The sequence below is a fragment of the Onychomys torridus genome, chromosome 3 (assembly GCF_903995425.1).
Source record: "Onychomys torridus chromosome 3, mOncTor1.1, whole genome shotgun sequence".
Classification (NCBI taxonomy): domain Eukaryota; kingdom Metazoa; phylum Chordata; class Mammalia; order Rodentia; family Cricetidae; genus Onychomys; species Onychomys torridus.
This window is the reverse complement of record NC_050445.1, coordinates 138,249,391-138,393,569: the sequence shown is the minus strand read 5'-3', so window position 1 is coordinate 138,393,569 and position 144,179 is coordinate 138,249,391. Positions and strand designations below refer to the sequence as shown.

Here is a 144,179-nt window from a genome sequence, read left to right as displayed (position 1 = left end):
AATCTCACATAATGCACCCTGATCACACTCACTTTCCAGTTCTCCCAGGTCTGCCCCCAACCTTGTGATCTGCCCCCCCCCACCCAAGAAAAAAGGAGAAGAAGGAAAAGTCCAATTTGTGTTGCCCATATTCTCACTGGAGTGTGCTCTCACTCCTGGTGCCCAGCCCTTTAAAGAGAACTGAGTCCTCCCCCCCCCCCCCCCACTCTCCCACCGGAAGCCATCAGCTGTGGAGAGCTACACTTCAGCATCCTTATCACAGTTTTTAAGTGTTCTCTTTTAGGGCTTCCTGTCTAGGATTTTACTCTTTGGGGGTGGAGTGAGGTAGGGGTTGTCATGAAAGTCTTCTGTGTTTCTTTTTCTCAACTGTGAGTCTGCATTCATTGATACCTCTGCAAAAGAAGCTTCCTTGCCTTTTACAGCCAGCAGGAGTATGGATCATGGACTTCCACATGGTTTCTGGCAAAAACATGGACCATGAACATCCACATGGCCTCTGGCGTCAGCATGTGATGGGAACCTCAGCATGGTCTCCAGTGGCAGCATAGACTATGGACATACACACGGCCTCCAGTGGCAGCAGGGATCATGGACATCAATGTGATTTCCATAAAGCCTTACACCACTCCCAACTCTCTCTCTCTCTCTCTGCTTCCTGATGTGCTTGGGGATAGGTGCTCTCAGTTTTCTGTTCTGAGCACCATGCCTACCTCCTGCCAACCTCCCTGCCTGGCAGAATGGACTCTCTGGCACACAAAGTCCAAATAAACCCTTCTTTCTGTGAACTTCCTTGGTCATGGTGTTTTACCACAGTGACAGAGACATATCTCATACAAGTACTTTCTTCTAACACTGCTAATGAGGTTTGATGCTCAGGTTAGAGGAAAGCTTGAGTACTCTCACAAAATGATACAGTTTAGGTGTCCTTGCTATTGCTTTCTTGTTTTCAAATAAAACTGTATTTTTAGATTTGATATTTTGAGATAAAATGTTTAGATTTTTGAAGTAATTGATAGTACTGAGTGTTCCCATGTAACTTTCATGCCACTACCTTTAATTTTAATATTTTACACACCATGCTGTTTCTCAAAAGTCAGAAAGTAATGTAGATATATTATTCCAAGCTAAAGATATGTTCTGTTCTAATTATTACCTCTTCTTTGCCTGGATTTTTTTTATCCATTCTCAGTTTAAATAACCTTTTCAAGGGCTATAGATTTGTATCATGTATGTTTTGATGAAAAAATCTGATATTTAAAAGTTGAATATCAGTTGCCTATGAATTAATAAGCCTGAGAATAAATTGTTCTGCTAGAAATAATAATGATATATTTGCTCATACTTAGCATGATAGCTAGAAAGTTTATCTTCACATAAAAATGCCAGTAGGTATGATGTTCTATACTATTGGCTGCATACAGCAGAAGTAACTCAGATTTAATTAATACATTTTTTTTTTGTTTTTGTTCTTTTCAAGACAGGGTTTCTCTGTGTAGCTTTGGAGCCTGTCCTGGAACCTTGTAGACTAGGCTGGCCTAGAATTCACAGAGATCTGTCTAGCTCTGCCTCCCAAGTGCTAGGATTAAAGGCATGAGCCACCACTGCCCAGCTAATTGATATTTCTTTAGTCCATGACTTCAATCTTAAAATACAAATGGACAATGGAAAGCTTTAGACAATTGCTGAGATTTTGAATGGCTTACTGTGTAACAGTTTGTAACTTCTCAATAAAACCCTTATTTTTGTGTTCCCCCAAATATTGTGCACCCTAATAAATTTACCTGGGGGTCAGAGAACAGAACAGCCACTAGATCTAGGGGCCAGAAAACGGTGGCACACATACCTTTAACCCTATTACTGGGAGGCAGAGATCATCCGGATCTCTGTGAGTTTAAAGCCACACTGGAAACAGCCAGGCATGGTGACTCACACCTTTAATCCCAGGAAGTGAGCCTTTAGTCCCAGGAAGTGATGGCAGAAAGCAGAAAGGTATATAAGGTGTGAGGACCAGAAACTAGAGCTGGCTAAGCTTTCAGGCTTCCAAGAAGCAGTTCTGCTGAGATCCATTTGGATAAGGATTCAGTGGCTTAGGATCCAGTCTGAGGAAACAGGATCAGCTGAGGAACTAGCAAGGTGAGGTGGCTGTGGCTTGTTCTGCTTCTCTGATCTTCCAGCATTCACCCCAATACTTGGCTCCAGGTTTGTTTTATTAACAAGACCTTCTAGCAATTTGTGCTACATTTTTGAAAAATGAAGTTGAGTTCTGGCAAGTTTATAAGGTTGGGTAAAAAATTTAGAAAAAATGGTAATTGGGTGCAGCTTCTGCAGTGAGTCTCAGCAGTGATGGGAGAAAAAACCTGCAGAACTTCCACATTCTACAAGTCTCGTGGTTACACTAACCTATATTACTCCTGCAGACTTGCTTATTTATAAATGTGTCCTTAGCAGTTGGCATAGGGTACTTGAACTGCTTTATGGATACTGGTTAGATAAATATTTCATAGTAAGTTGAAGTAATTAAAACAAAATACTAAACTGGGGAAAGAGAGCATGCTTTTGAAGCAGCCAGGTCTTGCTAGATTTCTTGTTAGAAAACATCGCCTCACTGGAGAGAGAGATCAGACCCCATCATTCAGTTGGTCCCACACACGAAGCTATTGTAGCTTGGTGTGGTGAGCCACAGGAATATGAAACTAGAAGTCTAGCTGTATATTATAAGCTACCTTGACCAGACCAAGGGTCAGTCCAGTGGGAAGCCAGTCAGCAGGGACTATTGGTGTTACTCAGCTTATTATTCAGTTGTACTTTGCTATGAATTCCTTGTGTTCATAATTCTCCTAAAATGTGTACGTGTGTGTGTGAATCTCTGTTTCAAGGTACCTGGAAAGTCACGTAGACAGAACCTTCTGCTTCTGAGCTCTGGGCTCCCTCTTTAGCATATTTTTTGGGTATATGCCTTTTGCAAATACCCACCACAAGCTACTTCCTAAGATAGTCAACCCCAAACAAAGCCTTAAAAGACAAGCAAGGAACAGATAGCTACCAGGCCATCTGTTAGACACCTGAAAACCCCCAAAACTAAGATAAAATGTTCTTTCTGAGACAACCTGTCTCACAGGTCAAGTGCCTGCCCACTAGACTGCTATGGATATAACTCTGTATAAATAAAATGCTGATTGGCCAGTAGCCAGGCAGGAAGTATAGGTGGGACAAGCAGAAAAGAGAATTCTGGGAAGTGGAAGGCTGAGGCAGAGAGACAAGTGAGATGTAAGGTACCGGTAAGCACCGAGACACATGGAAACTTATAGACTAATAGAAATGGGTTAATTTAAGATAGAAGAACTAGATAACAAGAAGCCTGCCATGGCCATACAGGTTATAAGTAATATAAGTCTCTGTGTGTTTATTCGGTTGGGTCTGAGTGGCTGTGGGACTGGTGGGTGAGAGAGATTTGTCCTGACCGTGGGCCAGGCAGGACTGGAGAGAACTCCAGCTACACTAGAGGAACAAGATTTGTTTCTTGTGCCAATCAAGGCCTCCCCCTCTCTCTCACCACCCCAGAGAACCTCTTAGATCAAAAGAGTTTTCCTTTTACCAGGCATTTCAAGCTGTGATGCAGAGTGACTAGCTATCAGTACTCCTCCCCTCCCCTGTCAGGAAACTGGCAGCAGAGGAAAAAAGTGACAGTTTTAACTTTTAGTGACCTGCAGACTTTCCCTCCCCTATCACCTGTAAGTTTATAGTTGAACACATTTATGATAGACTCGTAATGCCTTCACCTAACCACAGTAAGCATACATTTCTAGCATATAAATTCCTTTTCTGATTTATTCCAACTGCTAACTGACTCCACTCTTAATTGCCAGGAAGCCTCTAGCAGGGACCCTTACAATCTTGTGTTGTATACAAAACATGAGGTGTTGCTGCTTGGGATAGGATGCAGACCAGAGAAGGAGCCAGGACTTGGATTTAAGGGAATTAAGAGAATTGAGAGAGCGGAATAGGTGACCAAATGATGGTGGGGCAGACGAATAAACAAATTGAACCAAAGAGCTTCATGCATCTGGATTCATTCCTGTGTCGATGGTAGTCTCTCCCCTGGGCCCCTGGAATTGTAAAACATTAAGGCTGGACCCTTAAATATTATACAAAAGCTTGGGGATATTACCCATCCATAACACCTTTTGCTTGTTCTCAACGGCTTTCTCAGCTTGCTTCTTTATACAGCCCATGGTCTCAGCTCCAGGCTAACAGGTGGCTCTGATGAGTGTCAGAATGGTGAAATCTCTTGCTGGCACACAAGTTCCTCCTTTGCCAGCGCCAGGGTGCCAGCCTCTTTCTTCTCCCAGTATGAGATGCCTGAGAGACTTAGAAAGAAAAATACTCAACTTCATATGGAAAAACAAACAAACAAACAAACAAAAAAACCCAGGATAGCTAAAATAATCCTGTACAATAAAGCAACCTCTGGGGGCATTACCATCCCTGACCTCAAACTCTACTATAGAGTTATAGTAATAAAAACAGCCTGGTACTGGTATAAAAACCGACATACGGACCGATGGAATCGAATTGAAGACCCTGACATTAATCCACGCACATATGAACACCTGATTTTTGACAAAGAAGCCAAAACTATACAATGGAAAAAAGAAAGTATCTTCAACAAATGGTGCTGGCATAACTGGATGTCAATATGTAAAAGATTACAAATAGATCCACATCTGTCACCATGTACAAAACTCTAGTCCAAGTGGATCAAAGACCTCAACATAAACCCAGTTACACTAAACTTAATAGAAGAGAAAGCAGGAAGTACTTTTGAATACACTGGCACTGGAGAGCACTTCCTAAATATAATACCAACAGCACAGACACTGAGCACACCAATTAATAAATGGGACCTCTTGAAACTGAGAAGCTTTTTGCAGGGCAAATGATACGGTCAATAAGATAAAATGACAGCTTACAGAATGGGAAAAGATCTTTACCAACCCCACATCCAACAGAGGATTGATTTCTACAGTATATAAAGAAATCAAGAAATTAGACATCAAAATACCGGACAATCCAATTAAAAAATGGGCTAAAGAGCTAAACAGAAAATTCACAAAACAAGAATCACAAATGGCTGAAAGACATTTAAAGAAATGTTCAACATCCTTAATCATCAGAAAAATGCAAATCAAAACGACTCTGAGATACCACCTTACACCTGTCAGAATGGCTAAGATCAAAAACACTAATGACAGTCAATGTTGGAGAGGATGCACAGCAAAGGGAACACTCCTCCACTGTTGGTGGGAATGCAAACCTGTACAACCACTGTGGAAATCAGTATGGTGGTTTCTCAGAAAATTGGGAATCGAATTACCTCAAGACCCAGCCATCCCACTCTTGGGCATTTACCCAAGGAATGCTAAACCATACCACAAAGATACATGCTCAACTATGTTCATAGCAGCATCATTTGTAATAGCCAGAACCTGGAAACAACCTAGATGCCTATCAACTGAAGAATGGATCAAGAAAATGTGGTACATATACACAATGGAGTACTACTCAGCAGAGAAAAACAATGACAGCATGAAATTTGCAGGCAAATGGATGGAACTAGAAAAAAATCATCCTGAGTGAGGTAGCCCAAACCCAGAAGGATAAACATGGTATGTACTCACTCATAAGTGGATTCTAGATATAAAGCAAAGAACAATCAGACTGCAACCCACAGAACCATGGAGGCTATATGTATGGCATAGGGGACCCTAGGATGACTGTGGCTTATAATAAGATTTGGTTTTACTCAATTACTGAGCAACCCTCAATGAAACATCAAGATAAGAATTTATACTGTATCAAGCTGATAATAGAAAAATAAATAAATGAATAAATGCAAAAAAAAATGTGTTGGAATGTGTCCTAGCTAGGGTTACTAGTGCTATGATGAAACACAATGACCAAAAGCAAGTTGGGAGAAAAGAATTTATTTGGCTTATGTTTCCACATCGTTGTTCATCACTGAAGGAAGTTAGGTCAGGAACTGAAACAGGGCAGGAGCCTGGAGGCAGGAGCTGATGTGGAGGCCATGGAGGGGAGCTGCTTACCAGCTTGCTACTTATGACTTGCTCAGCCTGCTTCCTTATAGAATCCAGAACCACCAGCCCAGGGACGGCTCCATCAATAATGGGTGGGGCCCTCCTCCATCAATCACTAATTAGGAAAAGATGTATCTTATGGAGGTATTTTTTTTAACTGAAGTTCCTTTTTCTCTGATGACATTAGCTTGTGTCAAATTGATAGAAAACTATCTAAATCGGAATGTCAAGTAAAAGTCACAAAATTTCAGTTAGGAATAAATTCAAAAGATATATTTTTTAACATGTGGCTGTGATTTGTAATGGCTTGTTGGGCCTTGAAAATGGATGAGAAGTAGGTTTTAACAGGTTCTCAGGACAGAAAAAAGCATGCAAAATAATGCATACTAACTAGCCTGATCCAGCCATCCCACTCCATACGGCTATTTCAAAGCATCATATTTCCATGATAAACATATGTTTGTAATTTTAAATTATAATTAACTAAAAAAATTGCACAAAAGACTAGGTTATAGTCAACAGTTTGTAGGTGCTATGCTTAGTACTGAATTGATTTAAATATTGTTGTCTTTATGTTAATATATCATTATACTTATGTGAATATTATCATGATACTTTTTGTAACATATGAGCTTACTTTACAGTAGTTATATTTATGTAGAAACCCCATAGCTTATGCATGCTTTTAGCTTCCATGATACTTTCCTGAGGCCTGAGGAACTAAACCACTGACTCTTTTTCCCTCACCAAGTATCTTTATGCATTTCTTGTCAGTGAGCAGAATTATCGCAACAAAAAGGACTGACCACAGTACAACCTGCCTTCCACTTTCCACTGATTACATTTTTAGACATGTCACTCTTGGATGTGATGCATTGTGACTGCACTAATCCCTGACTTCCGCTCCATCTGAAACCTCTTCTCAACTGGCCTCCGCTCCTGCTCTCACACCCTCGTCTCTCCTCCATATTCTTTCTTTTTAAAGATCCCACACAGACAGTGGCAGCTTCTGTATGGATTCGCTGACTGTATCCCTTTAATAAAAAAAACCAAAAGTGAAAATGGACTTGTAAAATTTGGTTACAAGGACGTTATTACTTAAACTCAACTAGAAGAAAGTATATAATATTTGAAAATCAGCATGCCGAATGAAAAGACATCGTATTATATTCATGAAACCCTAAAAAAAGTCAGAAATCTCCAACCAGAAATTTATACAAATCAAGATAAAAAGGTTAAACTAGATGTGGAGGTACAGGTTTTTGATTCCAGCACTTGGGAGACAAAGGCAAGCAGATCTCTGTGAGTTCTAGGCCAGCCTGGTCTATTTGGCCAGCTCCAGGCTAGCCAGGGCTACATAGTGAGACCTTATCTCAAACAAGCAAACAAAACAAAGAACCAAGCAAGCAAAGTTAAATCAGCAACAATATTGTTTATTTAACCCCCTCAAAATTTCCCATCTCTATTAAGTGGTCACATTCACAAATAGGGTTACTGTGAATTCGGCAGAATACCAGGAAATAGAGGATGGTTGGTATGAAGATGCAGCTGTGGCCTTCTGGGCATAGACTGGGCTCTTGCTCCATTTAGCTGGCTGTCAAGGTCTCTTAAACAACAACCTAACCTATAGGTAGAAAAGGGTCATTTGTCATTTCTGTCTTTACATAGAAGAATGCATCGTGTCATACCACATATATCCACATATATCCACATATATCCACACATATCCAAACTCATTTGAATGAGAAAACATACTATCTTTTTTTTTTTTTTTTTTGAGACAGGGTTTCTCTATGTAACTTTGGTACCTGTCCTGGATCTTGCTCTGTATATCAGGCTGGCCTCAAACTCAGAGATCTGCCTGGCTCTGCCTCCTGAGTGCTGGCATTAAAGTCGTGCGCCACCACTGCCCAATCAAAAAATACTATCTTTGTTGAGCAGAGAATTAAATGCAAAGATTTTTTTAGCATTAGAGTATGTAAAAACCATTTTTGTTCCATGCTGTGACAGTAAGATCAAGAAATGACATTCAAAAAAATCAGGCACAGTGGCACTCACCCATGAGTCTAGAATTCACAAGGCTGAGATAAGAGGATTGCTCTGAGTTTGAAGCCAACCTGATCTACATAGTGAGTGTGAAGCTAGCCTGGGATACAGTATAAGACCCTTGTGGTGGCATTGGGTTTCCCAAAATATTGTGCACTCTAGTAAACTTATCTGGGGCCAGAGACAGAACAGCCACAACATTAAACATAGAGATTAGGCAGTGGTAGCACATGCCTTTAATCCTAGCATTCCAGAGGCAGAAATCCCTCTGGATCTCTGTGAGTTCAAGGCCACATTGCAAACAGCCAGCCATGGTGACACACGCCTTTAATCCCAGGAAGTGAAGGTAAGAAGCAGAAAGATATATAAGAAACTAGAAGCATTTTGCTGGTTAAGCTTTTAGGCTTTGAGCAGCACAGTTCAGCTGAGATCCATTCTGAATGAGGACTCAGAGGCTTTCAGTCTGAGGAAACAGAATCAGCTGAGGAACTGGCCAGGTGAGGAAGCTGTGGCTTGTTCTACTTCTCTGATCTTCCAGCTTTCACCCCAATAACTGGCCTCAGATTTAATTTTATTAATAAGATCAGTTAAGATTCATGCTACAGACCCTGCCTCAAAAAACCCAAACAATTGAAAACAAAAACCCAAGAAAAGAAAAAGATACCACTTCCAAAAAGCCACCCTCCCTCCCTGTGATCCTGCAGTAGATGCCACATAGTGGTTGATGCTTAAGGACCTGTGACCTCAGGGAATGTTAATGTACTCGAGTTTGTAAGTCAGTTTTTCAGAATCCCCAGAATCTACAATGTAGTTAGAATTGTAACTGTTTCTACCTACACAAAAACATATCCGGTCATTGATAAAAAACATTTTACTTAATGTTGTGAACAACATTGTCAGGTGAGCAGAATCTTGTTAACATTTGTGAGGGATTATCCTTCTTAGAATTAAACCAAAGGGTTTCCAGTCACTGAAGCTGTCAGTTGACATTTATTTTTTGGCCATTAGTAACAAACAATGATGTGAAATAGACAGCCCCTGACAAGGGTCCTTACAGTAGTGATTTTATTTGTATGGACAGAATCCTCACAGGTGCACAGGCCGAGTCAAGGGCCTTATGAAGCTCTTCAGTATTTTACGGTCATCTTAGCAGGGTCGGTAGATTGTGTTCTCTAGAGGCCACTGGCCTCTTCTAGCAGCAATGATTCAGATTGTTTCTTTTTTTAATTTTATTTTTTATTTATTGTTTTTAAAGATTTATTTATTATATATAGTGTTCTGCTTGCATGTTTGCCTGCAGGCCAGAAGAGGGCACCAAATTTCATTACTGATGGTTATGAGCTACCATACAGTTGCTGGGTATTGAACTCAGGACCTCTGGAAGACCAGCCAGTCTCCAGCCCCATGGTATTATTTTAAACTTGCTTCTTTTTTTTTTTTTTTGTTTTTTGTTTTTGTTGTTGTTTTGTTTTTTTGAGACAGGGTTTCTCTGTGTAGCTTTGCGCCTTTCCTGGAACTCTATAGCCCAGGCTGGCCTCGAACTTCCACCTGTCTCTGCTTCCCGAGTGCTGGGTAAAGGTGGGCACCACCACAGCCTGGCTTAAATTTGCTTCTTAGCTATGTGTGGTGGTACATACCTTTAATCCCAGTATGTGGGAGGCTGTGTCTCTTTCTCATAATTCTCATCAGTAATAAGTGTTGATGCTGCTTTAAATGTTACTTAGTTTGACTTATATCTCATTACAAACTATAATTTGAATTCTCTAGACTTAACAATGGATCCAAACATTAAAAATTGTCTGTTTATTCTGTTTATCTGTTTACATTTTATTAGCTGGTGAGCACTTGCTAGTCTGGATGGGTGCCTGCCAGTGCACATACGTGTGTAACCCCAAACTGATGCCAGGTTTCTTTCCTGCACCTCTCTCCATCTTCAAGTGTTTTGAGACATGGTCTCTCACTGAACCTGCAGTTCATTGATTTGGCTAGGCTGGTTAGCCAATGGGCTTCAGGTATCCACCTATCTCCTCCAGTGCTGGGCTAACAGGAGTGCACTACCACCCCTGGCTTTTTTTACATGGGTTCTGGGGATCTGATTGCTGTGTGGTAAGCATATTACCTCCTGAGCAATCTCTCCAGTGCCTTAAAAGTTTTATTTCAATTCATCTTGTGCAAACGCCTTTTTGTAGCTTTGCCCGTGTTCCTTAGACATTATGCACACATATGTGTGTGTGTATATATATATGTATAATGTATATACATAGACATTAACACTAATCACTGTTCATGCAATGCAGAAACTTTAAGAACTTCATGTATATGTGCATATATACAATTAATTCCTTGTATTTTGTGGACATTATCACTTCACAGCATAAATATTTCTTTCTTGTCACTACAGTGTTGGTGGTTGAACTCAAGGACCTGATAAACACTAGACAAGTGCTCTACCCCTAAGCTACACCCTAGCCCAACACTTTATATTTATAGAGTTTCCAAGAGTTCTAGCTGCTGCTTTGTGTCTCCATTGATATTTCTCATAGATCATATATAATATTTCTATAAAACTATATTCCTTAATTACTAAATTAAAAAAAAACACCAGAAAAATGTACCTACAAACTCATTTCACCATCTTTTAAAAATATGTAACTTAACAAACTTTCTTGCCTTCTCACTTCTTAAGTTTTTATAATTTTGGTTGAACTTTCTTCATGGAAGACAACTGTAAAATGTGAATCCAAACATGCCTTGCTTAAGCATCGATATAAATGTATGTAATGTATGCATTTGAGTGGAAGCCTGTTTCCTCAAGGTGTGCCTGTCACCTATGCCTCCACAGTTTGTACATATTATACCCTTTCCCACATGGTTCATGCTTCAACTATGATCAAGGTTTGACTTAAATGTCACATCCTCTTATAATCTCCCTAAATTTTCTAGATGAATTTTCTTCGATCTGTAGTGTCTTGTACAATCTTTATCATTGCATGAATTATACAAATATTATAATTGCCTGACAGGATCTCTGTAATATTTCAAAATATTAATTTACCCTGCCCTTAACCTTATAGATAAATCATTGTTTTTTGATAAGCAGACAGACACATCTTAGCAATGGTTGGGTCATATTTACAAAGCGTTAATCTATATCTGAACATACATTATAAACACACATACGCATATTCATCTGGAAACGTATATGTATATGCATTCTTTTCCCTCTAGTACAAGAGGAGTGTGCCTGTTCTGAATAACGATCCACTCACCTCACTGGATTATAAATGATCATTTTCCTTCTCTGTGTGGCTCTGCATGGCTCCCTTTTTTATTCCAGGGACAGGAAGATATTGAGACAGAGACGTTAGTCCATCAGCATTAAAATCATATGAATCATTGGAATTTTCTGGAAGGAAGAACGTAATTACTGGGAATATATGTCAGCCCTGGCCTCAAGTATCTGAGAAGTTCTTTAAGCATCTAAAAACTTCCCAGAACCAAGCAGGCAAAAGGTGTGAGCTAAGGGCCCGGCACAATTCCTGTTCCTTAAATAAGTGTCTGACATAGCAGCAGCAACGGAGCAAAGAATGGAGGTGAGTCCCTCTCAGAGGGATCCCAGGGCAGTGAATACTAGGGCGTTACTTCTAGAAAGATAAGGAGGGGCAACGGTGTCCCACTGGATGGGGTATGGAAAGCTTCAACTTTTAGACGTTCTGAAAAAATATAATAAAAATCAAACTGAAGGACAGATGTGACAGGGAGTGGGAGTGGATAAATCTTTGACAGAAAAGACGCAGGTGAGCGGATGAAAGATGTGCTGGGTGAGCGGATGTAGGCGCTCCTGTGCAGCACATGCGCAGTAGCGATAACACCGTGCTGTGGGCAGGATTCCTACGTGAGACGGTGGAAATGCTCACTTGCTTAGGTTTAGTAACTTTTATAGCACCTCTATGTTTACCATAACGTCATATTGTAGGCCTTAAGTATACGCAGCCAAATTATTTTTAAAAAGAGAAAGCAAAGAAAATTTAAACTGTCACCGTAACAGACCTTTAGAAAATGGATTTCTATTTCCGGAAAATGGGGTCCAATGCCGCTGGGTCGGTGCACCCCTTTCGGCGATCAGCCTCTGAGGCTAGATAGAGACTTCCTTGTGGCTGCAATTTATGATCGCCAAAAATGATTTTCAGCTCATGGCTGCCTTTCTTGACGTTTTGGGAGTGAGCCCAGCCATTAACGGCTGAGCCATCTCTCCGCTCCCCATTTCTTTTTTCCTACGCACCACAAACTTTCCACGACGGGGATTTAGAACTTTTTCAACTATTAACCGAAGCAGGATGCTCAGCCTCGATTGCAGGCCCTTTGTTTGAAATTCCAAGCTTTAGACCCTCACACAATCCACTGACCTGAGGACTTCAGCAGGTCCAGATCGTCGGCTCTTGAATTCATCTCCTGGTATTGAACTCGATGTACCAAAATCTCTCCTCTTGAGGAAACTGACAACAGAGGTCCTGGGTTACCAATCAGTGAAAAACAAAGCCTCCTTCATCTGAGCCTTTCACCAGCAATTTGAACAGTCTCAATCTCTACCTAGGCTTTGTTTTCAACCAGCCTGCTTGTAAGAGACAGACAATTGTCTCTACTGTCATGATGTCACAACCCATTTTCCTACCAAGGAAGCCAACACTCCTCTGTGAGTGACTGAAAGTGTATCCTCTCCCTCTGTTCTCACTACAAAGCCCCTTTTATTTTTCATCTCAGCTATTCCTGTCAAGGATATGATCCCACTCCAATCTTTTATGCATGCTTTCTTTCTTTTTTAAATTAATCTATTTTACATCCTGGCTGTAGCCCCACCCCCACCTTCCCCTCCCTGTCCCTTTCCCATATTACCTCCCTCCCACTCCCCAATCCCCACCTTTGTCTCCATCTGGGAAAGGGCAGGTGTCCCATGAGTATCAGCAAAACATGGCCTATCAAGTTTCAGTAAAGCCAAGCACCTCCTCATATATTAAGACCGGGAAAGGCAACCCAGAATGAGAAGTAGGGTCCCAAAAGTCAGCAAAAGAGTCAGAGACAGACAGCCCCTGTTCCTGCTGTCAGGAGTCCCACAGGGCACTAAACTTCACAACTGTAACACCTCTTGCTGAAAGGTCTTTCTCAAGTACAGCTTGACCACTTCCCTCCCCTCCCATGCTACGCGAATGACCAGGCATCCTTGTACCCTCAGAGGCGAGGCTTTCAAAACTTGCTCCTTCCCTCTCCACTAGCACGGCAAGCAGCGTCTCTCTTGGATCCTCCCTCCAGACGACAACTGTGTCGTCCTTTATACTCCCCTGCACTTGCGCACACCCTCTTCCTGGAATGTGTCTTGCCCAGTTATCTGAACCATCATCAAAACCTTCTCAAAGTCTTCTTAGAAGCCTTCGACTCCCCGCTTTTAACATCAGATAACCTCTCTCTTCTCTGTGTCACCTTGTTTCTCATTCATATTAATAAAATGCTACATTGTCATATATCTATAGTCCACTGAACCTGAAGTCCATTAAACAAAAACATTTTATTATTTTATTATCCTTTTCTTCACTTTTAGATCCTAGCACATTGCTCAATAGAATAATAAAATTTTACATTAAGGTTATTATGGTTAGAGGAAATCAAATATGAACAAACCTTCATTCTAAATCATAAATTGTATATTAATTCTAAACTACCAGTTCCATTAATTAACTACTCCAATTAAACACACCAAATGTAGGACACATTATGGTAGCCAGAGCTTTTTTTTTTCTTCTGAGGAAATTTTGTTCCTTATATTCTGAGGAACTCTTCAAACCTCTTATAACTCCCTGCTTTCTGGTCACTTCACACTTGAGTAGTTTGTTTATTTAGTTATAATTAGCCCAAGAACTCCTTGATTCTTTGGATATGTTAGAGAGATCACAATTTGGCTCAGACCTGTAAGCCGCTGTGTCTGTCTTCGCTTCAGAGCCCACAAGAGGAATGCGGTGACAAGGATCAGCAGAACGGCCCCACAGATTAAGAGTGCAGTGAGGACTGGGTGACCTAGGCAAAGGGAAATATTACGAAAGACGGTTAGTCCTTAGCTGCTCTTTCATTGGCCACATACAAGAGCCCTGAAGCAACACTCCAGCCCTCAGAGCTAAGGTCTTCTAAACAAGAGGGATTCTAAATAATACAGACCCATGCTTATAAATTCCATGATATACCTGTGCCATGATTTGATTTTGAAGGCGTTTCTGCAGGAGAAAAGAGAAAGAGACTCAGTTCTAGGGGCCACAGATAAAGCAAATATCAATATTTCCTTGTGTGAGGCTTCACTGCCTCTTAAGCAAGCGAACTGCATTTTCCAATCTAAAGCTTGGGTCTCCCAGTAGCTTGTTTCTTGCACACAGGTATGTTGGTTGTATTTCTGTTCTCTGTGGTGGCCACAGTGTAACAATAAGTGTTTTCAACATTCCTCTAAATAGAAACACCGTGATTGTTTTCCTGCCAGATCAAGCATGAATGCTTCCTATTTTAATGCCTGGATCATCTTTGCTACCAAAGAGTCCTGTTCAATCCAGACTGTTGACACTCACCTAGGAGGCACTGCACAGAAGCATCTTCCTTGTGCCCACAGTCACTGTGACTCCATGGTCTGGCAGGACAATCCCACAGGGAAGACTCATTCCCTCTGCACTGCACTTCATTGAGCCATATTGGTCCAGTTCCTGGACCAAATGCTGCTTCTTTGAGTGCCTTCATGGCTTGACCACAGTCCAACTGCTGACATACAACTTGAGCATCCTTAAGATCCCAGGAGTCATCGCACACTGTCCCCCAGGAACCTTTGTGCCAGATCTCCACACGTCCGGAACAGTCCGTATGCCCTCCCTGTAGTCTTATTTTGTCTGAAAAAGAAAATAAGCAGAGACATCTGGACTATTCCTGAAAAGATGAGAGTGTCTGAAAGTCTAGAGGAGAACAGAGATTTGATTGCTTTAAAAACTATTTAATGTACACTGTCAAAAGTTCAGAGACTAACAGTCGTAAATGAGACATCTGTATTGCACTCCTCACTTTCAAGGCTCAGGGAACATCCTGGGGAGAAGAGTCAGAAAGATTGTAAGGACCAGAGTTTGGGAAAGACTGAGGCAAAGCCATGTTTTATGGACATGGCAGGACCATTGCATCCACAGCAGCTGTGGCTGTCTGCAGAAGATCAAGCCGAGCAACATTCCAGCATGGAGAAGGGAGGGAATGATGAGCCCTCTCTAACTGAGAAACTATTGATGGTTGGTTGGTTGCTCTTGGAGGCTGGTGAGTCAGTTTTCTTTAGGGATGTGATTCCTGGTAGGTTGACGACGCTTCAGTAGATGGTCCTATACCCACATGTATAGGGCAGCAGATTGGACTCAAGGGTTGTGAAAAAAGAAAGAAAGAAAGGAAAAGGGCATGAAGTCAGAAGGAGAGTCAGAGTGTTGAATCTGAGAGAAGTTGGAGGAGGAGTAGAGGGGTGAATATGATAAAAAATGTATTGTACACACATATGAAACTCTCAAAGAATTAATAAAATATATAAAAACTATGTGAATTAAAAATTATATGCTCATAATTTTTAAAATAAAAGTATATGTCCTTTCATCAGACTGGATATATCCCATTAAATGCTTGACAAATGGGACCACATGAAGCAGAAAGCTGCTGTACAGCAAAGGACACCATTATTATGGTGAAAATGCAGCCTGCAACATAGGAAACAACCTTTTCTAGCTACAAATTCTGACAGGGACTAGTATCTAGAATACACAAAGAACTCAGAAAACTAAATGTCAAGAAAACAAACTAATTAAAAAACAGGGCAAGGAACCAAACAGAGAGTTCTCAAAAGATGAAACGCTGGTTCAACAACAGTACAAATGGACATAAGGCCTGCTCCACAAGACAGTACCCATACCCAGCACCATCATTGGAGCCAAGAGCCTGTGGCTAGACAGGTAGGGGGAAGTCTACTACTATTATGTTGCTACATTAACAATAAACTAACTCCTAATATCTTGTCGATATACTCATAGACTAGTACATTTCTCAACCTTTGTCAGAGAAACATGTTGCAGTAGATGGCAGTTAACCCCATAACCTACCACTTGTCAATATGCATAGAATAAGAGATGCCATATTCTAAGATTTAAATACAATGTCTGTATTATACACCTTCCTCAAGGCTCGGGGATCTTCGCCAAAGATGGGGTGGAGAGATCATAAGATCCAGAGGTGTTGAATGACTCGAAGGAAACAGCAGCTTTTGGACTCAACATACTTGCACATGTGAACTCATAGTGCTTGTAACAGCACACAAGACCTGTGCTAGCTCAAGCCAGATGAAAGTCCCAGCATGAAGGAGCGAGGTGGGTGTGGGAAAGTCATTGTCTTGAAGGGTGTAAATCCCGGTAAGACCAAGCTCAAGGCAGGACTCGTAACCAAGAGGATCTGGGCAGCACAGATTGGACTCAATGGGTTAGAAAAGAAAAGAGGACACGAATCTGGGGACACAGAAGGGTAGAGGTGGATCAGGTAGGAGTTGAGGGAGAGGGGTGACTATGATCAAAATGCATTGTATGAAATTCTCAAAGAATTATTAAAGATATTATTTACAAAGAATTACAGTGTGACTCAAGAAACTGCAAGTGGATGAGGTCAACATTATTAGTGTGGAAAGTTAAATTTTCTCACATGGACAAAATTGATGTGGACAGAAATATCAGTCTCACAGCTTAAGAAGATGCATAATGAAAAAATAGTTCAGGATCAACCATTCTGAGATTTTTCTAATATTGAATTAGCAAGATAATATTTGGAAGAAATGTAGGGAAAGGAAAGTAGTCCTTTCAACAATCTGATCATGCTTCTCTTCTTGTTTTTCTTTTTTTTAGAGAAGGTAATCAAATAGAACTTTCAAGTACAGAAATGTGAACATCTGGAGTAATGATTACTGATCTTGTATGTGTATTATACATGTACAATATAACAGTTACAAAAAAACCAACCATTCCAATCCTAACTATTGTCTGGAAGTCTTATTTAAGGAGACCTGAAAAGTCAATCCAGGGTGTGAACAGGGAAATAAAATTTTATGTTTTCTCAGAAGATGACAATGGAGTGGCAGAATGGAAATTTCCTGTTGACAATGGATACTCACTGTCACAGATGATCCAGGAATCCTCAGAAGGGCTGGCCTGTCTCTGTTTCCACGGAGATGAGGGGCACTGCCACAAGGTGTCAACTCCTTTTGAACATTGCACATTATCTGTCCACATGAGCCTGGACGATGTCTTGTCTGAAGATGTGGGTTTTAGGGTCCCCTTATCTGCACAGCCCAGCTGACGGCACACCACTCCGACGGTGGTTGGAGACATATTGCTGTTGCCTACACTTCCCCATGTACCATTGTAAAACACTTCCAGGTGGCCTGTGCAGGTCTCACTAGGGACTTCATTGGTCAGCCTCAGAGACATGAACTCTGGGGGAAAAGGGGATTTGGTGGTTTCACAACTTCTCTGAAGAAAACACCTCTTTTTCTAATGAAAGAACGGCTATAACAGATACAATATGTCAACTCCTAGTAATTCTTTAGTAACCTCTGGATAAAGCAGTAGATCTTAGTTGCTGTGGATGATTGATGGATAAATAAAACGCTAATTGGCCAGTAGCCAGGCAGGAAGTATAGGTGGGACAAAGAGAAAGGAGAAGTCTGGGAAGTAGAAGGCTGAGGCAGAGAGACACTGCCAGCCGCTGTGATAAGAAGCAACATGTTAAGATATCGGTAAGCCACAAGCCACATGGCAACTTATAGATTAATAGACATGAGTTAATTTAAGATATAAGAACAGCTAGCAAGAAGCTTGAGCCATTAGGCCATACAGTTTGTAAATAAAAAAAAAAAAAAGATTGAGAGATTCTTCAGTCCCATATAAGAAGAGCCCTCTAGTGTGGGACAGAGAAAAACCAATATTTTTATAAATGAAACCTCTTTCTAAAGATGAAAAGGGGATAGTATAGATAATGATAGGATAAATGGGTAGATTGTTGAACCTACTTTTAAAGAGCAACAACTTGTTTGACATGTTTTATATTGCTGTAGATTTTAGTTTATTGAGACAAATTTGAAGTTAATTTTGTTATACTGTATATATATTTCTACTCTCATTTGAGGTATTATGTTTATGTAATTCATTTAGATTGTAATGGATAATTAAGAAATACAGATTAATAATTAGTCTTCTATGATAGTCAAATTTGTAGCATGTTAGTTAAGTTTTCTAGGTATACATAGATATATTTCAGATAGATAGGTAATCTTCAAACACTTCAAAGATCTACAGAATATGGCATTTAAAATGTTTTAAAAATTTAGAATTTCTGGACAGTGAGACATGTCTGCTCCTGGCAGCACCAATTTACTTCAGAGAGGAGGATGGGCATCAAAGACACTCTGTATGGAATTTATCTTCTTCTTGGCAAAAGTAGCCATTTGGACAAGAAACTGTTCTTGCCTGGACTGCTTGAAAAAATGTATTGACTGGACATTCAGGACCCATAGGAAGGTGACCACTGAACTTCGCCTGGCAAAATAATCCTTCAGGTTCCTGCTTCACAGAGGAAACTGCCAGACATTCTACAGGACACAGAGAAAAGTGATTGAGAGACTCTAGACCTGTGGACTGAAGACAGATGTCCCAACTTTACAGAAGAACTTTAGATGACTGTCTAGGCTGACAGCTGTCTCTGTCTACTCTCACAAGACTCCAGAAAGTTGCTTGCATCCTTCTCCCATATCAGATAATATTATATCCTTCTGAGGTCTTTGATGTGATTGAAGACTAGATAGTTATAATTTCCTTAGTTATGACAAAAGATAAGTTAGATATGAAATGTTAGACTCACAAACATAGGATAGATAGGATATCTTCTTTAATTTTGCCAAATCCAAATAGACTGGATATTACAAATAGACTAGATATTGTAACTGTAATTCTTGCTTGATAATTGTTTTGTTATATGTAATTTTACTATGTGAAAGTTAAAACCTTCCTTTTTGAAAAAAAAAAAAAAGAAAAAGAGGAAGTGCTGTGGATGATTGATTGATAAATAAAACGCTGATTGGCCAGTAGCCAGGCAGGAAGTATAGGCGGGACAAAGAGAGAGGAGAAGTCTGGAAAGTGGAAGGCTGAGGAGAGAGAGACGCTGCCAGCCGCCGTGATGAGAAGCAACATGTCAAGATACTGGTAAGCCACAAGCCACATGGCAACTTATATATTAATAGAAATGGGTTAATTTAAGATATAAGAACAGCTAGCAAAAAGCTTGAGCCATTAGGTCATACAGTTTGTAAAAGATATAAGTCTCTGTGTGTTTCCTTGGGTCTGAGGGCTGCGGGAGTGGGTCAGGAACAGGATAGCTTCAGCTACACTTAGTAAAATAAAGTATTAGTTCCTATATACCATCTGGCTTTTTTTTTTTTAAGCTGAGGATTGAACCCAGGGCCTTGCGCTTGTCAGGCAAGTGCTCTACCACTGAGCTAAATCCCCAACCCTCATCTGGCTTTTTAATCTGGAGTTTTGTACTCAGGGATCTCTTTTGAAAATTGCCAGAGCTCTGAGATGCTTGTGAGATTTAAAGCCTCCTTTGAGCTCTTTTCAATGAGAGAATTTGGATTTTTCTCCCTAAATGACTGTAATTTTAACCTGAGAAGTCTTATTCAATTCTTGTTTGTTTTTAATTGACACATAAAATTGACATATTTTAGGAATATGCTATGAAGTCTCCATGCCTGTACATTCCATTCTGTGTTCAAGTCAAGTCTTAGGCGCATGCGTCATCTCAAACTCTGAGTGTTGGCATGGGGCTTGAGGCAATGTCTTTGATACTGAACACTTAATGGACGCAGGTGCCAAAACCAACATTTTGTGTACATTATCTTAAGAGGAAATATTTCCTTTTGACACACTACTTTGCTGCAGATGCCCTCTAGCAGATTCTGTAATTAAATAGGCTTCAGTTGCTTCTGATACAGAATTGTTTCATTTTATTACTTTACTATCTTCCTCAACACACTGCACCTGGGGGCATTTTTTCTGGTTCGTGGAAGTCTCTGAAGCTTGTTATGTGTACAAAGTGAGACTTCTTTATGGTAATATTTGTCCTGTTAGCAAATAAGATTCATTTATCTGCTTTTAAGATTTATTTAAATATGATAATTATCTCTTTTCTTTGAAAAATATATATTATATTCTTTCTAGTCTGCCTTATTAATATTGTAACTGTCAAGTGAGTCATTGACACCACATACATTTATAAAAGCACTTCACTGCTAGCATTTTTGTGATACTCAGACTCATTCCTGTATTTTACTCTTTACAGTATACTAGCCAACACACGAGGTTCTAACAACACGTCAAGCAAATGCTTTAGGGCTCCTGACTTTGGAAATAACTGAACAGACTACTGAGGGAATACTTCAGGTTGATACTCACTACCGTTTGCTCCTTAGTCATTTTAAATGCAGTTGTGACCTGGGGCTATGTGCAGAACTTACCCGAGCAGATGACACCAGCATCCTCCTTGTGCCTGCAGTTATGGCGTCCCCAGCCATGTGAGCGGCATTGCCAAATGTGAGATTCTTTGCCACTGCAGTTGATCTCATCTAGCCAGATATTCCCTGTTCCTTCCTTAAAGTAAGCAGAACCAGTGGCATTAATAGCCACACCGCAGTCCAGCTGCTTGCACACCACAGTGGCATCAATCAGATCCCAATTGTCATCACAGATGGTGCCCCAGGAGCCCTCGTGATAGACCTCTACTCTCCCAGCACAGCGACTGCCTCCACCTACTAAACGGAGTTGACCGCTTGCTGGAACGAGAGATGAAGACAACAGTAATGCGCATTTTGTAAGGGTTCAGATCATTTTCATAGATGGATCACACATTCTTACCTATGCAGGGAACATCACTCTCATTTGGAATGGTAGAGCTTGTTGTCTGGACTGAAGATGATGTGCTACACGGCTGCAGTGTCTGGGACTGGTTTCCTGAAACACCAAAATTTTTAGGCATGTAAGGCAAAAGGTTATGGTGAAGAATTAGGGTCACCTGGAGTGTCCTACAGGTGGTGTGAAGACAGATATAGCTTTAGGAAGAGGAAAGGGGAGAGTCACAGAGAAAAGGGGAGATGGATGGGCCACCTGGAAGTGAAGCAGGTGCTTTGAGAAAGTTTAAGACACAGGAAGCCAGTGGTTCTCTATCTGTGAGTTGTGAGCCCCTGGGGGACTGAATAACCCTTTCACAGGGGTCACATATCAGATATCCTGCAAATCAGGTATTTATGTTATGATCTGTAACATTAGCAAAGTTATAGTTATGAAGTAGCAAGGAAACAACGTTATAGTTGGGAGGGACCATAACCCAAGGAACTGTATTAAAAGGTTGCACTTCTAGGGAGGTTGAGAACCACTGCTTTAAGCCCTGGACAGCAATGGGGCTGATGAAAATCAAGTTCAATTACTTTCTGATAAGATAAATGCAGTTACTATTCTAGCACATGTCCAATGAACCCCCAGATAGACCGTTTCCTTTTCTTTTGCTTCATACCCCTCAGGCCCATCTGATTCTAAAGCACATCACTGTGGAGAGGTCCATCATTGGCTCTGCCCTTCATTCTCTCACCTGAGCATATTACAGAAGCCACTTGTCCTTCAGAACAGGTTGGTGCTCCCAGAGCAGTCATGGGGCAATCCCCTATATGCTGCTCAGTCCCAGTGCAGTGGAACATGTGCCTCCAGACCTGACCAGTTCCTTTCCCAAAATGTGCTCCCCCTGGGGTAGAAAGAGCAACTCCACATTTGAGCTGCTGACATAAGACATGGGCATTTTCGATGTTCCAGTGAGAGTTGCAGAGGGGTCCCCAAGCTCCGAGCACCTTGATCTCCACTCTTCCCTCACAAGAGGACTTGCCATCTGCCAGGCGGATTTCTGTGTATCCTGAAAGGAGATAGGGGTTTGGAAAAGACATTTGTGACTCCCTAACCCTCTCTTCTTCACAACATAGGAGCAAGTTGAAGACATTTTTCTGCAACTTACGTGAGCAGACTAAGCTGACATCCCTGCTGTGGCTGCAGGTTCCTTCGAGAGGGGGTGCCACTGAGCACAGTGAAAGATGAGACTCATCCCCACTACACTGGAATTCTTCAGCCCAGATCTGTCCACTTCCTTCTCCAAAATGTGCCCCTCCTAGGATGGAGATGACTGTTCCACATTGTAATTCCCTGCACACCACACTGGCAGCTTCCAGAGACAAGTCAAAATCACAGATGGAGCCCCACACATCACCATGTTTCACTTCCACACGACCAGAGCATGGAATTTCCCCTCCAACCAATCTGGGCTCCCTGTGACCTGAAAAAACAATAGTGTTTCTGTGAGTGGTACAATCTCCACATTTTCACTCATGGTGGGACTAGGTGCCTGGCATGTTCTCAGCGATTTTCCACACCACATCTCCTGGATTTTCTGTCTAGATTGAGCATAGCAAATTGAGGCTCTCACATTTCTCACCTGTTCTCCTAAGAAAATTCTACAGCTTTGGTTTTTGAAGAAAACTAAGATCAGGACTGCCCTTTTCTTCTAGCACGTCACTTGCATTTATTCACAACCCACAGTTTGCTCACTGGCTATGGGTCAGCCCACCGCTTGCTGCTGTCGGAAGTCTACACCAGCCTTATCAACAACTGCCTGTAGACTTTCAACATAGTTTCATTTTGAACACTGAAGGAACCCCAAACGTTTAAGAGAACCCACTACTCTTGCTGTCTGTGACTTTCCTGTCCTCTTCCCATTCCTTTTTGACAGGGCTTTATCGCATGCTTCACAGACAGATGGTCTGCTCTGCCTCTCACTACACAACACTGCCTCATCCTCGGCCAGCAGGAAGGGCAGCACCATGTGACGCTCCCAGACCTGTGCTTCCAAGACAAAGAAAGAAAACAAACCCATATGTCACCTAGTGTAGTCGGGCTTTAGAATGTAAACAAAAGAGATGCCAAGTACTAAGAAATGGAACTCAGACCAGGAACCCAGCCTCCCCTCCGCTAACCCACCCTCCATTCCCTCCTCAGACAAGGTAAGGCCACCCATGAGGAGTCAGTGGTGCCTGGTACATTCAGCTGAGGCAGGTCCAAGCCTCTCCCCCTGCACCAAGGTTGTGCAAGTTGTCCCCCCAACAGGTAGTGGGTTCCAAAAAGCCAACTCATGCACCAGGGATAGATCCTGATCCTACTGACAGGGGACCCCTTAAGCAAATCAAGCCATACAATTGTCTCACTTACACAGAGGGCCTAGTCCAGTCCCATGGAGGCTCCTTAGCTGTTGGTCTAAAGGTCACGAGTTCTCACTGGTTTGGTTTGGTTGTCTCTGTAGGTTTCCCCATCATGATCTTGATGCCCCTTGCTCATAGAATCCCTTCTCTCTCTCTTTGACTGGACTCCTAGAGCTCAGCCTGGTGCTTGGCTGTGGATCTCTGCATCTGCTTCTATCAGTTACTGGATGAAGGCTCTATGCTGACAATTAGAGTGTTCGCCAATTTGATTACTGGGGTAAGCCAGTTAGTTCAGTCACCCTTTTAACTATTGCTAGGGTCATCCTCATAATCATTGATTTTTGAGTTGGAAAGTCTGTAACTTTTTGTTGAGTTGAGAAGACATCACTAGCTACAATTGTACCTGGTCCTCTTGGGCAGCCTTTAATCTTTAAGTCAGTATAGTTTCTGAGGTCAAGCCAAACTAGATTTCTCATAGCTTCTGGATTATTCATATGTAGCCATTTCAAATGAAATAAAACACGACCAGAGAAAAGCGAAACCAAATCCAAAGTGTTTTCTTTCTTGATGAAAACGTGTTATTGGCTTGCTAACAAATCCTTTGTGTACACAACTTCTCCACTCCCCAATCCTAAAACATTTGAATCTAAGTCCAAAGGGAAACTCTTGCACTCAAACAAGTTACCTGGAGGACTCCATTTTATTCAACACGATTTTGTGACTCTGTTCACATGCATTCATCCACATCACAGGGGTTTCCTTTAGATCACTTATTCTGTATATATGGTCAAAATCCTGGAGTCTTAGCTTTTTAAGGGACTTATCTTCCTGACAAACATATGACTGCATTGATTTTTCGGTAAGGGTCATTAAATAATACTTTGTGCATGGATTCGGTTCTTTTGATTAACAAGTTAAGTTTTCATCTACCAAATATCTAAATCAGCATCTATGCTTTCTCAAAAAAAAAAATTGATTGAAGAACAAGTGTAAGAACTAGTTAGGACTTCCTCCTTTTGTTCAGTAACAAAGTATATGAAATACACAAAGAAGGATAAATAACTGCCATTTGAAGCTCCTGAGTGTCTTGTCCCTCAGCTGAGTTGGTCATAAAATGCGGCCAAAGTGGAAGATGAAATTGGTCCTCCAAACAAAAGCAGCAGGTCTGCCGCAAGCGGCTGTCCAATGCTTTCATTAGCCTCAAGGTCTCATTCAGCCTTAAGTCGGAGACCAGCAATGGTCAGGCAGGCAGAGACCAGCGTCAGGGCCCATCAGCGTTTGTAAATGTACCTTTTGACAACAGATTGAGGCAGCTAGACTAGAAGCCTGCCAAGTTTGGGGAGCCTTCTTTGCTAACTTTGAGAAGAGTTTGCTATAAGCCTCAAGTGCTGAGGTTACAAGTGTGCACTGTGGCATCCAGCTTTTTATGTGTGCTGTCAATCTGAACTCGGGTCCTTAGGGGTGTGTGATAAGTGCTTTACCTACTAAGCCACACCCACAGAGCGCCCCCCCCCCCCATACATTTTCAGTTGAAGGATAATTCAAAATCTGTCAATACATCCCATACGCATAATACAGACACATAACAATGTGTGTCAAATACATTACTCCTTTCAGAAAAATAGTGCAGTCATGTTTATTTTTAAAGTAAATCCCAATTCTGTGATTAGTACAAGCAATGCACCTGCACATAAGGTTGAAAAAAAGCATAAAAAGTAAGCCATAGCTCATGCCTTTAACCTCAGCACACGGGAGGCAGACACAGGTGGATCTCTGGGAGTTTGAGGCCATCCTAATCTATAGAGCTAATTCCAGGACAGCCAGGACTACACACAGAAACCCTGTCTTGAAAAAAACCAAACACAAAACAAACAAAGTAAGTCATGGACACAATAGCTGTAGCATCCTTGGAATTAAGCTGCTTCTTAACAGAGGAATTGAAAGTCTTACCTGAGCAGGTAACTTGGGCTTCTTCGAAGATGTCACAGGAAAGGCCGCCCCACTGCCAGTTTTTGCACTGCCAAAAAGAGGTTTCATTTCCACTACAAATGCCAGGGAAGAGCCACGTATCTGTCGCCTTACTTTTGGAGTAGATTATAGCCTCTATCTTGAGTGCAGATCCACATCCAAGCTGTCTACAGACCACATTAGCATCTTTCAGGGTCCAGGCTCGGCTACATATCTTTCCTACCATCTTCTGAATCTCTACCTCCACAATCCCAGCACAGTGACTGCCTCCACCTACAAGTCTCAGTTCCAGATCTGACCCATCTGCAGAAGAAATATGAGCACAGGCTGAAGGAACCTGGGGAGACACCATGTCCTGAAACATCCTCCTTCCCTCCTTTCCAGATTCCAAGACACTAGAAACTACGACTTACCTACCTCCTGTTGTTTGCCTGCTTGTTTCTTGGCATTACTGAGGAGGATTAAACCTTGGTCCTTACATAAACTAGATGAGGACTGTATGCCTGATGCCTCTTTATATTATTGGTTTAAGTTTTGAGATGGAGTCTCAGTAAGTTGCCCAAATTTACCATCCTCTGCCCTAGCCTTCTCCTGAGTGGTTAGGAATACAGGCATGTTGCTGCCATACTCAATTTTGGCTTACCTATTTTTTGAGGCTTTAATAAACAAATGTAAACTGTGAATTCTATTATAAATGATACATAGTTCTAAAGACTAAAAATGCTAAACACACACACACACACAAACACACACACCTGCTGCTCATTATAGTCCTTTAAAATGCTCATTCTTTGCACTCCACATAGATTTAGAATTTAAGGTGAGGTTCTATGTGTATTAATTACTCATGGTAATACAGAGAATCGAGGCAAGCATCCCTCCTATGAAGAATGTGTCAGAGTCTTCACAGCTGTGGAGCAATTCCCAACACTGAATTAATATTATGTCCACTACTCACAACTCACACTTATTCCTATTTCTAATGAATGCAGGTTCTTCCCTCTTTGATTTGCTTTTTGTTCTAACTTACCAGAGCATGTCACACCAGCATCTTCCCTGTGATGACAGTAATGCTTCCCCCATTCCTGATGTTTGCACTCCCAAAGAGCTGGTTCATCTCCTTTGCAGGAAATACTGTCCAGCCAGATATGTCCAGATCCCTCACTGGCATTGACTCGGCCAATGGCGGCAATAGCAGTTGGGCATCCCAGTTGTTTACATGCCACAGAAGCATCGTACATGTCCCAACTATCATCACACACAGTCCCCCATTCTCCTTGGAATTTCACTTCCAGCCTTCCTGAGCATTTGGACACTCCATCCACCACTCTCAGGCTCAGGTCTGCTCCCTCTACAACAACAACCAACAAGTTAGTGAGAGGGAGATAAGGATAAGGTGACTAGAAATAGCTCCAGCTGAGTTAAAGAAAGGGTGGAGACAGGCACAGAGGCAGCCGCTGTACAGCTCTGTCGCCAGTCACTACGGATTGAAGTCCACGGGGTGAGGACTTTGGCACACAGTACTGACTTTGGGAAGTATCTCAGAGATTTGTCCCCATTTGGTCACCACACCCGATGTTAGAATTGTTTAGTCTATCTTGTTAAAACACACCTGCCTGTGTTCAGGTTTTCCACCTTGTACTCCACTTGGTGTGAATATTCGGCATCTGCTTTCTCTGCTATCCACGCGGTCTACTTCACCCTGCTTGTGCTGTGCACCTGGCTCTTTTGTGAGCACCTCTGGAGGTGTGAATGAGACACCCCCCACACCCCCCAGCTCAGATGTTTGAGCACTTGGTCCCAAGTCAGTGGCACTGTTTGGGAGGCTTAGGAGGTGTGGCCTTTCTGGAGGAAGGCTTTGGGGTTTTAAAAGCAACACACCACTCTCAGTTCCCTCTCGGCTTTGTGCTTGCATTTTAAGGTGTGCACACTGAGCTTGCTGTTCCAGTCTCCAGGTCTACCCCTTGTCATGCTTCCCCACGGTGATGGTGACAGACTCCTATCGCTCTGGACTCTTAAGCCCAAATAAACCATCCCTTCTCTAAGTTGCCTTGATCATGGTGTTTCACCACAGCAGTAGACAAGTAACTAATGGGATATTTCTAAGTTTAAGTGCAGAGTGGAGGGGGAAAGACCTGATCCGCTCCTCTCATCTACGACAATCAATACCCCTTAAAGAACCATCCTTAATTCTGAAGAACTATCCTATGATAAACATAGCCGCCAGCCTGGGTCTCTATGTGGAGTATTACCATCACCAGGCAGAGGCAGTGCCTACCTGTAGATAGCCCAAGCCTTTGTGAGGTATTGATGTATTGGCACTTACATTTTTATTATTGAGTTCTATGGATTTGAGCTAATGGTTTGGGAAGGAGCAGATTGAAAGGTGGCTAAAAAGGATGATGATAGAAGATGACGAGGAGGGTGGTTTACTTTTAAACCAGTCTCAGAAAAACAAATAGTGAATGTTATTTCAGTTGTAGTTCATAGGTTTTTACATAGATACATAAAATGATGTATTTGTGATATTTCTATATTTATATCTCTATTATCTCTCTCTACCATTTAGCTATCATCTGTTATCTATCTATCTATCTATCTATCTATCTATCTATCTATCTATCTATCTATTATCTGTCTATCTATCTATATCTATTTATCTATCTACCATCTATCCATTTATCTATCTTTCTTTTTATCTATCTATCTATTATCAATCTATCTATATTTATCTATCTATCTATCTATCTACCATCTATCCATTTATCTATTATCTGTCTTTCTTTTTATCTATCTGTTATCTATCTATCATCTATCTATCTATCAATCATCTACCTACTTATCTAGAAATGACAAGAAAGTAGAAATAAAACAGTCTAAAAGGACAGAGTACTAACAGGAGGGAGAAAGACATGGAAAAGATAAGAGATTATGAGGGAAAATGTGCTCAGCATATAATATTCACATGTACAAAAGATTTACAAAATTTACTGCTGGTTCTTTTAGCCTCCCTGCCCCTCTTCACCCCATCTTTAATCCCCATCAAGATTTTCCTAAACACTCTCCTTATGATGGAACTAAATTTCATTATTTATTATTTTTCCTGTAACTATTTTAATTGCTTGTTTGTTTATTTTGAATTTTTGACATGTATAATATATGCCTGAACCTATGTATATGCACCATGTGTGTGCAGTACCCTTGGAGATCAGGGGAAGGGACTGTACCTTGTGGACTGGAGTGACAGGCAGTTGTGAGTCACCATATGGGTGCTGAGAACTGTACCCCAGTTCTCTGCAGGAGCAGTAAGGACTCTCTTAATCACTAAGCCATCTCCTCAGCACCTCTCTGCCCCTCTACAAGTACTTCAATTTTCTGATTTCAGTTAGTGAATCCACCAGTGTTAGAGCTAGGATCCCAAATGAGACAGTCATGAGGTGATGGAGGCTGACTGGACTTTATTATGTTCTCAAGAATGTGGGTTTACAATCCCAGTACCTTCTCTTTCTGTCTGTCACAGAGAACAGAAAGGCTGGAGTTGTCCTTACCTAAGCAGATCACTCCAACATCCTCAGCATGGTCACAATTATGCTTTCCCCACGCTCCATGTTTGCAGTCCCAGAGAGCTGATTCATTCCCACTGCATGCCAGATCGTCAAGCCAGATTGGTCCAGAACCAGCTCCAAATTTAGCTGAGCCAGAGAAACTAATGGCACTTCCACATCCGAGTTGTTTGCAGATCACAGAGACATGATCTTTGCTGAAGTTGTCGTCACACACCGTCCCCCACTTTCCCTGGAACTTCACCTCTACCCGTCCTAAACACCGGTGGCCCCTGTGGTTCACCAGTTTCATCTCCAAATTGGATCCGTCTAGAGAAAAGACCGGGGTTAGGAAGTGAAGTCCATTCATAAGCAACTAATCTTTTAGGGTTTCCTGGATACTTGGAATTTGATGCAATTCTTAAAAAAATAATGTTTGACTTTTAGATACTGCCCATTTCCACATACTGGAGAATTTTGAACTGCCAAAATCCAATGAACAATAGGGATTTTCCTCTACATCTACTTTCCAAGGAAATTGTGGTATGCCCCAAAATATTCTTTGGTATAGAAAAGATCAATATGACTCATTATTCACACACACACACACACACACACACACACACACACACACACACACACACAAGCAGAAAAAAGGAAATTGGCCTTCTAATCCAGTTGTTGAAAATGAGAAAATGGTCATTTACTGAACACGTAAATTCCTTATCTTAACCTCTCCATAGTAAAAGAGTTCTGAGAATGAACACTTGATGCTGAATTTAAAATGAAAAATATGAAAAAATAAGATTAAAATGCCTAAATAAACACAACACTTTGCAAAACATTGTGTTATCAAATTCTTAAAAATTATGGAAAAATAATTTATTTCCATTTTTTTGAATTAAATTTTGTGTTCTCCCCAAGGCATTTACTCTCATTTCCAGCAAAAGAGGAGGTTTTGTTTTTGTTTTTTTGCAATGGAATGTGTTTCTCATGCCGTGAGTTTCTATAAGGAGTAAAATACATAAAGAAGGGAGACTTTGGATGAACTCTGGGGACACTGGAGAAGGTGCAGTTGAACAGAATGTTTAGAAGCCCTTTGTTGAACAAGAAATTAAATTTTATGAGCTATAAGCTCCAACCAAAGACCTCAACTTAACAAGGCTTGTTCTCATTACGGGCAATTAGTAATAAGAATTAATAAGAATAAGAAGTCACAATCAAAGTATACATAAGTACATCACACGCCATGTTCTTCAGTCCTTGCACATTTAAACACTACATGTTATCATCATTAGCCCATTTCATGGATCAGTGACCTGAGACTCAGTAGCTGGACATAACGTTGATCACCTAGAAAGACTTCGAAGCCAAGATGGGGGAGGGGCCTGGCACCAGTTTTCTGTTGATTAGTGTGCCACCATCTCCCAAGAGGTGGACGCTGCAGACTAAAGCAGGAATTATGGTGAAGGATCTCACAAATACAGAGCCCCATGAAACCAGCGAGTCCTCAAGCGGCTCTTGGTTCTTTTTCTCTATTAAGTTCTGGTTGTACCTTTAAGCTTATAAACTTTTGAAAAGCAAGTTTAAGGTCACTCTTGGGTATGTAAGAAAGTAAGAGCAGAGGGTACTACACGGAAGCCATGGCTGAATATCAGCTCTATATACAGGTAAGAGCCTCGGAAGATTTCTTATGGTTTTGTAATGTGTTGTAAATGCTACTTTTGTTTTCCATCATAAAAATGAATAATTAAAAAATGAGGAGGTGGAGGAAGAGGTGAAGATGGCTGAGCCAACATGGTAATGAAATATGCGGTCTGTGAAGAAACTAACATTTTCTCCGTGAAGAAACGAACATTTTCAGCACTTGCTATATATCAGTGTGCAATGAGCTGTGCAAGTGTCTTATTATTGAGCTATCAGAAGCTTAGAAAGATTAAAATAATTTGCATGAAATCACAGCATCAGTGAATGATTGTGCTAGAATTCGACTCTGTTTTTTTCCCCAGAGACGGACACTGTGACTTGAGTCAGAAATAGGTGCGTGGCATTTGCTTTGGCGTGGGTAAGCCTTACCTGAGCAGGTCACACCAACGTCTTGCTCATGGGTACAGTTATATTTACCCCACCCTTCATGTCTGCAGTCCCAAAGAGCTGACTCATTGCCTGTACAGGAGACCTTATCCATCCAGATGTCTCCAGAGCCTGCACTGGAGTTAGCCCATCCAAGGGCTTGGACAGAAGTTGGGCATCCCAGCTGCCGGCAAACCACGGAAACCTCCTTCGTGCTCCAGCCGTTCCCGCACACTGTTCCCCACTTTTCCTGGATCTTCAGTTCCACTCTCCCGCTGCAGTTGTTTTCCCCACCGGTTAGTCTCAGCTCCTTTTTCACTCCTCCTGTAGGGACAGTTGAACATGGCAAAGGACGATGCTCACCAGGAGCTCAGAGAGCAGGATCACTGTTTACTTACATGTGATTTAGCGTCGGAGTTGAGACCCGTCCTGACCCCGCTGTGGGACAAGAGGAAAATGCTGTCTCCTAGCATCCAGATAGAATTATTAGTACCACAGACTTCAAGCAGAACAATGGCAACACTGGGAAAGCTAACAGCACAGTCATACATGGGATTTTAATTGTACGTCTGGGTGCCCTTAACAGTGGCAATGTCTACCTTCTCAAACGTGATGCACAGTGTCCCAGGATGAACTGCGTTTGTTTCTGCCTATCGTAAAGTTGATGGTGGCCATGTGGGGATGAAAAGACAAGCTGAAGGGAATGAAATATCCCTTTCACACATTAATGTAAAAATTTACAGAGTAGCTGAAATCTACTAAAACTAGTCTTTTAAAACAGAAATTGAGAGAATTGTTTTCCTTTTATATTCTGTGACAAGATGAACATTCCCCTCCCTCCTTTCCTCAGATTACCTCAGATTTTTTTTTTTTTTTCTGTTATGTTGGCTTAACTGAGGAACCCAGTGGTCCTACCAGCCCGACTTCCTGCAATACATTTTTTTTTTAAATGTAAAATTTAGGTTTTGGATTTATTAAAGTGTTTTCAGAATTCCTTTCTGTCCCAACAACTCTGCGCTTTCTTCTCTCCTCTTTTAGTCAGCCACACACTGCTTTCAGTCTGGTAACAGGGATTGTTCTGTGTGCGGGAAGACTGTGCTGAGAATTCAGTGTCTCCTGCTTGGGATATTATTGTGTGCTTTTAATATCTTGCTCTTCAACTCTGTGGAGCATGGATTTTTAGATGCTATTTAACACACAGGGAATTGTGGTTTTTGTGTGATTTTTGTTTGACAATTCACATGAGAGTAGGCGAAGGCCGTGAGGAAATTTGATGAATTACTCACCGGGAGAAATGGTGAGAGCAGAGGCACAGAGAAGGGAGACTGTGGCCACGATGAAGCAGTGGACACATCCTCTATAACCTGTGAGACAAAGCACAGAACTGAAGCTTACTAATGCGACACTTTGGAGAAGAAGAAGTTCTGGCTTTGGGGTCTGACAAAGACCAAGCCAATAAAAAGAAAAAATAAACCAACCAACAAACAAAAAAAAACCAACCCTTCCTTCCAAATGGAAGGCAAACAGGAAAGATAGAGACCCAGAACACAGTGTCAGTGGAACAGCTTTGAAAATACATCTGCTTATGTGCAGCCCAAGAGTGGGGATTTGCAAGAGCAGTGGGTGTGGAAGCAAATTTTAAAGGCAGGTCTTAAAGCTGCATGGCTAAAAGAGGCATCCGTGAAACTGGCTGTGGAACATGCTCTCTGTACATCGCAGGACAGGGTTCTGAACTTCTGTCCCTCTGCCTTCTCAGCATCAATGATTCACACCTCCACCTCCGTGTCTACCTGGTCCACACAGTTAGACAGTAAGTTTCCTGAGAGAACGGATGATATTTCTAATGTCATGACTGTTCCACCAACAGTATTTGCTAAACAGCATTCTTAACAGTGTGACAAATAGTCTACTTTGCATCCTAAATACCCAAAAGTTAACCTCTCTTCTCCACACACAGCATCCAACACGCTTAGTCCTCTTGCAGCTCTCTGCTCTATAGTGGCCACACTTCAGCACTCATATAAAACCGAGGGATGATTTTAGCTGGCCCATGCACACCACAGAGCAGAATTTTGCACTGAGTTAGTTCTCTAAACTTCCAAAATTCTCCAAAGTCAGAAATCAAGTTTTAATCAGTATCAATTGTTACACTTTCTCCCTCCGGACAACTCTTGTTTTTATACTCAGGGCAGTTCTGCTTACTTCAGGCCCTGACTTGGCTTTTCACCTCATCAACTTTATGAAATCAGTACAATCACTGCTTCCATCTCTACTATTTCAGTTTGGGACCTATGGCTGAGGAACACTTCCATAGGACCTGAATGTCCCTTTATATCCCTTGCTCTCTGGTGCCAATCACATCCACTGGCTGTCAGAACATCTCTAAACTCCACTAAAGAATAAATATAAATGAGATACTTTACCAGGACATCTAGCATCTTTAAGAAGAACCATTCTGAACTTGCCCCTTCCAAAGCTCAATGATTTCGATGGCTCTTTTGTCTCCTTGTGCTATTGCATGAAAGTGTTCTCCGTAGAAAGTAGGTGACTACGGATGAAAATAATTGTCTTGTTCTTAAGAACGGAAAGGCTCCAGAATGAGGGAGGAGTCAAGCCCAAAAGAGAAGTCCTTTTTGCTTTTGCCCTCTTCCCCCTCCCACTTTGGGACGTAAAACAACCAAAGGAAAATTTAACACTTTCCATAGATTTACAAAACTAAGGAGTGTATTCATTCACGCTCTTGTTGATTGAATATTTTAACTAATTGATCAATTAATTCTTACTTTACCTGCATATATATATATATATATACACACCACATATGTATGGGTACCCACAGAGTCTGGTCTAGGAGAGGACTTTGGAGCCCCTGGATCTGAAGTTATAGGAACCACCATGTGGGTACTGGGAACAGAACTTAGTCTTCTATAAGAGCAGCAACTATTCTTAGCATTAAGCCGTCTTTCCAGACCCTATTTTTAATTTTTGAAGTTTATTTTATTACCTTTTTTCAGTGCTGGGGTTCTAACATGGAGCCTTGGAGATACAGGCAAGGGTCTACTCTTGATCTATTTCTCCAGCCCTTGAATTTTGTTTTTGACTAATACATTAAACGCATACAAGAAATAGTAATGGTGGCATAGTAAAACTATGTGAAAACACTAAAACACACAAATCATGGTGTTTTGTTATTATTTGCACTTTTGACGTTATTTCCAGAACGGAATATGTCTATTGGGTGATCACGAGAATGTCACACAACAGGTGGCCTTGCACTTCCACACCAATAGACTGGTCAGGAATAGCAATGGCTCCATTAAGGAAGAGCCAAAGACTTCCAGTGTAGCACTCAGACTGGCCTGGGACTCGCTAGGGATCCCAGGCCGACCTTAAACTTGAGACAATACTCCTGCCTCAGCTTCTCCAGTGCTGGGATTACAGGCACATGCCACCATGCCCAGCTTTACATTCATTAATTTTGTTGACAAATTTAAATTAGTAGAAGCTGTCAACTTTTACCTTTCCCCAAAAATGTCCCCAGTAAAGGACAAGACCAAAGAAGTTGCATGCTTTGCAACCCTGAAGACCGCCATTATTGCCACTGGAGACACTGGCCAACTAGAGGTCAATCCTAACTTCTCCATTACTGTAAACCACTGAGCTACTGCCTAAAAGCTGCCTTCATGGTAAAATCTTCTAGAAGTCTCACGTCAAAGACTTTAAAAACATGAATGATAACCACATGAATCTCCACGAATGCTAAATCCAAAGGAAAAGGTCTTGTCAGGACATCTATTTCCTGCTGAACAATGACATTGGAAGTAACCCAAGTCACACATTTTACTAAGACTAGCCCAGGCTGGATCTTTAGAAGATGGATTCAGTAGAACTTTCATATCCTACGAAGTTTCTACACAGTGGTTGAACTGGATCCATCTCTTCCCATTCCTTTTCAAATTCTAGTACAACAAATAAGTCTCTAGAACACTTTTCATCTTGTCTTAGGCCTTACCATGCTCTTGACACATGTTCAATCTTATACCTGATACCAAAAGAGCTGGTGACCTCACAGATGCCACACTCCTCTGAGACCGATTGACCACAGATTGCTCACTAGAACACCTCAGCTTCTTTTTGATGTGCATCCAATTTGAACATAAACTACTCTAAACATTCAGGTACACCTGTGCCCCATTCTGGTGACAATTACAGCTGGTTTGAGGCTTTTGTTGGCTTATGATTTAGAGCCCCATATCAGTTTAAGTTGGTTCCTGCTTGATAGTGATACCCTAATCCCATATCCTAGATGGCATCACAGTGGTATCAGATATCATTGTTGGGTGATGACAATTCCTTATGCAATATTACCCTAGCCAAAGACATTATCCTTGAAAATGCTTCTCCTTCTATGTCAGAGATGACTTTACTCAGACACTAAAGCTGTCACCCATGGACACTCTCTCCTCACATACATGTTAGATACAAAACACCCCCCCCTTCCTTTGATATCAGAATTCTACTACATTTTGTAATCCTATTTATTTAATTTCCTGGGCATACTTCTTATTCACTGATAAAACATAACCTTATGTTGCTATATTCAAAGGGAAATCTTATAGAGTTAATTAAAATTAATGGAGATTATGGGTGTTTATGGGGGTCCCTCCTCACATCAGTCAGTACCTTGACTCCTGAGAGAAGCATCTCCTTTGGTCTCATGCTGACCCAGTTTCCTTTCAGCCTTCCGCCATGATCTCCACAGCCACGTGCTCACCTTGGTCAGACACACCGCCTCCTTATAATGAGTACATTCTCCTCTAAAGAATGGCCCAAGCTACATGTCCACAAGCAGTTTATACAGTTTACATTATCGCCTCCTCTGCTTGTCTACTCTGCTGAAACCGTACCCCAGTTCACACTGTTCATGTTAGGATTTCTCACAGTTAGCAATCCACGAGGGGTTTATCAATTTATGGCAACCCAAGGATTCTGGGCCAATGAATAATATTTATTCATATCAGTAGAGCTTTCCACAGTCCTAGGAGTTAGCAGCATTATCATAAGTACAGGAGTCTTTGTTCCACTGAAAACACAACTATCAACTAGCACCCGGTGGCCCTTTCAGGTAGTGTTCAAAAGCTGAATAATGTGTTACTTTTAATGCAACAAGCACACAACTAGTCCAAATGGTAAAGGATAACATTGGATCCTTGCTTCTTTACTAGCCATGGAAGATGGGTTTGTGTTATCTAGGATACCTCATTCTGTCTGTATGTTAATCTGAACAAACACAGGAATAGCTGTGAGACATAAGTCAAACAACAGAGATTCTTGTTACTAAAATCTTCCAACAGAGCCTTTCAAATTCAGAGGTAGCTCACTTATCCTTGTGTCTACAGCTGACATAGTGGGGTACTTGGTTGAGAAACAGGTTCTGAACACTCAATGTATGCCTAGTAAGGCCTTTTCTTATTATTCCTACTGTCAAAGTTGGCCTCAAATGGCCAAACCAAGGTGTCTCACTTGCCTTGATCATTGGCCAAACCATATCCATTTCAACTAGTATTGTTGAAGTTGAGTCATCACAGGATGAATTTCATTGAATGTTTGGTAACGTTTTCTTTTTCTTGACACATTAACTCCCTGCCTGTCATCACAGCACAGTAAGCAGACACAGTGAAACCCTCAGGTAAGCTGTTATCCAGACTAGTCAAAGCAGTGAGGTCAAGAGACTCTGCCCCAAGGTGGAGAGTGATTGAGGAAGACATCCAGCATCAGTCTCAGGTGTCCACATGCATATGAACCCATGTACATGTACACCCACACACATGTGTCTATGTACATATGCCATATGTACATATATGAAAAAAGTAAAATAATTAAATTCAATGAAAAGGAAGAAAGAACCAGAGAAGAGTGGTTTCAGTAGAATGGCAGGGTAGGAGTGCTCTGGTGTCTCCTAGATCAACAGAAATCTGTCCTGAATCTAAACAGAGGCAAGTGACCACCATAAATATCTCTTAACTTTGGATGTAAGCTTTGATACTCCTTCAGCTAGCAAGATGAATGATTCTGTTTGAATCATCCCACAAGCCATGTGGAGCTATCTAGAGATGTCCCCGAATCCATCATTTCTACAGTGGCTCTCTCAGCACTCTGAGGTACTTCTTAGCTGACTTGTTCTGATCTGTCAGGAAATATTGCAAATATGGGTAGGCCTACCAGGGGTCAATTAGAAATAAAGAATGCAGGCGAGGCTCCCAGCAACTCCTATGCAAACCTTGGTGTCAGCTGGAATGTCCTGAGCTAGGGCCTGCCATAGTGCTACGTTGAATGTAGTGGTCACAGTCTGTTTTGGATTTGAGACAGGCTTTCTGTAGAAGTATGGCTACAGAAAAAGCCAAGCTGTGCAGTATGGAATATATACTTACACATTTCATGTTCAAATGTCCTTGTATGACCACAAAGATCAGGAACATCCAAAAACAAAAAACAAAAAACAAAAAAACCAGAATGTCCCTCAGAGAACAGAATAAGATGCCAGTGACTAACACAAAAGCTTTGAGGATAAATGATCAGCCTGACAATTCAAAAATAACTGCTTATGCAAAGCTCAGTGAGCTTCAAGAAATCACAAGCAACTCAGAAATTCATCAGGGAATTTTAATAGAGGCTGATATAATTTTTAAAAGTCAAACAGACTTGGGATACCCATACCTCAGCTTCTCGAGTGATGGGATTGTTCCCTCTGCAGCTCAGTGACTTCTCTTTTCTCTTTTCTCTTTCAGGCTCTGTCCATTCCTGGATGAACAGTCCCTCAAGCTCTCTGTCTTTCTGTTCTGTTGTAGTCCAGGGAGAATGGTTGTGTAGACCTGGTTATCCCATGTGGTAGAATGTTAGAGTGCCTTGGTTTCAACTTTGTCAACTCTTATTTCTTGATCATTTTTGAATTTTTTTCACCTCTGTATCTAATTTCCTCATGGAAAATACCCCTCAGCAATGTCTTCAGCCACAGTTAATTCAATATTGACTTTTATCTCAGGTTATTTTTCTTTAATATTCTAGCATGTTGAATTTAAATTTAGGCTGTGCATTTGCAAATTCAGCTATTTACCTAGAATCTGTAAGTGTGGATGTTGACCTATGAAACACATGCTTTTTACATATAAATTGTTGGTTATCATCTGCTTCCTGAAAGAGAATTGGCTTTGATTCCCAATCTCACTGATGGTTTTTGCCCGATTCTAGTAACTGGACTTCTGCTTCGTCCACGTGCCTCATGACAAAGTCTTTGATGAGAAATGACTGCTTCTCGTTTTCTAATCCACCAATATTGATTTTAGATGTGACTCCTCTTTGCTGGCTTTCTGTCCCTTCAGAAATATTCTAACAGGAATGGTGTAGAAGGCAAGTTGTTGAACTCATAACTAATACCTGTGGTTTCCAGGATTAGAGACAGTGAGAGTCTGAGCAAAGAGTAAGGTCTGAGTAAAGTGAAGGTCGGTGTTTCCGGGAAGTAGGGTGTGTCTTAAAGCAATGTTACCCGTTAGCTTGTTCCAAATTAGAAATTTAAGACAAGGAGAATCATTGTTTCTTAAAACTTCTCTTTATTTATACTTTGACAAATGTAAACAGTGTATGGAGATCATCTCCACTCCCAACTCCCCCTCCCAATGCTGCAAGACCCCAACACAGCCCCCCCTCACATCCCCCCTTTCTCCTTTTCCTTCCCTTCTCTCTTCTCTCTCTCTCTCTGTCTCTCGCTCTATCTCTGTCTCTTTCTCTCTCTGTAACCCACTGAGTCTAATCAGTGGTGTCTGTTGGAATGTTGATTGATCTTGTTGGCTTGACCTTCTGCAGGTTGCCACAGCTGTAGTGAGTTCATGGGTGCAATGGTCATGCAATGGGTGCTGGGGATTGGAACTCAGGTCCACTAGCTTGTGCAGTAAGCACTCTTATCTGCTGAGCCACCACCCCAGCCTTGCTTTTGTGTTTTCTTTGAGATAAGACATATAGTCCAGGCTGGCCTTGAACTGTCTATAGAGTCAAGGATGGATGACCTTAAATTCCCGATCCCCCTGCCTCCAAATCTAGAATGCTGGGGTTATAGGTATGAACATAATATTTTATCTCTATGAAAACATACTTTTAATCATTTTAAGTGGAATTACTTTCAAGTATCAAAACTCACTTAAACCTGAATTTGTTTATTTAAAATATTAAATTATATTAATATTTAAGTGTACCTAAAATGTAATTGATATGTTGTTTTAAATATAGATCAAATATTACTTTAGTTCAAATATTACTTTTTATGTGTTTATACTGATATGGCAATTTGATATAAATATGAAACTATCTGAATTATAAAATATTACAGGAAAAATCTAACATACCAATTCTGAAGCTAAAATATAAATAGTTCACAAACATGTAAGTTCAATATATATTAATAATTTGACAGATCTTTATTTAAATAAATAGTTAAAATCCATGAAACCCTCAGAAGATAGACAAAAAGACATGTAATTTTTAAAAAGGATATAGGTATGGAGGAAGATAAGACTTTATTTACCATGAAAGTCCCTAAGGAGAACCACAAAGGATGTAAAGACAAATAAACATCAAAAATATAAACACCAAAAGTTTTATAAAGTTATCAAAACAAAATTTATATAAAGCTAACACTCATTCAGTACAGCAATAGGTTCTTAGGCTGATAATTAATATAAGTTCTGAATAAATTTTTAATTAATAAAAGAAATATGTTAATTTCCAAATCTTCCTTTTAAAGGTTTTATATATATATAACTTGCTCTAAAATAATGTCCAAATATGTAGGAAGAGAACAAAATTTTCTTTATGGACGTATTCATCTGTTCATTCTTCAGATTAGTTAATATGGTTTAGTTAATTTGTGCTAGCAACGGTGAGAAATGTAAAGTGTAGGACCCCTGACACCAAAGGTTGATTGTCTTATTTAGAACTTGGATGATTATAAATAATATCATAATATATTGTTATTTTCCTCAGAATTCAAAACAAATTCTAGTTCAGTAATGGTATAGAACCCCATTTTAAGCAATTCCAGGAACAAATAAACAACAACAACAACAGCAATAATAATAAACAACTCAGATATGTTTAAACTAAGGACATTGCAAATTATCATGAGACTCCTCTAAAGTGGTGGACTTTCAACATATTTCCAGAGAGTTTTCTGAGCTACATGTTGACTTTAACAACGAGGTTACTCCATGGTCCAACCTGCACACAGCAAACATTCAATTTTCAGTCTGTTTATTTGTGGCAGGTTCTTGCTGTGTAGTCCAGGCTGGTCTCAAACTCATCACCCTCTTGCCCCAGCTCCCTGAGCACTGGGATTACAAGTATATGCTAATGGCCCAGTTCCAGTCAATCTATTTTTAATTTAGGAACTGAAGATTTAAATCAAAAGAAGAAAAGATCTGGATACAGAAACATGTCATCGAAAAAGGAGACCCAGTAAATAGGGAAAGAATTACAGAGTTGGGGAAGCATGTGGACACAGTAAGCTGACTAGACAAGGGACCCACTTAGAACCTAGGATAGAGGGTAGCTTTGAGTTTTAAAAACAGAAGTGAGACGCGGACAGAGGAACCCAGCTGCAGTAATAACGCAGTGTCATAGTAGATGGGCTCACATCTTGGTTTAGTAAAGCGTGATGGTGCTGTAATTGTTTAAGAAGGCAGATTACCAGTGTGGACAGAGAATGCAGGAGGGGAGAGACATTTCAGAGATCATCTTACTCCTTAAAAGCAATTAAGTCTGAAAAACAGTTACAAAAATTGTAAAGTGTTTGGTTGAAACCTCCAGCTTGCCCCTGCATGACGTGGAAAGCCCCATTCTTCTCTCTCTCTCTTTCTCTCTCCAAACCTGCCCTCTTCGAGAATATCCAACAAAGAAAAGGTGCCAAAAAGCCCGGTTCCACATTCCTGATAACTATGGCAACTTCCTCCCCTGTTGCCAGCTGCCCAAGTCCCCACCTAAGCATTCCAGCCTTTGACCATATCACAAACCCAGCTTGTGGTGGACACATCACCAACCCTGGCCTACAGGCTATATAATCTCCTTGCTTTAGTTTCCGGAGTGTGGCTTCTCTGGCCTCAATCTCTGAGACTGGAGAACCCACCGGGGAGTTACTTTGCTCACATAAACCTGTTCTGCTTTTGCAATTTGGCTTGATCTGGCTTATTGTGTCAGTGGAGACGCCTACTATTGGGATACAGAAAACCTGTTACAAAGCATTAGACTTTTTCTTTAAAATTTTAAGAAAAAGTCAACCTCTACAAGGGACAGCATTTCCAGGTAGGAGCAAGGTGACCCTGGCTGCCCAAGGAGGCTGTGGGGAAGCAGCCACAGTCAAGGGGGAGCCTGACTGTGGATGCCCAGGCTCCTGCCTATGGAGGCAGGCAGCAGGGGACAAACCTCCCAGCTGAAGCTGGAGCAGCACTGATGTGCCCACCCCCCTCCCGCACCCACTCCCTCCCGCACCCACTATCTCCTGCACCCACAACCTCCCGCACCCACTACTGCCTACAGTTGCTGAAGTGCGAGTGTGGTATCTTCCTTAGTTTTCCTGTCTGCAGCCTTCAGCAGCTTGACTGGGAGAAGGTAGGAAGAAGCCTAGGGAAGAGAGAAAGGCCAGGGAAACAGGGAGGTGGCCCTGAGATCGCCCCATGTGGGGGCGGGGGGTCACCCATCAGCCTGTTGAACTGTGAAATAAAAACTTCAGGACACTTCCATCCCTCCCCTCCTAGCAACAACAATAACAACAAAACACCAGAGTTTGAATGCATAAAAAAAACAGACCGCAGGATGGTGGTGGCACATTTTTTAATCCCAGTATTGGGAGGCAGAGGCAGGCGAATTTCTGTGAGTTCAAGGCCAGCCTGGTCTACAAGGGGAGTTCCAGGACAGCCAGGATCGTTACACAGAGAAACCCTGTCTAAACAAACAAACAAACAAACAAACAAACAACAAAACAACAATAACAACAAAAAAATCATAGCCCCAGGAACAAGATTACATCTCACATATAAAATACAGGAGGAAGGGAAGGAAGCTAAGGCTTTTGTGGGACTCAGGTCAACCTGTCTACTGGTCCTCACAGAGGACCCCTTCTTCTCTCAGGGTTTGTGGCATGTGTTTTTTGAGCCCTCTTTTAATCTTGCTGGCCCTCCTGTTAGGTTGCCAATAATGTGCTTCTCGCAGATAGGGACATCGAGTCTAAAGTAGGTTGATGTCTTCCTGGACTCTGAGCTATGTAGAAGAGTGAGCTGTGGAAGCATGCCAGTGTGATTGCACCATCATTTTCATTTCCATCTCAACAGGCCAGGTCAGCACTAGAAAACTGCGTATAAAGATGCTTGGAACTTGGCTGAGGCTAATTGCACAATGGATTTCTGGCATGAAGAACACAATCCCAAACACAGGCTAGAAAGGTTTGATTTGGAATGAAGAAGTTGGGAAGAAGGGACAATCCACACACCCAGCAATACTGAGATCCTCGAAGGCCCAGTAAAAACAGGCAGAGATAATTGGGCAGAGTTCAGAGACCACTGTGCTGCCAATGCTTTAGGAGTGAGGATGGAGCTTCTGAAGGGCAAGAGGGGCAGCTTCCCCAGCTTCCTTGTCTTCAGGCTTCAGCAGTGTGGCCCAGAGAGAAGGCCCCTCTGGAAGAAGAAGCCCTGCTTATGGAAATAATATTTTCTGTAGTGAAAAGGACAATATGTTAGGTCACAAGCATGTTTAATCTTATACTGAATTCCCAAAGTAGCACATAAACTTCATGTATATCCTTAAGTTTTTCCTTATATTTTGTCAGCATAGAGATGAGTGTTTTCACAAAGAGATTTTCTTTAAAGGATATTTTGAGGATAATGTTCTTCCCCTTTTGAAAAGCAGCTGAGGTTTGCAAAATGCAGGAATAACACATCTAGTCACTTGCTGAAAAGCTCAGCCTTTTTTTTAAAAACTCATAATAAAAAATGAGTACAAAATGTTCACCACAGATCATGTCCCCATGTGTTTACTATTACATGTGCAAGCCAAAGATATTTAAGAATTCGTCGTAACTATAGATTCTAAGGAAACAAGTAGGCATATGTTAAAATATAAACATGTACTTTTTTTTAACAGCAGTGAAAAATTTAAAACAGTATGTATCAAAGAAAAAATTTTTTCCCATAAAATTTAGGATGGCCATTCAACAGAATACTACCAAAAATATATGGAAGGGGTAAAGGGAAGAGGGGGAAGAGGGAGAAAGGCATAGTCATATTTTAATTCCCAATAAAAACATATATTTTAAAAATGTAGATATTAAAAAAAGAAACTTCGGGTTGGGGATTTATAGCTCAGTGGTAGAGCACTTGCCTATCAAGCGCAAGGCCCTGGATTCAATCCTCAGCTCAAAAAAAAAAAAAAAAAAGAAACTTCAAGAACCCTGTGGACTTGATGATCTGGAAGTTGCCTAACATTTGTGTTTAGAGACCCTCAGACAGTCTTCAGTAAAACCAAGACCCAGAGTGTTGTTCACTGTCCAGATCTGCCAGACCATGGTCACCTAGAGGTTCAGGGATCTTAAATCATCAGTACAGAAGGAAAGAAGATGCAGCCTGGAACAACATCTAGACAAGAGTGGAACAGGTTTGTGGCCATCTTTGCTTGGTAAGTCTAATTCTCATCCCTCATCAAGAAAGCTTCCCTTTGCAGCAGACACAGACCATCACAGAAAACTACTGTAATGATACAGCTTGAGGGAGGCCTGGCTGGCTGGGCCAAGGTGTCCCATGGGTGAGGGAAACATGCCATGCAGATGTGGTGGACTGCGGTGCATGGAAAGTCACTTACCCCCCAGGCACTGCATCCATGCGGAGAGAGTTTACTATAATAGAAAGATAGAAAGAAAGATAAGGAAAGAGGGAGAGAGAAAGAAAAGAGAGAAGGAAGGAAACCAGAGGTGTGCACACCTCATGGTGGGGAAGGAGTAAGGGGATGGAAGAGAGAGAGAGAAGGGAGGGGCTTTTCCTTAAAGGAGGCTTTTACATCAGGACACAGGGTGGCCCCAAGGGTGGGTTCAGAATGCTAACATCCCTCCATTTTGACTATTATAAAAAGGTGAGTTATTGACAGCAAGTGGTGGTGGGGAATGAGGGCACCCAATTCTCAAGACTGCTTCCTGCTGACCCCGGGGTACAGAGGGGAGGGGGAAGCCAGGAGTCACACATGGCTGGAGACATGAGTGAAGAAGCATTCCGTTAGCTGTCATTGTGAAGGTCTGTCTGCGCCTTGAGGGAGCTGAGAAGGCAGGTTGTAGTAGTGATGTTCCAGGAGCTTGGGGAAATGGTACATCAAATCAGGAGTACAGGAACCATCGCATCTGCTGTTTCTCTGGAGGTGGGGGTGCATCCATCCCAGTGGGCATCCTCGGTTGGTGGTTGGCTTCCCTGGAGCTGGTGCAGGGGCTGGCATACCTGGAGGACCCTCTGTGGGTCAGCCTTGGCCCAGGCAGGAGAGAAACTGCAAAATATACCTGAAAATGGGAGGGGTCAGAATGGGCTCTAGGAGCTGTTAAGTTTTATTAGACCAGATTTATTGATACAGTAGCAGAACTTTCCCCCAGGAACTTGCAGGTATCTGTAAGATGGCTGGAATAGATTGATCAAAAGGCTTATGGATTTGGGTTAAAAGGTCTGAACATTTCCTGGCTTCAGCCCAGTGAAACATGTCTTTAAATCTATAACCAGAGGATATTTCTGAATGAAGTGGTTGAGTGAGTGAAGGAGGAGGAAGGTTTCCCTAAACATCATCAGAGTGAGCAGAAGTGAGACAGTTTATCTTATTTTCACATAAACAAACCAGGATATACTAAATGCAGTCAATAGAGAGAAGTTACAATGAAATTTGTTCTGTGAGTTTATCTGATCTGGTAACAAGGTAAATTGTGCCTAGACCTAGTAGTAGCCCTAGGAGAGGGGGGCCTGTGAATTTACATGGAGAACTGAGAAGGCAGCTGAAGCAAAGTCTGGTCATCAAATGGAATCAGAGATCTGAGAAGGACAAATCATATCTGAGTGCAGACCAAGTAGCTTTTGAATCTGTTAAAAATGACAGGGACCATGTGAGATTCCACCCTCCTGAATGCTTTAGGGAAGTTCCTTGTCTGTGTATCCTGCATATTGGGCGTTAACAGCTTAGATGCAAGACTGTAAAACATCGGAAGTGAACTGTCCTCTGGGGTTCTCCCATTGTGCCTGTATTTAAGACCTCCTCCCTCCTTCAATAAACGGCATTCAGCATTAAAAAAAAATTAGTTATTAACATTTAATATGGTTTTAGTATTTGCTGAAGTATGCAATAAATTTTTCACTAAAAAAAATAAAGGCGTGTGTCACCACCAACTGAAAAAAAAAAAATGACAGGGACCAGTCCATACTCAGGTCTCCACATCATTGAGGCAGAAGTATCAGAACAGCATCAATCTTGAGTCCCCAGATCCATAAGGTGGGAGTTTTTTCCCATGGAAGAGGGACATAGGGAAGACTCATCTTACTTTGTCTAGGCAAAAGGGGTTCGATCAGTTCTCTGATGCCTGACATTTGTCCACAGTCGGGGCTGTATCCTGGCAGCAAGTTGCACATTGGGGCATCCTGTCCAGAGGTCAGCATTGCCATAATTCAGGTGGAGACGTCATGGTGCCTCGTAATCTTCTTCGGAGACCTTGGGTCACTGTTAGGATCTGGGACTCTCTGTATGATATAATAAGTGTTTTGAGCAACATTTAAAATGCCATATTCTGAAAATCTCTGAGCATTTGAGGTACGACTGGCTGACTGTCAGCTAGTATCCCCTAACTCTCCCATACCTTAGCAGCTTCCATGAGGCTAGGATCTACTGTCTCCTGAGAAGGCAAAGGAGAGTGACAAGGGAAAGATCCCAGGGCCGAATAGGAACCAGACAAAAGGGGCTTGTGAGTCAGGGTGTGGCCCAACTCTGAGAAAACGAACTCTCTTGGGGGACCAGAAACTCCATCATGGGATATACATCTTGTTTATCAAACATATGTCATCATTTATAGAAATTTTCTAGAGGTTTAAATCTCTAAGTTAGTTTTTGTTAATCTGAACAGATAAATTTAGCAAGGACAAGAAGGCTTGCATTCCTAGGCCTGAATAGACCTTGAGTAAAGAGAGACATTTTTTTTTTTAAGCCAGGGGCTTAAAATGGGCAGCGATATCTGAATCTATCACCATTTTTAAAGCCCTATTACCATTTTTAAAGTTGTAGATCTCAAGCATTAGATCTTTGAGTACAGCCAGATTATAATCCTAAATGATTTACATAGAAATGATGATTTCTTAAGGTCATACAATACCTCATTGGTTCTGCAGAAAGAAAGTCAAGTGTCTTATCCAATTGCAGAACCATTTTGGTTAATAAATGTCAGTTGACAGTATTGGGTCCAGTTTCTTGGTATATCAATGGTCATTAGGTAGCCAATTTGTCCCCTATGCCAGGGGTTTTTCTTTCTTGACCTTAGCCAAGATGGCATCTGCCCGCCCTCATAATCACCCTCTGGCGCCTGACCTCGTGTTTACCTACCTGGTTTTTTTGTTTGTTTGTTTTGTTTTTGCAAGACAAACTGAACAGATAAGTAATGAATAAACTGAAGTATTTAAAAGTCAGAAACACCTTTACGAGGGCATCTCCGGAGCCTCAGTAGCGGTGGCAGCAGCAGAGAGGGAAGATGAGCTGCTGTGGCGAGAGGGGCTTGGCTCCACCACTCGCCCCAAGCGTGAAGGGACCAGGCACCGGGGATGATGTAACTACCAGAAGAGCTTGGGGGAGCGGCCAATAAGGAAGGAGCTGGGATAGGAGAGGGTAGGCACATTTTTCACCGTGAGGTACAAGGTCGAGTGGACTGACCTCCACCATTCCAGAGGGTCAGTGAGGATGAACGATGACAGCACAGGCTAGTCCGTGGACCATCGTCCAAAGATCTAGGGGCCGTGGAGTAACGAAAAGGCATAAAGTGTTCCATACATCGTCAGATAATAACAAGGGCCTGGAGCTATGAGCACGAAAGACACTTGGTTCCAGTACTGGGACGTGAATGGGGCCACGGTCGAGTCGAGACAAATCCTCACTTGTGGAAAAAACTTGAGGCCAGCAGGGAAGTGAGAAATCTTAACGATAGGGTGAAGAGTTCCAGCATCTTCCAGTTGGGAGTTGGAAAAGTGATGGTGTTAGATGGTACAGAGTCCCAGCATTTCTTGAACTGCCAGCAGGAAGGAGGAAAAGCCAGGGGAACCTGTCAAGTCACATAGCACCAATGTAATGATACTGTGTGTGTGAGAGGCTCTGGCTAGCTGGGCTAAGGCATCCCACAGGTGAGGGAAACATGCCATGCAGACGCTGCCATGGGCTGTGGTGCATGGAAAGTCACTAACACTGCATCCACATGGAGAGAGTTTTTTAATAATAGAAAGAAGAGAGAAAGATAAGGAAAGAGGGAAAGAGGATGAAAGAGAGAAGGAAGGAAAAGTGGAGGTGTGCACACCTCATGGCGGGCAAGGGAGGAAGGGAGAGGGAGTGAGAAGGGAGGGGTTTTTCCTTAAAGGAGGCTTTTACATCAAGACACAGGGTGGCCCCAAGGGTGGGTTCAGAATGCTAACAGCCACATTTGGTCAAACTTACAGAGGACAACTGGTCGTGGGGTGCCCAGCTTGAGTGGACACACCTACACACAACTCTCACTCCTAAGGCTTGGGGAAAATCATGGAAGAGGAAGGAGGCAGAGAGATTGTAAGAGCCATAGGACCAGGAAGTGAGATCATGTCCCTTAGAAATGACAAGGAAGCTGTGTACTCACAATACTGGAACAATATGGCTGACTAAACAAGACCTGAAAAGTGATAAAAACAACCACAAAATTAATAGATGAGCTAATGTGGAAGGGAGAAACCTCACCAGGCTCCACCTCTAGACAAAGAACCATAGGCAGCTAGTGACTGCTGAGAGATGGGGAGTTACTCTTCCCAGGGATGAGGCCATTAATTGGCTGTCCAGTAGCATCTAGCCAGCCCTGAAATCATGTACATACAAGCAACACTAAATGGACTTGGCAGCTTGTATTTATATGTGTGTACATGTACATGCAATAGAGAAAACAAAGCTAAGAATTTCAGAGGAAGGAGAGTTATGGGAGAGGATGAAGGGTGAGGACACTGGAGGGAGGAAAGGGAAGGGTTCAGTTCAAAACAAAGATTTCTTTTCAAACCCAAAACAGGACAGTGTGGTGTGTGGGGTGCATTGGCTGAGCTTGCCCCTAGTGTGTGAAAGGTCTTGAGTTTGCTCTCAGCTACAGAAACAAAGAGGTAGTGTCTCCGTGTATTGAATGTAAAATCCATGTTATTTCATAAGTAAAGAAGGTTACAAAAATTATAATCATGTTTTACAAATGGCCACACTATTGTACATATACTATTAAAATACCAGTGCAAATGAAGAAAGACAATTTCACAGGTTTTAAAAAGTTTGAAATGAAGCCGGGTGGTGGTGGCGGCACACAACTGTAATCCCAGCACTCGGGAGGCTGAGGCAGGTGGATCTCTGTGAGTTCGAGGCCAGCCTGGTCTACAGAGCTAGACCAGGACAGGCTCCAAAGCTACAGAGAAACCCTGTCTCGAAAAACAAAACAAAACAAAACAACAACAACAACAAAAAAGTTTGAAATGAAAAAATAGGAACTGAATTTTATTTTATAATTGACCTTTACTACACATTTTATTTTTATGTTGAAATTAAAGAAATATCTTCTTAAAGTAGCTTGTGACCCCTTTATCACTGGGGTTCATTCATCAGTTATTTTCAGATATTTAGTGAACATCCAGTAAATGTTATTTCCCAGAATAGATACTATAAGTTTATGCATGAGCAAAATCCATAACCAAAATCAGTAACTGCACTTAAGTGTGGCATGGGTTTTTTTAAAAAATAAAACTTGAAATTATAGTATAATTATATCATTTCCCCTACCCTTTCCTCCCTCCAAACCCTCCCATGTACCTCTTTCCCTGGTCTCTTTCAAATTCATGGTCTCTCTCTCTCTGAATATATATATTCTTAAATATATAAATACAGTTGGCTCAGTCCATATAATATTGCTTGCATGTATGTTTTCAGGGCTGACCATTCAGTACTGGATAACCAATTGGTTGTGCTCTTCCCTGGGGAAGACTAATTTTTCACACTTCTTAGTTGCCTGTAATTCTTTGTTTATGGCCAAGACCTTGTGAATTTTCTCCCCATCTATGTTATATGTCTATTACTGTCATTCTTGTTTAGGTCATGTTTAGGCAGCCAGGTGAGACTTCATAGGTACAGCTTCTGACGTTTCTAGGAGACACAATCTCACAGCAAACTTGCTCTTCCTCTGGCTCTTACAATCATCATGCCTCCTTGCCTGCAATCATCTCTGAACCCTAGTTGTAGGTGTTGTGTTGTGGATGCATCCCTAGAGAGTGGGCACTACAACTCTGTATTTTGACTGGTTCTGGTTTTCTGTAATGGTCTCTATCTGTTTCAAAGAGATGTTTCCTTGATGAGGGGTGAGGACTACACCTGTCTGTAGACATAAGGACAAATATTTAGAATGTAATTAGGGATTATGCTGGTTTAGTAAAGTGGCAGTTGTAGTCTTTCAAGAACCCTAACTTCGCTAGTCCTGGGTAGTTGGCTAGGTTTCCAGTACCATGCATGATTTACCTCTTGTGGTGTGAGTTCTAAATCCAACTAGAGAGCTGTTGGTTACTGCCAAGGTATGTGTACCACTACTGTATCCTTAGGTTACCCTACCATGCTGATCATTGTTAAGGTTCATTGCTAAGTAGAACTGTTGGTTCATAGGTGTCATAGCTAAGTAGAACTGTTGGTTGCTTCCCTTCTTTGGAAGCTTTCACGGACCTTCTGATACCATGAAAGCTGGTCCTCAGGAAGGAGACTTTTGGTCAGATTCAGCCTCTGGGCCCTGAGTCTTCAGTAAATGGTATCTTCAGCAATAGGGACTTAACTTCTACCTCTGGAGGTGGGGGCAACCAAGGATAATAGATAAAGCCTATACTGGTTTGTAAGTCTCCTGGATGGCCCTATCAATAACTCAAAGGAGAGCTTCTCATGTGGCAACAGTTTGGTTTCTAATGGCACTGTGTGTAGATAGTTCAAGACAGAGAAAATTAGCTCCACACTGAGATAAATCTAAAATCTAAAATAACCATGCAAAATAATGGTTATTCAGAACAGGGAGGAAAGATTTCAGTCTTTGTGCTGGCTGGATTTTTTGATTAACTTGATACAAACCTAGGCATATCTGGGAAGAGGAGATCTCAGTTGAGGAATTGCCTCCATCAGATGGTGGCAAGTCTATAGGGACATTTTCTTGATTAATTATTGATGTAGGAAGGCCCGTCTCACTGTGGGCTGTACCATTCCTGGGCAGGTATAAGAATGCAAATGTAGAAGAGCGATAGCCAGCCTATCCCCTTTATCATATCTATTATTCATTCTTGTGATGGGATATAAAGTGAACTGAGAATTGGGAGATTAAACAAAATCTAGATATTCAACAAAATGTTCACTTACATAAACTTGTGTACACTCACTGCTCAGGTCTTTGACTCAAATCTTTGACTAAAAAAATTGGGGGATGAGAAAATTACCTAAAATGTTGTGGATTGTCTCCATTCACGTAGCTGGCTGAGGATAAAGTTGTAAGGGTTCTGGGTTGCGTGGGATGATCACAGAGAGGGGTCACTCCAAGATGAGTTTTAGGCTCTCTGGAAGCTTATGAACCGACCCCTCTAACAGCCATGCAAAGGCTTATTTTTCCAGTGTTGCATAAAAGCTGTTTTGGGGGTAAAACAAGTTTCGAACCCCAAAGCCCTCGATCTAACCTAAAAGGAAAGCATCACACCTCTGCAAATTTAGTTCTTACTGTTTGCAGCAATCCACGATGTCCAGGTGTGCCAGAACGGTCTTGTCACCAAAGTCATGCAAAGCCTGTAAAGCTGCTTCAGAGACACAACTATTCAGATAACAGAAAACCATCCCTGACTTCCACAATGGTTCCTTCAACGTCAAAGTACTTCCAGAAAGCAACTAATTCATTCTAATGTTTACCCTAGATACAATGACTCTACTAATTTTTCCTCTGCATTTCCCCACTTTGTTTAAGCTATTTTAATTACGTTGAGGATCATGCAGCCACACGGTGAAGACAGCCTTTCCTCTATCATGTTGTTTCATATTCTTATGTAGATAAGCCAGAAAATGTTTCAAAACCAATAAAGTTATCACAGTAAAAACAAGCATAGCAATCATGAGGATGAAAACACAGGATTAAAGGAAGCTATGGTATCTGCAAGGCTTGCCATAACATCCATCCCAGATACATCAGGCAACTTAATTTCTTGTTGTAAATCATAATCACTTGAGAAGAATTAGGTTGACTCAACAAATGCATTTTAACCTTTACCAATTGTACTTGTTTTCATTAGAGCTTAATACAATAAGATGTAATATTCCAATCCCATTTTAGTTTAATTTGCTCTTTCAAAGTCTCTTTCTCCCAAAAGTGACACAGCTTGTCTCAAGCCAGCTATTTCATTAACTATCTCACTAGCTATTTTCTACTGTTGAGTCCAAAGTTCTGCAGAATGCTGATGTCAAACTAACAAATTCAGCAGTTTGAATTTCTTCATGAAGGGCTAATCCAGCTGTTGCAGCAATAACAGTCAATGCAATAATTCCCATAACCACAGCAACAATTAATCCAGTCATCTGACATGGTCTTCTTAATATTCGTTCAGCAAGTTTGTGAACTAGAATCAGCACAGATGAATCTTGCCATGGCCTCGACAGCTTCACTGGCATCCAGACTGTTGGCCTTGCTCTAAGAATACATAAGCTTTCAGAAGTGACATCCAATAATATACTGGCATTAATACAGGTATGGAGAGTACAATGTTCACAAGTGATACTATAGTTATTAGGGTGCCATTGTATAGGCCCTTTCAAGAATATATAAGGTAGTGGTACACATGCTACGAAAGTGTGGCTTTAATCTAAAGAACAAAGTGTACTTACCATCATTAATGCTTAATTTCCCTTTCCACACTAAGAGGGTGTAAGACACTTGCCAATTTCCACAAATTAATATGAACTGAATTGCCAAATTGCAACATAGGACCTGACATCCTGACTCCATGCCATTGGATAGGTTCATTAACAATGGAGCTAATTTCCACAGTTCTATTCAAACCATACTGCTGCCATCTTAATTCTGAGTGAGAATATTTTCCTCCAGGGAAGCCATAAGAGCCCCAATCAATGACATCTCTGTGGGAGATATTAATAAGCACTCGAGGTTTCTCACAATTACATTGTTGCCAATATACCCTGTAGGGCTTCTCATTGGTAACCTATGTCTCACAAAATGGCAGATTTATGGAACTAGTAGCATTAATCTCCTGTTTCTAAAACCAGATGCATGAAACACATAAAATTTATTGTGAAAATCCTGGGTAGTATTATGATTAACTATAGAGAGCCAAATTTGAAAAGTTATATTTAGACAGTGAGTTTCATTACCCATACAAATAGGAATTTCTTGTACTCTAACAGTATAATTTATAATTTCCTTACCCTCTTTGTAGGGCTTAGCAGGTCCTCTGTGGTCATAAGGACTGGGTAGCCAAGAGGATTCATTGACCACCACAGGAATATCCATATTGCCCTGATTTACCCCTTAATTAATGGGAGGACTGGAAATATAAGTCCAGTAAGTATATATAATTGGTCCCTGTCAGCTGTACAGTTACCACAGACAGCACAGCAAGGGACAAAGTTGTAGCATTCAAAGGTTCCCTAGCCAGCCCAACTATTGCTTCTCCTTCTTCAGCCAGTTCCTTAACTTGTCCCCATGTAGGAGGACCAGCTGTCTGTTTCAAATGTTTTCATTGTGTTATCCATGTCAGCACCAAGGCATCTAAGAGACTTCACTTACTTGCTCACATCTAAGTTTTATTAATTTTGATGGTATCCACAACTTCTCTGAGAAACATAAGCATAACTTCAGCTCCAACATAACATCTTCCTTAATTTCCACTCTGATGTCAAAACATCCTTGTAGTACATGGGCTGACTCAATTCAGCAGTTTTTCCTACGGTCTCATGCCTCTTAGCAGCTGTTAGCCCTGCCTCATTAGCATTTTAAAAATTTAAAGTTAGCAAAGCATGTAATCTGTCTCTGGGTCTGTAATTCATACCCCCTTTTAATTTTATAAACATCCTTTTTAGAGTGCGATTAGCCCCTTCAACATTGCTTGTGCTGTAGGATTGTGTGGTATTCCTGTATTACTGTAATTGTTTCATATGCCATGTCTTTCAGGAATCCTTTTGGTACTTATGGTATTCTTTAATGGCACTCTCTCCTCAACTTCAGAAATAAGTGTCTGTACCCACACTTACTAATAAGCCTGAAGAATCCCCATTTCATTGTCTCTTGTTTAAAAGCAATCACCTTGAAATCTCTCAGAGGATAATAGCAATAACTGATGAGGGGTATAGAATAAATTGAATGTGACCATATCTTCTCCAGAGAATAAGAAATGAGTTGTAAATATCCAAATATTCCATAAGTTGAACATGTAAAAAATCATGGCTGGGACTTATCTGTAACTGTGTTGCAGCAAAAGCATTTTTTTTTTTTTTTTTGAAACTAGAGTTCCGGAAGTAGTGCTATCAGAATGTCCTTCATTTGTAAATATGGTTAAGTAAGCAGACACACACAGATGCACATGAATGTACATGCACACATGTGTGCACATGTACACAAACACACACATACCCCGACTGAGTGAACAATAAGAATAAGCATTGTATTGTGTGAGCTATTGATGCATAAGAAAAGGAATGTCAGTATGAAGCAACTCCCCAAAGGGCGGGGTGGGCAGAGCATTTTATTTAGATGTTTTGTCTTCCTAAATAGATTGCCAGATTCTTAGCCTTTTATGAGATATAAACAAGTACGGAAAGTTGGTGACACACTAGCAAGAGTTGGGACGCGAGCTTTAGGAAGGTAGAAAACTTTGAACATTAGAACCACTGTAGCAAAAACAAAATATTCCCTACAGAAAACCCCAAAGACAGTTGACAGTGCAGGAAAACTAGTTCATAAAGAGGGGTAAACCTGAGCATTGCAGCCACACGATTGACATGGAGGCACAGATTACTATACAGCCTAAGAGAGAAGCTGTTCTTTAAGTATATAATAAACGGGATAAAATAAGAAGCCGAATGTGTGCTAAAGTACTACAAGTTTTCTTAGTGTAGAAAAATGCTTTAAATATGTGAATTGGAAAGAAACCTTTTACTTTGGGAAATACATAATGAATACATACACATAAAATTTGAAAATCTTTTGAGTATAAAGGGAAAGTTCTGGAAGAAAAACATCCATGAATTTAAAGAATAGATAATCTGCTATCTAAAGTATCAAAACTACCCTGGCCCCAAACGTACTTTTTACAGTAACAAATGTTGCTTTTTACAGGCAACTTTTATGCAGCTGTGGGCTGCTCAAAGGGAATGCTTCTGACACGAACTTTCACTCAACCTCTTTGTCTGTTAGGTACAAGAATGTTACAACAGCTAGATGTGTAAAATTTCAGAGAATGCACATCCACATGGTGCCCAGCATTGTTTCATAATGAAGTCAGGGGGCAGGGAAGAGAGCCCTGGGAGGTAGGAGAAGCGGAAACGTGTGTCAGCAAGGCTGAAGCAAGTCCTGTTGGAGTCAGCAAGACTGAGCATGAGAAGAAATGCTGAGGCATTGTTTAGGAGAATCTGTGGTTGAATTTTCACCTCCTGCACGCTCCTCTTCCTTCCCCAGGCCTTCCTCCCTGGCCTCTGTCACTCCCTTAGTGAGGAAAGGAGAAGGTAGGCATGAGGGGGAAGTATGTTTTGAAGGAATGAGGAAATGAGGACTGTGACCTCTTCCTAAACAGGTCAAAGAAATGAATATGGAACTGAGATTTAGGTAATGGAGGATTCTAGGATCTGGGGAAGGCTTGTGTAATCTAAGAGCTATGACTCTGGACTAAGGGACTCATTCTGGTTCCCACCATACCGTTGAATGGCAAGGATAGAGTTGAGTGGGATGTAGGGTCCGATGCAACCCTTCAATGGCCCAAATACTTTCCTATACAAAATGTAAAAAATATATGTTAAGTATTCAAATGTGAGTGTGGAAGCCAAAATTTTTATTATTTTTATTATTCCATATTAGTTTTAAACAGTTACTGCTTTAGTGGTGCAGATGGGTCAAACAAATTTGTTTAGGGGAGTGAAAACAAGCGACTTGTTATCTCCCATAAACAACAGCTTCCGGCATTTCAGGAACTCTCTTGGGCAAGGGGCTTGCAGATAAGAGACATTTTGTTTCATTGGATCTCTTAGGCATAGTAATTAAAACTTAAAATGTAGCTTTGGCTCTCACAGTTGTGAGATAACGTGGTAGTTCCAATTCTATATTTTTAGGAGAGGGTCACTTTTGTCCACTCTAACCTCCTCCTGTGTCCTCAGGGCTGCCACTCAGGATTTTAAGGTGGTGTGACCATACCTAGTATCATGTCTTCAGTGCTTCTGTACTCAAAACCAGCAAGTAAGAGGGACACACGCTCCAACTGTGATTGAGATCTGACTTTGCATCTATTCCACCAGCCAAGACCACCTGATTCTGAGCTCGATTTGTAGTGCAGGCTGGCCTTGAACTCATAGAGATCCTCCTGCCTCTGCCTCCTGAGTGCTGGGATCAAAGGCATGCACCATCACCGCCCAGCAAAGCATCGTTTTTTTAGCTGCAAAATTCATATGTTTTGCAATATTTCAGTTGTACATAGGAAACTGGAAAAAATGTATCCTTTCTCCTCTTGGACATTACCAAATGGCTTGGAGAAAATTATTCTACCAATTTAATGTGTATTGTTCCATGTGCTTGTCTTTGATCAAGAATATATTCATGAGTAGAAATGGGGTACCAGATCTTAGTCAGCACATCTGAGTTGGGTTGTTGGTTTATATTGGCCTATACCAAGTAGCTACATCATTATTTGGTCAGAACAGCCCTTCTTGAATGCTGGGAATGGAATATGCCATGGCTTGTGTTATGCCCAGATTGCAGGGAGCCCCAAAAGACCACCACGGAGACTGAATCGCATATGTAAAGCAAAGAGTCTTTATTCAAGCTTAGACTCTCCATCTGTCAGATGCAGTGGTGAGAGCAGAGAACCCCAAGCTCCAGCAGGGTAGGGTTTTTATCATAGCAGAGGTTGTGGTGAGAGGATTTCCAGGGTTCAGGACCTTGATTGCCTGACATTTATCTAGGGATATATTGGTAAAAGGGGGAAATATATGTGTGCTAGGCTCAGAGGCTTCTGTCGATCTTATCTAATCTTATCTAACGGTTGGAATGTTTGGGATGTCAGGTAAGGTACGTCCCCTTAGATGCTGGCCCATCCCTGGGTGGATCCCTGGGTGGTGTCAGCTTATGGATTTCCCTGGAACTGGATGTTGCCTACCAGTAAGCCTGTCATGGCAGCTGTGTCTGAGCCCCTAAGCCTGTCATGGCAGTTGTGTGGTCAAGCTGTTTTGGGTCCCCCCCCTCCTCCAAAGTTTGCACATGACTTAAAAGGTAAGAATGGTCACTTTCCATAGTCTCTTGAAACAGTATATGACTTCTTCTGAATTATAAACAGCATATATGTTGGAAGTTGCTTGAGTTTTTTAGTGTGGACCACATTATGATCATTGTTGCTTGAAAAAGTTCTAGTATTTCTGCTTTGCAGGTCACAATTCTCCAGCACCTTTGACTTTCATTTTTAATGAGTCTCCCTATGTGCTATGAGAGTTTCCTTACACCTTTCCCTTTGGGAAATTTTGTGCAGGCTTTGAAGGACAAAAATGTATAAAACAGCAGCCTGTTTAAACAAATAATTTTTTGGCAAAATCCCCACCACTGTAGCATGCTGACTCTACTTACTCCCATACAAGTTACCACTAAGCTGCTAGAAAATTATAAGTAACATAGGCTTGATAAATAACATATATTTGATAATCAATATTTATAAATTCCTAAGGTCTACTCAGGTTCACAGTAATATTTGTCTAGGTTCATCTTTGCTTACTTTAGGTTTTAGCTATTTGGATAAACTAAGCCATATAAAAAACTGCAATATTCTATCATGGCGCGTCTGCTCCCCACCCCCCAAAGTCCTTTTCCCAAGGTCAGGCATTTGGACAAAAGTCTGAATTCCCTCAAGGGCTTGAGGAAAGTTCCTGCCTGCTAGAAGAGACAAAAACTTATCTCTGGCAATAGGAACTTGTGGCCTTTCATTAACATATGCCTGTTAACTTGCAAGGTCAATGCTAGCTTCCTAAATCCCTGGTCACGAGCCACACTCTGCTCACAGGCCCCCTTTCTCACATTTAATCCTATGTACAACTATAGAGTATAAAATGTGCATTCTTTTATTTTCAATAAACACATGGACAAACACATCTTTCACCTTCAGATCCCACCAGCACCTCCCTCCCTGACTACACATCTCCTCTTTGAGCTCTGAAGCCTGTCAGATTTCTGGTAAGTTTTGACACACAGTATGTGCTGACTAGTGGTTGTTTTTTTTTTTTTTTTTTTTTTTTTTTTTTTTTGTTGTTGCTAATTTGACACAAGCTGAGAGTAGGAAACCTCAGTTAGAAAATGCCTCCACAAGATCAACCTACAGGCAGACGCGGGGGGGGGGGGGGGGGGGGCATTTTCTTGGTTAATGATTGATGTGGGAGGTCCTGGCCCATTGTGGGCGGGGCTGAGTAAGCCGTGAGGAGTAAACACTGTTCCTCCATGGCTTCTGCTTCAGTTCCTACCTCTGGGTTGCTGCCTTGAATTTCTGCCCTGACTTCCCACAGTGGACTGTGACTGGAATGTGTAAGTTAAATAAACCCTTTTCTCCATAAGTTGCTTTTGGTCATGGTTTGATCAGCAATAGAAACCCTAACTAATACATAATGTAAGGTAAACCTACTTTGTAGCAGGAATCTTAAAAAGTTCTTATTAATAAGATCAAACCTGAGTCCAGTTATTGGGGTGAATGCTGGAAGATCAGAGAAGCAGAACAAGCCACAGCTACCTCACCTTGCCAATTCCTCAGCTTACCCTACATTATCTGGTATAGGACCCATTTTCCCAGGAAGTTTCTCCACCTGGGCCTCTGTCTCTTGCTGAGAGGAAAGACAGCAGCCGCAGTGAAGGGTAAGGTTTTCAGCTCTCAGCTATTGCTCTGACCTCTTGGCTATTAACTCTGTATTTGACTCTGTGTTTCTTATTTAACAAGATGGTTACATCTACACTACTTCTTGAAGCTTTTGTTGAGACATAAATCATTAAATACAGTACACAGTCTTGGGTCCATTAGTGAGGCCCCTTCCTTTTAGTAAGGCTTCTCATTAGTGAGGCCCCTCCCCATTAGTGAGGCCCCTCCCCCTTACTGAGGCTCTTCCCCATTAGTGAAGCTCCTCTTTGCCTGTGACAGGAACCCAGTTCAAATAGGTTTGATACACAATGTTGACAGGGCTCTCAGAGCAAATGAGCTTCTAGAGGAAAATGAGTAATGTAGACCAGATTCTAAATGGTCTTATTAAATAAGAAACACAGAGCTAAATATAGAGTTAAAAATACAGAGCCCAAGAGATCAGAGCACTAGCAAATAGCCTTTAGCTTACCACTCGCTGCCATCCTTCCCCTGAGAGAGACCTTCTTCCTGTGTCCTGTCTTTTTATTGCCTTTCTGTTCTGCTTTCTCATTGGCTCTAAATCTAACCACATGACTTCCTCATCACTGCCTGTCTATACAGACCTCCAGGTCTCTGTGGTTGGTACTGGGATTAAAGGCATGTGTTACCATGCTTGGCTGTGTCCTTGAACACTCAGAGACTCTGCCTGCCATGTGATCAGATTAAGGGTGTGTGGTTCCACTGCCAGACTTCTGCTTAATGGCTATGACCTCTGATCTCCAGGCAACTTTATTTATTAACATACAAATAAAATCACATTTCAGCACAAATAAAATATCGCCATAGAGTAAGGCTCTGGTGCTCCCAGAACATTCCCCATTCTGTTTTCCCAAAATTCCTGCCTGTTTCCACTGGCCATTGCCCTTATTTCCGAAATAAGGGCAAATTAGAGTCACTGAGTAGTGGAAGGGTCAAAGGTTATTGTTTGCTGGGAAGAATACGTTTTGCTTCTCTATGGGTGAATATACTCAAAACTATATATTTCAGAAGCAGAAGAGATGAATTTGAGTGTGTTCACGAAAAAGAAATGGTAAAATTTAAGGCAGTAAATGGCTAACCACCCTGAGTTGATCACTATAATGTACATATGAATTAAAACATCAAGTATATATCATAAACACGATATTATACCAACCTAAAAGTACAAAAATTAGACACAACACCAGCAATAAGAAAAAAAGTACAGGGATGCCTTTGCGCACAACAGACTATGGACTCAGGCCAGCTGCCTTGATCTGGATGAAGGAAGGACATTGATGGCAAGCACTCCTGTTGGCCACCTGTTGTGACCCACTGATCTGGCCAGGGAGAACAAAGAAGTAAGAAAGAAAGAACACATCACTGGGACATAGTGCTGCTCCCGAGGGATTGGTCACCAAAGCGGGTGACGTTTGGTAGAAAGTCAGGGTGAGTCTACCAATGTTATGAAAATAGGAATATGTTATGTGCAGATACATGCAATATGTGGCTATGGGATTATTTGTAAGTTCTTAAAATATGTTGTTTTCAATATAAATGTAAACTCTTTTCAGTTTCTTTTAAAAAATACACATTTAATGAAACACAAGGCAATATCCAAATTATTACTACTACTTTACTTTTCATGAGTTTTATTCTTAGCCAAGAAGAGTCATTGTGTGAAGACTCAGGAAATATATCAGGGGGAAAGACGCTATCAGGGGATAAGTTCTGTATGAGCTAGCCGAAGAATGAGAAAAGGATTGTGATCTTATACAACAGTGGACTGTAACCAGAATGACATTATATATTCATGTATATACACGTATGCATACACACAGGAATTTAACACATAAGAACAATGCTTTGAATAGGTTCAAATTATAGATTTGTCTAGTCTGAAAGCTTAAGAAATGGTTTAAAAATAATGGAGTCTGGACTGTACTTCATATTGTTCTTTACAAAGTAAACCTCATGTAACTAAATGTCAATGTGAACCATACACAGGACCAGAAAAACTTATACTGTAGTAAAAACAAAAGGAAGGGTCAGTATTGATGGACAACTCTCAGTGTCTGCATGTCCCCCATATACAAAGTAACAAACTGATGGGAAGGAGAAACAAGTGTGCTGGTGGCCATGTCAGAGGAGCAGCAGGCAGCGGTTGAAGTTTGGGAGGTTGGTCCACCAGGAAGCAAAGCTCTGATGGTGAATCTGGATAGGCAAGGCCCTGAGGGCTTCAGTATTATTTATACAATGATAGTGTTAGTTTAAATAGAATTTTAATGATTAAGGGTTTTTAACAATTGTAGTAAGGGATTATGATAGAGGTTAGTTTAGTTGGGTAATTAATAAAGGTAAAGGTAGGGATAGTGTTGCCCCATTCCTGTTAAAGCAGGGTTTATAGAATAGAAAATGAGAACAAAAAAATGTCACACAACTAGTTTCTCTTGAGGAGCCATATAGACTGTGGCTTAAGTTAATGATTAAGAAAAACAATTTAGGCCAGGTGTTGGTGGTGGTGGTGGTGGCGGTGGCGGTGGCGGTGGTGGCGCACGCCTTTAATCCCAGCACTTGGAGGCAGAGCCAGGATCTCTGAGTTTGAGGTCAGCCTGGTCTATAGAGCGAGATCCAGGACAGGCAGGAAAACAACTCAGAGAAAACCTATCTTGAAACAAAACAAAACAAAACCAAAACAAAAACAAACAAACAAACAAAAAAAGAGAAACAACTGAGTCCCAGAAGCTCAGCTAGCTCAAGTTCTTTTAATCTTAATGCTGGGAGATGTGTTCATAGGTTTCAGTGTGCATCATAGCTGAAACAAAGCTTTAAATAATGACTTATGGTTTGGTTAAGGTGTTTCTTGTTAGTGGCTTTGAGGTTAAAAAAAAAAAACCTTGGAAAATAGACAGGCGGTGGTGGTACATGCCTTATACCTATCACCTGGGAGGCAGAGGCAAGTTGTTCTCTGTGAGTTCAAGGCCAGCCTGGTCTACAAAGCGAGTTTCAGGACAGGTAGGACTGTTACACAGAGAAACCCTGTCTTGAAAAATTAAAAAAAAAATCTTGGAAAACAACTTAAAGGCATACTTTTAATAGCTGAGTGAGGAACTCATTGAAGTCAGGGAGCAGGAACAGTGGTAGCTTGGCTACTGAGACTGATGTGCTTTCCTTGCTAGGATGGATTGGTGACCAAAGGAGATGATTAATTCCTTGTACCCACTTCTGCCCTCAGCTTCTTGATATGTTTTAGTAAAAGAAAAACAACTATTGGTGAATGGATATGCACCCTGAGGAATTAAAATAGAGTTGACTGATTGTTTTTCATATATAAGAGCTTAGATCTGTGATTCTTTTAAGATTTTTATAAGATTACTTCTTGAGATAAATAATAAAATGATTGGTCCTTTCTTTGTAACTGTAAAATGCAGCCTGCCAGCAAAATAACTGGCTGAGAAAAATACTTTGCTTGCTTACACTCTGTTACTCTATGACAAGTTGCTTGAATATGAATGTATATGGGTTCTTGTTTTTCACCTGTAACACATAAAATGTTTAATCATGTAAGGGATATGGAAATATTCTGGTTTTTACTTGTATTCATTGTAATCATTCACTTGAAAAATAGATTGTAACCACGTTGTGATTTTTATATTGCTTAAAAGATTTTGCTGGTTTTTTTGAACTGTAAGGAAAAAAATGAAGTTAGTTAGAAGGAAGACATCAGTATAGACAGAAGGGATACATCTGGATAGGGGTAATTAAAAAAGTGAAGATAGAGAGATCCTAAAGGTGTGTGTGTTTGTTAGTTTGTTTGTGTGTGTTTTCCCTTTTTGTCAGTCCCAGAGAATTAAGATTTACTCCCTCAGATAGAAAAGTCAAGTTGAATGATCAGTCCACCAACACCATGGCTCAGTCCCTGAGCTGCTGAAGGCTGGTCCTCATGGCAGCAACACAAGTGATTTCCACAGGTGGGTTAGGTGCTCTTTCAGTCAAGACAACTAATGGTAAATAATATGCAACAAGGAGTCACTGTATCTGCATATCGTATTTTTATGAGAAATAAAGTTTTACTAATTTAACCACACCGCTGCATATCGTATTTTTATGAGAAATAAAGTTTTACTAATTTAACCACACCGTAGATTTTGTTACCACAGGAGGTAACAAAATTTGGGCTCACTGGAACCAACTATATTTTTTATTGTAAATAGTATCAATACTTTTATCCATGTCTAGTGCCATCTTAAGGAGGAGAATAAATAAATGTTCTCTACATATAAGGACCATGGTCACTCAGTTGACCTTCACTGGGCTGGCAGCTGACTCCTCTGAGGAGGGTGGTGTCAGGGTGATGGTCTTACATGGACGTTTCCTCACCAGCTCCTGGCCCTTTCAATAGAAATCTCTCTTCCCAACCTTGTCTGAAAAGTATCAGGACATATTTTCAGGTGTTTGTGGGGTAATGTTACCAAGGACCACTGAGTGTAGAATTTGCATATTGAACCAAGTTACACAGAAATTCTACAGGCCCAAGGAAGCAAAAGCCAAAAATAGCAAGAAACCTGGATGTTTGGATCTACATTGTATTCTGTAACTAGCTTGGGATTCTGGGCCATAAGTTGCAGGATATGGGAGCAAGTTAGTTAGTTATTCCAGTCAGGAAGGCAAACACATCCTGGACCACCCCATCAAGCACTGACTTGCCTCTCATGACCCAAAATAGAATAGCTCAGTCACTCCTGATTCAATTTTTAAATTTTATTCTGTCTTCTGTAACAAGAAGTATGATACAAATAAGATCTCTAATTGCTTTAGATCCAATAATCTTGATTCTACCTCGGTCTCAACACTACTTAGCCTCTTTTTCATGATATCTACTTGAAATGTATATGTAAATGATGAAATTTGATAAGTACTGAATATTTTTCATTCATCAACAAACATTAATATAGGTAACATTGCTGTTGAGGTATGGGAAGTTTTCTAGGGGTAAAATGATGTAAGAGTTAAGCCTAATCTTTGGAGGTCTTATTTAATGCAGAGCCTCTGTACACATTCGAAGGAGTGTTGGGTAATGGCCTGAAGGCAGTGCACACCTCACCAGTGAATCTCCATTGTCTCTCTCAGAGGGCTCACATGCAGGAAGTTAATGAAAGGACCTTCACAACTGAACACAACCCTACTCTTAACCTCCCTTCCCCACTACCGGAAGATCTACCCCAGGCCCAGAACAGAAGTAAAAGCATTTTACCTGAGGCTGGAGGTAGGTTTCCCTCCAAAGAGGGATCCAGATGTTGCTATTGGCAGGGAGCAAATATCAGATAAGATTGAAGTATCTCCTAGGTAACAGGTGCCCTCGGTACGTTGTATGAGGTGAGTGGGTTTGCTGCATCTGCTGGTCCATGGCTCTACCAACCCCACAGGACACTTTACAAAATCAAGATGAAATCTGTCATGAGGGACAGGCATACATGCTCATGCAACACACGTGCAAGAGTTTCCAGCGTTTCTCACAATCAATAGTGTTATGCCCAGTTGCAGGGACCCCCAAAAGACCACCATGAAGATGGAATCCCATATGTAAAAGCAACGAGCCTTTATGTTTCAAGCTCTGAGCTTGATCTCTCTGTTTGTCTGACACAGTGGTGAGAGCAGAGAGCCAGGAGCCTGGGTAGGGTGGGGTTTCTGTCATAGCAGAGGTTAGATTAAAGGGATTTCCAGGGTTCAGAACCCTGAATGGCTGACATTTGTCTAGGGGTATAGGAAATGTTTGGAATATCAGGTATTTCCCCTTAGACGCAGACTCCACTGGGTGGGGTCAGCTTATGGCTCTTCCTGGGTCCAGGTGTTGCCTGCCCAAAGCTGTGTCTGGGCCTCTAAGCCTGTTATGGCAGCTGTGTGGTCAAGCTGTTTTGGGCCCCCCACAAATAGAAGTTTTACTTGATAAAGTTTTAAGTGAATTTGTGGGTTTTTCATTCATTTCCATGAAGTTTGGTAAAGATAAACTGAGACAGTGGTTTTAAAAGAATTCAAATAGACAGTTTTTAATGCTAAACATGTGGGTAGGTATCCAATTTGGTCGTGGTTTTTTTTTTTTTTTTTTTTTTTGGTTTCTTTTCTTTTTAGAATTTATTGTTTGGATGAAAGGAAACATTCTCTATATTCATCCTCAAGAAATCAACACCTGGGTGTCTTTTTGGGGGTTGGTGGTGCTGAGGACTGAATCTAGACCTCTGTTGTCATGAGCATGTATCTAGACTGCACTGGGGCTGTATCCTGTTTCCTTTCTTCCTTTTCTCTCTCTCTCTCTCTTTCTCTCTCTCTCTCTCCCTCCCTCCCTCCCTCCCTCCCTTCCTTCCTTCCTCCCTCTCTTCCTTCCTTCCTTCTTTCCTTTCTTTCTTTCTTTCTTTTTATTTTATTTACTATTTGTATTTTGAGATAGAGGCTTCTGTAGGCCAGCCTGGCTTCAAGCTTACTATGTAGGCAAAGTTGGCCTTGAACTTCTGATCCTCCTGCCTCCTCCACCTCTCACGTGCTGGGATTATAGGCAGATGTCCCCACAGCAGGCAAGCCCTGTCTTTTCCCCCTTGGTCTTTATTTTTAGAGCAATTTCATGTTCACAGAAAACTTGAGGTGGAAGCAGGGCCAGTATAATGCTATAACCCTAGCCTCCCCAACTGTCACTGTCAGAACAAACATTCACTATGATCACCTACAGTGACATGTCATCGCTCAGTCCACACTTGGCACAGGGGCTCACTCTCAGAATGAACTTCAAGGGCTTTGCAATGACAATCTTTGCAATAGTACCTTTTAGTAAGAACAACTCACCAAGCACAGTGTCCAACAGAATAAGTTCCACTTGAGGCCCTCAGAGAAGGGAGACAGGATTTTTTAATGAGTGTCTGCATTGGTTATCCCTGTAAAATAACTCATAAGCCAGTACACTTTGGTTTCCACACATTTTCACATCTTTCCTCCCCTGAGATGTGCTTCTTCAGTGCTGAGGATGGAAGCCAGGTCCTCATATGTTAGACAAGCCTTCTGCACTATGCTACATAGCCAAACCTCACTCAAATACTTCTTTTGATCACTTCCTCTTTGGACTTTTGAAGCAAGACTTCACTGTGGAGCTTAGGCAGGCCTTTATCTTGTGGTTCATCTGCCTCAGGCTCCTAAGTTCTGGGATTCAGATGGATACTACCATACCATTTTCCAAAGACTGTATGATTAAGCAGTGGATTTGAGGATTTACTGTACTTCTTTGGGGTACATATCTCAATTATTTCAGCTCATCATTTCTTTCATTATTAAGCAAGAAGTGTGCACCTATAGTTTTTTAGTTTATCATGAATGCTATTTTTTCCTGAGAATGAGAAAATAAGAGAGTGATTGTGATAAACAGTTGATTTAGGCCCAAGCCTTACACTATTCTTTCTTGCATGCTGCAGATAAGAAAGTCCCTGCAAGATTGTCACCACAGGGCAACTGTTCTGAACGACGTACATGAGTGTATCAAGATGAGTGCTGACGTAATTCCCTTTTGAGTCCCTAACTTTGGGGGTGTGATGAGTCCTAAGCATCTCTCCCTACTTTGTCATCAATAGCTTAAACATAGTCTGTGTAGCTGAACGCATATTGGATATCTTTTATAAATTGACCCACAAAAGCACTGATATGTCTTGTGTATTCACATTTTCTCTAGTAGCCCAGGGTCTGATGTAAAACACAGTACCTGAAGGTTCGTAACCTGAAGGTACATAAAGAGAGTGTTGACTGGTTTGGTCAGATGTAATGATTAGGAAAGACAACTAGGCTTTCTGGTTTTCAAACTTACACTAAAAGGAAACATTTACTGTCTGACTTTGCTGTTGCACTTTTACTATCTACTCAAGAGAAATGAAAAATATGTACCTGTAGTTAGAGTTTTCCTGCCTGGCCCAGTCAGGACAAATCTTTCTTACTCGCCAGTTCCACAGTCGCTCAGACCCAACCAAGTAAAGCACACAGAAACTTATATTGCTTACAAACTGTATGGCCATGGCAGGCTGCTTGTTATCTACCTTTTCTATCTTAAATTAATCCATTTCTGTTAGTCTATACTTTGCCACATGGCTTATGGCTTACCAGTGTCTTTACATGTTGCTTCTCATGGCGGCGGCTGGCGGTGTCTCTCTCCAGCCTTCTACTTCCCAGAATCCTCTTCTCTCTTGTCCCCCCTATACTTCCTGCCTAGCCACTGGCCAAACAGCATTTTATTTGTACAGAGCGATATCCACAGCACTTCTCCTTTTCTTTTTTTTTTTTTAAAGGAAGGTTTTAACTTTTACATAGTAAAATTACATATAACAAAACAATTATCAAGCAAGAATTACAGTTACAATATTAAAGAAGATATCTTATCTATCTTATATTTGTGAGTCTAAGGCTTTATATCTAACTTATCTTTTATCATAATTGAGGAAATTATAACTATCTAGTCTTCAACCATATCAAAGACCTCAGAAGGATATATTACTTGAGAACCAGGAGAAGGATGCAAGCAACTTTCAGGAGTCTTGCAGGGTAGACAGAGACAGCTGGCAGCCGGAACAGTCACCTAATGTTCCTTTGTAAAGTTGGGGCATTTGTCTTCAGCCCACAGGGCTAGAGTCTCTTGGTCACTTCTCTCAGTGTCCTGTAGAATGTCTGGCAGTTTCCTCTGCGAAGCAGGAACCTGAAGGACCATTTTGTCAAGCAAAGTTTAGTGGTCATCTTTCTATGGGTCCTGCATGTCCAGTTGATCGAGTAGTCCTGGCAAGAACAGTTTCTTGCCCAAATGGCTATTTTTGCCAAGGTGAAGATAAGATATGAAGTGTCTTCAATGTCCATCTTCCTCTCTGAAGTAAATTGGTGCTGCCAGGAGCAGACATGTCTCACTGTCCAGAAAGTCTAAATTTTAAAAATATTTTAAATGCCATATTCTGAAGGTCTTTGAAGTATTTGAAGATTACCTATCTATCTGAAATATCTCTATGTATACCTAGAAGACTTAACTAACAATGGCTATGAGTATGATTATCACAGATGATTAATTATTAATCTATTTTTAATTGTCCATTACAATTTTAAATGAGCTATACAAACATAATACCTTAAACATGAGTAGAAATATGCACACAGTATAACAAAATTAACTTTAAGTTTGTATCAATAGACTAAAGTCTATACCAATGTAAAACATTTTAAACAAGTTGTTGCTCTTTAGAAGTAAGTTCCTTAAACTACCCTTTTATCCTATTATATCTATATCATATCCCCTTTTCTTCTTTAGAAAGAGATTGCATTTATAATCAACCTGCTTTAAAGAAAAATATTGGTTTTTTTCTGTCCCACACCAGAGGGCTCTTTTGATTTGGGACACAAGAATCTCTTAACCTTTTCTTTTAGCAATATGTCTGGGTTTAGAGAAGGAGTGAGCCAATTCCATCTCCAAAGCCAGCTTGATAATTTTGGGAATGTGGGCGTAGTTTCTCTTACTACTTCCTGCTGGAGGGGGGCGCTGTATCTTATGGGGACACAAAGAAAATTTTAGGATTATGGAGTAGTCCATTAGGGTGAACCTCTGAGCCAGTTGCCTTGAAAGCATTCTGGATGTTGGATCATCTGGGCCATGGTGTCATTGGAGACCTTTCAGGTGGTCTTGGCTGATCCAACCTGATGTATCTTAATCTGGAACAAATCCACAGCCTCTGGCTTTCTGTGGAAACAAAAGCAGAGACTCTTTTCCAAAGCAACATATCCTTATATCCAAAATTTGAAGTCAAGGTACCTTTAAAATTTACATATTTGTTTAACTCAACAGCTTTTATGATCAAATCTTTTTCTGCAGTTAAAAATCTCAAAGACAAGACAAACCAGATTCTCTGTGTAATATCCATCTTTGTAAGACTGAAACGCCTCTGTGGCTGCTGGCTCCGCCCACCTCAGCTTCCCAACATGGCGGTGGTACAGTTTACCGCCAGCTCTGGGTCTGGAGCCATGTGTACCATTAACCATCAGAAGCAGTTCTATCAAAGCAGCACATAGCCCAGAAACCTTTTTTTTTTTTTTTTTAAACTAGCAAAGGCTAAATCCACCACGCAGCAGAGTAAAGTGCCGCTTGTAGACTCCTCATTCCCGCCACACTGCAGGTCAGACGCACACGCCAGGAACCCGCCATAGTAGCTCAAACTGGCAGGCTGCCGCTAACTTGAGAGAGACAACTAGGAAGCTGTTTTTAGCTCCATTTTAGAATCTTTTTTCTCAGGTTTTAGGTGGAAATTCTTGCCAACACGTTGGACGCCATTTGTAATTAGAGTTTTCCTGCCTGGCCCAGTCAGGACAAATCTCTCTTACTCGCCAGTTCCACAGTCGCTCAGACCCAACCAAGAAAGCACACAGAAACTTATATTGCTTACAAACTGTATGGCCGTGGCAGGCTGCTTGTTATCTACCTTTTCTATCTTAAATTAATCCATTTCTGTTAGTCTATACTTTGCCACATGGCTCATGGCTTACCAGTGTCTTTACATGTTGCTTCTCATGGCGGCGGCTGGCGGTGTCTTTCTCCAGCCTTCTACTTCCCAGAATCCTCTTCTCTCTTGTCCCACCTATACTTCCTGCCTAGCCACTGGCCAAACAGCATTTTATTTGTACAGAGCTATATCCACAGCATGTACCCACAAATGCTTTGTAAAAAATTTGTTGCACAATAACAACCAGGATATGTCCACTGGCCTGATAGTAGCCTGAATTGTTACGGGAGCAACCAACCATTTTCTGATTGCTAAATGGGCACAGTATGAAACTGCCTTCTAAAAACTTACGTTTATACCCGTAGATGAGAGCATCTCTCAACCGTTATCAGAGAAGCTTCTTTTTGCAGTAGCTGACAGTCAGTGCAAAGACCCACAACTGGTTACAGTGAGGAGAATAAGAGACTGTGGCCTGCTCAGCCCTAAATGGGACATCTGCTTTACACTTCCTGTCCTCAAGGCCCAGGGATCATCACAGGAGAGAATGCAGAAAGATTGTAAGAGGGAAGAGTTGTAGAGGGCTCCTTCAAAGTAGTGTTTTCTAGACATGACTGGGCCATTGCACACACAAACTCACATCGGTTGTGATGCACGCACAAGATCGGGCCAGGTGAAATTCCAGCCTGGATGGGGAGGGGATCACAAAGTCACGCCCCTAGCTGAGGAGGCAGTTGACTGCTGCTGGAAGGGACAGTAAGTTTTTTGTTTTCAAATTCTTGCCTCTGATAGGCTGCCCATGTTCCAGTGGTTGGCCCTATGTTCATGCACATACCGGCTCACTAAGTGGGCTCAGTGGGTTTTTAAAATGAGTACATGAGGTTGGAGGTGGGAAGTTATGAGAGGAGGTTATAGGAAAATTTTTAAGGAGAGTCTGGTGGGTGGATTTGATCAAAACCTTTTATTTATCATGAAATTCTCAATCAATAAAACATTTAAAAACCCTACAATTTTTATAGCAGCTATTCAGAGAAAGAAATCTAGATGGGTTGTTTTAGTTTTCAGCAGCAAACAAATGTACCCAGAGTAACTGGTAAAACAGACTTCTTTGGGATTCTGTTTTCAAACTTTTGGGGTTTATCATCACTATTATTGGTGGCTGGCCTTTGTTTTGAGATGGTGTCTTTGTGTAAATCTAGCCACCCCTGAACTCACATCCCTCCTTCATCACCCTGGAAAGCACTGGGAGTAGAGGAACACCACTGTGCCCAATTTATAAAATTCTCCCTTTTGTTCATTATTGTTCGAAGAATAATTTACCCCAATTTGTGCAGTGTGAAGACATGAGACCGGATTATTTGTGACACTATATCACAGGCAAGAAACGTCAAGTTTGGTGTGAAAGCAAGGGCACTTTTGTTTCTCAGAAGGTACCCAGAGAGGTGCCAGGACGACAGATTCAAGCACCTACTGGTAGGTATGGAAGGATGCTTCCTCATGCTGGGCGACTCTGCGGCAAATACCCACTCCACTAGCTGTCCTAACTCAAACCATTTCGGAAAATGTCTACCTTGAGATAGCCTCAGATCCCACAGGTTTACAAAACTGTTCCATTTCTTCAGATCGAAAGCCCGAGGTAGTGGTCTATGCTTACTGCTGACCAGCTTGAAGTAGCTCACACAACTCAAGGAAACACTTCAGGATATTCCAAAGGTCCGGAAAAACAGCCACGTGGAAGTGCGTAAGGGAGAGATGCTGGCGCTTCCGTGCCTTCTGGGTATGCCACTTTCAGGAAGGCTCACGTGATCAGCCACGTAGGAATCCTCACACGTTTGGGAGGACTTTGTATGAGGGCTTCATTACCTATATGCATGATGATCACACCCCAACTGTCAGTTTATCATGGCTTTCTCCGCTATCCTAGGATTGTCTTTAATCACATAATTATTTCCCCCATAACCCATTGTATCTGGAGGCTAGGGGTCCCCCTTCTCCAATTTAAACATTATGCCAACAAGTTCACTTAGATACAGCGATTGTACCCTTGAGTCATTAAAATAACACTTATTTTAATGTTTATCTATCTATCTATCTATTTATCTATCTATCTATCATCTATTCATTTTTGAGACAGAATCTATGTAGTTCAGGTTGTCCTGGAGCTAGAGACTTGCCTTTCTCAATCTCCCTGGCCTGGTACGCGCAAGACCCTGGGCTTGATCCTGAGCCAGGGGAGGATAGGGAGGCCAGAGACAGAAGGAAAGGGGAGAAATACCAGATGGAAGCTCCTGTCTGGTCTTCCATTTCTCCACCAGATGGAGCTGTGTTTCTACTGGTGTAGGGAAGGCGGACCTGCAAGAACCTAAACCAGAAGCATCTCAGGGACTCCACACTGAATGTCAGTGTTCACGTAGTTTTCTTCCCACCGCCCTTAAGGCTGGCTTGAACTCGCTGGATCCTCCTGCCTCTGGAGAGCCCAGAGCTTTGGATTCCTGTATGAACTACAGCTGAGATCGTGTTAGAACAACCTAGAAGGCCTGAAGGGTCCACGTCCTGCAGCCCCTCCCACACTCCCAGAAGTGGGATGCCCCATGGCCCTTCCCGCCTGGCGTCCAGTGAGGCCAAGCAAGCCCAGGTGCCCCGCTGAGCTGCTCCGCTGGATGCCAGTCCCCTCGCACGGGACACAGCCTCTGCAAACTCCTGGGTGGACTAGCAGCCCCAGGGGCCAGCTGAGAGGGGTCTGGGTTGGGCCTGCGGGGTACAGCTGGGCGGTCTGAGGCAAAGAGCGCGCTGGGTGCTGGGGCGGGGGTGATTATCAGTGAAAGGTCTCTGTTAAGGTCTCCTCTTCTCTGTCCTCCCCATTTTCTGTCTGGAGTCACCTGCAGGACTTGGTTTGCACTTTTCACTGCTGACACTCGGGAATTTTTGACGTAACTAACGAGACTAACATAACCAAAGGAAGCTTGAATGTATTTGTCAAGTGTAACGCATCTTTCCAATCCCAACATTTAGGAAACGACTTGTTCCTCTCAAGCTTTGCTTTTCCTTATTTGTCTGTCTACGCGAGTTAGAGTCACACCAGGCGCTACTCCTCTCTGCACCCCTTTCGGGGACTGTATTCCACATTTAAGTGTATATAATACTCACTGCAGTTTGTTTTGCTGTAGTTTCCACTAAATATCTTTGTGCTGTGCTTTCTGGTGGCCTTGGTCGGTGTGCCCAGGGCTCTGTCAGCCTCAAGTGACTTCTTTTCTTCCCCGATTGCCATTTCAATCCCTTTCCCCCAGCATACCTACCTCAAGTGTTGTCCAATGTGTTACGAAGTTGAAATGTCTTTATTTAATGCTTCTGCAATGACAGATAGGAACCCAGGGTTTGGGTCTGCTGGGCAAGCACTGTGCCTACGTCTGAGCTGGGACTCCTGCCCCCTTCTGTATTTCTCAATCATGACAATATCCCATATCCCTTCAACCAACTTAATCTGCATCTAAGCTTAGATATTGGGAAACACACACTGGACTTCCATCCTGGCCCATTGCTAGTTTTAGCAGTCTTGCTTGTGATGTTTCTCAGGGAAGTACCTTTTTGCAGTCGGTCTTATTATGTCAAAAATTCCTGTGTCCAGAGCCTGAACTGGCCATCTTCTGTAACCAGGCAAGGCCTCAATGGAGGGATTGGGACACAAAACTTTCGATCTACAGCTTCTCCTGCCTGCAGAGTGTTCTGGGACCGGAGCCTAGCAGAATTGTCATCAGAGAGACCAGAGGGACTTCATCCATCAACTGATGGGGCAGATGCAGAGCCCCACAGCCAAACGTTAGTCAGAGTTCAGGGAGTCCTACAGAGGAGGTGGCAGGGAAGGATCTGAGGAACCAGAGGGGTCAGGGACACTACGAGAACACTGCCCACAGAATCACCTGACTAGGACTCCTGAGTGCTTGCAGAGGTCAGAGAGCCTGTAGGGGTCTGACCTGGGCCCTCTGCATGTATGTTATGGCTGAGCAGCTTGCTGTTCTTGTGGGGTTCCTAGCAGTGAGCTACTTCAGTACTGTTTTTGTAATTTTAAAAATACTGATCACCAATGTTTTGGTTGACCTTATAGGAATCCATGGAAGAAAGAAAACTGGTGTTTTTCATAATCTATTGCCAAGCTCTTTCTACATGTACTATTTATAAATAAGGAGGGCAGGCTTGGCACTGTTCTGATACCAATTCTAGACTTTGTAGGCAGGAAGCACTGTAGGTTAGTGTTTACTGAGTTGTTCTCCATTGGTTTATCCTCCCCACTTCCTCCAGCTTCTGGATTAGCATCAGCCCCTCAACTGCTGGCTGGGTAGATAGATTCCCAATTTGAAAACAGAAATACTTCTTTTATCCAGTTTAAAGCCACAGGTTAACATAGGGGCTAGAGAATATGGGCCTATACATAAGTGATTCCTTCTCCTTTAAACTCCTTGGGTAGAAAGGGTGGTTTGGCAGTTCGATGTTGATTATCCAGGCATGGGGTTCCATCTCCAATCTGTAGCATTCCTGGAGTGCAGAAGCAGAAATAGTACTGACACCACTGCCTCCTCATCCCAAGCTGGCAAATGTTTGCACCCTATTTCAGATACTGGGGACAAAATGAAGAGCATCTAGTCTCCTGCACCGAGGTGATGAGCAACACGGTGCCCACCACTGTGCTTGCAGAAAAGGGCTAGGCTGGCCCTTTAAAAATAAGGGAGTGAGTGGGGCTAAACAGGCCAGAGAAAATATCCAGACTAAGAAAAGAAGAGGGAAGAAGGGGAGGGGGGAACGGCAAGAGTGGATATGTGACTGTGCAGGGGTCCACAATATAGGGGCTGAGACGGTGCTCTACAGTCTCATATATCCAGGGCAAGCAGAGCCTTTCTCTATAGAGGAATAGTCAGTACGCACAGAGCTGGAAGGAATCTGGAATAGTGCTTCTAAAATTTCATTTTCTCTGGGAAACTTTTACCTCAAGAAAGGATGAAGCCACTTACCTGGTTTCATTGTAGACGGGCTGGACTGTAAGAAAGTGTTGCCTGAATTGAATCTACATAATTCCAAATAACCTGGGCTATCAGTCAAACAACTCAAGTCCTTTGAACTGCAACCTCTTCTGTTTTTAGAACAAGGTTTGTGTAGCTGGGGCTGGCCCATAACTCACTGTACAGCCGAGGATGACCTTGAACTTATGGTTCTCTGGCCTGAACGTTTGAGTGTTGGGATTATGGTCATGAACCACTGTGCCTGGTTGATGCAATGTTGGACATCAAACTCAGGGCCTTGTGCATGCTGGGCAAGCACTCTCCTGACTGAATTATATCCCCAGCCCTCAACGTCAACTTCCAAGTCTGTAAATGAATAGTCACGCTTAAGGTATATATTTAATATGGAGGCTACATACACCTGCCACCTGCACATCTACTATCCACAAGACTCGGAAAACAACCTAGTTTTCATGATTTTTCTGGATCTACTGTGGCTTTCACCTCAATTTATGGATCAAAGAGAAGCACGTTTGAGTTTTCTCTGAGTCCTTCTGTATGGTAAATTTACTTCCCTTCTCTGAGCATCCTCCTCTGCTAAGTTAACATTCTATATCATAGTTTCAAAGGGTCATGCAGATACGTCCTCCACTGGACACTGAAGAGTGTAAAAGAAATGCACATCCTATCGTGTTTCATCCACAGAAAATCTCCAGCTAGGTGTAGGTCTCTGTTCCAGCCCTGCTCAGTTTACAGAGGCACTTCCTGGTAACTAGAGTCTCAGTAGTGGTGGCAGGCAGCACAATTAGAAATGGCAGTAATATCAATGCTTCCCACAGAAGAATAAAGGGACACACATGATTCATGGCTGTTTTTTAATCTCACTTAATAGCTTTCTTATGATTTATTTATTTTTATTTTATGTGCATTGGCGTTTTGTCTGCATATATGTCTGTGTGAGGGTATCATATCCCCAGGAACTGGAGTTTCGGACAGTTGTGCACTGCCACATGGATGCTGGGAATTGAACCCGGGTCCTCTGTGACAGCAGTCAGTGCTCTTAACCACCAAGCCATCTCTCCAGCCCTAACTTAATAGCTTTTATTCACAGAAAAATACCTTTAGAAGCAGATATTCAAGTTTATAGGAAACCAATTTCTTAGAGGCAGATTTTGTCCAGTTCGTGGTACATGGGGAAACATGAAATACTCTGTACAAGAGGGCCAGACTTTAAAGAAATATTGGGAATAAGCAGATGTAACTGGAAAAATGTATTTCCTACCAACTAATTGACATGAGGTACCGAAATTTCTATGCTAACTGGGGTGTCTGTAACTCTGTGCATATGGAAAGAGAAGGACACCTCAGATGAGGCAGTGGACACAGGCTTGGAAGGGCCACAGCACGCAACCACTAGGTTCTGATTTAAGGCTCATACAGTGATGTGGAGGGCTAGAGTATGGCGTGTGTCCCCCAAAGCAGGGCCTGCACCTCCATGAGGCATGGAAAGGCAGGGAGCAGACTTAGAAAGTCTCCCCTGGGCTAGGAGAACAATTTCTAACAAACAGTGGAGCATGATGTAAACTTCTGAAGCAAACTCCGACTTCCTACCTGCGCCTTGGGCTGGGCTCCCAGAGGATCCCCCTACAGCCAACTGACGCAAGCTGACGGCCTTCAGGGCCACGGCCGCTTCACCGCTACTGAGAAAACTTTTAATTGATTTATTTTCGTATTCTCACTTTCTCTCTTCCCGACAGCAAGTGAAAATTATAGTCTTTAAAAAGTTTGTGCCCCGTGGCTCTCCACCTGCCTCCAATTAGAATCAAGACTTTGAATGACAAATATGTTTGGAATATTCCAAAGCTCTTGGGGAGGCACTGCCTTTAGTGAAGGCCTTTGGAGAGCTCTGAGTGGGGAATTCAGCCTCTTCCCCAGCTGCGGTCTGGCCTCGGCAATGCCCTAAGTTTCAGATTGCAGCCTGGAAGCCCTTGCTGACAGGGTCAGAAGGTCACAAAGTACCAGAGAAAGCCAGAAACTTTCCAAAGCTAAGGACTCCTTCAGAAAGTTCATTCAGGCTGTGGTCAGTCAGCAGAAAATAAAAACTAAACTAAACTAGGCCCACGTTGTTCAGACTGTTGACTGTAACCGGTTAGAGGCTTGCTCCAAATAGAGAAGGGTTTAGAAACTATCCAGGCACACTATTCGGTAAGCACACAAGAGCACAGATGTCAGTTGCCTTCCTCTAGACAAGAAGAAAATTCATTTTCTCTCAATTATCCAAAATATAAGCTTAAGGATAAACTTAGTGATCAGTATTGCCAACACCTAAAACTAGCAAAAACTCTCTAGGAAAATGAAGTCCAAAGAGCCACCTGCTTAGGCATTATTTGGCACAAACAACCACAGTTTCACTGCAGAAACTCACTCCTACAGATCCATAAATCCCATCACACCTCTCGGGTCTTCTGGACCGTGATTGACAGTTTTATTACCATAAACTCAATTAAGTAGTGACTTCAATTGCAGCTGTTGAACCAGATGTGCTTTCCTTACTTGAGCATATTTACATTGTATACAGCTATTGATCTTGCAAGTAAGTTTTTTCAATACCTGTCCATGTAAGGACCACCAGAAGCAATTTGCTTTCAGTTGACAAAGCTGGAAGTATTCCTCCCCTGTTCTCCATGAAGAGTATATTAATTTTCCATCTCTGTATCATAACTGAGTTCAACTGGATCTTGAGAGCCTGTCTCTTCCACAGGTTACCACACTAGTACTTTATATTAATGATGTCATGCCAATTGGACCAAGTGAGTAGGAGATAAGAGCCATTCCAGACTTATTGGTAAAGCAGAAAATGGGGGAATAAATCGAACTCAATTTCAAGGGCCTTCTAGCTAAGTAATCTTCCAGGAGTCCAGCAGTGTGGGACATGCAGAGATGGTCTTTCTAGGCTGATAGATCAGTTGTTGCACCTAGCGCCTTCTACTAGTAAGCAAGACTTAGAGATCCATTTTGGATTTTGGAGGCTGCACATTCCTCACAGAATGCATTACTCTGGTGAGTATATCAAATGCCTCAAAAAGCAGCTGGTTTTGAGTAGGCCTGAGGCAGGACAAGGCTCTTCATCATCATGCCCAGGCTGCTGAACCAACTGCTTGGACACTTGGACTGTATGATCCAGTGGACGTGATTGACTTGAGGTGGTGGTGGCAGGTAGGGATGCCACTTGGAGTCTTTGGCAAACCTCCTCTTCATCATTCCTTTCCCTGTGTCCCATAGATGTAGGCATGCTGTGCTTTCATCTGCGTTCAATCCTAGGAACAGAATGGAGGATGCACATACAAACCCGCACTCCTGCTGACAAAGAGGCCGATCAAACACATTAGAGAAAAGGCAGCTTCTTTAACAAATGGAGCTGGTCAAACTGGATAGCTATGTGTAGAAAACTAAAACACGATCCTAATCTCTCACCCTGTGCAAAATTCAGCTTCAAATGGATCAAGGACCTCAACATAAGACCTGACACTCTGAATGTGATGGAAGAGGAAGTAGGAAGTGTTGTCTGAACTCTTTTCTTTGTCTCAGGAAAAGACTTTCTGAACATCCCCAACAGTACAAGGCATTAAGACCAATAAATTTTTTAAAGGGAAAAGCCCTCCTCCTCCTCCTCCTCCTCCACCTCCTCCTTCTCCTTCTTTTGTTTTTTTTCGAGACAGTTTCTCTGTGTAGTTTTGGTGCCTGTCTTGGATCTTGCTTTGTAGACCAGGCTGGCCTTGAATTTACAGAGATCCGCCTGGCTCTGTTTCCCAAGAGCTGGGATTAAAGGCATGTGCCACTGATGCCCAGCTAAGACCAATAATTTTTAAAAGATTTATTTTTAAAGATATTTTATCTAAAAATAGTTTTATGTAATATATTTTAATCATCTCCTCTCCCCCAACTCCTCTTGGGCCCTTCCCACCTCTCTATCCTCTCAACTTCAAGTTCTTTCTCTCAAAAACAAAAGACAAAATGCAAAACATACAAACAAACAATAAGACAAGAAGTGCCCAAATAAAACAAAACAAAACAATAAGCCCCTCCCCTCAAAACCAAACCAAACCAAACATGGAGCTCATTTTATATTAGACTGGGCTTGTCCTGGAGTGTTCTTGATAGACACTCCATTGGAGAAAACTGATCTTTTTTCCTTTTGTCAGCAGATATCAATTGCAAATAGCTTCTGGATTAGGGGGTGGAACTGTGTATCCACTTCCTTCTCTCCATGCTGGGACCCCATCTGACTTGAACCTGTCCAGGCCTTGTGCATGTTGCCACGGTCTCTGTGAGTTCCTCTGACCATTAGTCTTGTTGTATCGGGAAGACACTGTTTTTCCTGGGAGTCCTCCATCCCCTCTGGTTCTCACAGTCTTTCTACTTCCTCTTCCACATAAATCCCTGAGCCTCAAGGGGACAGGCTTGAGGAAGGCAACCCAGTTAGGCTGGTTGCTACAGAAGACCAACTCTTAGTAAGTGGATCTGACACACAGCTGCTGGAAACAGTTGCAGTGGACCCCTGCAAAGGCAGGCAGAGCCCTGGGAAGGGAATATTTTCTGCAGAAAACCCAGATCACAGGTGCGGCCACACTTCTTTGGTCTTGGAAAGCTAGGCAAGGGACAGACTCAGGACTGTCCAGCACACTCAGGACAATGATGGGTAGAAACTTTCCGTGAGAGGGTTGGACAAAACCAAGGGAGGACTGCCACCTACTGGTGACTGAGCAGAACCTCCACCCACAATCCGTCTGTTTCCATTCTCTGGGACACTGCGTATTTTCCAGATTTAAACTGGAGCCAGGAACTACACCTTCCCATCAGAACAGTTGGTTCCTTAAGACTTCACAATGTGGTAGGAAATTTGGAAGCATCCCACCAAGAAAAGACTGGTGGTATAATGTTTGTTCATTTAATTTGTTATTCCTGTCTTTTATTTTTAATCTTCACCTTCGAATACGTATCTTTTCTTGCTTTTATGTTTATAATAAAACATAATAAGATAAAACAAAAACTATCACATCAAAGTTGGTCAAGACAGACCAACAGAAGGAAAAGAGCCCAAGAGAGGGCATAAGAATCAGAGATCCACTAGTTCACACACTTAGGATTCCTACAGAAACACTAAACCAGAAGCCACCATATGTACCAGGAGGACCTGCTGCAGATCCCCGCAGGCCCTGTGCACACTGCTTCGGTCTCTGTGATTCACATGAGCTTTGCTCATGGTGATGTAGACAGCCTTGTTTCCTTGGTGTGCTCCATCCCCTCAGGCTCTTACACTCTTTCCTCCTCCTCTTCCGCAGGGTTGCCTGATCTCTGCGGGAGGAATTTGATGGAGGCGTCCCATTTAGGGGCGAGTTTTCCAAGGTCTCTCCCTCTGTAATGTCTCTGATGACGACTGAACAACGCACCGAGATAAGAGTACAGCGGACTATCATTAGGAGTCATTTTATCACTACCTTTTGTTTGTTTGCTTAGACCAGTATTGTTTTTTCCCATAGGTCCCTGGGCTATCTAGTCTCGGGTTCTTGGTCACCCAAGCAGTGTCACTGGGTTCCATCTTGTGGACTGGGCCTTAAGTCAAATCAGTTATTAGTTGGTGACTCCCACAGAATGTGTCACTGTTGTACCTGTTTTGAGACCCCCCCAGAGACCACCAAGGAGCCAGTTTCCATGCAAGCACATAAGGGTTCTTTTATTGTCAGGTTCAAATCTGGGCCACCCAGGCAGATGGAGGGAAACGCGGCAGAGGTGGCAGGCCCAGGGGTAGAGAGTTTTTATAGGGAAAGACCACAAGCTGGGAATTGCCAACTTGGGATTGGGTAGAGGGGATATGGGGAAAGGTGATTTTTTGAAACTATTGGTCTAGACTTTTGGTGTGAAACCACATTTGAAACTATTGGGTTGGAATTTTTGGTGGGGAACCACAACTTGCTGAGCAGGTTCATCTGGATATCTTCAAGGGCCATAAACTGCAGACAGGATGTCTACAGGAGGATACTGCCCTGTATCTGAGAATTGTCATGGCAGATTCCTGAGGTCCTTCCTGGAACTGAGTACAGCAGGTGGTCTGAGATGGTGGCTCTCCCCTCAGATGGAGTCTGTATTGCCTTCACAAGACCATGAGCTCTACATGAGAACTCCTAATTACTTTTAAATTAATCTGTGTTGAATATAAAGAGTCATCCTGCATAAGACTAACAGGAAGCACATTTTAAAATATCTGTTACCTTTTCCACACAAATGATTTTATTTCATTCTCACCCTAATTCTTTTTTTTTTGTTTTTTGTTTTTGTTTTTGTTTTTGTTTTTTGAGACAGGGTTTCTCTATGTAGCTTTGCACCTTTTTCCTGGAACTCATTTGGGAGACCAGGCTGGCCTTGAACTCACAGAGATCCACCTGTCTCTGCCTCCCAAGTGCTGGGATTAAAGGCACATGCCACTACCGCCTGGCCTCACCCTGATTCTTTTTCCAGTCCTGTTACATGATGTTGAAAATGAGAAACTGTGATTTAAAGAAATGACACATTAAACATCATGGCTAGTTGGCAACTATCTAACCCCTGGTGGCTTTGTTCACTGTGACGAGTTGTCTCCAAGGATGACAGAGATACTCACTTAAAGAGCCGGTACCGTGTTTAGTAAAATGCATTGACTTCACACCACTCTTTTGAATCTTTATTTCTACATGGTTCATCCCACACAAATCACACCAAATTCCTTTGCCTTAAGAAGGAAGTTTTTTTAAAGAATTTTTTTCTTGACTGGTCACCTGATCTTAGTAGGATCACATAGCACTTGGGGAGAAATATACAGGCCAATAGGCCAGCGCTGGAGGCCAGAATTGAAAGTGTTTCCACAGCCACCATGGTTTTGCCTTTGGAGCTCAGGTAAGCGGGTATGAAGGAAAGCCACACACTGCAGAAAACCAGCATGCTGAACGTGATTGTTTTTGCCTCATTGAAGCTGTCTGGTAGCGTCCTTGCCAGAAAAGCAATAAGCAAGCTCAGAATGGCCAGAAAACCCAAGTACCCCAGGACACAAAAGAAGGCAAGGGTGGAGCCCTCCTTACACCACAGGACGATTTGCCCAGACTCTGACTGCATGTCAACGTCAGGGAAAGGAGGACATGTTCCTAGCCAGACTGCACAGATGCACACTTGGATGAGGGAACCACTGCAGACCATAGCGTTCGAGAGTCGAGTGACCATCCACATTTGTAATGTGCTCCCTTGTGTGATGGCTTTGAAGGCCACAATCACAATGAAGGTCTTTGCTAAGATAGCAGACACAGCAACAGAAAACACAACCCCAAAAATCATTTGTCTCAAGACACAGGTGACTGCTCTAGGTTGGCCAATGAATACCAGTGAGCAAAGGAAACAGAGCATTAGAGAAACAAGGAGAATGTAACTGAGATTTCTGTTATTTGCTCTGACAATGGGTGTGTCCCGATAGCAGATAAATAATCCTAAAATCAGAGCCGAGAAGGCAGACAAACTAATGGCCAGAGAGACCAAAACAGCTCCCAGAGTATCTTCATAGGACAAAAATGTCATAATTTTAGGGAGACACTGATTTCTCTCCTTATTTGGGTACTGATCTTCAGGACACTTGATGCATTGATCCACATCTGAAAGGGAAGCAGATTGATTTATTACATTCCGCCAGTCACTTCCCAAATGTATGGATTGGAAGTATACCTTGAACAGAACCACTGTTGAATTCTGAAGGGAATGTGTTGTGAAATAATCTTCTTGTATACTGTGAAGATATGTCTTTGCCAAGGCCCCTTCTTATTGGCTTAATAAAAAGCTAAATGCCATTTGCTAGGCAGGAGGTCTAGGAGGGAGAGCTAGACACAGAGAATGCTGGGAAGAAGAAAGGCAAAATCACCAGCCAAACAGAGAGGAAGCAGAGAGGAGTACAGAGTAAAGGTACCTTGCCACATAAAAAATATAGATTAAAAGATATGGGTTAATTTAAGTTATAAGAACTAGTTAGGAACAAGCCTAAGCCATTGGCCAATCTTTTATAATTAATAAGAAATTGGGTTGGGGATTTAGCTCAGTAGTAGAGTGCTTGCCTAGCAAGTGCAAGGCCCTGAGTTCGATCCTCAGCTTCCAAAAAAAAAAAAAAAATTAATAAGAAATCTCTGTGTAGTTATTTGGGAGCTGGCAGGTGGGGCAGAAAAATCTGACTACAAATGGCATCCACTGTAGGGGCATGTATTTTCACATAAAACCTGAGAATGCTTTTAAAAAGGTTCCAAACACACAAAAATGGAGCCAGATATGGCTTCCAGGTCTTGCAGTCTCATGCCAGCTGCAGTACAGAGATGTGTTTTCTAGCAGCGGCTTGCAAGCTGGAGCCAGCCGCCAGCACCATATACTAAGCTGAGTCATGCTGCAGCTGACATGGCAATGTAAGACTTGTCTCACACAATCAGAGAATGCTGCAGGTACTCAGTAAAGACAGATCTAGACAGTAAAATCTTCTAAACAGGTTACAATGAATTAAAAAACACACATAGGCTTAAGAAAAAAAGAATATGGGTATAGACAGTCACAGAGAGAGTAAATAGTTTACAAATGATAAAGTAAATCCTTTAAGGAAAGAATAAAGTAATATTAAAAATAAGCTATGTAAAGGTGGAAAATACACAAGGAATCTGGATCCTATATGATGCTTTGTTAATTTTGAATTTTTTGAATGTTGATGAACAGACAACAGCTGCTGAGAGACACTGGATTATGAAGGGAACTGCTGAATTAAACCAGCCTAGATACTTTAAGAATGCCTTAACTTTAAAATGTAATAAGCCAGGCAGTGATGGTCCATGCCTTTAATCCCAGCACTCAGGAGGCAGAGGCAGGCAGATCTTTGTGAGTTCGAGGCCAGCCTGGTCTACCAAGTGAGATCCAGGAAAGGTGCAAAGCTACACACAGAAACCCTGTCTCAAAAAAAAAAACCAAAAAAAAAAAAAGTAATTAAAAAATGTATTATACTGGGGGAACGAGGTTATTCTTGTGGGTGGGTGGGTTTTGGTTGTTTGGTGGATTATGAATTAAAAGTTAATGGTCATGGTCAGTGAAAAAAAATAAACAAAGATTAGATTCAGGGATCTCTTTCTGAAGGGAAAAGGGGGGGATATAGTATAGAAATGATGGGATAAAAGGGTAGATTGTTGAGTCTACTTTTGAACAACCACTACTCTCAAATATTTTACAATGGTATGGATTTTCATATATTGATACAAATGTAAGGTTATTCTTATTATACTGTATATATGTTTCTACTCTTGTTTAAGGTATTGTACATATGCAGCTCATTTAAAAGGTTAGGTAAAGTTTTAGTCTTTAAAAACTATTTAGGATATTAAAATACAGGTTAGTAGTTAGTCATCTATAACAATCAAACTTATAGTCATGTTAGGTATTTGTTATGGTTATATAGAGATATATTTGAGGTAGATGGATGATTTTCAAATAGTTCAAAGATCTACAGAATATGACTTAAAATATTTTAATAATATAAGGCTTTTCATGATAGTGAGACACATCTGCTCCTGACAGCACCAATTTACTTCAAGAAAGGATGATGAGTATCAAAGAACCTCCATGGAGTTTGCTTTCTTTGAGGCAAAAGCTAGCCATTTGGGCAAGAAACTGCCCTTGCCTTGACTACTGACAATATGCTGTCCACATTGGACACACGGGACACAAAATATCTGCTGAACTTTGCCAAGACAAGGTAGGACAGCCCTTCAAAATTCTTGCTTCACAGAAAAGCCTGTCAGTATTCTAAGCCTGTAGGGTAAAGATGGATGCCCCAGTGTTACAGAGGAACCTTGGGTGACTGTCCAAGAAACCAGATGTTTATTTCATTTCTATAGTTTTGGAAGTTGTTTGCTCTGCACTTTCTGTTTACTCAGGTAATATTATATCCTTCTGGGGTCTTTGATGGAGTTGAAGACTAGATAGTTACAGTTATAGTTTTCTTTAGTTATAATAAAAGGTAAAATAGGTACAGAACTTTGGACTCACCAAGATAGGATAAATAATGGAGTATTTTTTCTGAAATTGCAAAGTAAAAATGGACTGGATATTGTTAATGTAATTCTTACCTGATAATTATTCTTATTATATATGATTTTATTATGTTAGAGTTAAGCCCTTTCCTTTTTATTTAGACAAAAGGATGAAATGTTGTAGAATAATCCTTTTGTACATTGTGAAGATGTGTCTTTGCCAAAGTGCCTTCTCATTGGTTTAATAAAAAGCTAAATGGCCATTAGCTAGGCAGGAGGTATAGGCAGGACAGCTAGATACAGAAGATGCTGGGAAGAAGAAAGGCAACATCACCAGCCAAACAGAGAGGAAGCAGCATGGGGATTACAGAGTAAAAGTAACTGATCCACATAGAAGAACGTAGATTAAAAGATATGAGTTAATTTAAGTTATAAGAGCTAGTTAGGAAGAAGCCTAAGCTACTGGCCAAGTTTTATAATTAATAAAAAAATCTCTGTGTGGTAATTGGGGAGCTGGCAGGTGGGACAGAAAAATCTGATTACAAAAATGCCCCTGGTTACATTCACTGAACCATACTATTGAAAAAAGATGAAAAAGTTAATTTTTCTTTCATGAAAGAAAAATCCATATACAATTGAATCCATAAAATATACAGAAAGTGAGTGGAATTGAACAGTGTGAGAAGAGCCAGAAATCTGAAAATGATGTTGAGGGTAAATCAGACAATATGAAAATTATATTATACATGAAAGGACACCTTTAATTTCTCCCTTTCTTTTTGTACCTTTTCTTAATTAAAAAACTATTTTTATTGCTTAAGAATTTCATATATGCACATAATGTGCTTTGATCAGATCCACCACCCATTTCTCCCCTCCAATTCCTTCTCCATCCTCCTCCATTGCCACTTTCCCTTCCCAACTTCACTTGTTCTTTTTAAAAACTCACTGAGTCCACTTAATGCTGCCTGCATACCCATGGATACAGGACCATCTACCAGAACATGGGCAGCCTATCAAGGGCCACAAATCTAAAGAAAACTAACTCTTTCTTTTTAGCAACCATCAATTGTCAAGGTTGCCTTAATTAGGGGGTAGGACTTCAGGAGCTCCGCCCCCTCATCCATGCATTTTGTCTGGCTTGATCTGGTGCATGCCTCTGTGAGTTCATGTGCTCAAGGGCCCTGTCATGTCTGACAAACACTGCTTCACTACAGATGTCCCCTACTCTTGCTCTTACAACTTTTCTGCCTTGTCTTTACCATGATCCCTTGGGGCTCTTATCCCTGGGAGGGGGTTCTTGGTTGTGGCTGTGGAAGGCCTAGAAATTAAAATTTCCTAATGTTTTCTGGCATCTATGTTTGGGAACTGTAGTATTTTCTTTTGTTTCTTTGATTTTGATACAAAGAATGCATCATTGCTTTAGAAACGCTGAAGGCAATACATTTTAGAGGTGAATATTTTTACTTATGATAAAAATGCTTGTTTTAGTGAATTCCTTAAAATCCTTCATTGAATTCTGGTTAGAAGTTTATTAAAGTAAAAATAATTTTGCACTTAATTGTCAATGTATATTTATCACATACATTTATGTTATTTGAGTTTTCTGTAATTTTACCGAAAAGTTAGTAATTTTTTTCTCATAATATCTTTTTGAAAAAAGATACAGGTAGAGGTAAGTCTAAATATTTAAAACAAATGCAGTGAAATAGGAAGTCTTATTCACTAAGCTTGGATGTCATTCACTCTGAAGGACACTTGCATGGGACCCATCTTTAGTTAGAAAAATGATCACAGCAAGGTACAATATTGCATACCTGTAATTCCAGCATTCAGGAAACAGAAACAGGAAAATTGCACACACACACCCCCCAAGCCGGGTCTACATAGCACATGCCATGCCAGATAGAGCTTTACAGTGAGGCCTTGTCTCAAAAGAAAAGAAGGAAAGGAAGAAAGAAAGGAAAGGAAAGGAAGGAAGGAAAAGGAAGGAAGAAAGGAAGGAAGGAAGAAAGGAAAGAAGGAAGGACAAAAGGAAGGAAAAAACAATTACATATTTAACTGTGAGTTTATATGCCATAAAAATCTTAAAATACCAATAAAGTATTGATCATTCTATACTGTTAATTTTTCTTCCAAAGAGTGGTTCAAACCAGTTCTTTTCAATGGTATACACAGGCTGTTTTCAGAGTTAATGATTTCTTTATGGTCATTATCAAACGTTAATGTGCTTGGATATCAGCTCTGCTCACTGTCCCTTTCAATTTTGTAGAATGCATCCTTTAACATAAGCAGCTAGACAATGGAGGTATGAAGAAAAAGGGTACACAGGAAACAGAACTGGTTGGACTACTTCCAGAGCATAGATGCAATGTTCTAAATGGCAAATCAAGAAGTATTAGCAGCCACTGAAAAGCCGACGGGCTGTAGAACCCAGGCTGAATCTATTTTTAAAGGTGTATGGTGAGCCCTGGTTGAATTTAGTCCAAGTAATGATAATTGCATAGTCTGTGGATGCAGCTGTATATAGAGCACCTGCCTAGCGTATGTGAGGCTTTAGGTTCAAGACCCAGCACAAAAATGTGCTAAATGCATCATGATGATAGGAATTTATTTCTCAAAATTGTTTAGTACCACGGGATCATATTACCCAATTAAACTCCTGATTTGCAGTAAATGTAAATTTGTACATTTGCAAATTTAAAATTAATGTTTTTAGGCATAGCACAAAAAGTTATTGTTCCAGACTATGAAAAGCTTAAGTATTGAGGTACAAAGATAATGTTACACTTGGTAGATGTTAGACTATGGAGGAAAAACGATTCAGTTTAGACTTGTAAACATCAAGCCTTACATTGATGGCTCAGAACACACTGATATGGGGTAAAGAGGAAAAGACCACCACAAGCATGTTAGGTAGAACTACAGGCCCTTAAAAATGAAGGTATCCCTAGAAAGTATGAAGGTGGACATATTTTCTTGCCCTTTATCCTATTAAAGTCAATGTACTACTTTTCTAAGAGAATGGTGATATTTGATGCTGAAGAGTATACAGGGCACAGGCTTCCTGGTGCTTATCTGTCACCCCTGTACTTGGGAGGCAGTCAGTCTAGCTGTTGGTGACTGACACAGAAAAGCAAAGAGACTTACTTTAAACATTCTTTGCATAGGTGAAGATTTCATTCAGGAGAGTAAAATGGGCATGGCAGTATGCCTACTGGGAAATATATATTAGATGTGAAGTTTAGGTACTAAAAACTGATAGGGAGCATTGCCAATGTGCTCTGGAGAGGCTTTGCAACTCCAATCATTTAAGAGGAGGCGGTGCCTGGTGGGAGGAGCATCCGCACAGTCACATCTTCTGAGGTCACTCAGTGTTTGGTTCTACAGAGACCTCCTGCTAGCTTACAGTACCAGGGAGTATGTTTACAATGAAAACTCCTCAAGAATAAAAATAATTTGAAAGAAAAGAATAAAATCATAGAGCAAATATTTATTTAGTCATTAAATGAGTATTTATGGAGTTTCTACTATTAACCATAATGACCACCAGGTCCCAGGAAAGGAACAGTGGGTCTGCCATCTGTATCCCTCTGGCTACAACGATTTTAGCAGTACCTCTAATTTGACAAAGACATATTTTGTCTCAGCTGTTTCTAGGTTGTATGATCATAACAATTTACATAGTTTCTCTGAAGTTCAATTTCCTTGTTAGCCAAATGTTGATTATTATTAGTCGTCTTTTGTAAGCATGAAATAAGGTCATGCTTTTGTAATGCATTTCATAGTTTAGGGTATTCAAGGAGAACTACCCCTTACTACTGCTACAGCAATAACAGAGCCATTAGTGAAAAGCAGGGGTGGGAAGAAAAGAAACTGAACTCAGCACAGATGTGCTGAAGACAAAGCTGGGCCAGACATAGGAGCACGCTCCTGTAGTCATCCGGGAGGCTGAGGCAAGAGGACCGCTGGAGCCCAGGAGTTTGAGACCAATCTCATAGCAAGGCTCAATTTCAAAATAAAATAAACAAAAACAATAGCAACAAAAATGGCTGGGCCAAAATCAAGTAGATTCCCCTTACCCTTTGGTTTTTCGAGACAAGGTTTCTCTGTGTATTCCTGGTCATCCAAGCTGGACTTAAACTCAGAGATTTGCCTGCCTGTGCCTCCCAAGTGCTGGGACTAAAGGTGTGCACCACCACTGCCTTGCAAGAACTTTTTTTAAAGGAAAGTATTGGGAGTTAACTATATAAATATAAATGATCTTCAGGCATTGTGTTACTTTGTCTTACTATGTATTATTTTCACATTCAAAATCATTTCTCGAAATACCTGTTTCATTTGCAATTTCTCCATCTGGGCAAGGGAGGCAATCAAAACAACAAAATGGTTTTCCTTCAAGAGGTGTTTTTCTGAATCCGAGTAGACAGCTTGGGTTGCAGACAGCTAGAGGAGTCTGTGTAGGAGACATGGGAGAAGAGATGCCAGTCAATAGCCAAAATCTAGGATCAGCACTGGGCGGTGGTGGCGCACGCCTTTACTCCCAGCACTCAGGAGGCAGAGGCAGGAGGATCTCTGTGAGTGTGAGGCCAGCCTGGGCTACCAAGTGAGTTCTAGGAAAGGTGTAAAGCTGCACAGAGAAACTCTGTCTCGAAAAACAACAAAAAAATCTAGGATTAGCATCCAGATGGTAGATTTCAGCAGGATTTCTGTGTACTTTAACAACAAGAACTAGCATGCTTTTAGAGTTTGACACCCAAAGATAACTCTCTCTCTGTTGAACTCTTGCTCTATTCTTTTTCATTTGTCTGTTTTCATTAATATTATAAAATAATTATTAAGTTTAGATATATTTTGATTATATCCTCTCCCACAAATCTGTCCAGATTGTCTCCTCCTCCCTATCCACCAACTTTAAGTTTTTTCCTAAAAAACAAAACAAAACAAAACAAAATCCCAATATAACAACAAAACTCCCCAAACCTAGAAAATAAAATACAACAACACCCCAAAAGGAAAACAAAACAAAACAGAACCCACCCAACTATAACCAAATAAAAGCAAGCAAGCAAGCAAGCAAGAAAGCAAACAAACCAAAACCAAAACCTGTGGATTCCCTTACTTGCTGGTCAACTACTCCCGAGTGTGAGATCTGCCCTGGAGTGGTTGATATACACAGTGTCATTCCACTGGAGAAAACTGACTCCCCGCTTCAAGCAGGATCCCAGAAGACCATAACATCCCCATCACTATGCATCACTTCGATTTTCATCACATCATTCAGGGTGAAAAGTTCTGACAATAAGGTCAATGAATGTGCACATGGTTTTAAAGTCCAAATTCAGAAATACCTATTTTCAGAGACCATTTTTGTCCCCAGGTTTTGATTTTATTTCTTTCACCCAAGTCAGTCCCTTCCACTAAAGCCTTGACCTCTGTATGATCCATCTAGAAAGCTGTCTGAGTTGTTTCTTCTTACCAGGTAGGCCAAGGGGCTAAAGAATTAATCCAAAATGAATCGGTAACTCTTACAATGATTCTGCTGTTAGAAAGTTCTGGTAATTGGCACTGGAAAGGACAAAGTGAGGTCACTATCAGCCTAATGCCATTCAGTGGCTCCTTTAAGCCCTGTTCTCTGAGGAACTCCACTCTGAGGAGTAGCATGTGGTGCCGACTCCAAAGATACTCACTTTACTGTACTGTTCACCCCAAGTTATCAGTTTATCATTTAAGGACAAATACTGAACACCATGAGATTCAAAGATGAACTCGCCAATGTTCACTTGAGCTTTAGTACCATTCTGCAGAGACCGGTAGTTGGAGATGTCAAGCTTGGTTGTCCAGCCCTCCTTGTTTACAACGTTCTCCTTGTCAGTGTTCCTTCCAAGTTGGCCCCTTTTTAAGAATGGGTGGAGCTAAAAGTGAAAAATAACGTTCAGTACTTGAGCTATAAGGCACAGAAATGCAACAAACCTGGCTACCCTCTCTTTCTCTAACTGTACGTTCCAGGGGCTTTCATTATTGTTCCATTTATCAAATACTTACCATAGGGCTAATACAGGCCAGAAGTGTAGGCTTTGTCTACAGGAGCACCCTTATCTGCCATTGACTAACACTTTTGACACTTTATGACTCTGAAAACTGGGCTTTTATAAATCACACAGCTAGTCAGTGATGAAATGAGAATACTAGCTATAATTTTTAAGGAAAAATAGCGGCGTTTTGAATGAGATGTTTTAAACTCTTTACATGATAGCATTTCAAGAAAAGTACTCTTTTCTTTCACTTAAGAGTTTTTATACAATAAAATTTTTAGTTTTTTAAAATAGAAGTTGCAGTTAAGAAGGGAGGTGAAAACAGAGCACGTGTGATGGAAAAATGGAGAGCATAGTGGGGTGGCAGGCTGTAAGGATGGATGAGAGTAGGAGAGAACAGGAAGCGGGGGAAGTTAACCCAAACTGAAGACACATGAAGAAGTCACACGGGAAGCCTCAGCTTTATAAGCTAATTTGAAAAGCATAATTTAAAAAGCTTTTGAACAGAAGTATTACAGTTTATTAAAAAGAAATCCCAGTGGCAGATGTGGGAAACTTCCCTTTTATTTAGGAATCCCCCAGAGGGCCCCAAACTATACAGGTTATGATCCTTGCCCTGGGTTACCTATCAGAACTGTGTAGTGAGACCCTATTGCTGAAGACACCACACACCCTGGCTGGAACTAAAGCCGAGACATTCATTTTTAGGACATTTTGTTATTGAGCAAACATTTTGGAGTGTGACTGCACAAATGAGTGTGGCCACACCATCATTAGGCAACACAAGCTTATGAGACCACAACTGTATCATGTGGTTTCCTCTTGACTAACACATTCTTTTGTGACACCAACTATATTTATACAAAGAATAAATTCAACTGTCCCTAAAAAAAAAGCTAAAACTATTTTTGAAAGAGACAATACAACCAGCCACTGTCCACAGGGACTTAATTTATCCACAAGGAAACACATAGGCTGAAAATGAAAGGATGAAGAAAGATATTTCATGTGAGTGATCATCAAGATGAGGAGGAGGATGGGACTCAGTAGTAATACCTGCCTAGCATGCACGAGGGTCTGAGTTCAATGTACAGTACTGAGACAGATGGATACATGGTAGGTAGGTAGGTAGGTAGGTAGATAGATAGATAGATAGATAGATAGATAGATAGATAGATAGACTAAAAAGGCAAGAATAACTACACTTGAATGTAACTTTGGGGAAAGCAGAATTTAGGTCAAACACTATCACAAAAGGCAAGGAATGTCAAATAATGACTGGGGGAAATTCATCAAGAGGATATAACAATTGTAAATATATCTCTGTGAGTTCAAAGCCACCCTGGACTATATGAGATTAATCCAGTTTAAAAGATCAACAGCTAGACAGTGGTGGCACACACCTTTAACCCCAGTACTTGGGAGTCACATGCCTTTAATCCCAGCACTTGAGATCTCATTGGCTTTGCTACCAGTATTTTGGAAGCACACATACCATTAATCCCAGCACTAGGAAGGTTGAGATAGGAAGTGAAATGGCTGGGTGGAGAAAGGCATATAAGGTATGAGGAGACAGGAACTGGAGGCCTTTTTTACTGAGGACTCAGGGGCATTCAGTCTGAGGATTTGTGGAGACAGGATCTCCCCTTTCGGCTGAGGAGTTGGTGAGGTGAGAAGTGGCTGTGGCTTGTTTCCTCTGACCTTTCAGCATTCACCCCAATATCTGGCTCTGGGTTTTATATTCTAAGACCTTTTAGGATTCATGCAATACTGTGACCAAGTGCTTGGGATACAAAGATGGCCAACGAAAAAAAATTACTGAATTTAATGAAACTCAATAATAGATAAAGTAAAAAAACAAAACAAAACAAAACAAAAAACCCAAAAAACAAATGCTTCTCTTATCAGATGTAGAAAAACATTGGAAAAACTCAGGAAACTTGCTTAATCAAAACTTTCAACATATTCAGTAGAGAAGTGATTTGCCTCAACACATTAACTGCCATGTACAGTAGAGCCCATACTGTGCCTAAAGAAAACCAGAATGTCCTCAACAAATAGTGCTGGAGAAACTGGATGGCTGCCAGTAGAGCTTAACTAGATCATTATCTCTCACACTACAGAAAAATCAATTCCAAGGGGCTCAAACACCTTCTCATAGGCCTAAAACTAATACAACATGCAAAAACAGGGGGAAAGCACTTCTAGAGATAAGCATAGGCAACAGCTCTCTGAAAAGACCTCCAATCAATGACAACACAGTTGATGAAACAGTGTGATGGGGAAAAATCCCAGGGGACATTACCCCAAATGAGGAACTACAGGAATTTATGGCTGCTGAGACAGGGAGAATTGTCTTGCCCAGGGGTAAGTGGGCATACTCATGGATATGCAATACCAAGTGGCCAGTCCTAAAACCATATGCACACAAGCAACACTAAATGGACTCAGCAGGTTGGATTTATATTGTATATTTAATTATATTATATATTACTAATATACAATTAATAATATATATTGTTCCATAAATATATACTATATAAACAAAATGACTAAAGAAAAAGAGACCACGAATTTGAAAGGGAGTCGGAAGAGGGCATAGTAAGGGTTGGAGGGAGGAAAGGAAGGGAGGAGAAAATTATGTAATTAGATTTTGATTAAAAGTCAAATGCAATTTACAAACAAATTTGAAAAGAAAAGACTGAAGATTTCTCTTTTAAGATAAATGAGGAGATAAGGATGCACACTCTTGAGCAACTGAGCAGGTCTCTGATTCTCGTGCCTTCTCTTTGGCTCTTTTCCTTCTGTTGGCTTGTCTTGTCCAATTCCAAAGCAATAGTTTTTGTTTTATTTTATTTTAAAAATAATAAAAATAGAATGCACACTCTCTCCATTTCTGGTTAACATCAGAGTGTCATGTAAGAGAAAAGGTAGCGGGCACCCAAACCAGCAGGAAAGAACTACATTATCTAGTTTTACAGATATTCAAGGATCCCACTAAGTCCTTTTCTACCAAGAAAAAGTTAGAACTAATAAATGAATTCAGTGAAGTTGTAGGACAAAAGTCAACATAAAAAAGCCATATACCCTGGCCATTCAGGAACAGGTAGTGAATCCAGGAACTCCAGAAATTGAGACAAGGTGGAGGGATATGCTGAGAGCTCTGGGAACTAGCACACAACTCCCTTCCCCAAATGACAGCACCTGGGAATAGTCAGGCAGTGGGTGACTACAAGAAAACAGTATCTTGGGGTTGAGGATTTAGCTCAGTAGTAGAGCGCTTGCCTAGCAAATGCAAGGCCCTAGGTTTGGTTCTCAGCTCTAGGGGGAAAAAAGAAAGAAAGAAAGAAAGAAAGAAAGAAAGAAAGAAAGAAAGAAAGAAAGAAAGAGAAAGAGAGAGAGAGAAAGAAAGAAAGAAAGAGAGAAAGAAAGAGAGAAAGAAAGGAAAACAGTACCTTCTGCCTCTGCAGGCTGGCTGTGCAAATGGGAAGAAAGGCTTCAATGGAAAGGGAGAGAGAATGGAATTGGGTGGGGCAGAAAATGCCCAGCATTCTTTACATAAGTGTATGAAACTATTAAACAATAAGCAAATTTAAAACAAACTCAAAAGATAAGGTGTCGGCAAAGATGCAGAGAGAAAGGACTCTTGTACATTGTTGGACATGTGACTAGGCATGGAAGAGATAAGCAGATACAAAGGGGGAAACTTGGCAAGTTGATGATGTGACTTGGTTGGTGCCACTCCACTCAATCCAGCTTCATTTACCAAGAAGCGATTTTTGTTTTAGTTTGGTTTGGGATTGGATTTTTGGGATGAGATCTATTTATGTAGTTCAGGCTGGCTTCAAACTTATGCTCTTCTTGCCTCAGCCTTCCAAGTGCTGGATAACAGGCATGGACCATAAATGCCCAGTCTTATAGAAGCTATGTGCTCTTTCTCGGATCCGTTTATCAAAACAAAACAAGCTATTTGGATCACATGTACCTAAAATTCCTTAAAATAGGCCATTATAATTTCTTCACAGAACAGTAAAAGCAGTAAAGAAAAAAGATATGTGACAATTTGGGCAGTGATGGTGCACACCTTTAATCCCATCACTCTGGAAACAGAGGCAGGCAGATCTCCATAAGTTTGAGGCCAGCTTGGTCCACAAAACAAGTTCCAGGACAGCCAGGGATACACAGAAAAACCTTGTTTCAAAACAAAACAAAACAAAACAAAACAAAACAAAACAAAACAAAACAAAACAAAACAAAACAAAATAAACCAAAAAACCCCCAAAATATATGTGACAACTTGGCATAACTATTATTGTTTGAATATTCTTGAGTCATGATCATTATTTCTTCTAACATCATGCATGTATTGTTTCCTGATGAAAATGTTAATTTAAATTTAAAAAAGATCCTTCCAAAGTGTTTTTCTCAATAAAAAATCATTTTCTTCAATTTGAGGGTAACTATGAGAAGATCATGAATCAAAGCACAGAACTTACAAGCCAGGGCCCATTATCCCCCCAAAAACACAAAGCCAGCTACCTTCCATGGGAGAGGAGCTGGGGGTACATCTTTATCGAGTGAGTCTCCTTCCATTCTGAGTGACAGCTCTTCATGCAGCGCCTGGGCAATGGCGTACACTGCAGTATGGACTCTGTAGCTTGGGGGTGAGGTATTCATATCCCAAGCATGCAGAGCTCGTGTGGCCAGGGTGCCATTTTGTTCACACTGACTCAATTCCCTGATAAAGTCCTGATCTGAATATGGACATTCAAATAATACTGACCACACATCCTGGATAAAGATATCATGAGGGTATTTTCCAGGTTGAACACTCCTGAGAAAATCCTTGAATCCCAGAATTTCATCCATGTAAACAGAAAATGATAATCCTCCACCAAAGTATGTATAACTTAGACTTTGTTCAAATGGTAATGTGGTGATATCCCAGTCCAAAGTTGTGACCCAGACATTATCAAGAGGAGTATTGCAAAAGATGTTATAGACAAACCTCAGAAGAGAATATGTGTCTCCAAATACAACAATGACATTTGTCAACGTGAATCTTTCTGTGAAACGTAGCCTGTTTGTTGTGTCCTTAGCAAGAAATTCTGGGATTTTTTTCTGCAAATGCAACACAAAGTCCATGGATGGCCATCCCTTCTGTGATGTCCCTAAGGAATAGTTCTCCCCTCATATCATCTGGGACCACAAGGCCAACCCAGACCCAACTGAAGTTCAGCAGCAGTTGAATAATTCCCTGATGGAGAGCTGCAGTGTCCACAGGAATCTGGTAAGGAGACTGGGGCTGGACTCTGGTCCTGAGACTCTGGTCAAAAGGAGCATAGCTGATCTAAATGGAAAGCAAAGTTACTCATTATGCAAGACAGTGATGTTTACTCCCAAATGGTTTAGTTTATCTTATCTATTAATGCACTCTAGGAGAAATTAAACAATTAAATAACTTTACAAAGATATACCAATTTGTCACCTATGACCCATCACTTAATTCTTATGGCTTACATGACATATATCTTTTTCTTTACACTTAAAAAAAAAAGATGTATGATTTATTTTATGAAGAAGTGCTCTTTCTGCATGTATAACTTTTGCCAGAAGAGGGCATCAGATCCCACTATAGATGGTTGTGAGCCACCACGTGGTTGCTGGGAATCAAACTCAGGACATGTGGAAGAGGAGGGAATGCTCTTAACCTCTGAGCCATCTCTCCAGTCCTCTCAACACTTTTCAAAAATATACCAAATAAGGCCACAGAGTGTCCATCTCCTGTCCTCAGTTCCAGCATCACCAAGCAATCAAGAGCATTTGCAAATCCATCACTTCCTGCACCAAACCTTGATTTTTCCTGGTAATGGAAGTGGTGACATATTAACATGAAAGGCCTTCTCCCCAACCCCCCCCCCCCCCCCGGAAGTCATGAATCCAAAACTAATTAACTGATAAAGAGGAATCTATGAAACATTTTAAAATCCACTAGTGAACTCTATATTTTCCTAGAAGTTCCTATTCCTTTTGTTTTTCTGTAATGCTTAATTCATAGTCAACTGCCCTAAAATAAGCTTGCTTGGGGTAAAAACCTGGTTATCTCCCCCAATGCTTGCTGTAAAATCTCTCCTTCCCCAGTGCCCTCTGGCTTTCACCATCATGTTGCTGCCCTTCTTGCCAGGAAACTTTGATTGAGATGTCTATACTGTTATTCCTGTGCACTTCAGGGCATCTCCTCTTGAAAAAAAAAAAGGCTAAGTCATTAATTACCTAATCTTCTAAATCAGATGACCAGATATTAAAATTCATTTCACCTAACCAAACATTGGTATGAAACAATCCTTTTCTTAAAAAATGTGCTTCTTAATGAGTTCCAGGATTCTTTCTTTGATCGAGGAATGTATTTCCTCGATCAAAGGGTTTGGTCAACACTGTCAGCCTGCCTTACTAAATCTTCTCTATCTCCCTGCACTGGCTATATCAGAGTTATCAGAATGTCCCATGGCTCAGATTGGGATCTGATCCCTGTTTTGACACAAATTCTCTAAATGATATCCTAAAATTACACTCCCACTTAGCTCACACCTTGGCTCTGTACACCAACTTCTCACCACACATCTGAATTTGAATGTTTAGTGAACATTTCACTTATTGGATCCAAAATCATGACAATTGAATGTAGACATTCAATACATGTTAACTGGCTGAGAGAGAGAGAGGGGCCAGGGGAGGGGAAGGAAGAAATAAAATCACAAAATGAAATAAACATAAATACTTTGAGGAAGAAGACAGGTAGCATAAAAAAATACTCAATATTTAATAAATGCACAGGAGCAAGCGATTTTAATAGATGATATATGATTGCCATACTTTTTATATTATTAAACTTTGATAATTGGCTCACAAGACTCATGAAACTAGCTTATTTTTAATGTTTATTTAAAATTTTCCAAAAACCCGAAATGAACAGCTTTTAAGCCATAAATTAAAATAAAATGTTTGAAATGCAACAAAAATACGTCCTTTCTTTAATGTGGCCTGAGGGAATACATTTATTTGTAGGGAAAAGGAAAAAGAAAATATTTTCAGAGGCCTGGGGAGATGGCTTAATTGCTAAAGTGCATGCTGTGCGAGAGAGTGGACCTGAATTTGATCCCCAGCACTCACTTCAAAGCTGGGCACAGCAATGGATGGCTGGAATCCCAGGGAGCTGGAGATGGGCTCATCCCTGAGACTTGTCAGCTGGTCATAAATCTGCTAACTCGAGGTTCACTGAGAGGCGCTGTCAAGGTGAAGAACGGTTGGGAAGGGACCTGATGTTAACTTCTAGCCTCTACACTCAGGATCGGAAATGTGCCTGCCTACCCCCTCATGCACTCACACACAGGTACATGAAAGATTTTTAAAGTCATTAGGAAAAGAATGAAACCGTCTCTTATGTACCCAGAGGGTTCTAGTTTTATAAAAACACAAGAAGAAAGGCTGGTCAATTCGAAGCTTCTTCCGTTCGACACATGAATGAGAAGAGTCAACACAGCAAAGAACAGACTCCACTCGAGAGATGGAAGAGCTTTTTAAATGCCAGCACTCGGGAGGCAGAGGCAGGTGGATCTCTGTGAGTTTGAAGGCAGCCTGGTCTACATAGCAAGTTCCAGGACAGCTAGAGCTATGGAATAGAGAGACCCTATCTTTAAAAAAAAACCAAAACCAAATCATCGGTGGATTGGTGGGGTGGGGGGGGGATGGGATGAGAACAGGAGGGATCAGGTGGGGAAAGATGGAGGGAGAGAGTACTGGAAAAGGGGGAAGGAGTGTCTGGGAATGAGCTAGAAAGCCAGTGCAAAGGAAACTCCCAGGAATCTATGAGAGTGACCCTAGCTAAGACTCCTAGCAGTTGGGAATACAGAGCCTGAATAAGCCATCTCCTGTAACCAGGCAAGATTTCCAGTGGAGAGATTGGGACATCAACCCATCCACACCAGCCTTTGATCTACAATCTGCCCTGCCTGCAAGATGTGCTGGGGTAATGGTGGCACAGAAATTGTGGGAGTGGCCAACCAATGATGAATCTTGAGACCCGTGGCACCAGAGGGAGCTCACCCCTGACACTGCCTGGAGGGCCAAGACCCAGAGGTAGGATAGCCCAGAGACCTAGGATAGAACCAGACACGACTGGCAGAAAAAGTCAGTGAAATGATTCCTAATGATATTCTGCTATATTCATAAATTGGTACCTAGCATAAATGTCATCAGAGAGGCATCATCATCCAGAAACTGAAGGAAACAGATGCAGAGATCCACAGCCAAACATTAGAACAAGCTTAGGAAATCCTACTGAAGAGGAAGAGGAAGGATTGTAGGAGCCAGAGGGGTCAAGGAGACATCACAAGAAAACCCACAGAAACAATTAATCTGGGCTCATAGGAGCTCACAGAGACTGAACCAATAACCAGGGAGCCTGCCTGGGGTTAACTTAGACTCTCTACATATATGTTTTGTGTGTGTGTGTGTGTGTGTGTGTGTGTGTGTGTGTTAGTTTGGCATTCTTGTGAGACTTAAACAGTGGGAGTAGGACTGTCTCAGACTCTTTTGCCAGCTTTTGGGACCCTATTCCTCATACTAGGTTGCCTTGCCCAACCTTAATAGGAGGGGGAGGTGCCTATTCTTGCTGTAACCTGATATGCCATGTTTGGTTGATATCCATGGGAGGCCTGCCCTTTCCTGAACAGAACTGGAGAAGGAGTGGATGGGGGCAGGGGGGAGCACAGGGTAGTGGGAGGCAGGGACTAGGAGTAGAGGAGGTGTGAGAGGCCAACTGGAAGACCGGCTCCCACATTTTACCCCAGGGTACTCTTGAGGAGAGAGGTATACGAGATTTAGATAGAAGAATAGAGGGGAGAGAAACAGATAGAAACACAAGATAGCCTCAGGAGGGTCTGGATCCTTATCCCCTGGCCCCTTCTGTCTCTTCTAAAGGGCTATTTATGGGAATACCAAGGGGTGGAGCAAAGCCTAGTAACCATACACGTGATCAAGCAATGCTCTAATGCAGCTCTGCTGGGTAAAGCAAGCTCAGATCTACTAGGGAACCTTTGTGGGCCTCCACAATTCCCCTTCTTGATATAAAAAAAGGACCCCTCAGGCTCCTCAGATAGACTGTGACTGTCTTAGGTCATCCTTGATTAATTTTACATTAATACATTCAGGGAGTTGTCAAGAAGAAAGTTGCCCATCTTTGGTTACCAGCCTCTGGCAAGAGGGATCGCATAGCTTAACTCAACTCTGACCCAGGTTATCTATTAAGAGCTTGCAAACATCCACAGCGATCTCCATAGCTGTCACACCTCCCAGTTAAGGAGTAGAGGATAATATAGAGGGAATATCCTTATTGGAATGGGTCTAAGATGATTACAGCAATCTTAGCTGTGCCAAGCCCCTTTTCTTAGGTCAAAATTCTCTCTTAATGGATGTTAAATAAAATTTTCAAGAGACTATTTTGATTCCCAGGAGAAAACAATCTTTTCAAATCATTTCCAAGTATCCCCTCAAGTAAACAAAAACTTATGCTAATTATAAAAACACTTTTTATTGTTTAAGTAGCTCATCTATACATATGTCCCAACCACAGCAGTAGAACTTGATTGTGGGAAGCCTACCCTTTTGTGGGAGGCCTACCCCTTTCTAAACAGAAACAGAAAGAGTGGAAACTTCTAAGAAGAAGATGGAAAAGCTCCCCTAATTATGATCTCTTCACTTAAGTTTTCCAGGGGCCACTGAGATCATAAAATTATATTTTAAGCTATCATAAAAAGTATTCAAGGCAGGGCGGTGGTGGTGGCACATGTCTTTAATCCCAGCACTCAGGAGGCAGAGGCAGGTGGATCTCTGTGAGTTTGAGGCCAACCTGGGCTACCAAGTGAGTTCCAGGAAAAGGCACAAAACTACACAGAGAAAACCTGCCTTGAAAAACCAAAAAAAAAAAAAAAAAAAAAAAAGTATTCAAATGTATCTGAAGGTAAAAGAGTAATAAAACTTCAAGATACTTCAATTGATTGATTTGATTTAGCCTTAAAAAATTAACGTTATCTAATTTGTCTGGACTAGACAGATATTGATGGAATAATAAAAAAATTCCTGTACTTACATTTAATATTTACATTTTTTACAAACTTACATTCAACATTTACACTTTTTACAAACATTCAAAAGGAAACATTATAGGACTGTTTTACAAACTTTAGCACACATCTAGAAGAGATTGCTTAGAAGAACTATTTACCAAACTTATATTCAAGAGGAAACTCTAGTAGCAAACATCTAGAGAGAATCTCTTAACAGAAATAACTTATTTTCTTTAAACAAGACAGAGTATGCAAATCATGAGTAACCATAGTAAAAATTATAAGTGCTTTATTTCTGAAAGTTTGGAGTTCATGGTCAGCTTTAATATCATTCTGAAAGTTACTCCAGTTCTTCTTGAGGAGCATCATTGGAGCTGACATTTTCTGTTCCACACATCATACCAAACTTAGGCAGCCAGCAAGCTTCTGCGGGTACAATTTCCCCCTAACAATTTTTAAAAATGTTTAAGATTGCCACGGGCTCTTTCCACTATACCTTGTCCTTGAGGATTATAAGGAATGCCTGTTTTATGTTCAATTTTACCATCTTGCTTTTTCATAGCAAATAATTCCCACCTGACAGGCAAGCTGTTCACCTATTTCTCATGTCCCTGGAGACAAGCTAACAAAGCTTGTGGAAAAACAAATGGCATTTTGGGTGTGTGTGTGTGTGTGTGTGTGTGTGTGTGTGTTTGGTTATACTGATTGTATTTCCCTTGGGCATTTTTCTGCTAAGTTACCAGGAACATTTGAAAGTTTTTTTTGTCCCAGTATATCTGCCTTTCCTCTGATCCTGCTTGCCTATTCTGCCTCTTTTAAACACTACATATCCCAAGCTGCCTTTCTCTATAGCATTACACTGTTAAATTATGCATCACACTGTTACATTATGGACTACATTTCCCAAAACTGCCTTTTGGGTCTGCTGCACCTTTTTTTTCCATTTACATGGTTTGTTTTTGTACTGAAAACCATGATCAAGCAAGCTTTTTCCACCAGGGGAGGTTTCTGTTCTCCCTGAGCTGGCATTGACAGGTGTACTTCCTCCACCTGACATTGTCCCCGGAGAGAGCCATGCCTGCCCACACGCATGCACTTACAGATTGGTACTTGTCTTCCTTTTTACTGGGTCAGTGAAAGAAAATGAAAGTACTTGAAATAAAGCTTTTCCAGTAAGATTCCTCCCCCATGGATCCTCTGCTTGTCTCCTCCCGCAAGATGTAGAGTCCCTGATGCCTTAGCTGAGGCTCAGATTCTCTGCTCACTGCTTCCACACCAGCAGCCCCTCCCTGGGTCCCATTCTACCTTTGCTGCAGCTTCATCTTGGGGAATGCTGCCCCTGCTCAGCTTCCTGCCTGCACTTTCTGGGGCGTAGGCTCTGACCACAGGGGACTCTGTCTGCTGTTTTTACTGGCTGGAAGGAGAGACAGGACTAGCAGAGAGGATTTGCCATATTCCCAAGAGGAGTTTTGTTTTTTCTTAGAGCAATTACAGGTGCTTTTTCCCATATGGATAGATGTTATTTCCAGGTAAATCTAATTTTGCCCTTATAGGAAGAAAAGAAATCTGAGAAGGAAAGACCTGAAAAGCTTTCAGTTTTTTAGAGAAAGATTACTAAGTTTTCCCCAAGACTTCTGTTTCCTAAACTTGGCTTCATGGCCAAGAGGAAACTAATTCTGAGGGTACAATGTTTTCATACAGTGAGGATGCCAGCAGAGTGAAGAGTTTTATTTTATCCACATCTATCTCAGGGAAAATTCTTTCCTTGTAGCTAAGGGCTAAGGTCAAAGCTGTCTAAAGGCCAAAAGCTTCCACAGGAATCTTTTTCTGCCCATTTTCTTCCATAGTATTTTTTCACGACTCTGATTCTTCTCAGGCGTTTGCGTTCACAGCCCCATGGTTGGGAATCAAGGACACAGTCCCTCCACCTTGTTGCTTATCTTATTCTACCTCACCCTAAGTTTCTTTTTACCCAATCATTCCTAATTCTGCTCTTATTCTAAATTTCTTCTCACACTATTATTCTACCTTATATTTTTTCTTATATTTTTGTAGATAAAAATCAAGAGGGAGAGAGAGAAAGAAAGAAACCTAGATAGAGAGAAATATATGCTGCAGATTCACTTTTCAACTTCTGAATTCCACCACCATTCACTCCCTAGAATAAAACACCATTGCCTTTATATCTTAATTCCTTATCAGGCATGCCCCCTTATACCTGAGATGCCCCTGACACTCCTTTCACCAAGTTCCTGGTCCCTGTTCCTGGCACCATCTGTGGGAGCTGAGCTGGGAGACCGGCTCCCACATTTTCCCCAGGGTCCTCTTGAGGAGAGAGGGATGAGAGATTTAGATAGAAGGACAGAGGGGAGAGAAACAGATAGAAACACAGGACAGCCTTGGGAGGGCCTGGATCCATATCCACCAGCCCCTTCTGTCTCTTCTAAAGGGCTTTTATAGGAATGCCAAGGGGTGGAGCAAAAGATCTCCCCCTAGCACAGCCAAGTGCAGACCCTTCCAATCAGCTAGTAACCACACATGTGGTCAAGCAATTTTCTAATGCAGCCCTGCTGGGTGAAGCAAGCTCAGATCTATTAGGAAACCTTTGTGGGCCTCCACAAGGTGGGAGGGGAAACTGCAGTCAGAATGTAAAAGAAAAATAATAAAGTAAAATAAAAAAGATAATGTAAAAATAAAACACAAAGCAAAGCAGCAACAACAGAAAGGGCAAAGAGCAGAAACCCACACGGGGCTGTCGGACAGCAGGAGAGTATGGAGAGACAGAAGGACAACCCCACGAGAAGAAGTCAACCACACACCACACCCCAGCACTGCTCCCCACCATGGGAGAAGCAGAAACCGCATCCAAAGGATAAGGCAAGGGTCTGTTATGGAGAGACCTGTTGTCCAGTCTGCAGGACAATCCCATGGTTCTTTCAGGACTCAAAGCCAGACGTAGCTTTTGGGAAGACAGCTGTTCCTCCAAGGAGATGGCCTGACAATAGAGAAAAGCTGCAGTTGGTCACTCCTCATGACTCAGGACTGTGGCAGGGTGCTGTCTTAGGAAAGAGCCTGTTGTCTAACGTTGAGCTCCTCTGCCCCGCCCCCCAACAGGGAGCAATTACACATCACAGAACCTGCAGGCACCTGAACAGGCCTGGATGAGGCTGTCTCAGGAGGCCAGTGTGGAAAATGGGAGGTCACGATAGCAACAAACTGAACATTTAGGTGGGAGGAGGCTTGGCTCAGGCAGTATGGAGAGAGGATTCAGTTCACTGGCATGGGGGTGCTAACTTCAGCATCAGAGGATAACTGTGGAGTCTCATGGCCAAAGTCTGAGGGAAATGAAGAACAAAGCATAATGGTATATGTGCATGAAGAAGCTGTAATAAACCTGTGGCTTTGTACACTAACGCAAGAAATCAATAAAATATAAATCATGAGGCTGGGAAGATGGCTCAGCAGGTTGAACGTGTTTGCTCTGCAAGCATGGGGACTTGGATTAGAATCCTCAATATCCCTGTAACATGTCAGATGTGGCTGCATGTGCCTGTACCCCAGCATTGTGGGGTAGGGACAGGCAGCTCTCGGGAGCTTGCTGATGAGTCAGCCTAGCCAAAATGCCAAGCTTCCAATTCAGTGAAAGACCCTATCTCAAGGCAGCAGTGTAGAAAGAGATGGAGGAAGACACCCTGGCCTCCATGTGTGGGTGTCATGACACACCTTCCTGCATGCTCATGTGCATGTGAAGTACCTGACCACATCACACACACACACACACACACACACACACACACACACACACACACGTCAATCTAAAAGATAAAATAAAATAAATGATAAAATAAAGGACTAGAGGACAAATTCATCCCAACAGATGCACAAAATACAACAGAGACAAACACACAGAGGAAGAGAGAGAGAGAGAGAGAGAGAGAGAGAGAGAGAGAGCAAACCACTGTGACACCTCCACAAAGGTCATAATTCCTCAGTACTAGAAACCAAAGATAGTTTACAAAGAAGAAATGAGGGAGGATATCAGAGTTGGTCAACAGTCACAAACAAGACTCAAACAAGCAGGCAGATGTAGCGAGGGAATCGATCAGAACCTGAATAGGAGTCAGCAAACAGGAATTTGGAGAAGAAATTTTGAAATGTGGAGGAGAATTTCAGCAGAGAAATTGAAATTCTGGAAAACAACCAAGTGAAGCTGCTGGAACTTAAAAAGTAAGTCAGTCAATGAAAACCACAGCTGAACAACCTTCTCTAAAATTTTAACTCAGGGACATGCTCTGTAAAATGTGGAGTAAATCAAGAAAGGAAGATGTGGGACTTAGGACACAGAGGATCTAGCACAGGGAACTGTTGAAGAGCTGATGTGCAGCACCCAGACTGGTAAAGAAAACAGATGGGAAGAAAGGATTATCCGTCATATTTAGTGACAGAGTAATTTACATATATTAGGGATGCATTTACATATACTAGAGGTGAATTACTTATTTTACACAGAAAAACTCAAACAAAAATGCTAATGTGATAAAAGAAATGAAAATCTAGAAAAAGCATTGCCATCTACAGTTCACACCTAAGAAGTATGCAATTGAATTACAAAAAGAAATTATGAACAAGTCTCACAGTGTAATGAATAACTTTAAATTTTTGTGTTGGGCTGCATGCATAACTATCATTGGCCACATGCAGCCCACTGGCCACAGGTTGCAGAAGAGCAAAACTTGAACTTCAAAAAACAAAGCAAAATGAAACAAAAAACCCAAATCATGGGGTTGGGGATTTAGCTCAGTGGTAGAGCGCTTGCCTAGAAAGCACAAGGCCCTGGGTTCGAACCTCAGCTCCAAAAAAACAAAACAAAACAAAGCAAAATGAAACAAAAAACCCAAATCATGGGGTTGGGGATTTAGCTCAGTGGTAGAGCGCTTGCCTAGCAAGCACAAGGCTCTGGGTTTGAACCTCAGCTCCAACAAAACAAAACAAAACAAAACAAAACATAACACCCAAATCGTTAAATCAACGCATGAGTTAATGAACTAAACAGACAGTTCTTGAAAAGACAGAAAGAAACACAATCGTCCAATAACTGTTTTAACAGTGTTGAACTTCCTTAGCCACCAGGAAACCCAAATTACAAATACTTTGAGACTCTGTCACCTCAGTCATAATGGCTGTCATCAGGAGAGTCCTCAGCAGGGCCTGGAGAGATGGCTCAGCAGTTAAGAACATGAACTCTTCCTGCACAGGACCTGGGTTTCATTTCAGCATTCACATGGTGGCTCACAACCACCTGTACCTCCAGTTCCAGATGATCTAACGTCTTCTGGCTTCCTCCAGGGACACCAGGCACACATGTGGTCCATATAACATTCATGCAGGAAAAATACGAATATAACACAATAAACAAATCTTAAAACAAAAACAAAAACAAATGGATGTGAGGAAACAGGAAGTCTTATTGCTGCAAGTAAGAGTGCAAACTGACAGTCAATTCAGAAATGAGCATAGAACCTCACAGACGATAGACCAAGCACACGACTCAGCTCCACTACTCCTGGGTGCAGACACTCCATGCTCTAAGCCAATTCCAGAGAAATTGCACACCCATCTGATACTGTTACTTTTGTTCTCTACACTATTCACAGTAACCAAGAAACTGAAGCAGACTAGAAGTCCATAAGTATGAATAGATGAAAACAGACACATGGTACACAACAGAATTAGATTTAGCCATAAGTAAGAAAGACATTTGGAGGAAGATGAATGGAACAGGAAATAGTCTATTAAGCAAAATAATCCAAACTCAGAAAGAGACATATACTTTCTGTTTCCCTTAACTGAGGGACCTGGATGTGTGTGTGTGTGTGTGTGTGTGTGTGTGTGTGTGTGTGTGTGTGTATGTGTGTCATAAAACTGGAAAGGGAACCCTAGAATGGAAAAAGAGACCCCAATGTGCGGGTACAGCAGTGAGACAGTGTGAAGTAAAAGATGAAAGGGTTTTGTTCAGAGTGGAACAGCAAGACTGGAGGCTGCAAGACGACATGGGGGGGCAGACTGGAGGCTGCAAGACGACATGGGGGGGCAGCCTGGAGGCTGTGAGACGACATCAGGGCGTGGGGGGGCGGGGGCAGACTGGAAGAACAAAGTGTATGTGAAGGCTGTAACGAAACCATACAACATATGCTGATAAAAATTATCCTAGAGGACCCAAGTTCAAGTCCCAGTAACTGTGTCAGGTGACTCATAACCACCTCCAACTCCAGAGCAGGGGATCCAACTCCTCTGGCCTCTGTGGACATTGTGCTCATTATACCTATACACACACACACACACACGCACATGCACATATATATATACACACACATATACACATACCATACACACACAATACTACACACATGTCACAAAAATTAATAAAATTAATCTAAATAAAAAGAGAACATAGCTCAATAATAAGATACAGAAGTACAACCCAAAGAAATATCCAAGCCTGCAAATAGACAACTCACAACACAGAGACAAAAGAAACATGAAAAGCTAAAACAATGAGACTCCCCCAAAAGATTGTAACGCCTTAGTTCTGAATTCAATGACACTGAAGTGGATAAAGTGCCAGATGAACAATTTGAAAGTTTGCTAGTAAAATTAGTAACAAAGGCCTAGAGAGTATTCAATTTGGCCATTCATAATTTAGCTTGAAGTCCCAGCAAAACAATGCAGCAGAAAAACACATACAAATAGGACAAGAAAGCAAATTATCCCTGTTCACATCTATGTTCACATACTTAAAATCCCATAAAGAACCCACTAGAAAGCTCTCAGACCTGATATACACTTTCATCAAAGTAACAGAACACAAAATAAACATACACAAACTAGTAGTTTTCTATATATCAATAATGAATTTATAGGGGAAGAAATCATGGGAATAATCCCATGTGCAATAGCTTAAAAAATAAACCATGTAGGAATAAACTTAACCAAAGAGGTGAAAGATGCTGAAGAAGACTCCAGGAGATGAAAGGAACTTAGGTGCACACAGATCGGCTGAATTACTGTTACAAAATATGCCAGAATTGTATACTATTAACCATAATTCTCATCAACCTTCCTACAATATTCCTCACAGAACTAGGAAAGCAATCCTAAAAATCCTCTGGAAGCACAAAAGACCCCAAATGGACAAAGAAATCCTAAATAGAGAGGGTAATAGTTCATGTACTCCAACACCAGATCTCAAGTTACTGAGATCTGGTACATGTGTTGGTAATGGTACACATATTCCAACACCAGATCTCAAAATACTGAGCCATAGTAATACAATATGATATTGGCATAAAACAAACCTTTAGACAAGTGGAACAGAAGACCCATGAATAAACTCACATAACTACAGTCAAAAACACCTTGGAGAAAAGACAGTTGCTTCCACAAATTTCTAGGGAAAGTGAATACCCATGCACGTGTAAAAAAAAAAAAATTAAGGTAGAACTGTATTGCCACCCTGTGCAAACGTCAATTCAAATCAGCTCAGAGACATTAATGTAAAAGCCAAAACTTTGAGATATCTAAAGGGAAACCTAGAGGAAACACTTCAAAATATTGGCACAGACAAGGGCCTTCTGAAAGGACTGATAGCTCAGTAAATCATCGTGTGGCTGCTCAGCGGGAATGCATGGAATTAAACACCTCTGTGCAGCAAAGGGAAAGATCGGAGAGCAGGAAAGTGGAAGGGGGCTGTCTGGTGGGAGAACAGGGACCAGTGAGGAGGAGGAGCAGCGACAAAATTGAACAAAGTACAATTGATACGCATTTCTTATAATATAAATAATTGTATTCATTACAAATATAATAATCATATGCCCAAAGTAAAAATTTTTTCTTTTCTTTCTTTTTTCTTTTTCTGGAGCTGAGGACTAAACCCAGGGCCTTGCGCTTGCTAGGCAAGTGCTCTACCACTGAGCTAAATTCCCAACCAAAGTAAAATATTTAAAAGAAGAAATAAAATTAACTCATAAAAACAAAAATCTAGTTAGGCATGGTGGTGCATGTCTTTAGTCCCAGCCCTTGGGAGACAGAGGCATGAAGATCTGTGTGAGTCTGAGGCTATCCTGGGCTACATAGTAAGTTATAAGGCAGCCAAGTCTGTATAGTGAGACCCTGTCTCAAAAATGAATAAATAGGTAAAAATTAAAAATGAAAACATGGTAGCCTAATGCACTTGACAAAGATTTTAAGTTACTTCACTGACATTACCAGGAAACAGTAGATACTGGAACACTGTTATTTGCAAACTGACATATTTCTAAATGGCCATTTAAGTTTATTGTAAGCCTTACAAACAAAAGCACATTTTGACTTAGAAATACTACTACTAGGTACTGTTTATTAGAGTCGTCACTGATCAACAAAAAGATTTTTAAACAGAGACACGGATTAAAACTTTCCCAACAGAGGAAATTTATCAACAGCCTGAATGTCTCCACTGATCTTTATAAAAACAAGTATTATGTGGCAACCTAAGCTAACGCTACAGAAAAATAGTCAAGCGTCTGTCCACAGCAGTTACAGTAAAATACTCGAGTAGAACCCCCACAGTCCCGTGCTTGTTGCTGCTCTACAACTGTACAGGAAAGAAAGACTGGGGGTTAACAAAGAGAAATCCCAAAGGAGATTTTCCTGGAGTGGGAAAATTACAGCTTGTCATCATTTTTATTTATATTTTTCCATTTTAAAGGTTTTTAAATTAAATTTTATTTTATAAACCTTATTTTATCTTATGAATAAATTATACTTTTGTTAAAATGATAACCAACTGGTAAATTATTAAGCAGTCCCATAACTCATCAAGAAACACTAACTGAGCTGGGCGGTGGTGGTGCACGCCTATAATCCCAGCACTTGGGAGGCAGAGATAGGCAGATCTCTGTGAGTTCAAGGCCAGCCTGGGCTACCAAGTGAGTTCCAGGAAAAGGCACAAAGCTACACAGGGAAACCCTGTCTCGAAACAACAACAAAAAACAAAAACAAACAAACAAAAAAAGAAACACTAACTGAATTATTTAGCATTTATTACTACGTCACTGTGTTTAACCTAAGGAGCCAGGATTCTTTGCGTACCTGTGGGACGTTGTAGAGACCCAGGATTCGGGAGATCTGAGTTGACATTCCTGTTGAAATGCCTCCTATCACAGCAACCAGCTTGTGGCTTTTCTCGGGCCTGCAGCTGTAGTTAGGAATCGGGGGGCTCTTTCCCGAGAGCAAAGCCATAGAACTCTCCATGGCTTTCATCTCAATGAAGTTGACATTGAAGAGGTAGAATCCCAGGGACATATTGAACAGAATATTTGGGTCCTTATTGATTTTTTCTATAGCAAAAACCATTGCCAGCATGTGCTGATAATGTTTAGTAAGATCCCTAGGAGGAGAAATTGAAAGACAATTTTCTGATTTCTTTTTTCAATCTTAATCTTTTAATTAAAATATCATTACATCATTCAGCCCTTTCACTTTACTCCCCCCTGCTTCTCCCATGTTCCTCCCCTTGTTTCCTCCCAAATTCTTGATTTTTATTTCTAAAAATCAAAGTCACATAAGGAATAAACATGATAATCTAAGAAATAAGCAAGATACTCTATATTGAAAATGTGGAGAAATTGGTCTAAAAAAACCTAGATTCATAGTACAACTCATTATCAAATTCACAATTTTTGGTTTGGGATTTTTTTTTTGAGACAGTCTCACTATGCAGCCCTGGCTGGCCTGAAACTAACAATGTAGAATAAACTAACCTCAAACTCACAGAGATCCACCTACATCTGCCTCTCAAGTGCTGAGATTAAAAGTTCGCACCACCACACACATTCAAATGCACAATTTTAACTTTTTACTGTGCGACTTATGTCTGACAAAGTAAAATTGAGGAGGGAAGCATGTGGGGAATGGCAAACATTAACAAGTAGCATTTCCTGTGGTTTTCAATAATTAGATAAACCCCGGGAAAATACACAGTGCTTGATCAACTACAGCAATTCAAAAAATAGTGACAAGTAAATTTAAGCAGGAAAAATAAAATAGTCTTAGTTCAATGTCCTAAATAAATAAAAAAAAGTTCTCAATTGCAAAGAGCTTTTAAAGCCTTCTTGTGCATTTACTGGTGTCTTATACTCATGGAGTAGTGGTAGACTAAATGAACACAGTGGATTTAAAAAAAAAAAAGAATACATGAAGCTGGGAGAGAGGAAGACATTGAAAGGGAGGCAGTAGGGGTGGACTGGATCAAAATCTACTATATACATATATGAAATCCTGAAACAATAATCATTCTAAAGAGAGAAGCCAACCACTTACACATAAACATAATCCTGCATGTAGGTTGTGCTTTCAAAGCCAAATCTGTTTCTGCTGTCTCCAAAAGACACTTTAAGGGAAAAGAGTCCTCCAATAACAAAATCCCCATCTTGATAGTAGCCAGGAGATGCAGGTATATTTAAGGAGAAACAAGGAATTTGTTCCTGGAATGCAATGAAAATAATCAGGAGCGAGAAAGCAATGAATAATTTCATAATAACATTGACAAATAATTGATAAAACCAGAAATTGTTTGAGTTGAGAATCTGGGCTAATTGGCCCTGATAGTACACAGGAACAAACTGCTAGAACATGTGGGCTCTCTGATCAATGCAGGTCAAGTTTATAAGGCACTGTTTTGTCCTGATTCTGATGTACCAATAATATCCAAACACTCCCTTGTTTCCTGAGAGTATAATTTGTGTTGCACCTGCTTAGCCCTCAATTATGTCCCCTTTGCAGAGTCACTGTAAGTCTCCAAGGGGTCATGGACATCTCACTTGGTGCCTGAGAATCCTGATTTCAGAAGAAAAACATACAATTAAGAACAAATGTGAATTCAGCTAAAGCATCTGTGGGGTGTGTATGCTCAGAGAGCTGAGGGTTTTAAAGATCCCAAGGTAAGGACAGACCAACTAGTGGAACCATTATTCTGTAAGACATGAAGTATCGTCTGAAGGAGGGAACCAAAGGGCTCAGTCGGGGGCAGTCCTGGACTCTTAGTCACTTAACATTGCCATTTTAGTGTATCTCTGCAAAACCAAACCAGAGCCTTTTCATTAGACAAAATTATTTCTGGTTACTTCACAGAGTCAATTATTAATTTGCCCAGGTTGTCCTTGAATTTGTGACCCTCCTGTCTCAGCCTTCCAATTAGTCGAGGTTACAGGTGTGTACCACCATTCTAGGTCTTACTATATTTTGATGTGAAAAAACCCCAGCCATATATTTATAATAACAAAATCAGATGTGTAAGAGATAAGTAATTTGTTTTCTTCAAATCCTATTAAACCCATTCTCATTGAATGTTCATTTCGTCAAAGCCCGTAAGAGGGAAGAACTTGTAGCGTTATACACAGGTTTTGTTGCTTAGAACACAAAGAAAACCACACCTCATCCTCAGCTTCTGCCAGTCACCTTCAAGTCTAGGGACTGTGGGTCTCCGAAGGAGGGCTCTGTTTATTGGGTTAAATGTTAGTCAAAGGCATCGCTTGATGCCCAAGGTCCTGGTGCCAGAAATCCAACTGTTAATTTAAGTTCACATCAAAGTTTCACCAGAAATATATTGTTAAAGTAATAACAGGTTCTGACGTATACAGAGTTTTATCAGGGTATGGGAAAACTGCACACCATGTTGTTTGTCAGTGTTATGGATAATTCTTATAGATTTGACATCTTTTGCCTAGGAAAGCATGAAACACACACTCACACACACACACACACACACAAACATACATGCAAACTTAGTAAACAAGATGAAAAAAAATTTGAAGTAGTTTATTTCTGTCAGGGAGTGTTCTGGTTCTAGCATTTATCCACTAGAAATGCTGAGCACCTTGTAAGAATATAAAGTCCAAACCCACTTTATAGAGGCCTTCAGAGGCTCCTAAACTTATCAATATTGCCAATAAGTTCAATCACAAAGGCTGTTTAAATGAACTAGAACAATGCTCAGCTGCTCTACTCTAGATGTATGTTTATCTGGCTTCTACTGAACATGTTTCAATTTCTTCAGGATACATTGGACAATTAAAAATGCATATTAGAATTTCTTATTGACTATAATTTTATATCAATAATAGATACTTTTGTTATTATTGATTACACATTATAATCTTTTACTTTTAATTTTTTTTATTTACTGCATATGAGAGCTCTAGCTGCATGTACAGCTTCATGCCAGAAGAGGGCATCAGATTCTACTACAGATGGTTGTGAGCTACCATATCTGTATCGCTGTGGATTGAACTCAGGACCTCTGGAAGAGCAGTCAGTGCTCTTAACTGCTGAGCCATCCCTCCAGCTCCATCTTTTACTTTTTAATAGCTAAATTTTAAAGTGCTAAATATTATAAATGAATGGTGTAATTATTCTCCAATGTGCTTTCCAGAAACAAACAATTTGTGATCTTTGCAAAATGATTTTTAGAAGCATATTTTCAAAATTTTTAATACGTATCAAATAAATGCATTCATTTCACAATTGATAACCTTGTTTGACTCTCTTTTGTGGTTAAAGAGTAACAAAAACAATTGTGTCCAACAGCCTAGAATGTGCTCAAGACTTCACAATGATTTCTTACTGGTTTTAGTGCCTTTATAAACAAAATTTCAGCACATGTATGAGTAGGGTTGTTTTACTTGTTTCTTCCTCAAATATGCATGTGATTGGCATATAAGCAAGATACTGATTTTATGTTGATTTTAAATCCTGATAATTCAGTTAATGTGTTTATCAGATCTCAGAGGTTGTTTTGTGGAGTTTTAGGGTCTTTCAGATACAGGATAAAGTCATCTGCAAATGGGGATAATTTGACTTCTTCCCTTTCTAATTCTATTCCTATCATTTATTCTTCAACTCTATAACTTTCTTTTCAGAACATTTCAAATACTCTCACTGGGACATGAATGGTGCACACACACACACAAAAAACCCTTAACCAGATGTAAAAATTCCAATGCAAAAGCACAAGTAAGAAGAGAATGACTTTGACAAAGCGGCAGACAAGTGATTCAAAGGAATGATTAAATATGTTCAAAGAAACGAATAAGGACACAAATACAAAGCTGAATGAAATAAGATAATCATGAAAATGGCATTCAATAAAGAGAGCTGAGTGAAATGAAAATGCAATGTACCCAAACCTGTAAGATACAATGAACCCTGCTCTAAGAGGAAGTTTTTTTTTATTCATTTTTTTATCGTTTAAAAAATGTGGAATGCTTCACGAATTTGAGTGTCATCCTTGTGCAGGGGCCGTGCTGGTCTTCTCCGTATCGTTCCAATTTTAGTGTACGTGCTGCCGAAGTGAGCACTAAGAGGAAGTTTTTATGGCTTAAAAAACCAGGAGGGAATGAGAGATGACCCAGGGTAAGTTGCTCAGACTTTGGGTGTCCACAACCCATGGAAAAAAGCTACAGACCCAAAGGAAGAGACCAGAATCCATCCAGGGCAGAGACTCAAATGGGGAGCGGGGAGGGTTTTACAACTCAAAGAGGAAACTATAGTCCCAGAGAGGAGGTCAGAACTGAACGGGATAAATCACTCAGGCAAGGGAACCTCCGCAGCATGAGGCAGAAGCTATTCTCACAAGGAAGGGATGTGAGTTAACCTAAGGTAAGGGGAACAGGTGTGTGTGTGTGGGGGATTCCACAATGAATGGCTGAAGCTGCAAACCTTGGGAGGAGATAAGAATAGACCAAGAGTAAGACATTTAGGCTTGATGAGATCCAAAATGTGTGGAGGAAACTGGACCCAGAGGATACTGAGTTGACCAAGGATAAGGTCTTCAGAGTGATAGGGAGCTTCACAATTTATATTAGACTCTGCAGATCCAGGGAAAAGACTCAAGCTGACTCAGAGCAGCACATACATGACTGGGGAGTTCTATAAATCACAGCAAAAGCGGTTGACCTGGGGAGGAGACAGAAGTTGACCCAGGCATAGGCACACAGATTCATGGAGTTTCACAGCTCATGGCAGAAGCTGTGGACCTACAGGGGAGACAAGAGCTGAAGCAGAATGTGGTACCCAGGCACATGTAGTTGGAGAGCTTCTCTCCAGGTCCCACTAAGCCCCAGCAGTCCAGTAGCCCACTTATAAAATAAACACATAGACATTTATATTATTTAAACTGCTTGGCCATTAGCTCAGGCCTATCATTGTCTAGCTCTTACCCTTATATTTAGCCCATTTCTATTAATCTATACTTTGCCACATGGCTCTTACATCTTCCTTGTCATGGCGGTGGCTGGCGGTGTCTTCCTGCTCCAGCCTTTCTTCCCAGAATTCTCCTCCTCCTTGTCCCACCTACCCTATCCTTCCTGCTTGGCTACTGGCCAATCAGCACTTTATTTATTTTAACCAATCAGAGCAACACATTTGACATACAGAACATCCCACAGTAGGCACAGGGAGTTCCACAACTAATGTCAGAAACTATGAACCAGAAGAAGCACAGAATTGACACAGGACAGTAGCTGACTGCAGTGAGTAGACTCAGGGTCCCATGGAGGAAAAAGAGAGTCAGTCTTGCTACAACTCAGTCCTTCCCTGAATATCATAGATGCCTGACTGAAAAAAGAAAGGTGACTCGGAGGGACAACAACAAAAAGAAAGAGTAGCCGCTCCCAATGAGAACGCTTTGGAAGAACTTATAGGCAAAAAGTTCAAAAGAATGATTGAAACTCCGTTTAAACAATTGAAAGAAAGCATAAATATACTCCAAGACAATAACAACCAAAAAAAGCCTAAAAAAAAGCAAGGAAGTCAATTCAAACTGTGAAAATAGAATTCAATAATTGAAATACAATTGCTAAAGAAAAGCTAAGCTGAAATGAGGCTGGAAATGAAAAACTCTGTAAGCCTAGTGGAAAGCCTCACCAATTGAATGGACAGTGTTGAAGAGAGACTATCAGGACTGGAAGATAAGGTAGAGGAATTTGATCATTCAGTAATGGTCAATGACAAATGAAAACATATATTAGTGTGGAATATGGGAGAGCATTGAGACACCATAAAAACAACAAATCTTCACATTTTAGACACAAAGGAAGAGAATACCACAACAAAAGTGTTGGGAACATTGCTTTAAGGTGTGTTACTTTTATTTATGTTTCATTTGTTTAACTCTGTGAAGTTGTGATACTTTGCCTGTCTAAAACACCTGATGATCTAATAAAGAACTGAATGGCCAATAGTAAGGCAGGAAAAAGGACAGGTGTGGCTGGCAGGCAGGCAGAAAGAATTAATAGAAGGAGAAATTTGGGAGGAGAAGTAGCTAGAGAAGGAGAGGACTCCAGGGGACAGCTACACAGCTACACAGCAAGTGATGGAGTGAAAAACAAGGAAAGGTATACAGGAATAAAGAAAGATAAAAGCCCCAAGGCCAAGATAAACAGGATCATTTAAGTTAAAGAAAGTTGGCTAGAATTTATAATTAAGAATAAGCCTTAGTGTATATTTAGTTGGGAGCTGGGTGGTGGGCCCCCAATAGAACAAAAACAATAACATTTTGGTGAACCAATAAGGCTGGTATTGCCACACAGAGCTTAAGAAAGCTGCGGAGGCGGGGGCAGAAAAGAGAATACAGCATCTTTAAAAGTTTCTGCCTGCTGGTGAGCTCTTGAGCAGCCAATGTGTTAAGTAGGAACAAAAAACTAAGTAGAAAACCTGCCATTGTGCAAGTGTCAGCATTTCAGCGCTCTAGGAGGGTTGAATGCAGTTCTTGGTCTCACATCATCAACTGGGCCGTGAGCTTTAGGCTTGGCTTTCATGACCTGAGAAGCAGGTGGAGTCAGCCAAGAGAGCTGCGCGGAGGCTCCACGTGTAGGTTGGCAGTGTAAAGGTTTGTTTGTGCAGTCAAAAAAGGCTAAAAGACACACAATAAAAGAGGTCAAGATGGAAAAACAAAAACTCTAAACAGGTTCCAGCTTAAGAAAGAAAAGAAAATGGGTATAGACAGTCATAGAAATAATAGTTTAAAAAATAAAGTCTTTAAGGAGACGATGTAGCATGACTCTTAAAAGGTCTTATTAATAAAATCAAACCTGGGCCAGGTATTGGGGTGAACACTGGAAGATCAGAGAAGCAGAACAAGCCACAGCTACCTACCCCATCTTGCCAATTCCTCAGCTGATCCTGTTTCCTCAGACTAGATGCCTCTCAGCTGAACTGTGTTACTCAAAAGCCTAAAAGCTTAACCAGCTCTAGTTCCTGGTTTTCACACCTTATATACTTTTCTGCTTTCTGCCTTCACTTTCTAGGATTAAAGGCTCTTGTTACCATGCCTACCTGTTTCTAGTGTGGCTTTGAACTCACAGAGATCCAGACGGATCTCTGCCACTGGAATGCTAAGATTAAAGGCATGTGTGCCACCATTTTCTGCCCTCTTTATCTAGTGGCTGCTCTGTTCTCTGACCCCAGATAAGTTTATTAGGGTGCACAATATTTTTGGAAACACAATACCACCACAAGAGTACAAGCAATATAAAAGAAAAAAGCCAAGTAAGATGGGAGATACACAGGGAGTCAGGATCCTGTATGTTATTGTGTTAATTCTGAATTTTTTGATTGTTGATAAGCAAAAACAGCTGCTAAGAGACATGGGGTTGAAAGAACTGTTGAAATAATCCAACCTAGATATTTTAAGAATGCCTTATCTTTGAAAAAGAAGTCAAGAAATATATTTTTCAAATGGAAATAAAAAATGCTTTGGAGTTTTGTTCCCATAGGAGAAGAGGGGTTCTGGATTCCTTCAGGAATGAAATGGGTCAGGGAAGACCTACTGGATCTTGGCAGGTTATACCTATCAACAAAGGTTACTACTGGCCTTACCAGCACTTGGTCATTATCTCAAATTTTCTCTCTGGGACACTAAAGATGCTCCATCCACAGACAGAAGAAAGCAGTCTAGAGAAATTGATGCTCACATTCCCAAGATTTGGGGGGTGTGGGTAGTCTTTGGCTATTTGGTGGGTTATGGATGTTTGTTATCCTTTAGGGGAATATAGGAATGGTAAGACAATATTGTAGATTATTGAATCTATTTTAAACTAAAAGAACTATTAATCTAAAATATTTTGTATTGGTAAGGACTTTTGGATATTGATAAAAATTTAAGGTAATTTTTGTTACAAAACATTGTATATATATTTCTACTCTTGTTTAAAGGATTTTGCATATTGATAAAAATTTAACGTTATTTTTGTTACAACATATTGTATTATGTTGGTTTTTTTTTGTTTGAGGTAGTATGCCTATGCAGTTCATTAGGAAATGTAGGGTGAAGTTCTAGTTTTTGAAACCTATTATCATAAACTATATAGGATAATCAGGAAACATAGGTTAGTCAGTTATAACAATCAAAATTGTAAATCTGTTAGATATGCTTTCCAGATCATATAGAAATATATTTTAGATAGATGGTCTCCAAAACTTTCAAAGATCTACAGAATATGGCATTTAAATGTTTTATTAACTTAGGGCTTTTCGTGACAATGCGACACATCTGCTCCTGGTGGCACCAATTTACTTTAGAGATAATGGGCATTGAAGAAACTCCTTATGGAGTTTGCTTTCAATGTGGGAAGGTTTGCCATTTAGTCAAGAAGCTGCTCTTACCTGGATTGCTTGACAATATGTTGTATAAACTGGACATGGAGGACCCATAGGAAAGTGACTGCTGAACTTTGCTAAAACAATGCAAGATGGTCCTTCAGGATTCTTGCTTCACAGAAAAAACTGCCAGACATTCTTCAGGACACAGAGGAAAGTGACTGACAAATTTCGCCAATATAGGTGGGACACTCTTTCAAATTTTCTGCTTCATTGAAAAGTCTGCCAGATACTATAGGCCTGTAGGCTGAAGATGGATGCCCCAATGTTGCAGAGGAAATTTGGGTGACTGTCCAAGCAGTCAGATGTGTCTGTCATTGCTAGAGTTTTGGAAGTTATTTGTAATGCACTTTTTGTTTACTTGAATTATATTATATCCTTCTGGGGCCTTTGATGGTGTTGAAGACTAGGTAGTTATAGTTGCAGTTTTCCTTAGATATGATAGAAAGAAAATTAGGTATAAAATTTTAGATTTACTAAGATAGGATAGATTATGGAGTATTTTCTTTAACTTTGCCAGACAGAAATGAATTGGAATTTGGTACATGTGAATGTAAGAAACAAAGAAAGGTAAACAGAAATAGAGAATGATAAAAGCCCTGAGGCCAAAGATAAACGGGATAATTAAAGTTAAGAAAGTTGGCTAGAAACAATACAAGCTAAGGCCAGGCATTTATAATTAAGAATAAGCCTCCATGTGTATTTATTTGGGAGTTGGGTGGTGAGCCCCCCAAAGAGCAAAAACAACCAACAATACAAAAGCACAGAAAATATTTTCAAAAAAGTCATAGTAGAAAATTCCCCAAATCTATGGAAACAAATTTCTATCCACTTGCAACAGTCCTACAGAAAACAAAATAGACAATATCAGAAAAGAGATTTCACGTGACATACTATAGTTAAAATACCAGAAATACAAAATAAAGGGCATTGAAAGCTGCAACAAAGACAAGCAGAGTCACTTACAAGGATGGGCTCGTCAGAATAACAAGGGTTGATTATTCAACAGAAACATTTAAAGTAGAAGAGTCTGGAAAGATGCATTCCAAATTCTGAAAGACCACACCTGTCAACCTTGAGCATTATGCATAACAAAACTACACCTATAGTTGAATGAGAAGTAAAAAACTTCCATGATAAAAATAGGTAGGAATTTAAGACCCCTAAGCATCTCTATAGAGGATTCAAGGTGTAATGCTTCAGTCTGAAGAGAATGAGAAACACACACAACTGGCCACCAGGGATAAATAAACAAGATCAGGAAAGTGGAGGACGCGTCTGTAAATAATCTCTCACCCAGCACCCTGCAAGAAACCCTAGTAAAATGCAATGGGTTGTGGGGAAAAAATCATCAATGTAGGCAGACCAGCTCATAAGAAGACTGGGATCAGTGGAAATGAGAAGAAAACAAGAGGAGTGAATGTAGTCACAAGTTTTCTCAGATCCTGCCTGTCCTCGTGGTCCTGCGTTCCTCCAGTCTTATGTTCCTCCAGGCTTGGCCAGCCCTGGGGTCCCTCAGCTGCTTATAAAATAATCATCCGGAGGCTTAATATTAATTACCAATTGTATGGCCTATGGCAGGCTTCTTACTAGCTAGCTCTTATAACGTAAGCCATTTATATTAATCTATAAGTTACCACGTGGCCATGGCATTATCGGTTTTCTGGCATCTTGCTGCTTGGGCTTCAGGCTAGCATCTCTCCAGACTCCACCTTTCTCTCTCCTTGGATTTACTGCCTGCCTCTAAGTTGTCTTGCCACAGACCAAAACAGCTTACTTATTAACCAATGGAAACAACATATATTCACAGCATACAGAAAGACATCCTCCAACAGGTGAGTATGATAGAAGTACATTATATATGAGGAAAAAAATTAGAGATACATTTTACAATTGCAAATTGCTGACTTTGCTTCTGTAAACTTGCTTGCATTAGACACTGACCCATCCTCTCCCTGGAAATAAGTAAAAAGTTTCAGAGCCAGCCGTTGGCCTTGGGACAAGGTCTGCAATTATAGATTAAAATAATAATAAGTCTCTGTTTAAAAATTCCTCAAAGGGGATCCAAGATAAGGACCATCTGGTGAGTCCAGCAAACTAGGTCAAATGTTAGCCAATCATAAGCCTGTAACTATGTAAACTCCCCTCCAGAGTAACCGCTCCTCCTACATCTCCCCTGAGCCAACCAGTTTACGACGAGTGTTACAAAATTTCCCGAGTAACAAAATGATTGCTGAATTATATGATGATTTTTAAATTGGGCCAAACCCAGGGCACCTGGTATCTTATGCTAATTTTGTAGTTTCTGCCTTTAAAAATGCTTGTAACCACTGCTCAGGGCTCTCTGACTGACCAGGACAGAGAGCCCACTTGCGCCAGTGCTGAATACATTCCTCATGCATGTTGCATCTGCTGTTTTGGAATCTTGGTTTCTGGGGGAGCCCTCTCTCAGACGAAAGTATCCCAGGGGTCTGGGGTCTTCCAATATACATGCATGAAAATGTCACAATGAAGTCCATTAGAATGCATAATTAACACTTGCAAAAGAGAAAGATATAATGATATAAATATACATTCTGACTAGTAAAATATTTACCTTGTAATATCTAGTTAATTGCATTATAATAAATAATATAACCATTAGCATAACTCTTTATTAATATAGGTTATTACTGATTTATTAAGATGAATAAAAAACTTACTATGATAATTCTATTTCTTAATTTAATAGCTTTTACTAACAATATGTATATTGAATGCATGTGTGATTTATAATGTGTGTATGTATGTTATGTATCTTTCCATCACTATAATGAAACACCTGACATGGGTCATTTCTGAGGGAAACAGAGTTTTCTTTTGGCATGCTTGTTTGGAGCATCAGGTCAAAGATTGGGCAGCCCCATGGTTTGGGTCTTCATAAAGGTGGCACACCAAAACAGAAGCCAAGAAACCATAGAAGACTAAAATACATCAGACTCTTTCAAAACCATGGAAGCTAAGGTCCTTTCACAAGAGCTCAGATCTTAAAGTTCACAAAACTTTCTAGGGACCAAACTTTCACATATGGAATTTTAGTGAAAATGCAGCCAAGTCATATAATTTAAAAACAGGATTTTTACTTGAATAAATCCACGTGTCTGAAAATGAAAAGTAGTGAGGAAAACTTCCAATCTATTGAAATAATAGAAAGCTACCATGAGACCAAAAATATTGTGTAGCATATAGGAAGTCTGGTTCATCAAACACGGGGATTCCCGAGTCACGTGTACAACACTTCTGCTTCCTGACACTCACAACCTTAGACAAGGGATACTAATGGGACTTTTAGTGTCTTCTAGAAAGATTCCAGAGAAGCACTGCATTCTAATGTCTAGCTGAAATTTCTTCTTCTGACACTCAAATCTGTTCCTTCTCTAAAATTTCCAAATAAATAAAACAGAATTAAAGTACCCAATGAGTGCAGAAATTGTGTGTCACTGTAAGAAGCTGAACTGATTTGCAAAATAGTATGAGGCTGATCTGTGAAATAATCCAGTGGTTAACATCTTGATAAAGGGGACCAGAGTTCACACAGTGAGTGTCCAAAAGCTGGTAAGGAAAGAGGGACACAGAAAATGAAAAGAATCTCTTCATAGCTCACTCGTAAATATGCACACTGTGCGCCCAGCTGTGTGCTATGTGTGGGGAGAACTCAGAGTCTCAGTCTCATTGTGAACAAATGTGTACTTGGTACAGACAAAAAAAATAAAACAAAACTAACCAATTAAACAAACAAACAAACAAACAAACAAACAGAATTTAGAATGTGGTGCTGAGTCCCACAGCACCAAAGTTAGACTTTGGAGAAAGAGAGGCATTTACCTACTAAAATAAAACAGGATTTTTTTCAGACCTCCCAGCCATTTCTCTTGATGCTTACCACCTACCTCATCATTTCCTCTTTTGTGGTTTGGAGTGAGAAGTGGCATGTTGTCCAATAAACTCCCTAACCTTGTGCAAGAAAGGAAATTCTGACTCAATTGTACAGAGCACATTAACACACTGTGATATTGGGTCTGTTAGGGCTGAACTTTTAAAAACGGGTGAAGCATTCATCTGTTGAGACTCACTTTCCAGGGCTCTTACTAAGTTGAGAGGAGAAAGAAAGGGAAGAACAGGAAAAAAGAAGAATGTCTTCAATGAACTCGTCTGCATCCCACCACACAGGTACAATCTACAGGTCTTCCTTTGCTTGCACAGTTCTTTTATTAGAATGGATATAAATTTTGTTAAGGGCTAGGACAATGGAAGAGTTCGCAGTGATGGAAGAGAAGGGAAGAGAAGAAGGGTCCTTAGGATTAGCAGAAAGCTTGCTGAGGAGTCCAGGAACGTCTGCCACTCTGCTGTTTCTACTCTGAATGTCTTTGAACAAGTCCTTCACTTCTGTGGAATTCCCTCTACCTGTCTGTAAATGTATATTGGAGAAAAAGAAACACTTGCTGCATGACTGTTACGTTTTATTTAATTTATGAAGATCTTGAAATATGAGATGCTGAGAAGACAACAGTAGGAGAGAAGCTGGAAAAGCAAAGGGGGAAATGAAGTAAAAGGAGAAGAAAAGAAGAAAGGAAATAAAGAGGGGAGGCGTTAAGATGTGGAAGCATTTCAAATGGAGGAATTAGAAATGAAAAGCTCATTGTATACCTACGTCCATGTCTCAACACCAGCAATGGATTACAGGAGGGGTTCTTAAGGTGTGGTTCCAGGCTAGCATCCCTTGGAAGCAGACTGCTTCCACAAAACTCTCCTGAATTGTTAACTCCGAGGTGGGGTTGAGACCCAGCAATCTGCATACAAGACAGATTCATGGGCAAGCCATCTCCATACAACAGATTCAAGGGTGAGCCTGGGGATCACTAGATATAGGCAATTATGAATAGAAAGTAGCAAGGATAGAATTGACTCAAATCTCATTTGTATGTTGCTTTGGGAAGATCCACTGTGTGTTTTATCTTTCTTCTTACAGAGAAAGGATGTTTCAAAAATTCCCAAGTGCTCTCATGGACCATGGCTGGGGCTTCCATCCTGTTTCTCAGTGTCTGTTTCATCACCAGATGTGTTGGTGGGTTCTGAAAGTCAAAGTCACTCTATTTCTCCAGTGCTAATACTAGCAGTAGATTCTTGTCCAGTGCAGTGCATCACTTTTCCTACAAGGAGTCCTTTTTACAAAGTTTCATATATGTTATACTTTATTATTCTTGACTGATTTTGTTTTTAACAGTTTCACACACACACACACACACACACACACACACACACAATTCTGATTACTCATTCTTTCACACCCTCTCATGTCCCTCCCTTCACTATCAATCCCCACATAGTGCCTTTCCCAGTTTCATAACTTTTGGTTTGGCTTTGTGATCCATCTAGTTTAACATGAGCCATCTGTATGACCACTATTGGGGTGTCCACTGGGGGAAGTAGGGTTCATCAATGGGGACACAGTTGAAGGAAACAATCTCCCCACTCTCTGAATCTATCAATAGGCAAGAGCCCAACAGAAGATAGGGCTTCTGGAGGCCCTCCACCGACCATGCCTGAGAGTGAATGGGCCTACTCTACAGCAAGCCCAGTGTGGTCACCTGCGGCTGCCGTTGGGTTAAGATTGTAACAGCTGTGTCAGGTCCAGAAGATGACATGCCACAGTGCTTTGCCTTATCTTCTGGCTCTTCCATCCTTTCCTTCTGCAATGTTCCTTAGGCCATAAAGTGGGTGGCAATGTCTTGTTTAGAGCTGAGCACTCAACCATTTCTGCATTCTCTCACCAGAACATGCAGTGGAAGGAGAGGCTCCTCTGATGAAGACCAAATAGTGTTTATCTACCTACGGATATAAACACAGACATCTAGATGGCAACTTGACACTGGATTAATTCAGTTGAACAGCAGTGTTCATCGTTAGGCCTATGATGTCCCCTGTGATGGGTTTTTGACCAGATTTATAGTGCTTTTAAATTTCATTTTCCTTCCTATTCACCTTCAAGCTCCAGGCTATTTCTTAAGCCAGAAACACAACCAGTGTAAAATCATATTTGAATTTCAGTCATCTCTATACATTTTTGTGATGCATATTTTCCATTCCCTTGGTGCTCTTGAGTTCTTCCTTTCAGACCCCTGTCATTAGGCCAACTTTCTCGACAAAATGTTAATCTGTAGCTTAGATGACTGGTCAGGACCAAAGGCACAGACATTTGCTTTGTGGATGGAAGATTTTAGATGGTTAGACTTGGCACAGGAGGGACTGCAAACATACTTATGATCTGAAATAGTTTATTCTTTGTTAAGTCGGGAAAGCCATGAAATGTGAATTACTCTTTCTTTGAGGAAGTGGATCCCAGTGTGGAGGGGAAACTAGGTGGTGAGGAAACTTCTGGTCACTGTTGACTGTTGTGTTCTGAGTAGAAAACTGAGGGCAAGGATTTCATTATGAAAAATGATATGAGGCACTGACCATGACCCTTTCCTCTTACAGTAACATATCGCAGCTGTCTAGTGTCCCAGCAGAAACTGTTACAGTCACATGAGACAGTCAAGGAGCTGTCCTGCTACAGTGTTACATCAGGTACAACTGCCTGCCAAGTTGAACATGAAAGTGTATACAACAACCTTTTTTTTTAAGTTTCTAGATTGTTTTTGGAATAAGGAAACTATAGTGGGCTTAGTTTCTGTTTTTCCAAATGGAATGATAAATCCTGTCTGTACAGGGAGCGGGGAAGGTGGATGAGAGCAGAGGGACAGAACTCTGGAAATGCAGGTGTACTTGGGCCAGAGCTCTCAGGGACATTACAATAAACCCTGACCATAAATTTCAAGTGTACATCTAAATGAGAACTCTGAAAAAGAAAGGATTTATTGCCAGTAATGTGTAGTTAGAGTTTTCCTGCCTGGCCCACAGTCAGGACAAATCTCTCTTACCCACCAGTCCCCACAGTCACTCAGACCCAACCAAGAAAGCACACAGAAACTTATATTGCTTACAAACTGTATGGCCATGGCAGGTTTCTTGTTATGTACTTTTTCTATCTTAAATTAACCCATTTCTGTTAGTCTATACTTTGTCACATGGCTTGTGGCTTACCAGTGTCTTTACATGTTGCTTCTCATGGCAGCGGCTGGCAGTGTCTCCTCCAGCCTTCTTGTTCCCAGCCTTCTCCTCTTCCTTGTCCCACCTACCCTATCCTTCCTGCCTGGCTACTGGCCAATCAGCACTTTATTTATTTTAACCAATCAGAGCAAAACATTTGACATACAGAACATTCCACATCACTTCCCCTTTTCTTTTTTTTAAAAATCAAGGTTTTAACTTTTATATAGTAAAATTTTAGATAATAAAACAATTATCAAGCAAGAATTGCAGTTACAATATTAAAGAAGTTATCCTATCTATCTTATATTTGTGAGTCTAAGGTTTTATATCTAACTTATCGTTTATCATAACTGAGGAAATTATAACTATCTAGTCTTCAATCATATCAAAGGCCTCAGAAGGATATAATATTACCTGAGAACTGGGAGAAGGATGCAAGCATTTTTCGGGAGTGTTGCAAGAGTAGACAGAGACAGCTGGCAGCCTGGACAGTCACCTAATGTTCCTTTGTAAAGTTGGGGCATTTGTCTTCAGCCCACAGGGCTAGAGTCTCTTGGTCACTTCTCTCAGTGTCCTGTAGAATGTCTGGCAGTTTCCTCTGCAAAGCAGGAATCTGAAGGACCATTTTGTCAAGCAAAGTTTAGTGGTCACCTTTCTACGGGTCCTGTATGTCCAGTCAATCAAGCGGTCCAGGCAAGAACAGTTTCTTGCCCAAATGGCTATTTTTGCCAAGGTGAAGATAAACTCCATATGAAGTGTCTTTAATGCTCATCCTCCTTTCTGAAGTAAATTGGTGCTGCCAGGAGCAGACATGTCTCACTGTCCAGAAAGTCTAAATTTTAAAAATACTTTAAATGCCATATTCTGTAGACCTTTGAAGTGTTAAAAGATTACCTGTCTATCTGAAATATCTCTGTGTATACTTAGAAGACTTAACTAACATGGCTATGAGTATGATTATCATAGATGACCAGTTATTAATCTATTTTTAATTATCCATTGCAATTTTAAATGAGCTGTACAAACATAATACCTTAAACAAGAGTAGAAATATACACACAGTATAACAAAATTAAGTTTGTATCAAATAGACTAAAATCTATACCAATGTAGAACATTTTAAATGAGTTGTTGCTCTTTAGAAGTAAGTTCATTAATCTACCCTTTCAGCCTATCATATCTATATTAGCAATGGAAGTTTTTCTTCGTTTATCTGCTTCCAAAATGAGGTGGAGGAGAAAAACATGTACAGGGAATTTTAAAATACTTAAGAAAAAATACTCAAATATTCTTATATATCAGCATAGTCCAAGACATAGCAAAATGCCGCTGGGTGCTGGCAAAGTAAGTTACTTCTTTAAGCCACAGGTTTTGTTTTTGGTTTTTTGTCTTTAAATTAAGAGAGATTAGTTCAGTAAAAGTCAATGACTGAAATTTTATAGTTCTAAACATTTATCTGGGTTCAGAGGATTGGTCAGAGTGCAGAGCTTAGCCGCCACGAAGTTGCCTGGGAGTCACCCAGAGAAGACTCAAGAGTATGGCTTTGCCCTACGCACAGAAACTGAGGCGACTACCTGACCCAGGTAAACTGCACGTACCACTGTGTTTACTAGTCCTGATATCTAGAAAATAAAGATTCTGCTCCAAAGCAAAATTGCTGCTTTTGTTTGTTGACACTGGAATTACCTAACAGTCTTAGAGAGCAAGGTGCGGGCTACTAGAAAGACTCCAAGCTCGGGGCTCCCAGTGTTGGACTCCACCGGATCACAAGCAGAATTCCCCAACCCTCCCTGAAGCCTCTCTCCTCCTAGGTTCAGTCAAGAACTGCTGTCCTTTGAACTGGAAACATTTCCAGTCCAGTTGTTACTATTTCTCCACGACTACCCTGACCTGGCCATCGAGTTTAAAGAATTGCTCAGAAATGGGGGCTCATCTGGTGGTTATCAACACACGGGAAGAGCAGGTAATTGGTGAACGGGCTCCTCTCTGTGGAAGGGATGTTTCCGCTGATCTTTTCTCCCAAACCTGTGCCTAAGGTTTGAGCCACAACTGTTTGCCAAAGGAGTGGGCTGAGATGTGTGCCGAGGCCACTGATTCACCACATGATTTGCCTTCGGGCTCCACATTATGTGAACCTTTAAAGGCTGATTTATCTGAAGAGACCCCAATATTAACCAGAATATTGGGGAGTAGGAGCTGATTGTAGAATAATATTTTATATATTAAATATTATATGTTTATATTATAATATAATAATAATATTTTAGAATAATATTTTGTTGAATACTTTGGATGAATTAGGGCAAACAACTATTACCCATTGTTGTCAGACTCTGGTTAATTTCCCATGGTAAACAGATACATCAGATGTGACTGCCATTAGCTATAGACCTACTTTGAATGAATTACATAGAATCTCTTTTAGAGGTTAGAGGGTTTTTAATCTGTTGAATTATGTTACTTGTAATTTCTCACAATAAAAAAATTAGGAAATGGCCTTCAGTAATCTGACAGTTTTAAGAATGCGTGTCTGTCATCTAGTCTCAATTCTGCTTCACCTCTCCTAAAAACTAATTACTGTCAGCATCTCTTCAGAACCCAGGTAACTGATCACGTTCTTCACCACTGTCGTTGCTATCATTGCCTGTTATGCTCTTCCTCAGGAATTCCTTTTCCATACAAAACCCAAGAAGAAAGAGTTTTACATTGGACTGACAGACCAGGTGGTGGAGGGCCAGTGGCAATGGGTGGATGACACACCTTTCACAGAGAACCTGAGGTAAGTACATCCTGTGGGAAAATTGTCACATCAGGTCATCCTAAAGTGAGAACATGCTGAGGGGGATTCTCAGAATGGATTTTGCTCTGATGACGTAAGTTCAGGTCCATCACTGGTGATACTGGATGCAGGGGAGGAAATTAGAGGCACAGGCTCCCAACCCTTCCGTTCCCTAGGAAGGCTAAAAGAAGGGAAGAGGAATGATAGATGAAAATCATAAGGAAATCAGAACTGTAGTGTAGATTCAGTTATCTAAAGTGTAGATTGTAAAAAGAGTAAAGTTAAATCTTATGCCCTAAAACAGAAATAAGTGAAACACAGTGTCTTAGAGAGGACAGAATACTCTTCTGATCCTACTGCCTTTCCCCTTAACAATGGCCTTGTGTCTTTATAACATCACATTTTAGAGTTTACAGTTGGCTTTCATTATTTCTCTTTATTGAAATAATTATAGATTTCTGAGTCATGTCAATGTTATTAACCTTTATCCAGCATTTGAAGAAAGTAAATGTTTAAGGGAATGAGGGACTCACTCAGCTAACAAGCAGCAGTTGTGAGTCCAGGGCTTGGCTGCCCTGACTCCTGAGGAGGTGTGATTCACTGCATAGTGAAGGATGCCCCAGGAGAACATGGAAGAGAGCCAGAGTAGCGTGAGGTAGGAGGGCAGGGGCAGCATATCTGCCAGGTCACCAGTCCAGGTAGTCCTTACCGTAACATCTCTTTCGGAGTCCAAGTCTATGGAGCTGCATGACAGCATAGAAACCCAGGAAGATCCCACCAGCTGATGACATAGGCAAGTGGGTTTTTCTTTGATGGTAAAAATGGATCTTACAATTTCACTTCACAAAAGGATAGTTAAATGACAAATATGTAAGTTGTTTAATGTGTTGACTCCTTTTCTTGTGACTGAAAATCTCCTGTGTTTCCCCTTTGCAGTTTCTGGGATGCTGGAGAGCCTAACAATATAGTTTATGTGGAGGACTGTGTCACCATAAGGGACTCTGGAAATCCCAGGAAGAATTGGAATGATATACCGTGTTTTTACAGTATGCCTTGGATTTGTGAAATGCCAGAAATAAGTCCTTTGAACTAAATGCAATTGAACGGGAGACATGATTTAAATGCATGAGGAGAAACAGGAATGTAACAACACCTAAAATCCAACATGGGAAAACATCCACTGTGGATCATAAGGACCACTTACGTGTGCGTTACTCTAAGTAAAAGTGGGTTGTTCTGTTGTTAAAATCCCTGGTACTGACCGACGTTCCCCTCCATAACCCACAAGTCCTGTTTTCAGAGCTTGTGGAGTAACCTACTAATAAATGCAGCAAGAGGAAAGGGACTTTCCTTTTGACATCCATCTTGCTTGTGAGAAAATGTAGGTACAGAGAGAGTGAGTATGCAGTCCAGTGAGGAAGAAGTTTATAGAACAAGACTTTGGATGGTCACCAGATCTTCCTCTTCTTTCTACATCTGAGGAGCTAGCTTATCTCCTCTGTTGTTAATGCATAGATCATGTCCATGTTCTACAACAGCAAGGATGAAGCATCTGTGAGTCTTGAGGCTTACTGCAGCTCAGGAGAACGGCATGGCCATCAGCACATCTCCATAGGGAAGGCCAGACTTCAGCTCCAAACAGATGGGTGGTCTAGTCCACTCTTCCCGACCCCCCTTTTCTCTGTGTTCTCCTCTATCAACTGGATCTCACCTGCATTTGTATCTGCTGCTCAAGTAGAACCAGAGTTCAAAGTGAGTTTGCCCTTTAGAAGTTTGGTTTCACACTTTCCTATCTCAAGACTTTACATTTATCATATGATATTCTGTCAGTGCAGACCATGGTTCTTCCAGACAGAGTCATAAAGAGACCTTCAGCAGCATTCACACGCTGGAATAATATGTATCCTTGAGTAGGGGAATTTAACTAAACAAATCAGTTTGATGTATTAACATTCTTTACAAGCATTTCAATTAGGCATCTTGATCTGATTTTGAAAACTAAAATCCTTCTTTTAAACACAAAGTCATTTAAACTAAAAGAAATCTTACAACCATACATTTGACTTTCTAATTAATTTTTAAAAATTATTTCTGTTTGAAAATTTCATGCAGGTATAGAATTCACTTTTTTTTCAGATTCTGAAATTCTTTTTTTAAATTTGCATTTCCTTTATTGGTAAAATATTGAATATTTTAAAACTGATGTATTAGATATTTGTCTCTCTTCTTTTTAAGAGTCATTGGTTCATTTTCTTAGTCCATATTTTAATTGGCAGTTTTACGTGTTTTGGTGTTTAATTTTTTTGTGTGTGTTTTAATTTTACACATCAGCCATGGGTTCCCCTGTCCTCCCCCCTCCCGCCCCAGTCCCCACCTTCCCTGCAGCCCCTCCCCTCCATTCCCATCTCCTCCAGGGCCAAGACTCCTCTGGGGATTCATTTAAACCTGGTGGATTCAGTACAGGCAGGGCCAGTCCCCTCCTTCCAGGCTGAGCAAAGTGTCCCTGTGTAAGCCCCAGGTTCCAAACAGCCAGCTCATGCACTAAGGACAGGTCCCAGTCCCACAGCCTGGGAGCTCCCCAAACAGATCAAGCTATTCAATTGTCTCACTTATCCAGAGGGCCTGAGCCAGTTGGAGGCTCCTCAGCTATTGGTTCATAGTTCATGTGTTTCCACTAGTTTGGCTATTTGTCCCTGTGTTTTTTCCAGTCATGGTCTCAATGTCTCTTGCTCATTCAATCCCTCCTCTTTCTCGCTGATTGGACTCCTGGAGCTCCACCTGGGGCCTGGCCATAGATCTCTGCATCCGCTTCCATCAGTCATTGGGTGAGAGTTCTAGCATGACAGTTAGGGTGTTTGGCCATAGGGATCACCAGATGCCAAACACCCTAGAATTCACTTTTAACAAACCAATCCTCATTCGCTCCACTACAACCTGCCCCTAGCCACCTCACTTCCTTCCCCTCCCAGCTTTATGTGCTCTTTTTCTTTTGAAGCCCATAGTGTCTGCTCAGTGCTGCTTGTATGCACTTGGGTGTACTATCTTCTATGGAGCATGGGCAGCCACTCAGAAATCACATCCTTCACTCCACCTCCTCCAGCAACCAACCCTTGTCAATGGCTTTCCTCTGAGGATAGGACTCCATGAGCTCCATGCCATCCACGCTGGGATTTGGGATGTTTTGTATTACCTTTATTGTGTTGAGATATGTCTCCTGTGCCCCTAGAATCTCCAGAAGTTTTATTGTGAAGAGATCCTGGATTTTGTTCAAGTGATGATGTTGTGGGATATTTTGATCATGCTCTGAGGTTCCTGAGACTGACAATAAAGTTTATCCTGAATCAGAGGATGGAGTTAGCTACTAGATGACCAAAGTAGCCATAGAGGTTTTGGAGGACCCAGGACATATAGAGAGACACAGGAAATAGCAGGGAGGGGCTTAGAAAGATGCTCTGCGTTTTGGATCGAGGAAGGAGAGGGAAGTCATTCTTTGCTTCTCCACTCCTTCTCTGATCAATCAGGCCCATCCCCAATATCTGACTCGAGTTTTTACTGACAAAAGAATAATTAGATAAATGCTTCATCTGGCATCCAACATGGGACACAAGATTATGGGGCAGCCCCTCACCACTGGCTTTGCAGCAGTGGAGTCACTGCCAAGGCTGGCTTTCCTTCCCTCCTCTTAGGCTCTTTGTGTTAGTGCAGCTCCTGCCCATTTCCAGCCCCAAATGCCACTGATGAGTGGGCCCCCAAAGCTGCCAGAGGTAGCCACCCACTGCCATCCAGCTCTGTCATTTAGGTCCCCTGGCCCTCACTTCTACCATACAGGCTTCTTCTGCACATCTCCCTGTGTCCACTTTTCAAGTGGCTTGCTCCCTCTCCCTGTGGGTTGTGGGCATCCCCTGGGACCCCTCCTCAGGCTGCTGCCAAGCCAGGTTGACCTCCTGGACACCTGCTTAGTCTTTTACTGCTTCTGCCACTGACAGACACTCTCAGCTCCCTGCCACATGCCAGCAGTTACAGGTGCTCTCAGCCAGGTCAATCACAGCCTGAGTTCTCTGCCCAACCATGTGACATAGTGACATCCAGCCTCACACTCTGCTGCCTTTATCAGCAGATCTGGTGAGACACCTGGGAATTCTTAAGGGGAGAATTAGTTTTTTAAAAAGGAGTCCCCCCCCTGTTAACAATGGGGAACAATATTACCACACAGGGAGTTAAGTCTCTTTATGGTTCCACAATGGATGGTTTGAAATGGAAAAATCTAGTGAAGGGGTAATCAAATTGGCTGGGATTAACATAATGTTGATTATAATCACTATTAGTTTGATACTTTCATGTTTTATCCTTAAAAATGGTTTGATATTGGTGCCAAATATGAAAAACTGACTGATAAGATGCAGTCCTTAGAAAGACCTACTAATGAAGCTAAGAAAAATATTTACACATAGACAGAGGAGTTTAGAGCAGAATGTACCACATCATTGCACTATAAAACTGAAGAGGAGCAGTCCAAGGTTAATTGAAAACCAACTTCAATTTATCCAGTTACCATTCAAGAATGATCACCAAGCTGGGCAGTGGTGGTGCACAACTGTAATCCCAGCACTTGGGAGGCAGAGGCAGGCGGATCTTTGTGAGTTTGAGGCCAGCCTGGTCTACCAAGCAAGATCCAGGAAAGGTGCAAAGCTACATGGAGAAACCCTGTCTCGAAAAACTAAAAAAAAAAAAAAAAAAAGATCACCAGGTGACAGGCACCACCAAGGCTATGCAGAAGTTGACTGGGATCCTGTAGAAATGTTAGATTTGAAGACATTTAAAGAAGCAGTAGTTTCATATGGTACGCATTTACCATTTGTAAAGCAGATGTTAAATTCATGGAAAACTCAAAACAGAATTATTCCACAAGATTGGAAAGATTTAGCTTCAGCATTATTGTAAGCTGGTCCTCAGTTACAATGGAAAACACGGTAGAAAGAGGAAGCTAGGGTCATAGAACAATGAAGTAAGAACAGTATGTTGATCAGTTTAGAGTTGATGATCATACCTTGGCCCTATGCTATATAGCTGCTTTGAATGCTTGGGACAGGGTTGAAGAATCAGGAAAGAGGACTGAATCATTTACTAAAATTATGCGAGGCCCAAAAGAAGCTGTCACTTATTATTATTATTTTTTTAAACAAAGAAGACTTCAGTTATAAATAGAATGATATCAGATCTGGAAGTTAGACAAATACTAATTGAATCTTTGACTTTTGAGAGTGCTAATTTGGAATGCAAAAGGGTGATTAGGTCTTCAAAGGCAAGATCAGTACCCATACAAGAATGGATAAAAATATAGCTGATATTAGATTTTATACTTATGATACTTGGATAGGAGAAATAATTTCTAAAAATTTTAAGAAAAATCAAAAGATTAGATGTTTTAATTGTGGTAAATAAGGTCATCTGAAAAGGTATTGCAGGCAAGGCATTCCTAGAAACAATGTTTTTTTTTTTTTCTAGAGATAATCTAAACAGAAGGCCCCAGCCTTCTGTACTATGCGGAAGGTATAGCAAAGGCTGACATTGGACTAATGAATGCAGATCAACAAGGGGCAGACAAGGTAATCATTTGCCATTGGGAAATGCCTTAGGGACCTTTCATAGGCCCCAATGTCAAATTTGATTAAATAATTCCCTGTCAGCATTGGGGAAATCAGTCCACAGAGAAATTAAAAGACTTAATGCCTATTGTTTAAAACCACACTGCTCTGGGTGACAGAACAGCTTCATTAGACAAAACAAAATTTTCAGGAGATAAAAGAAAAGAAGCATTTTGGTAAACTGCCATAAATGATCAGAGACAAAAGCTAAAAATAGAAATAAATGATATTGAAATTGAGGGTTTGGTAGACATAAGTGCAGACGTAACCATAATTTCATCAAATCTTGGCATTCAGATTGGCCTCTTTAGGAGGTAAATGCTCAGCTTCTAAGGATTGGAACTTTATCTCAGATAAAATAACGTGCAAGATGGGTTGAGTGTATAGGGCCAAAGGGACAGATAGGTAAATTCAAACCATATGTGGCTAACATAGCAATGAATTTATGGGGACATGATTTGTTGCTGCAATGGAAAACCAATATTAACATTCCTCCAATCTCAGAAACAAACAATAAATAAAGAATGCTTCTAAGAGAAAATTTAAAAGCTATTATCAAGAACTGCCACAGACCATTTAGGTTATACATAAGCAGGGCACAACAGCTGGTGGTCTTTCAAGGGTACCAACAGCCCTCCTTTAAAATGGTTAATAGACAAACCTGTGTGGGTGTAACAAGATACTATGACATCAGAAAAATACAGACAATAGAATAGCTGGTACAGAAACAGCTAGATGCTCAACATATTGAAGAATCAACCAGTCCTTTGAATTCCCCTGTATATCTGGAAAATGGAGGATGGTAACAGATTTAAGAGCCATAAATACGTAATTCAGCCAATGGGCTCTTTACAGCCTGGAATTCCCTTGCTTTCTTTATTACTTAAAGGATGGTCTATTATAGTTATTGATTTTAAAGATTGCATTCTTACTATACTTTTACAATAATAGGATAGAGAAAAATTTGCCTTCACAGTGCCTACTTATTTTTTTTTTCTCAAGACAGAGTTTCTCTGTGTAGCTTTGTGCCTTTCCTGGAACTCACTTGGTAGACCAGGCTGGCCTCAAACTCACAGAGACCCGCCTGGCTCTGCCTCCCGAGTACTGGGATTAAAGTCGTGCACCACCACCGCCCAGCTCATTTTTAAAAAACATTTATTTACTTATTATGTATACAGAAGAGGGAATCAGATCTCATTACAGATGGTTGTGAGCTACCATGTGGGTGCTGGGAATTGAACTTGGGACCTCTGGAAGAGCAGTCAGTGCTCTTAACCTCTGAGCCATCTCTCCAGCCCCACAGTGCCTACTTATAATGACTCCCAGCCTGTTAAAAGGGATCAGTGAAAAATTCTTTCACAAGCAATGTTAAACAGCCCCACCTGCGTCAATATTTCATACAACAGCCATTGGAAATAATTTGTAATCAGTTTCCTCAATCTACAATTTATCATTATATGATTGATATCTTGCTAGCTGATTCAGATGCAGATAACTTAGAAAACGTGTTTGAAGAGGTAAAGAGAATTTTATCTTGGGTATTATAAATGGCTCCTGAAAAGAATACAAAAACACAAAGAGGAGGTTCCATTAATTACCTAGGATATAATATTGGTTTACAAAAATGCCAATCACAAAAATTACAAATCCAGAGAGATCAATTACAAACTCTAAATGGTTTTCAAAAATTGCTGGGAGCTATGAATTGGCTACAACCTACAATTGGGTTGACAACTCAAGAACTAAGTAATTTATTTTAAACTTTACAAGATGATAAGTACTTAAATAGTCCAAGAAAATCATCAGCTGAGAAATTATAGGATGCACATGTGGATCATTTGGATTCAGAGCTTGATTGTATTCTGGTTATTTTACCTTCTATGCATTGTCCCACAGGAATTCCTAAACAGAGAGAAGATAATATTTTAGAATGGGTATTTTTGACACACAAACAGAGTAAAAAATTAAAGACCTATGCAGAAAAGTTTTCTAAATTGATTCTTAAAGGAAAATAAGACTTCATCAATTATCAGGAATAGACCCAGGAGAAATTGTGCTGCCTTTTACTAATGCTGAAATTGCCTCATTGTGGACAGAAAATGAACATTGGCAAAGAGCTTGCAGCAATTTTTTTTTGGAGAGATTAGCAACAAATATCCCCAAAGAGAGAGACTTCAGTTTACAAAGAGAACTAATTAGATCCTTCCTCACACTGTATGGGGAATACCTATTTATGGAACTCGCTACATTCTATACTGATGGAAATAAATCAGGAAAAGCAGGTTTTAAAACAGGAAATTTAAATAAAGTGGCTCAAAGCCAGTATGAATCTATTAAAAAGTCAGAATTATATGCTATTCTCATGGTATCATTAGATTTTCCTGTCTCTTTTAATATAGTTACTGACTCTCAATATGCAGAAAGAGTTGTTATCCATATTGAAAACACTGAACTTATTCCAGACGATTCAGAATTAACTTTGTTATTTATTCAATTACAAGAAATAATAAAAATAGAAATAACCCCTTTTATATAACATGTATCAGATCCCATATAGGTCTACCAGGCCCTCTAGTACAAGGTAATGATGAAATTGATCAGCTATTGGTATAAAATGTGCTAGAAGCCTCAGAATTTTACCATGTCAATAGCAAAGATTTGAAGAAAGATTTTTCTATCACTTGGCAACAAGCCAAGGAAATTATAAGGAACTGTCCTACCTGTTCTTTGTATAACCAAAGTCCATTACCTGCAGGAAGTAACCCAAAAGATACTCAAAGAAATTAAATTTGGCAAATGGGTGTGTTTCATTTTTCAGAGTTTGGAAAATTAAAGTATGTGCACCATACCATGCATACATACTCAGGATTTCAATGGCCAACTGTAGCATGAATCTTAAAGGTACTTATCAATAAAACCAAACCTGAGGCCAGTTATTGGGGTGAATGCTGGAAGATCAGAGAAGCAGAACAAGCTACAGCCACCTCACCTCACCAGTTCCTCAGCTGATCCTGTTTCCTCAGACTGGAAGCCTCTGACATCCAGAATGGGTCTCAGCTGAACTGCTTCTCAAAATCCTGAATGCTTAACCAGCCTAATTCCTGGTTTTCATGCCTTATATACCTTTCTGCTTTCTGCCCTCACTTCCTGGGATTAAAGGCTCACTTCTTGGGATTAAAGGCATGTGTCACCATGCCTGGCTGTTTCCAATGTGGCCTTGAACTCACAGAGATCCAGACAGATTCTGCCTCTGGAATGCTAGGATTAAAGGCGTGAGTGCCACCATTTCCTAGCCTCTGTATCTAGTGGCTGTTCTGTTTCCTGACCCCAGATAAGTTTATTAGGGTGCACCATATTTTGGGGAACACAATACCACCACAGGCCAACTGCTTTGAGTTCTTAGAAGGCTCTGTAATTACACATATATTAGAAGTCATGGCCATTATAGGAATATCTGTATAGATTAAGATTGACAATGCTCCATCACTTGTCTCTAGTAAAATGAAACAGTTTGTTGCATATTTCAACATAAAGCATATTACAAGTATTGTGGTGATATATTGTGTAACAAAGTTTGCCCAAGGATTAGAGGATAGAGCCAGCCACTAGATTAAACATAAAGGCCAAGCAGTGGTGGCACACACCTTTAATCCTACACTTGGGAGGTAGAGATCCATCTGGATCTCTGTGAATTCAGAGTCACCCTGGACTACATGAGATAAATCCAGTTTAAAGGAGAAACAGCAAGACAGTGGTGGCACACATCTTTAAGCCCAGTAACTTGGGAGTCACATGCCTTTAATTCCAGCACTTGAGATCTCATGCATTTACTATCAGTATTTGGGAATCACACATGCCTTTAATCCCAGAACTAGGAAAGCTGAGATAGAAAGTGAGCAGCTGGACAGAGAAAGGTGTATAATGTGTGAAGAGATGGGAACTCGAAGCTTTTTGGCTGAGGACTCAGAAGCATTCAGTCTGAGGATTCATGGAGACAGGACTGGCTGAGGAGTTGGTGACGTGAGAAGTGACTGTGGCTTGTTCCTTTGTCTTTCTGATCTTTCAGCATTTACTCCAATATCTGACTCTGGGTTTTTATTATGAGACCATTTAGTATTCATGTAACAAGTATAGCACACAATCCTACAAGACAAGCAGTTATAGAAAGATCTAATCATACTTTAAAAGATACGCTTAATAAACAGATAGGGGTAATAAAGACCCCCCAAAATAGATTACACAGAGATTTATTGTCTTTAATTTTTTTAATGCTAATGAAAAAAGAACAACTGCAGAGAGACATAGGATAATAGAAAAAAAAAAGCTGAATTAAACCAGCCTATATATTTTAAAGATGTGTTGACTTCAGAATGGAAACCAGGATTTGTGTTACATTGGGGAAGAGATTTTGCTTTTGTTTCCACAGTGGAAGAAAAGCTATGGATACCATCAAGATTGATAAAGATTAGATCTGAACAGGAGAGACCTCTTGATTAGGAGAGGCAATAGTTCCTAAAACAGCTTGGTCTTTCAATTAAGACTAACAACTGCCTTTCATTTGATCAGTATGGAAAAAATTAATTTTTTATCATTAAATGATAATACTTTTCTGTTGCCAAAAAAACCATGTTGTCTTAACAAAGACATAATCTGCCAATAAGGAACCCCCCAAAGTTAGAGTTGGGGTAGGGTTTGCTTTTTCTTCCCAGGAGAATGAAAGCATCCAACTAAGGAATCTGGAGATCACTGGACAAATGAGACATCCAAAGAAGGACAAATTTCCCAGAGAAAATGTCCCAAGAAAAGTAAATTGGCCTAATGGTAAAGCATATTTCCAGCAGAATAAGATTTCATGAATCTTCCTAAATGTTTGTTTCTACTGTTATCTACAGACATATAAGGCAAATGGTCTTTTTGTAGTCCCTATTCAATTAAAATTTAAATCTGGCTTTGGAGTTGGAGAATGGCTCTCTCCTTCTCTAAACCCAAACATGCTTCTTGAAGGACAATCCAAAATCTCTCATTTCAGAAGAGCCACATGGTATGGTCCAGAAGAAAAATGAAAATTAAGGGACTATTCTATGCCACTAATTTTATAATCCTTTGGTTTTATTTTGACTCTTAAACATTTCTTAAGGTATAAATTTATAAGATTAATATATTTTTTTAACTTTTGGCTGTGATATTAATGGTTATATAGAATACTAACTAATTCTAGAAATAGTCTTAATTTAGCTTTGGGTTTGAGTCTGAAAGAGGTAACTAGAATTTAGCTTGTGTACCTCGGATGTATTTACTAGATTGTGGTCCTTTACCCTCTCCAAGATCAGCTGCATATGACATTTAAAATGTTTAAGTTTTCTTCAGTGACCTGTGATTATTCCTGGCAGTAACCTTTGAGGTCTTTAAGAAGATGATGGGGCCCCACAATGATTAATCCACCTGGGTTGTGGTAAAGCCACTAAGCTTACAAACACCATGTAAAGATCAGCTTTGAACTACAAATTTCTCAGGACAGTTTCAAGATGGTTAGCTGAGATTGTCAAGCCTCACAGACTACTCTAGCCAGCACTTCAGATAAGCTCTACACTTATTCCAATCACATAGATACTAAACAAAAAACAATACAGTTAGCTCTCATAGGTCTTGACCATTATCCAATTTTCTCAGGGTCCTTTAAAGATGCTGTCACCCCTAGACAACAGGAAACAGTGGAGAAAATACAATCCCAACATTCCCAAGAGGTGCGGTGGGTGATTTTTGGTCATTTGGTTGAGTATAGATGTTTGTCATCATTTAGGAGGCTTGGTTGAAAGTTGTTACTGGTCATGATCAGGGAAAAAGACTAAGCAAAAGAGATTAGATTCAGAGATCTCTTTCTGAAAAGAAAATAGGGGAGATATAGGAATTATCGGATAAAAGGATAGATTATTGAATCTACTGTTAAGCTAAAAAAGCAACTACTAGTCTTAAATATTTTACATTGGTATGGATTTCTGTATATTGATACAAATTTAAGTTTTTTTTTTTTAAAAAAACTGTATATATGTTTCTAATCTTGTTTAAGATATTATACCTATATAGCTCATTTAACAATGTAATGTAAATTTCTAGTCCTTGAAAATTATTATTATGAACTATTTAGGATAATTAAAAAAACAGGTTAGTAGTTAGTTATCTAAATCAATTTTGTGGCCATGTTAGGTATGTTTTTAAAGTCAAACATATATTTTCGATAGATAGATGGTTTTGAAACACTTCAGAGATCTATAGAATATGTCATTTAAAATGTTTTAATAACATAAGGCTTTTTGTGAAAGTGGGACACGTCTGCTCCTGACAGCACCAATTTACTTCAAAAAAGAGAATGGGCATCAAAGAAACTCCATAAAGAGTTTCATTTCATTCTGGTAAAGTTAGCCACTGGGCAAGAAACTGCACTTGTCTAGACTGCTGACAGTATGTTTCCAAATCTGACTAGCAGGACACAAAAGGTGACTGCCAAACTTTGCCAAGACAAGGTAGGACAGTCCTTCAAAATTTCTGCTTCACAGAAAAATCTGCCAGATATCCTAGGTCAAAGACAGATTCCCCAACATTGCAGAGGAACTTTAGGTGACTGTCCAGGCAGCCAAATGTCTCTTTGGAAGTTGTTTGCTCTGCACTTTCTGTTTATTCAGGTAATATTATAACCTTCTCAGGTCTCTGATGGGGTTGAAGAGTGTAGTTTTCCTTGTTACCAAGTTCAGAAAAGAAATGCACAAAGAGGTATAAAATATATAAGGTTGAGAAACATAAAATCTTAAATTGTTTATCTAGGAAAGTGTTTTGAGGTTTAAAAAGATAGTTTTGGATTGATAATACACATTAGGATAGAAAGCGAATTAGGTTCAAAACTTTGCACTCACCAAGACAAGATAGATAATGGAGTATTTTCTCTGAATTTGCCAAATGCAAATGGACTGGACATTGTAAATGTAATTCTTACCAGATAAATTGTTCTTATTGTGTATAGTGTTACTGTGTTAGAGTTAAAACCTTTCCTTTTTATTTAGACAGAAGGGGGAAATGTTGTGAAATATTTTGATTGCACTCTGAAACTCCCAAGACTGACAAAGTTTACCTTGAGTCAGAAGGTGGAGCTTGCTATGAGCTGACTGAGTTAGCCATAGAGATTTTGAAGGACCCAGGATGTATGGAGAGACACAGGAAGTATTAGGGAGGGGCTTAGAGAGATACTCTGTCCCTTTAGATTGAAGAAGGGAGAGAGAGAGAGAGAGAGAGAGAGAGAGAGAGAGAGAGAGAGAGAGAGAGAGAGAGAGAGAGAGAGAGAGAGAGAGAGAGGAGGTTCTTGGTTGCATCTCTACCACTTCTCTGATCAGGTTTTAACATATATATGACTCCTGAATTTTTATTGGTAAAAGAGTAATTAGATAAATGCTTCAGGATGAAGCTGACATGATCATGGTAGATGATCTTTTGGATGTTGCCCTAATCTGCTTTTCTATAGCTGTGATGAAACACTGATGGAAAAACAGCTTGGTCAGGAAAAGGTTTATTTTATCTTAACATAAATTACCTATTCAGAAAATTGGAGGTAGTGGATCATCCAATAGAAACTTTTCAAATATTGTATTTTGTGGGTGAGCTTACAGAAAGACTTAATAACTTTCACCACAAAAATAGAGTAATAAACCACTCATGTTCTCAAGGACATACTCCCCCAGTAAGCCACCATTACAATTTAAACACACCATTTATGGACCCAATATTTTAAAAGAGTAGTCACTTTACTATTTTTAGCAAAAATATACATGTTCATTATGAAAATCTTCTATGGAGCTCAAAGATGTACAGATGAAAAAGTCTTCCAGTTAGAGAAATACTTAGCATTAACATTACACATCATTCCAGAAAACCATGGGTGGATTCTGATTGATGCAGGAAGTGCTACTCCACAATGTGGTACCTTGAAAAATTAGAAAGTAGCAAATCAGGATGGTCATGCCTGCTTGCCCCTGCCTTTCCTCCTAAAAGGATGTCATAGTGCTGAGCCCCCTCATCCTTCTCCTCCCGGGACCCTCAGGTTACAAGGGTTATACCACTATAAGAAGACTCTGCCTAAACCTCATAAGTTTCACCCACTTTATTAGCAGAAGATTGTGCTTTTATTTCTTAAATCACACATTCCCGGCCCCCAGGATTATCCACCTCTTTTTCAGACTTAGCATAGCATAGGTTCTTATTTCTTTACTTCTGAAGAAAGTTGTGTCTTGTGAAACTGAATATATGGGTGTGTCTTTCCCTTGTAATCTATACTCTGTTAGATATACAAATTCAGAATTCAAATAATGTGTCCCTACATGGAAGTAACTATATATACATAATTATATAATTATGATTGTAATTATTCTAAAGAGGCGCTAAAGTATGAGACTTTTTGAAGGAAGAGAGACTTCATTTTTCCTTTATTTTTGATTTTTGACAGTTTCATAAATTTATATAATGATTTTATTCATTTTCACATAACTCTCACTCCCCTTCTCATTCCTCTTCCTTTCCAGCTAGAATCCTTCCCAATTCTCCTACACTCATGGCTTCTTCTTATGTGTGACCCTCTGGGTTAGGTGAGTTTCTTGTTGGAGCATGGATGTGAAGTTCTTTACAGGACTAGGGGCAATTAGCAGCTGAAATGGCCATGTTGTCCAGCTACCTCCTACATACTCACGTTTACACCCATAAATTACTGTTACTTCGTGTTTTCATTAATGTGTTTACTGTTTGCATTTTAACACATATATGAATTGATTTTCTAGATATGAAATGTGGGAATGGGCCTAATCAGAGGCTGCTGCCTTCATCCAGGGAGGAGGGCTGGGGGCCCAAGGCTGGCATAGACTGTAGACAGAGGTGCAGAATAGTGAAGGAGATCACAGAGGATTATTTATTGACAACTGGATTTCTACATAGACAGGCTTATTATTTGTACCTTAAAATGGATAAAATTAACTCTACAAAGCCCATTAGTACATAAATTTCTTTCAACTTGTCTTGTGCTATATGATTTAATTAATGTGCCCAATACATGTGAAATGACTTAGTCACTCTTCATCCAAAAGTACCAACATGGACACACTCAGAACACAACACTTCACTGCCACACTTAACCGAACACCAATATTCTGCATTTAATCCAGAAAATCAAGCAAAGTAGCTGCAGCCTTTAAAAATGGTGAAGGAGAGAGAAAACAGGTTAAAAAGTTGTTGGTTGATGGGAATAGAGAGAGACCCGGTGCTAGGGAAGTTGCCAGGAATCCCCAAAGATGACCCCAGCCTGGGCTACTAGCAATAGTGGAGAGGGTTCCTGAACTGAACTGGCTTGGCCTGGAGATTAGGCTGGTGAATACCCTAACTGTCATCACAGAACTTTTCTCCAATGACTGATGGAAGCAGATGCAGATATCCATAGCCAATCACTAGTCAGAGCTCTAGGAGTCTAGTCAAAGAGAGAGAAGAGGGATTCTATGAGCAACTGCATCAGGATCATGATGGGGAAACCTGCAGAGTTGACCAAACCAAACTAGTGGGAACTCATGAAAGTTGGGTCAATGGCTATGGATCCTACATGGGACTGGATCAGGCCCTTTGCATGGTGATACAGTTGAGAAGCTTGATCTGCTTGGGAGGCCCCTAATGGTAGGATTGGAATCAATCTGGTGCATGGAGTGGGCTTTGTGGAGCCCAATACCTATGATGGGACACCTCATGCAGCCTTGAGGCTGGGGGAAGGGCTTGGACTTGACTCTACTGAATGTGCCTCCCCATGGGAGGCCTTGCCTTCTTGTGGGTGGGAGTGGGGGTGAGTTGAGAGGGGGAGGGGGCAGGAGGGGGAGGAGGGAAGAGGGGGATCTTTGGTTGGTGTATAAAATGAATGAAAAAATTTTCTTAATAATAAAACAAATTGAAAAAAAAGTTGTTGGTTGAAAATTCTCAGCTCAGATTCAGGAAACACTAGCAAATAAAATTTCAAACAAGACTAGAACAGTATTTTTCTTTAAAAAATGTGTGTGTGTGTGTGTGTGTGTGTGTGTGTATGTGTGTGTGTGTACAGAAGTTGTGTTGTATAGCCAGAAGAAAGAGTCAGATACCCTGGAGTTGATGCTATAGGCCACTGTGAGCCACCTGATGTGGATACTGGGAACTGGATTCAGGTCTTCTGGAAGAGTGAGCAAGCAGTCTTAACACTGATCATCTCCCCAGCCCTCTTTAGGCTTTCTTACGGTCAGTTGTGACTGAACCACTGACAGTACAAACATCATAATTGTAGGTTGTCAATTTGGTGACTTTTTTGCCAATAGCACAGCTCTCGAATATTAGACAATTTATATAAATGAATTAAAAATGATATCTTTATGATTCAAAATGAAAGCACCAATGGAATGAACTTCAAATAATTAAGAAAATTGAGTCCTTAGCCAAATGAAAAAATCAGCGTATCCATTAACTTTCCTGTAAGTACAAAGGAGACATGGTTCACCTCCAGGAAAAGGTAGATGAGCCATAGTCCAGATTGCCATGAACAAACAATGAAAATTGGAGCTCTGTAGCTTTCCAAGAACTTTGTTTCCTCAGCTATAAGGGAGTTGAAAGAGCTCATTAAAATGAAATTAAGTCAGTGTAAAACTACGCGGTTTGGCCTGAGAGCTGGAA

General features: G+C 40.8%; 3 protein-coding genes and 2 non-coding genes across 5 annotated transcripts; 2 read left to right on the top strand and 3 right to left on the bottom strand.

The window, feature by feature from the left end:
- Nucleotides 1-7,507: 7,507 nt before the first annotated feature.
- On the bottom strand, nt 7,508-33,616 carry Cd163 (CD163 molecule). Its single transcript, XM_036180881.1, is given in 18 exon segments — nt 7,508-7,719; nt 11,411-11,454; nt 11,456-11,547; nt 12,548-12,637; nt 14,100-14,207; nt 14,372-14,401; nt 14,744-15,055; nt 17,344-17,664; nt 20,740-21,054; nt 21,137-21,232; nt 21,867-22,181; nt 22,281-22,595; nt 25,465-25,785; nt 26,513-26,833; nt 29,031-29,354; nt 31,101-31,421; nt 32,384-32,461; nt 33,521-33,616. Coding segments are annotated over 18 exon segments (3,567 nt in total). The 5' UTR covers nt 33,552-33,616; the 3' UTR covers nt 7,508-7,586.
- A 37,912-nt stretch (nt 33,617-71,528) lies between these two features.
- On the bottom strand, nt 71,529-110,794 carry LOC118580284 (vomeronasal type-2 receptor 26-like). The gene is given in 10 exon segments (XM_036181951.1): nt 71,529-71,797; nt 75,603-75,688; nt 79,309-79,428; nt 80,758-81,664; nt 88,394-88,517; nt 89,752-89,976; nt 94,636-95,214; nt 95,216-95,446; nt 109,350-109,647; nt 110,580-110,794. Coding segments are annotated over 10 exon segments (3,054 nt in total).
- Trnas-aga lies at nt 105,005-105,077 on the top strand. Its single transcript has one exon. It is a non-coding gene; the product is annotated as a tRNA-Ser (tRNA).
- Nucleotides 110,795-113,507: 2,713 nt separating the features above from the next.
- On the bottom strand, nt 113,508-113,614 carry LOC118581016. Its single transcript, XR_004944656.1, has one exon. It is a non-coding gene; the product is annotated as a U6 spliceosomal RNA (small nuclear RNA).
- Nucleotides 113,615-122,086: 8,472 nt separating this feature from the next.
- Clec4e (C-type lectin domain family 4 member E) lies at nt 122,087-128,917 on the top strand. Its single transcript, XM_036180476.1, has 6 exons — nt 122,087-122,123; nt 122,923-123,018; nt 124,431-124,520; nt 126,857-127,008; nt 127,709-127,824; nt 128,761-128,917. Exons 1-6 carry the CDS (start codon nt 122,087-122,089, stop codon nt 128,915-128,917), a joined length of 648 nt encoding a protein of 215 aa, XP_036036369.1.
- The last annotated feature ends 15,262 nt before the right edge of the window (nt 128,918-144,179 follow it).

Bases quoted from the DNA above. Each gene is read 5' to 3' on its own strand.
- Clec4e (XM_036180476.1), top strand. From the start codon at position 122,087: ATGTCTTCAATGAACTCGTCTGCATCCCACCACACAG. The intron at 123,019-124,430 runs GTGGGTTCTGAA...TTCCTCTTACAG, and splicing joins TTTCATCACCAGATGTGTTG to TAACATATCGCAGCTGTCTA. The intron at 124,521-126,856 runs GTACAACTGCCT...CTCTCCTCCTAG, and splicing joins CTGCTACAGTGTTACATCAG to GTTCAGTCAAGAACTGCTGT.